At 47.8% G+C, this 144,179-nt stretch overlaps 1 protein-coding gene across 3 annotated transcripts; it reads left to right on the top strand.

Annotated features, from left to right (window-relative positions):
* The first annotated feature begins 46,629 nt into the window (after window positions 1–46,629).
* On the top strand, window positions 46,630–143,042 carry dpep2 (dipeptidase 2). Of its 3 annotated transcripts, none has more exons than XM_072518280.1 (11): window positions 46,630–46,720; window positions 49,714–49,921; window positions 50,764–50,890; window positions 59,933–60,062; window positions 60,169–60,313; window positions 82,441–82,507; window positions 102,401–102,577; window positions 104,216–104,300; window positions 111,033–111,108; window positions 111,189–111,324; window positions 139,337–143,042. In XM_072518280.1, exons 2-11 carry the CDS (start codon window positions 49,740–49,742, stop codon window positions 139,538–139,540), a joined length of 1,329 nt encoding a protein of 442 aa, XP_072374381.1. In that variant the 5' UTR covers window positions 46,630–46,720; window positions 49,714–49,739; the 3' UTR covers window positions 139,541–143,042. The 3 variants fall into 3 exon arrangements, with proteins under 3 accessions (XP_072374381.1, XP_072374382.1, XP_072374380.1); XM_072518279.1 differs by having other exon boundaries at window positions 46,677–46,779; XM_072518281.1 differs by lacking the exon at window positions 102,401–102,577 and having other exon boundaries at window positions 46,676–46,779.
* Window positions 143,043–144,179: the final 1,137 nt, after the last annotated feature.

Raw genomic sequence — 144,179 nt, 5'->3', positions numbered from 1 at the left:
CTAGCCCTACCTACCAGTTTTGTTTGAATCAGTAATACCCACATGTCTGGTGGCCATTTCATTTGTTTCGCTACCTTCTCAAATGAAATGAAAAAGGCTTCTACCTCCTTCTCGTCAAACCTTGGCAATGCTTGGAAATATTTAAATAGATTCCCACCAAGCCTTCGACAATGACGCTCTTTCTCACTATCCTTATCACTATCCACCAACTGTACGTTTCCCTTTACGTCTGCCAATTTAACTGACTGTCATGGTTCATGGCCATTTTCTGAAGTTCAAACTCTCTCTCTTTATCTTTTTCCCTGATCTGTATCTTCCTTTCTCTTTCTTTTTGTTCTGCTAGGGCTATTCTTTCTGTTTTCCTTTCTTCTCTCTCTTTTTCCTCTCTCTCTCTTTCTCTCTCACTTTCTTTTTCCTCTCTCTTTCTTTCATATTCAAGCTGCTTTAATTCTTTCTCATGTCCCGTTTGTTTAATTTGCAACTGAATTGTTGCTATTTCCAATGAGTCAAACTGTATCTCAGGCAACTTTAAATGCTCAGCCACCGCCATAATTACCTCATCTTTTCGCATTTTGTCAGTTAATGTTAACTGCAATGTTTTTGCCAAATCTAACAGTCTGCTTTTAGTCTCTGTCCGTAAGGTACTGCATGTTACCGTCTCCACCCCCAAAAACTTCAGAGCCTCTGAAAGAGCCATTGTCCACAACACACTCCACACTTAAACTAGAATACCACACCTGATAAGCAACCACAATATGTTCACCCCTCACTGTCTTTAAGTTCACTACACCAGTCCAATAGATAGACTTTTATCCCCCTCGAGCCCCCAATTTGTTATGGGCCAGGATTTAGAGAACCCCAAAGGGTATCATGGAGTTCACCTGACCCACAATTTTTAATAGATTGTGGTATGGGGAGCACACGGTCCACTCTACAGGTGTGGTAGAGCAGAAATGGAAAAGTATTTTTTAAAGCAAAGCAATGTTTATTCTATGAACTCAAGTTAATCTTTTCAAAACATACGGTGAACATCTCAGCAATCATTAATTCAAATACAACCCCCAAAGAATACAACACTAAGTAATCCTTTAACCTTTCCTTTTAACATCCATACGACTTAAAACACTTTTTACCAGAAGCACATCAGGTTAAAGTCACTCCTGTTATTAGTTTTAAATCACAGGGAACAATTTACAGTTGTTAGATTACAGAGAGAGATTCATACACCTTCTGGCTGTGACTGCAGCTATCCAGCTCTTAAAACGAAACTAAAACCCACCCGAAACATACTAGCAAACCTCCCAGCCAGGATATTGTGCCCCTCCAGTTCAGGTGTAACCTGTCCTTCTTGTACAGGCCCCATCTTCCCTGGAAGACATCCCAGTGATCCAAAAAACTGAAGTCCTCCCTCCTGCACCAGTTCTTCAGTCACGTGTCAACTGCATTATATACCTGCTGCTAGCCTCACTAGCACGTGGCACAGGGAGTAATCGTGACATTACTATCCTGCTTTTTAATCTTCTATCTAGATCCCTAAATTGCCATTCCAGGACCTCGCTACTCTTTCTACCTATGTAATTCGTCCCAATGTTGACAATGACCTCTGTCTGATTCCCCTCCCATTTTAGGATGCTTTGTCCCAGCTCAGAGACATCCAGGATCCTGGCACCAGGGAGACAAACGATCATCCTGGAGTCCTTTTCGCGGCCACAGAAGCACCTATTTGTGTCCCTGACTATTGAACTGTGAGGGAAAAAAAGAAAAACCCTTACCTTGGAAAATGTAACTCAGAATCTGGTGAGTAGGTAAGTTCCCGAGCGAGACTAGGCCTGAAATCCGCCCCGCGCTCAATTTAAACTCTTACTGGTCGCTAGGCTCCACCCTCCAGACACTGCTCCCGCGATTCCCGGCTGCTCCTGGGGTTCTTGCAAAGGTAAGTTCCCGAGCAGGACTAGGCCAGAAATCCACCCCGCGCTCAATTTAAACTCTTACCGGTCACTAGGCTCCGACTTCCAGACACTGCTCCTGCGATTTCCGGCTGCTCCTGGTGTTCCTGTAAAGGCAAGTTCCCGAGCAAGACTAGGCCCGAAATCCACCCCGTGCTCAATTAAAGCTCTTACTGGTCGCTAGGCTCCGCATCCCGCACCCTGCTCCCGTGATTCCCGGCTGCTCCTGGGGTTCCTGTAAAGGTAAGTCCCCGAGCGAGACTAGCATCTCGAGTATGCATCACGATCCATGATGACAACAGAGCAGAGGTATGCTCAAATCGTAAAAGAATGCCTGGGTTTAGTTGTAGGCTTGGAGAAATTCCACGACTACATCTATGAGCTTCCAACTTTGTCAGTTGAGACAGATCATCGTCCTTTGGATAACATCATCAAAAAAAAAAAAATCTCAACCAGATGTCTCCACGCATTCAGAGGTTGATGATGAAGTTACAACGCTATGACTTCAATCTCATCTATACGCCAGGCAAATATTTGTTCTTAGCAGATGCATTATCGGGAGCGCCGATACAAAATATTTGTGGTGTGATTACTGAGGATGTAGATCTCCACACTACTACCAATATCAGATGCGAAATTTTGTGAGATCCAAGAAGAGACTAGGAAGGACCAAACTCTTCAAGAAGTTATGAGGAACATCAACTCACACTGGCCAGAGGTCAATGTATGGAGTTCTACAATATAGGATCTGAACTCAGTATCATTAATGGGGTGGTACTTCGGTTGTCCTCAATCATACCTCAATCTCTTCACAAAGATGTACTAAAGAGGATACATGAAATGTAAACGGAGAGCTCGTGACTCTGATTACTAGCCAAGTATAAACCAGGATATTGAAAGGATCGTCAGTTGTTGTGACACATGCCAAACGCATCATTGCAAGCAAACAAGAGAACCTATGCAAATATCTGATTTACCTACAGCTCCATGGCAGAAAGTAGCTATGGATATCTTTCACCTATGAGGGAAAGATTATTTAATGATCATAGACTATTTTTAAACTATCCCGAAATGGCTCTACTGTCAAGCATAACGGCAAACAGTGTAATACTGCATACCAAGTCAATTTTTGCTGGACACGGAATTCCGCAAGTCGTCGTCAGTGACAACTGTCTTTGTTTTAACTGTAAAGAGTGGCAACACTTCTCAGTCACGTATGATTTCAATCACGTCATGTCGAGTCCATTATACCCTGAAGTCAATGGACAAGCCGAAAAAGGTGTACATATTGTTAAGCAATTGTTGAAGAAAGCAATGGGGAGCCAATCTGATCCATATCTCGCACTATTGAGTTACAGAGTATCACCATTGTCACATGGTAGATCGCCAGCAGAGTTACTCATGAATAGAAGGTTCCATACTTGGCAAAGAAGGAGGAGGATGCAGTGGTACTGCAAAAAATGCAAAACATTAAAGAGAAAGAAAAGCAGTTCTATGATAGAGTGTCCAGAGCTTTACCACCTCTGAGTAGTGATGATACTGTGAGAGTCGAAGATTCAGGCAATTGGTTGAGAAAAACCATTGTACTTGGAGAAGTAGCACCTCGTTCCTACAATGTACAGACAGAGGATGGGTTGGTTTTAAGAAATCGTCGCGCACTCTTGAAAACCGGAGAAGACTTTCACAATAACATGATGGATAATGAATCTACATCAGAACCAATGCAAGCTGCAGTGTCAGATAGTCCAGCAGTTCCTGAGCATGAGAATGTCACGGAGAACATTGAATCTACAGATTCTGAGCAGCAAGGTCAAACTTTGAGAAGACCAGAGTCAAAAGAAAACCTGATTGACACGATTTGTAGATTTGTACTATTTATACATACACTGCTTGCTGGTCTTGTATTTTTTACATACATATATGTACAGTTTTTAAAATTTTAAAAACATTCATACTCTTAGACTCATAGGCTCATGATATCACATGTAAATATACTGATGAGAATGTATTCATTTATTCTTTCAAAGGAAAGGGGATGTAGTGATAGCATGGTTGTGTTGTAATTCACCAACTGGCCACTAGGAGTTTCACTAGTAAATAAATGAATGTCAAAGAGAGAGGTTGTTTGTGTATGATTTCACTGTTTTCTCATCTGTTCTCTTGTATATATTTTACCCACAGTTAAAGTTAATAAATCATTTAAAACTTTAACTACAAGTGTTCTTGTTAAAAATAAGGCCATCTAACAAGAACAGTACAGATACTGCTATGTTTTATAGTTGGTGTATGTTATGTTGGGGCAGTCTTACTTTAAGAGGCAGGCCACATGAGCACTGGTGACATCATCAGTCAGGTGCACAGGATTTCAGTCCAGTCTTGTATTTAAGCCTGTGAGAGTGCATGGCATAAAATAATAAAAAGCCTACCTGTTGAGTTACAGCAATCCATGAGTTGTATATTCTTTGGTTCCAGCTGTGGCCTGCTACATGGCCCAGTGCAGAACAGATACACCCATCGTGCTGTTAGAAAGGGAAAATTATGGATGGACAACAAATGATAATCTCGCTAGCAAGGCTTACAATCAATGAAAGAACTAATAAAAGGTTTGTCTTTTGGCTGATACTTCTCCTGAAAGGTTAGATTCCCTTGTACTCAAAGCTTTTTCCGATATTTGTTACCATTCGCTTGATAGCAAGATGTCTGTTTATCTTTATGCACCACCTGCCTCCACACCCATGATTTGAATAGTTTGCAACGGTCTGATAACAGTTTGGAAGCAATTCCAGAACACATTGTGCAGCTCTGGTGACTCATGATTCGCACCAGGTTTCCCAAGATACATTTGCAAACCAATTGTGTGGACTAGTAATGACCAAGCTAAGAGAATTGATGTTAATATTGGACTAAATTAATCATCGTGTCCTGAGAAAAACCATAAGACCATAAGACATAGGAGCGGACGTAAGGCCATTCGGCCCATCGAGTCCACTCCACCATTCAATCATGGCTGATTTCAACTCCATTTACCCGCTCTCTCTCCATAGCCCTTAATTCCTCGAGAAATCAAGAATTTATCAACTTCTGTCTTAAAGACACTCAACGTCCCGGCCTCCACCGCCCTCTGTGGCAATGAATTCCACAGACCCACCACTCTCTGGCTGAAGAAATTTCTCCTCATCTCTGTTCTAAAGTGACACCCTTTTATTCTAAGGCTGTGCCTCCGGGTCCTAGTCTCCCCTGCTAATGGAAACAACTTCCCTACGTCCACCCTATCTAAGCCATTCATTATCTTGTAAGTTTCTATTAGATCTCCCCTCAACCTCCTAAACTCCAATGAATATAATCCCAGGATCCTCAGACGTTCATCGTATGTTAGGCCTACCATTCCTGGGATCATCCGTGTGAATCTCCGCTGGACCCGCTCCAGTGCCAGTCTGTCCTTCCTGAGGTGTGGGGCCCAAAATTGCTCACAGTATTCTAAATGGGGCCTAACTAATGCTTTATAAAGCTTCAGAAGTACATCCCTGCTTTTATATTCCAAGCCTCTTGAGATAAATGACAACATTGCATTTGCTTTCTTAATTACGGACTCAACCTGCAAGTTTACCTTTAGAGAATCCTGGACTAGGACTCCCAAGTCCCTTTGCACTTCAGCATTATGAATTTTGTCACCGTTTAGAAAATAGACCATGCCTCTATTCTTTTTTCCAAAGTGCAAGACCTCGCACTTGCCCACGTTGAATTTCATCAGCCATTTCTTGCACCACTCTCCTAAACTGTCTAAATCTTTCTGCAGCCTCCCCACCTCCTCCATAATACCTGCCCCTCCACCTATCTTTGTACCATCGGCAAACTTAGCCAGAATACCCCCAGTCCCGTCATCTAGATCGTTAATATATAAAGAGAACAGCTGTGGCCCCAACACTGAACCCTGCGGGGCACCACTCGTCACCGGTTGCCATTCCAAAAAAGAACCTTTTATCCCAACTCTCTGCCTTCTGCCTAACAGCCAATCATCAATCCATGTTAGTACCTTGCCTCGAATACCATGGGCCCTTATTTTACTCAGCAGTCTCCCGTGAGGCACCTTATCAAAGGCCTTTTGGAAGTCAAGATAGATAACATCCATTGGCTCTCCTTGGTCTAACCTATTTGTTATCTCTTCAAAGAACTCTAACAGGTTGGTCAGGCACGACCTCCCCTTACTAAATCCATGTTGACTTGTCCTAATCCGACCCTGCACTTTCAAGAATTTAGAAATCTCATCCTTAACAATGGATTCCAGAATCTTGCCAACAACCGAGGTTAGGCTAATTGGCCTATAATTTTCCATCTTTTTCCTTGTTCCCTTCTTGAACAGGGGGGTTACAACAGCGATTTTCCAATCCTCTGGGACTTTCCCTGACTCCAGTGACTTTTGAAAGATCATAACTAACGCCTCCACTATTTCTTCAGCTATCTCCTTTAGAACTCTAGGATGTAGCCCATCTGGGCCCGGAGATTTATCAATTTTTAGACCTCTTAGTTTCTCTAGCACTTTCTCCTTTGTGATGGCTACCATATTCAACTCTGCCCCCTGACTCTCCTGAATTGTTGGGATATTACTCATGTCTTCTACTGTGAAGACTGACGCAAAGTACTTATTTAGTTCCTCAGCTATTTCCTTGTCTCCCATCACTAGATTACCAGCGTCATTTTGGAGCGGCCCAATGTCTACTTTTGCCTCCCGTTTGTTTTTAATGTATTTAAATAAACTTTTACTGTCATTCCTAATGTTACTGGCTAGCCTACCTTCATAATTGATCCTCTCTTTCCTTATTTGTCTCTTTGTTATCCTCTGTTTGTTTTTGTAGCCTTCCCAATCTTCTGACTTCCCACTACGCTTTGCCACATTATAGGCTTTCTCTTTTGCTTTGATGCATTCCCTAACTTCCTTTGTCAGCCATGGCTGCCTAATCCCCCCTCTGATAACCTTTCTTTTCTTTGGGATGAACCTCTGTACTGTGTCCTCAATTACTCCCAGAAACTCCTGCCATTGCTGTTCTACTGTCTTTCCCACTAGGCTGTGCTCCCAGTCGATTTTCGTCAGTTCCTCCCTCATGCCCCTGTAGTTACCTTTATTTAACTGTAACACCTTTACATCTGATTCTTTCTTTCAAATTGGAGATTGAATTCTTCCATATAATGATCACTGCCTCCTAAGTGTTCCCTTACTTTAAGATCTTTAATCAAGTCTGGCTCATTACATAGCACTAAGTCCAGAATGGCCTGTCCCCTCGTGGGCTCCATCACAAGCTGTTCCAAAAAGCCCTCCTGTAAACATTCAATGAATTCCCTTTCCTTGGGTCCACTGGCAGCATTATTTACCCAGTCCACCTGCATATTGAAGTCCCCCATGATCACTGTGACCTTACCTTTCTGACATGCACTTTCTATTTTGTGGTGCATTTTGTGCCCCTGGTCCTGACCACTATTAGGAGGCCTGTACATAACTCCCATTATGGTTTTTTTGCCTTTGTGGTTCCTCAACTCTACCCACACAGACTCCACATCATCTGACCCTATGTCGTTTAGTGCTATTGATTTAATTTCATTCCTAATTAACAAGGCAACCCCGCCCCCTCTGCCCACCTCTCTGTCTTTTCGATAGGTTGTGAATCCCTAGATGTTTAAATGCCAGTCCTGAACCCCCTGCAACCACATATCTGTGATGCCTGCCACATCATACCTGCCAGTCACAATCTGGGCCACAAGCTCATCTACCTTGTTCCGTACACTGCGCACATTTAAATATAGCACCTTTATTTCTCTATTGACCGTCCCTTTTTGTTTTCTTAGTGTGGTGGACCTTGGTTTACTGAGCCTTTCGATACACTGTGTCATATTTTGTGGGATGGGGACTATCGTAACCTCGCCTGAGTTCTGTCTTTTCGTGCTTTTTTGTATTCCTAAGCAGCTACGCTTCCCACTGATTACTTCACCTCTTGGTTCCCTGACTTTCCCTTCCCCCCCAATCTCTAGTTTAAAGTCCTATTGACCACCCTATTTACTCTTTTCGCCAGAACACTGGTCCCAGCTCGGTTCAGGTGGAGACCATCCCAACGGTATAGGTCCCCCCTATCCCAAAACTGATGCCAGTGTCCCATGAAAAGGAACCCCTCTTTCCCACACCACTCTTTCAGCCACGTGTTAACTTCCCTTATTCTTACCTCCCTATGCCAATTTGCACGTGGCTCGGGCAGTAATCCGGAGATTATGACCCTTGAGGACCTGTTTTTAAATTTGAATCCTAGTTCTTTATAATCTCCAAACAGGTCCTCTTTTCTAGACTTGCCTTTGTTGTTGGTACCGACATGGACCACAACAACTGGATCCTCCCCCTCCCTCTCCCTCTCCAGTATCCTTTCAAGCCGGTCAGAGATGTCCCGCACCCTAGCACCGGGCAGGCAACATACCATGCGGGACTCTTTATCCTGCTCACAAAGGATACTATCTATCCCCCTGATAATAGAATCCCCTACAACTACAACTTGCCTATTTACTCCCTCCCCTTGAATGGCCTGCTGAACCATGGTGCCTTGGTCAGCTGACTTATCCTTCCTGCAGCCCTGTTCGCCATCCACACAGGGAGCAAGTGCCTCATACCTGTTGGACAGGGTCAAGGGCTGAGGCTCCTGAGTTCCTGACTGCTGGTTCCCTTTACCTGCCTGACTTGCAGTCACACCCTGCTGTCCCTGGCCACTGGCAGGATTTAAACTACTTACTCTGACAGGTGTGACTGCCTCCTGAAACACAGTGTCCAGGTAAGTCTCCCTCTCCCGAATGTGCCTCAGTGTTTGAAGCTCAGACTCCAGCTCATCAACTCTGAGCCGGAGCTCTTCGAGCAGCCAACACTTACTGCAGATGTGGTCGCTGCAGCTCGCAATGGGATCTGCCAGCTCCCACATCAAGCAGCTCAAGCACATCACCTGACCAGTCATCACTAATTAATTAATTATTTTAATTTAAGTTTACGAGTATAGCTGTGTTTTTTTAAAGTTTGGGGCAGATTTGCTATCAACCAATCAGATCACAGCTTCCCTCGGACGTCATTTTTGGAAAAAAAAAACCCCAAAAACTGGAAAACAGGAACCTACCGTGTTGAAGCCATAAATTCTTATTTTTAGTTTTAAAAAACCTACTAAGCTGCTGTCAACCAGCAAAACCAGGCGTTGGTATCAGAAAAGAACAGGCCGGAGTTTAAGGAGAAATTTGCAGTTGGAATTGGCCTTGAAGGTTCTGTAAAGTAAGATAACATGGGACCTCATGGACAGCTGATTACTTCTGTAAATAGCCTGACCTGGACGTTTGCCAACTCAAGGGTCACGATGCACATAAAACACAATTAAATTACAACCCGAACTCCACCTTTATACTGTGGTCTTTGCTTGATGGAATTTCATTGGTTGAGAAAGATTGGCAGTGTTGGAGTTTGCTTTGTCTCCTTGCTTTTGTCACGGACAGGAGTAGGGTTAAGTTAACTAGCCCATCTGTGAACAAAAAGGTTTTTTTTTATTTCCCGCTTTATAAGTGTTGGCGAACGTTCCCCAATCCTTTGGAGTATTCCAATCCTCTGAATAACTCACTCAACAACTCAGGATAAGGGGTTGGTTTATTTCACACACGCAACATGTGGGAAAGGGGTTTCACAATGTCTTCCCCTTCTTGCACACATCCAGTAAAAGGGGGGTTAAAGGAAAGGAAGAGGGTTCAGGGCAAGCTCAGAATAAAAATACAAGTTGGGGTTTTTTGTATGGCCAGAGTCTAGAATCAAAAGCCGATTGCAGTGTTCCTGCAGAGGGGAGGTTGACTGTTGCAGGGTGATCTGTCTTTCCAGAGGCAAGACTTCCCCCAGGTGAGAAGGCACACAGGATTGAATTGTGTTTGAAGGCATCGGTTCCAATGTTCCAGGAGTTCACAGTTGAGATGAGGGTCAGGCAATTGTACCTGAACAGACCTCCTTCTTTTGCTACCTGTTTGATGGTAAGATGGTCGCGAGCACAGGCTTCTGCCTGGAGTTACTATTTCCTTTGGAGATCAAACAACAACTGAAGATAACTTACATCAGCATATTAATTGAAGGAAGTTAGACAGTTCAACTCTCGTTCATGTGACAGCATGGTTTTGCGCAGTCATTTTCAAACCCAAGGTCGTAACCCACGGGTGGGCAGGAATCGGGAGGTCACGGGGCCATGCTTTGCGGTGTTCCTGATTGCTGGGCCATGCGTCGTGACGTACACGATCGGGGGATTAAAAATGCCCGCCGTGACCGGCTTTCAGAATGCCGGCCGTTCCGCGCAAGCGTGCCCCTCAGCAGTGCACAGGCCCGGAACCCAGGGGGGCAGAACCCTCCTTCTGATGTCAGCGCGCTAACCCAGGAGCAGAATTTTTTTTAAACGCTGGAGTCTTCCTGCCTGGAACGACAGCGGCAGCAAAGAGCAGGTCACACGCCCTGTACACTGATGTCATGTGTCCTGGGCGCAAGAGAGATTCCTCCATTTTGAAGCTGCTAGCAGTGCTGGTGTGGACTCCAGGGCTTCTGGTGAACAACCCATCAAGAAGAAGCTGAAAACAGGAACAAAGCAGCATAAAGATGATTATTTGAGATATGGGTTATTAATAGTGCCATTGAAAAATCAGGATTCAAAGTTCATGTGTGTTATATGCAGGGAAGCACTGTCAAATGAAAGTTTAAAACCCTCAAAACTTCAAAGACGTTTGAAGACAAAGCATGGCGAGTTCCAGGACAAACCTCTTGATATTTTTTCAACAGATGCAGTGAAATCATAAATCATCAGCTGAAGTCATTAGCAGAAATGTAACATTGAATAACGAAGCAAATGTGATCGTGAGGATCAAGAAGGCCCACCTGTCACATTAAAGGTAAGTGAAAATGGTGGGTCGCGAAGTTCGGGCAGCGTGGGGCGTGAAGGTCGGCTGGTGCTGGTCGCAAAGGTCAGCCAGCATTGGTCACGAATGTTGACTGCCGTGGGTCGGGAAGGTCAACTGGCATGGGTTCCAAAGGATGTCCGGTTGGTAAAAATGGGTCTACTGCAAAAACGTTTGAAAAAACACTGGTTTTGGGTATTCAAGGCCCCCTGCATGAAACCCGTTATGTTTGGATGCAGGTAATGGTTGGGCCATTAACACCAGCTTGTTATTTTAGGAGTCACAAATAGCTGCCTTTGTCCATAAATGGCTGCGACAGACAAACCGGACATGATTTAGCGGCCTCACCACGTCCGGTCAAGGCCATTGAATCTCGCTAGAGGCCTCTGCCAGGGTGGCACTGTCAGCGTGCCAGGCTAACAATGCTAGGGTTGGGCCCTGGGGAGCCTAACCAGGTAGGGGAGGGGGGGAAGGGGGGTTGAGGGCCTCCCCAAGGCTGGGGCATGAGGGGTGGGGCCTGAAAGGGGAAAAAGATCGGCGCAGCCTTCCAAATTAACACTCCAAGCTCGCCAGCAGGAAATCCCTCGAAGTGCAGCCTCAGCAGAGAGAAACTCCCGAGGCTAAAAATAAAAGCGAAGTGCTGTTGGATAGCGAGATATTTTTTGGGTGCAGCCACCGAGAAACACCCCACTAAACACGCCTAAAATCAGACATGCACATTTATCAGGTGAATCACGCCTACTGGGCGACATTCTCCGACCCCCCGCCGGGTTGGAGAATCGCCGGGGGCTGGCGTGAATCCCGCCCCCGCCGGTTGCCGAAGTCTCCGGCCCCGGATATTCGGCGGGCGCGAGAATCGCGCCGCGTTGGTTGGCGGGCCCCCCCGCTCGGTTCTCCGGCCCGGGTGGGCCGAAGTCCCGCTGATAAATTGCCTGTCCCGCCGGCGTAAATTAAATCACCTACCTTACCGGCGGGACAAGGCGGCGTGTGCGGGCTCCGGGGTCCTGGGGGGGGCGCGGGGTGATCTGACCCCGGGGGGTGGACATCGCGCCGTTTCCGGAGAATTTCGCCCACTATCTCTGGGGCTGGAATTCTGCCTTAGAAATTATGGATTTCTCTGGGATTCGATTGTGAGCTGTCACAGAGGGCTTTAGCACCTTACAGATGTCGAGTCCCTGATGGTTTGAAATTCCTCTGCTATGAATCAGACCTGGGGCAAAATTCTCCCGAAACAGCGCGATGTCCGCCGACTGGCGCCCAAAACGGCGCCAATCAGACGGGCATCGCGCCACCCCAAAGGTGCGGAATGCTCCGCATCTTTGGGGGCCGAGCCCCAACATTGAGGGGCTAGGCCGACACCGGAGGAATTTCCGCCCCGCCAGCTGGCGGAAACAGCCTTTGGTGCCCCGCCAGCTGGCGCGGAAATGACATCTCGGGGCGGCGCATGCGCGGGAGCGTCAGCAGCCGCTGACAGTTTCCCGCGCATGCGCAGGGGAGGGAGTCTCTTCCGCCTCCGCCATGGTGGAGACCGTGGCGGAGGCGGAAGGGAAAGAGTGCCCCCACGGTACAGGCCCACCCGCGGATCGGTGGGCCCCGATCGCGGGCCAGGCCACCGTGGGGGCACCCCCGGGTCAGATCGCCCCGCGCCCCCCCAGGACCCCGTCCACGCCGCCTTGTCCCGCCGGTAAGGTAGGTGATTTAATTTACGCCGGCGGGACAGGCAATTTATCGGCGGGACTTCGGCCCATCCGGGCCGGAGAATCGAGCGGGGGGGGGGGGGGGGGGGCCCGCCAACCGGCGCGGCGCGATTCCCGCCCCCGCCGAATCTCTGGTGCCGGAGACTTCGGCAACCGGCGGGGCGGGATTCACGCCAGCCCCCGGCGATTCTCCGACCCGGCTGGGCGTCGGAGAATGTCGCCCCAGATTTGTGTGTTCTAGTGCTGTTTTGAGCATTATATTTCTCTTGTACCATATTTCAAACATTGAGTGCTATGTAACTCGTAGTATAGTAGAAGTTGTTAAATACCATCCTTGCTATCTGAATCAACTTAAGAAAATGTAAAATCGAACTCCGTACTTTGAATGTTCTCATTATTTTTGAAATTTTCATGTTCAAACCAGAGTAAGTGGATAAAATGTCTTACCATCGATATGTCAACTGGTAAGTTTTCAACCTATGCCAGAGAATTTGCCGGAGCAAATCCAATTAGCTCCTCCTCAAGTGAACCAAGAGAGAGATCAATATCCACTTCAGTAGAAAAGACCTTCAGCATTCCTCATTTTAGAGTTCATATGCTGCTCAGAAATATTTAACAACCTTATCATGATAACTTCCAACAGCTTATTAATTATAGGAATTCGGACAGCTCAAGTCTTGTTCATGTGACAACATGGTTTTGGGTATACGAGGGCCCCTGGTTGAAATCCATTGGCCGAATTGCGCGAGAATTGCGCCACGCCTCCCTGACGCCAGCCCGCCGATTCTCTGGTGCCAATTCTCGGGCGCCCGCGGGATCGCCGCCGCGCCGGTCAGGGGCAGTTGAAAGTGGCCTCCCCGGCGATCCCCGCCGAATGCCCGTCGGGTTCAGCCGAGTCCCGCCGGCATGGGTTACATATGGTCCCACCTGGCGGGTCCTCAGAGTTCTGTCTGCGGGGGCCGTCCTGGTGGGGTGGCGGGGGGGGATCCGAGCCCAGGGGGGCCTCCACAGTGGCCTGGCCCGCGAACGGGGCCTACCGATCGGCGGGTGGGCTAGTTCCGTGGGGGGCCAATGTTCCTCCGTGCTGGGCCCCTGTAGGGCTCCGCCATATTGCCTGGGGGCCGGCACGGAGACGGGAAACCATGCGCATGAGCGGACTTTCGCCGGCCATGGCGCGCATGCGCGGACTCACGCCTGCCGTGGCATGCATGTGAGGACTCGCGCCGGCTATGGCACGCTGGCTTTCGGGCGCCAGAGCAGCGGACACCACTCCAGCGCCGTACTAGCCCCCTAGGAAGGGGTGAATACCTGCTACTTGACGCCGAAGTGGCTTGCGGCACTTTTCACGCCGGCGTCAGAACTTGGCCGCGGGATTGGAGAATCCCGGCCATTGTGTTTGGGAGCAGGTACTGGTTGGGCCATTATCATCACCTTGGAATTTTAGGAGTCACAAATAGCAGCCTTCAGTTCATACACTGAGTTGAGTTCAAATTATAGGTTAATCAGACTTCCGGTGGCAGCCATGGAGTGAGTGGTTACACATTTGATGGCTCCCGCTCAAGATGGATTTTTTGCTATTTCCCCACCCAAATGGTGTGGGATCTGAGGGCAAAAGGTATATGAGTGACCAGGGAAGGTAATACTCCTCTGGTGTGGCTGGTGTATGGCTCATCAGACAAGGAGTGCCACAGGAAAGTTTTCGTGGTGCACCACAGGTGAAGATGGTGGAGGGCAAGGGGCAGCACTGCCCGCCCGGTGATTGTTAGAGCAGCTGGTGGAGTTATTGAATAATAAATTCCAGCAACTGAAGAAAGAATCTTTGGAGGATTTGGCCAAGGTGGCGGAGCTGCTAAAGGCTGCGATCGCGCAGGTGGAGCAGAGACAGGAGGCTCAGGGCCTCACGATCCAGAAGGTCAAGGCACCAGTGGGGGAGCATGAAGATTGGCTGGCTTCGCTGGAGGCGGAGATGGGATGGTGTTAAGCAGCCAGACGAGGCTAAGAGAGAAACTGGAGGATCTGGAGAACCGCTCGAGGAGACAGAATGTGAGGATTATCGGGATGCCTGAGGGCATTGAGGGGGCGGAGGCCGCCAAGGATGTGGCGGGTATGCTGGAAAACATGAAGAGGGAGAGAGTCTTTGGCCAGCCTCTCGAGGTGGATCGGGTGCACAGGGTGCTGAGGAGGAGGCCACAGGTGGTGGAACTGCAGCGGGCTATGGTGCTGAGGCTGCATCCATTTTTAGACAAAGAAAAAATTCTGAAGTGGGCGATATGCATACAGGCATATCGATCAATAATTGTACATAGTTGTACCAATGTATATATTGTATATAACAGTGCCACTGTATATAGACAATGACCAACACATGTAGGGACAGCTATACCCTCCCACCAGCAGGTGGAACCAGACCGGACAGATGTATATATATTAGAGGACAGACGGGAGCCAGACACTTTGGTAGCAGAATGGACAAGGCAGCAGACATCAGTAGCGGAGCAACTACATCTTCGTGTTCGATGTGTGCCTTCATCATCAAGGAAGTAACAGAACACAGCAGGTGAGGCAGACCAAGAAATGCATCTGGGAAGGGAGTGAGCTGCGGATTACCCGGACCTGGGTGTGGAGCTGGCTAAGGAGAGCCGGGTACAACCAAATAAAGGTGGCCCTCTTTAAGAAGGGGATGAAGTTTGGGGTTTTGTACCCTGCCGCTTGTGGGTGATGCACCAAAAGCAGGAATTTTACTTTGACTTGCCATGGGAGGCGATGGACTTTATGAGGAAACGTGGACTGTGAGTGGTGTGAGGGCATTGAACTTTGGAGAGGAGCTTTTTGGTCGTTGTGGGGCACATGGGGTGGGCAATTTGGGGTGAATTTCGCCAGGGGAGAGATGATGGTGAGTGTGCCTTTTATTTCTCTTTGTTGGTGTTTGGGAGAATTAGTGGGGGGGGGGGGGAAGGACTGGAGGGTGAGGGTAAGTCAAAGGCCTTGGGCGGGGGCCGCCATGCTAGCTGGGCAGGTTAGTTAATGGGAGTGGAGTGGGGGGTTTCAGGGAGGAAAGCGTGGGAGGATGGGCTTGGTTTTTTGTTCAGTGGTTGGGAGGGTGTGGGGAGGTTTGCTGACATGGGCATGGTTGGTTTGGTGTCGTTGGGAATAGAGAGATGGTGGCAGACATCTGAGGGCAGACTTGGAAGGGCACATGAGGTGGGCCGGGGGCTTAATAATAATAATAATAATCTTTATTGTCACAAGTAGGCTTACATCAACACTGCAATGAAGTTACTGTGAAAAGCCAAGGCAAAGAGCAACGGGGAGAGAGGGCACGGCACCCCTGCCTCGTCCCACGATGTAGCCTGATGTACCCCAAATTCACTCGGTTTGTCCGCACACTCGCAACTGGTGCCCTATACAACAAATGGACCCATTCCACAAACCGCTGCCCGCTCCAACACCTCCAAAAAATACATCCACTCCACCAAATCAAAAGCATTCTCCACGTTCACAGCCACTACTGCCTCCACCTCCTGCCCCTCTGACGGCATCATGATTACATTGATTAGCCTCCTCACATTCACCGACAACTGCCTCCCTTTCATGAACCCTATTTGAACCATACCTATCACCCCGGCACATAGTCCTCAATTCGCATTGCCAACACGTTCGGCATTAACTTGGCCTCCATGTTCAATAATGATATTGGGCAGTACGACCCACACTGCTCCGGGTCCTTGTCCCTCTTCAAAATCGGGGAGACGGAAGCCTGCAACAATGCAGGGGGGAGTTCCCCCCGCTCTCCCTCACTTCATTATATGCTGGTCGCAGTGGCCCCACGCCATCCATCACTTTTTATAAAACTCTACCGGGAACCCGCCCGGCCCCAGGGCTTTCTCCGTTTGCATTGCCTCCATACCATCCATCACCTCCCTCAGCCAAATTGGGGACCCCAGTCCCTGAACCAGCCTCTCCTCCACTTGGGGAAACTCCAACCCATCTAGGAACTGCCGCATCCTGTCCTCCCCGAGTGGGGCTCCAACTCGTGGAGCCTCCTATAAAAGGCCTCGCACAACCCATTCACCCCTCCGGGTCCATCACCACCTTATCATCTCTAACTCTGCCGATCTCCCTCGCTGCCTCCTGTTTTCTCAGCTGATGGGCCAACATCCTACTTCACCTTTTGCCCAAACACATACAATGCCCCTCTGGCCCTCCGCACCTGTCCCACCGTCTTCCCCGTAGAAACTAACCCAAACTCTATCTGGGGCCTTTGCCTCTCCTTCAATAATCCAGCCTCTGGTGCTTCCGAGTATCTCCTGTCCACCCTCAAAGTCTTATCCACCAGCCTTGCTCTCTTCTTCCGCACCGCCTTCTCCCTATGCGCCCAAATTGATATAAATTCCCCCTGAGTGCCTCCCACAATGTGGCGGCAGGAAAGTCTCCCGTGTCGTTCAGCTCCATGTAACCCTTAATAGCAGCCCCCACCCACACGCCTCCTCATCTGCCAGCAACCCGACATCCAGTCTCCACTGCGGTCATTGGGTCTCCCTCCGAGCCACCCGCAAATCAACCCAATATGGCGTGTAATCGGAAACCACGATTGTCGAGTAGTCCAAATCAGCCACCCCCAGCAGCAACGTTTTTTTTTCCAACACAAAAAGGTCAATCTGGGAGTACCCCTGGTACACATGGGGAAGTATGAAAACTACCTCGCCCTCGTCCTCCCAACCTCCACGGGTCCAACCCCCCTCATGAACCCTCTCAGCTCCCTCACCACTGCCGACACCCTCGAAGACTTAGGACTCGACAAGTCCCATATTATGTATTGAAATTACTTCCCGTGATCAGCCAATGCGAGTCCAAGTCGAGAATCGTCCGCACTGCTCACCTCATAAAATCCATGTCATCCTGTTTCAGAGCATGGACATTTACCAGACCAATCGCCATCCCTTCCAAATTCCCACTAACCATCACATACCTCCTTCCGGATCAGCCACAGTGCTCCCTACCTTGAACACAACCTGCTTATTAACCAACACCACCACCACCCTCGTCTTCATATCCAGCCCCGAATGAAACGTCTGCCCCACCCATCCCTTTCTCAGCCTCATCTGGCCCTCCAAGTTCAGGTACGTCTTCTGCAAAAAAAGCCACGTTCGTCTTCAGACTCCTCAAGTGCGTGAACACACGCAACCGTTTAACCGGCTCATTCAACCCCTTCATGTTCAACGTGACCAGCCTGGACGGGGGGGGGGGGGGGGGGGGGGCTCTCCACCCCTTCCCCTGCCGATCAGCCATATCCCTTTTTGAGCCAGCCCTCGGCCCATGTCACGCAAGTCTCCAGGCCCCCCCTCGGATGTGCACTGCCATCGATCCCTTCCCAACTGCGCCACACCAACCACACCCATGTCAGCATCCCTCCTCCTCCCCTCCCCCCCCATCCCTTAAACAAATAACCAACCCAAGCCCCCCCCCCCTCAGTCTTCCTCCTGGCAACCCCCCACTTCACTCCCGTTAATTAGCCCGCCCAGCTAGGATGTGTTGTGTTTGGTCCCTTGTACTTTATGATTAACTCACCAAACACTTTGATCTGTCCATACCAAGATCCTTTAATTGTGTCTTGTGCGGTAAGATGACAATCTAATGCAGGGCACGTTATCATGGAGTCTTGCTATTCCTCTGGAACTTACAACTTCTGCTTACCTGTTACATTTACGTCTTATTACCCTCTATCTCATGTTCTTCTGGAGATGGCTGGATGAATCTCTCTTCATATACAGGTCCCAGGTCAAATGACCTTGGTCTTGAGACCTCATGGTGTGTCTGTACCACCACCTGCTGGTTGGAGGTCTCACACCATCCAATTCCGGTGTGGTCCTTAGGCACATCACCAGATGATGGTAGCCCCCGCCCAAGGCCTCCAACCATCCCTCCTCCCTCTAGTTCCCCTCCCCCCACCATCCCAACCATTGACCCCCAAATAGTCGCAAAAGACACACTCACCATCACTGCTCCCCCGCCAAGACCTGCCCCAAGCACTTTAAAAAGCACACAAAACTCCTCCAAAGTTCAATGTCCTCACACTCCTCCCAGCCCATTGTCCCTCATAAATTCCATCGCCTCCTTTGGCGTTTCAAAGCAGACCTCCCGTTTCTGAAAAGTCACCTACAGGCGGGCTGGGAATAATACCCCAAACTTCACGCCCTTTTCAAAGAGGGCAGCCTTAATCCGATTAAACTTGGCCCTCCTCTTAGCCAGCTCCGCACCCAAGTCCTGGTACACCCGCAGCTCATTCCCTTCCCAGGTACATTTCGTAGTCTTCCTCGCCCATCGAAGGGTCTTCTCCTTATCCAGAAAGCGATGTAATTGCACCACCATTGCCCTCGGCGGCTCGCCCGCCTGCGGCGTCCTCCTCAGTGCCCTATGTTCTCAGCCAACCTCCAGAGGCCGATCGAAGGCTCCCTCCTCCATCAACCTCTCCTTCATCCTCACCATATACACAGCAGCCTCCGCACCTTCAATGTCTTCAGGCATCCCGACAATCCTTACATTTTTCCTCCTGGAGTGATTCTCCAGATCCTCCATCTTCTCCTTCAGTCTCTTCTGACTCTTCCGCATCACTCCCACCTCCATCAACAATGAGGCCAACTGCTTCCCGTGCTCCCCTCCACCTCCTCCACATTCAAAATCGCCTGGCCTGGGACTCCAGCCTCTGCTCAATTCACTCGATCCCAGATCTCAGTGGTTCCACCACCTTGGCCAAATCATCCAGGGCCTCTTTCCTATGTTGTAAGAATTTGCTATTCAGGAACTCTACCAACCTCTCCATTGACCACTGGGCGGCCAGCACGCCGTACTTATCCTCCGCCATCTTTACTAGTGGTGCACCATGAAGACCCTCCTGCTCCTGCTGCTCCGTCTTTCTTGCACCACTCCTTGCCCGCGGATCCATCCACCAGCCGCACCAGAAGAGTATTATCTTCTCCGAGCACCCCTGTACCTTTTGCCCTCAAATACTGCGTCCCTCGGGCTAGAAAGGACCAAAAACATCCGCTTTGAGCGGGAGCCCCCAAATGTGCGACCACTCACTCCATGGCTGCCACCGGAAGTCCCCTTGTGAGAGGTCGTAAGGAGTCTACCGCCAGTGGTCGTGTACTCCTGGCAGTATCACATGACTATGGCAAGCCAGTTAGTTAGTAAAGCATTGCATTTCCAAAACCCAAACATTTTCTCCTCATTCATGCCTCCCCTGTCCACTGATAACCTTTTCCATCTCCTCTTTTTCTCTTTTCAGGCTTACAACATGTCTTCATGAAAAATGTCTGAAAGGTTTAGTGCAATGGAAGTAATGACCAAATTGTACTATCTGAGAGCTTCAGTCCCCAGGATAATGTTTATTGTTTTGCATTTGAGCTGACACTTTTGCAACAGTCTCTATTTGAATTTTACTGGCTCCACTGACAAATTTGTATAATCCAGCTGGTGGATTTTCCATCCAGAGTACTTGTAGGTACATCACATAAAAGCAATGTTGTTCCACGCGTTGTGGTAACCATTCTTCCGACTTCCTTCTTGTGGATATTCAAATTTGACAGTATTTCCTTCAAACTCAATGTCCTTCACAAGTTTAATTTCAATTGACAGCTTTTGTGGTCATGTGCATCAATGTAAATGCATGTAGGCTAGCTGGACACTAGAGGGAGCATCAGAAATATCACACACACACACACTCAACCAATAGATCAGTTAGATAGGACATGACCAATGGACATTCACGATACACACAGAGGTGACATGACCACAAGGGGGCATTACACCAACCCATATATAAAGGACACCACACACATGATCTGCCTCTTTCCAGTGGAGGCAGTCAGTGAGTAGAGACACAGGGTTGATTCAATATTACACCCACCACGTGGATTGCAGCAACTGGTTAGTCAGTCTGGGTATCTATAGTAGGATTAGCAGTAGTGTCGAACCCGAGTAATAGAAGTGTAAATAGTTTAATAAACGTGTTGAAGTTATCTCCACGTCTGAACCTTCCTTTGTCAAGTGCACCACAAGGAAGCCGCTTATGTTACACCTACAACATAACAAATCATGGTACCAGGACTGAACTGTTTCAATCCATATAGCCATACCTCAGCGTACAGTGACAACCAGCAACGATACCCAGGCAAGATGTTCGAGATCCGGGTTCCGCAGCAGCTCCAGTGCCACGGCGATCTCCGCGAAAACTGGCGGGTATTCCGGCAAATGTTTGAAATCTTCCTGGTAGCAGCTGAACTAGAAGACCTGGCCGATGCTGAAAAGACAGAGCTTCTCCTCACCATCGCCGGTGCCAGAGCAGAAGAAATCTTTTAAAAATTCAAGTTCTCCAAAGGGCAAAACAGGAGCGACTTCCAGGCAGTCCTGGACAAATTCGGCAAATACTGTGAGGAAAACACACTCCAACCAACAAGAAAAGGTAAGAGAAGCGGCAGTACTCACCACAATGCCGAGATCCCGGAGCAGAGAACAATTTTGATCGGCGGCAATCTTTCTAAAGGGACTGCACTTGCAGTTGCGCGAGAAGCGCACAGAACGGGAATGTCAGTTTGCGCATGCGCGATTGCGAAAAGGGCCCAAGTAAAGGAACCGCGATCTGCGCATGCGCAATCGCTTCCTAGGCAGTACGTCACATGCGCCATGATGTCTGAGGCCCCGGACCATGCCCATTTAAAGGGGAAACGTCCCAAATCAAAGAAAAAATATTTTAAAGCCGTAAAACAACCTTCCTTCACCTGGAATGACAGCACAATGCCTCAAATTGAATCAGGAAATGAAATTAACCTCCGAAGAACCCTGCAACAAGCAGTTACCTATGCCCAAACCGATGATTCCTACCTTGAATACTTCGAAACCGACCTTTACATTTTCACTGGACCTCGCGAGCCCAATGCCAGCTCCGACGCAAACAGTGATGATATGGTCCTAGAAGACAACGACACAGACGAACCGTTCACCTTGGGAGGCTACCCCAGTACCAAATCCGTACCGCAACTAGACGTGTTGCACATTGGCGACCCCCGTATTGAATCCAACGCAGACGCGGATTCGTTCTTTGGATTTCAGGATCTTTAGCACAGCAGATATGACATCCCAACTCGTGAGTGCAGGATGATGCTGCGGCCTGAAACCAAGAGACAGAGAGCGGTACAAGCCCACAGAGAGCGGCCTGCTGCCACACAGAGCGTGGTCCACGCACCGCTCAGGGTTCCCGACTCTACGAAAGAAGACACGCAAGACTCCACACCGCAGTCCTTGCTTGAACAAGAAGTGACTCCAGTGTCACAAGCCTTCACAGCGAGCTTGTGGACAGACTCCACAATTGCAGAAGCGCAAGACTTCAGAGCGCAGTCCTTGCATGAACAGGAAGTGACTCCAGTGTCACAAGCCTTCACAGCGAGCTTGTGGACAGACTCCACGATAGAAGAAACGCAAGACTCCAGAGCGCAGTCCTTGCACACACAAAACGTGACTCCAGTGTCACAAGCCTCCGCAGCAAGCTCGTGGACAGCCTCCACGATAGAAGCAATGCAAGACTCCGACGCGCTGTCCTTGCAGGAACAAGACCATGAGGGTCCAGCAACCTCCTCTGACCAACTAGCAGCAGACGATGCGATTCTGCCATGCTCAAGTAAACAGCAAGAAGACTATGACAGTCTACCATGCTCCAGTGCACAGCAGGACGACCATGACGGTCTATCATGCTACAGTGAAGAACAAAGGGACGACGACAGTCCAAGCCCAAATGAAGGACAACAGCAAGACAATGACAGTCCACCCACATTGTTTGCACCACCAGATGAAGACTCTGACAATTTACCCAACCCAAGTGAACAACAAGCTCTACCCACGGTATGTGAGACGAGTGACGACAGCATCCCACTTCCCATGCAAGATGTGCAAAGTGACAGACCTCAGCTAGTGTGTACAGAGGCACTCGACGATCACTGTGAGACCACTGGTGACTCCGGTGACACCATGATACTTCCACACTCATTCGCTCGAACCTCTCCACAAGTCAATGCGTTCCTGCATGTTCCGACTCCAGACGTGCAGCTCCAAGAAATTTCAGCTGACTCCAGTGAACCTGCTAAGACTCCGGACGGGGCGCATCAACAAACTAACACTGACTCAGTTAAAACAGACCAGACTCCAGATGGGAAGCAACCAAACGCCGACTCTGATTCACGTAAGCCGGACTTTACTCCAGACAGGGAATGCCGCAACCTCAGAGATGGCACGCTCAGGGTGACAGCAGATGCCACAACGACAGGAGATGGATCACTTAACAATTACACTGGATCAGTAATAACAAGCAGCGGCTACAGTCCAAGAGGAATACACCAATATTCACCACAGCTATATCCACACATTTTATTCCACACCAGCAGTGCAGCCAATGACAGCTCATGCTGGACAAACCCAGTATTCAGGCATGCAGCAGCCAGCAGTCTATGCAGCATATTCTCAAACAGGCCAGCACTACGGATTGCCCACTAATGGAATCAAGACCGAAGGAGGACTACTGCATGCGCAATCTGAACTACAGACTGGATGCCTTAGTTACAGCCCAGGATTTGCTGCACCCCAGCTTGGCCAGACGGCATATTCCTATCAGATGCAAGGTTCTAGTTTCACACCACCACCAGGTATTTATGCGAGCAGCAATTCTGTTTCCAATTCGACAAGCTTCAACGCTTCTCAGCAGGATCATCCTTCCAGCACAGCACGTGGCCAGAACCAGTATGCACAGTCTTATCCAACTTCACCATCTGGCACATCCATGACCTCGAATGATACTGTTGATGGTACCTTTTCAACGTCAACACCTTATCAGCTACAAGATGCCATCCGACAGCACCATCACAAACATCGAAAAAAGAAAGGGACTCCAAATCAGACTGCGAAGTGATTTGACCACTTCTTGGTTCCTGTGGCGCAGGGACGTTGATGGCGTTCATAACCAAGAGAGACATTTGATCATGATGATTGATGGTTTTTGGACTCACACGAATGATTTGGACTTATTGTTTAATCATTGTTCCCATGACTTGCATATACCTTAACCTATCTACCTGTTTTTTGTTTAATTTTCTTAAAGTGTACAGAAAATATGTAACATATAAAAAAGGGGAGATGTGGTGATGTGCATCAATGTAAATACATGTAGGCTAGCTAGACACTAGAGGGAGCACCAGAAACATCACACACACACACTCAACCAATAGATCAGTTAGATAGGACGTGACCAATGGACATTCACAATACACACGGAGGTGACACGACCACAGGGGGGCATTACACCAACCCATATATAAAGGACACCACACACATGATCTGCCTCTTTCCAGTGGAGACAGTCAGTGAGCAGAGACACAGGGTTGATTCAATATTACACCCACCACGTGGATTGCAGCAACTGGTTAGTCAGTCTGGGTAGCTGTAGTAGGATTAGCAGTAGTGTCGAACCCGAGTAATAGAAGTGTAAATAGTTTAATAAATGTGTTGAAGTTATCTCCACGTCTGAACCTTCCTTTGTCAAGTGCACCACAAGGAAGCCGCTTATGTTACACCTACAACATAACAAATCAGCTTTCACAAAGAATCATCCAGACTCGAAACGTTACCACCCTTCTCTCTCCACAGATGCTGTCAGACCTGCTGAGATTGTCCAGTATTTTCTGTTTTTGTTATATACCCGTGCACTTAACTCTGTCCTGCTTGTTGCATTAAGTTCTCTGTGAAAATTAGTTTTACTAGTGCCTTGATTATACAGTTTAAATCAGAAGTTAATGCTCTCCTGAGCCACACTGACTGTGTGGAGTTGAGTGTGAATGCGACTTATCCTTTACTTGACAACTGAGTAACCCAGATGGTGGATTGTTGATATAGGTGGAAATTCAACTCTCACATTTGTTTCACCTTTCCTTTGGCACAGTACCAAACAATATTGTATTCCCTTACAGTATCCAGGACTTCACCTTGCATTAAAAAAATCAACGCTTGATCAATAGACAATAGCACTTTTACTCTGAATGCTACACAAATTGTTGAAGTATTGGCCAGGTTGTCCACACATTTTCATAATGACTCACCTTTCTTTACCGTAACCAGATCTACAATTCAAAACTAGCATTCCTGTTTTGAATAACTCCACTACTGCCATGTGTGCTCCCGTGACTGTGATAAAGGACTAGGTTTCTTCCTGTTTGCAACCAGAGACTCACCCAATGAGTACACTGATTTTACTCTGTTCGACTTAGTTTATGGGCATTAAGTGCAAGGGCCTCTGAAATAAATCCCTCACTATTCTTTGAGAGCAGAAATTCCTCCTTATCTCTGCCGTAAAGCTGTGAAAAAACAGACCGACAAACATGCCAACGCTCGAACATTTCAGCCAGGAAACAATATATTAATGCTCTTACCAGCACCTGGTGAACCCTTGCAAGCCCGGTTCAGTGATCTGTACAGAGTAGCAAAAAAACTTGGGGAACTGAACTGTCCGATCGAGACCGCCGGTGAGGAAAAAGCAAAGACTGTGTCATGCCAACATAATAATGTCATGTCACAGTTGAGAAGGGGACAAGCCAGTAATGGTCAGTTCCACTGCCACCGGCCTAGAGGATGAGGGTAGTAGCAGGGACGAATTGGAGGGAGATGTGGGCGACGCCCACATTGAAGCCCCTACTACCTGGCTAACCAATACCGAAACACCAGCCAACTTAGACTCCTTGTTCTCCCACTTGGGTTCAGAACAGCGAGCAGACCTGGCGAAGCTGTTCACTGCATTTAAAGGTGTGTGCAGAGACAAGCCAGGCTTCACCACACTAGCCCTACATAGTATCCCTACAGTGTAGCTGGAGCCATTCGGCCCATTGAGTCTTCATTGACCCTTGGACCGAGTACCCTATTTTAGCCCACGCCTTCACCCTATCCCCGTAACCCGGTCTTCTAATTTCACTTTTTGAACACTAACGGGCAATTTAGCATGGCCAATTCACCTATTCTGCACATCTTTGGACTGCATGATGTGGATGTGGGAGAGGCCCCTCCGATAATGCAACATCCTTATCATCTAGGCCAAGAAATTCTGGCCTACATCCAGGAGATTAACTACATGCTGGATTGCTAACTATAGAGCCTAGCAACAGTCACTGGAGCTCCCGGATGTGCTTGTACCCAAGCCAGATGGCTCCACAAAGCACGACTATTGAAAAGTTAATGCAGTAGCCCAAGCTGACTCCTATGTGACACACCAGTTAGATTGGGTAGGTAAAGCAGCCTATATCATGAAGATAGATTTACTCAAGGGATGCTGGCAGGTTCCCTTGGCTGCCCACATGAAGGAAATCTCCTTCATAACTCCAGACAGTTTATACCAATGTTAGACTCTGATAAAACCAAATTACGACAGATGCTGGGAGCTGAAACATCCTGGCTCTCTGAAAATCATCCCACTCAAGCAAGACCCGACACCACCTTTTAGCCAATTCATTGGCCACCAACCAACCAAACAAAATAATCCCCATCAATCTCTCGGATGTCAAAATGTCTGAGTTCTGCTGTCCAAAATCTAGCACAATGTTCTCTTTTGTAACTGTTGAATTCCTCACTTCCCCTGCTCGATTTAAAGTTATATATCCATTAAGCATCCGATGAGACCATCAATTCACGCGAGACAGAGAGTTGAAGTGAACAGTGGCTTTTATCAACTAGAACAGTGCCTGCCTGCGACTGCTCTGCTAGTGAGGGCCGCCTGCAGGGCAGCTGCTCTTTATATGTCCCCTCAAGGTGGCGGAGCCAAGGGCAGAGCCCACAATAGCACCAACATGATACATTCTGTGTAATATCGTGCAATGGTCCATAGGTGGAGCCCACAAGGGCACCAACATGATGCAATCAGTGTAGTACAGTACAATGGTCCACAGGTGGAGCCCACATGGGCAACAGCATGATACAGTGTAGTACAGTGGTGAATGGTTAGTACAATGTGTTCACCACAACATCCATGGATCAAAATGATGACAGCAAAAATAAAGAAATGGGAAATAAGGGAATCAACAGGAAAGGCCCTTCCATACCTCCCTCCCTAAAGGAATCAAACATCAGTACATGGACATTTCATTATGAGGTATACAAAACATAAATCACAAACATATATCCATTCAGCCATCCCCCTTATATAAGTTCACTTTGCAGTTTCTACATTGGTAACTAATCAGCTCTTAAACACATTACAAAGTAGCCACTCGTTATGACATGCTGGGGATATGTACAATGTTAACATTGAACTGCTGTAATAACAAACTCTAACAGAATAATTTTGCATTCTAGCTTTTAAACCTTTACATAAACGCAAGCAGATTATGGTCTGTATAAACTAAACGTTGTTTATTGACATATACTTCAAAGTGCTGAAGGGATAGTAACAATGCTCCTTTTCGATGGTGGAATACTTTCTTTGACATGGGCTTTGTCTTTTTCTGAAACCCCCACTGTTTCTCTATTCCTATATTGTCGTCTTGTAGGAGCACTGCACCTATCCCCAGGTCACTGGCATCTGTGGCCATTTTAAATGATCTGGAAAGGTCCGGGGCAGCAAGCAATGGTTTGCTTATTAAGATGGCCTTTAATTTCCCAAACTCTACTTTGGCATTCTGTGGACCTCACTTGTTTCCGCAACATATCCAACATGCATTGTACTTCAGTCTCTAACTGAGCCAGACTCTATGGTTTTAATTGAGACAGCCATTGCTTTATTGATTCAGAATATGTCTACATCATGACTAGTTAACATAGTGCACCCTGGTGAGTCTCAACAAATCTGCTATATTTTTTCAGTATTTTTATTAGATCATCTCGCTGTTCTTCTGTTGATAGAACATAGAACATACAGTGCAGAAAGAGGCCATGTGACCCATCGAGTCTGCACCGACCCATTTAAACCCTCACTTCCACCCCATCCCCGTTACCCAATAACCCCTCCTATCCTTTTTTGGTCACTAAGGGCAATCTATCAAGGCCAATCCACCTAACCTGTACGTCTTTGGTCTGTGGGAGGAAACCGGAGCACCCGGAGGAAACCCACGCAGACAGGGGGAGAATGTGCAGACTCCGCATAGACAGTGACCCAAACAGGAATCGAAACCGGGACCCTGGCGCTGTGAAGCCACAGTGCTAATCACTTGTGCTACCGTGCTGCCCAAATATAGTTTTGATAGGTTTGCATCTTTGATTTTAGAACTCCCTCTAGTATCTTCAAACAGTGTCTTGTTCTCACTCTCTTCTTCAAAATCAAAGACAACTTGCTTCCCTTTGTCCAAATTGGAGAGGGCCCCCGATTGAGTTTCTTCTGCATTTCTGTTTCTTTCTGTCTCTCGTGTAATGCAGCCAGTCTTTTCTGATTGTCCAATAAATATTTATCCAAATTTTGAGGATCTTCTGCAGCCAAACTACAAGCAGTATTGTCAATACTGAGGGAAATATTTGGTTCATTTTTAATCAATAAACACTTTTCAACCCCTCCAGCTTTATATTCTCTCTTTTCCTACATATGGTTACTTTCAGTGACAAGTGAAGTTAAGAGTTCAATCTTCATAGACTTTGTCTGCTACTACCGGTCTACCGGACTTGACCCAAAGGGTGTCGCAGACCCAAGTTGGGGAGCCCGAACACCGTCACTCAGTGCCGTTCATGTCTGAGTTCTCTGAATGGGCGCTAACGCTATGGATTGGTTTTGCCCTATTCTTATTTAAGATGCCTATCTGTTGGGTTTTCTGCTGCTTTTGGGGCGCGTTGCGCTCTCGTGCATAGTGTCCTAATTGTCCACAATTGTAGCATTCCTGGGATTTGGGTTGCAGTGGGCTGTTCCTGCCCTCATTTACCCATGCGAGGTTCTGGTACGTCCTAACTGGATTCATGTCTGCCTGCTCTTCCTCTGGTTTTGCAAATGCGGTTTTGCAAATGCGGCTTTGCCTTGGACGGATTGTTCCCAAGAGCAGGACAATCTTTTCAAAACCCATTTCTCGTTGTAGGTCTCGTCTGAGGAGTCGTAATTTGCGCAAGCTCTCTGTTCTGCCTCCGTTGCATGAGAGACTAGGATTCGGGTCCATTTGGCCATATCATCCGCGGACAAATGGGCGCGGGCTAACTCTCCAAATACTGCTGTGAAATGTATCCACAAGTGTCCAGCAAACGCTGTGGGGTGCTCTGTTTTCTTTTGTCTACACTTGTCTAGGCCTTCTACGGGGTCTCCTCTGTTATAGCCAATCTCATCCAGGATCGCTGTGTGCATTTCTTGGAGTGTGCCTCCTCCTACAGTCTGTGGGTCGGGAAGGGCTGCCATGACTGAAGGGTCGAGGCTCAAAACTGTGAGCTTCACTTGCTCCTTTACGTCCAGGCCATACATGGTAGCCTGCTGTTTAACTCTAGCGAAAAACTGGTGGGGGTCTGATGTGGGAAGGAACGGTGTAATTGTTCCATACGCGTCCCGTAATTGGGTCACAGTTAATGGGGTTTTATATAAGAAATCTGCGTTTCCTTCTGCTGCGGCCCTGCGGTGTGTGGATACCGGGTTCATGGGGGTGAGTTCTGCCTGTTCAGTCGGGGGTTGGGGTGCTTTCCTTTTTTGTGGTTTTTCTTGCGTGCATGTCCCATGTATGTGTCTGTGGGCAGTTTTATTTAACTCCTGCCAATCGAGGCCGTTTTCCTGGTCTAACTGGGGTCCAAACGTACTTTGAAACCCATTCTGGACAGAAAGCAGAGATTGCAATTCTGCAATTTGCTTCCGGCACTTTGCGTGGTCTACGGAGCTCTGCCTTTGTTCCGTCGTGGAAGTGTGGAGTGTTCGTATGGCTGCTTTTAAATCATTGCACTGTTTCTGCAATTGCTCTACCTGTTGTTCGGTTTCTTGTCTTACCAAGATCACGCGTTGCGTGTCCTGGTGGGCCTTATCGTACTGGGTCTGAAAACTACTCAAATGGGCGAGACAAGACTGGTGTGCCCGCTTGGCATCATCCACCTCTCTGTCCCTCGCTGCTAACTGTTCTCATAACTCCTTATTCTCCTTCTCAAATTCGCTCACATCTCTCTCACTATTTCTGTCTCTCTCCTCAATCTCTCTACGTAGCGTCCTAACGACCTCCTCTGTGCCTCGCAATTGTGCCAAGCAGGACACGATTGCCATCGGCTTGCGAGCTTTCCCCAAGCTCTTCTTATGAATCTCTGAGAGGTTCTCCCACCAAGTATGTCCTATACTCCCGGGACCTGATTTGTCTTTGGCGTAGAATTCACTCCAAAGGCCAAAGGGGCCATCCTTTCCCTTTGAGATATTTTCTGATCTCTTCTTTCCATACGTGCCACTGTCCTACTCTACTGGTCGCTGCGACCTCAAATTCTTGGGGGTTCATAAGGCATTCCACTGCCTTCATTGCCATTTTCTCTCTATCTCTGGGTTCTCTACTGAATTTAGGACAGGGGGTGATGAAGTGGTCATGTAAACATGGGTACGGCTTACGCTATTTTCTGGCCTACAAAACTCCCAACAGTTTTACGCAACAAAATCTCTCAGGTTTACCTTATATCCCTGTTAGTACGCATGCATTAACACACTTCTGAATCTCGGAGGTTTGATCAGTATCGTTCTCACACTTGTGGTTTTTCTGTTTCCAATTGGACTTCTAATTCGAAGGTTGTGGGTTCGAGTCCCACCAGATTCACCAGTAAATGTTGCTCTCTTTGGTTGGCCCTGAATATGGCGGTCAATATGGTCGCCTTCCTTAATTCTAATTACGTTTGCTCTAGAGTCGCCCGATATCTTTCGATACTGCCACAAGGTTCAAACCGAATACTGATCAAAGACTCGATATACCAGTTAGTTAGTTCAAAGTCAATGCTTATTTATTTACACACACAGTTCAATATACTTATGCACGAAACTCTACAGACTAAACTATCACTACTGCTAAAGCCTATACTTAGCTTCGGGCGCCCACTCAGTCAGAGGAACAATGGCCGTTGTTCGGTTCTGAGGCTGCTGGGGTCGAAGTGGTGAAGGGGAACAGCTAAGGTCGTCTGTCTGGTAGCGTGCGTTGACCTTGGACTTACTTGCTTCTGGTGCAGCTGTTGGACAGGTCTCTCCTCGGTGAGAGCCAGAGCCAAGAGAATGATTCTTTCTTTGGGGCTCTGTAGAAGCCAGGTATTTCGAATACAACTAGTATAGGTAAAAGATAGCTGTTTAAGCATAAATGTTGAGCCCCAGTTTTAATACCCATTTATACAGCATAATTCACTTTTACTGAAGTCCGTTGTTCTGGCAAATGCATATTTTCAAAGACAGTGTGACATTAAAACAGCAAGATAATTTGACACTGCTTGTGCTAATTGTCAAGGACAGGGACTGAATACACAGCAACATTGTTCACAATGCAGATAACAGCTGGGTCAGAAAAGCTGATGTTGCACATTGAAGATGGACGGCTTGCCATCAAATCAAATGTGTTTGAGTCTAACCCAAACCAATTAGGATTATTTTGGGGTGTAATTAGATGACTTAAGACAGATATGAAAGTGTATAACTAAAAAGTTTCTCCCCGCCATTTTAGGTTTTATTGTCTTTGAAAGTGTGTTGTCTGTAGTGTATTGTCTTTGGGGGTGTGTTGTGCTGTATTGTCTTTCTGTTAGTTTAGTCAGTTTTTGCCTTTGATTCTAGTCTCCAGTTTTGTTTTAGTGTTTAGTTTTTAGGTAATTGTCTTTGGGGGTTCTGTCAGTCTAACAGTCTGTGTCAGTGATGTTAGTCCACTTTTGACTTTGAGTTTGAGTTTAGCTGAAGATTAGCTTTCTCTCTCTCTTCATGTTTCATTGCCAGACTTTGACCTTTTAAAAGTTACTTTCGAGCTGTCTGCCTAAGCAAAGAAAGATAATGTCTGTAATTCTCTGAAAGCTTCGAATTGTCTACGAATTGCCTTTTAAATGACTTTCAAATTGTAATCAAGCGACTACAAATAAAACAATTCTTTTTGGCACCTGAGGAGTTTATACTGCAAATTTCTGCTGAGTTCCAGTATTCGCAAAGTGCTACTGATAACCGAATAGCAGAGATGATATAAATTCCTTCAACAGTCGAATAATACAAGGAATCGAACAACTTGACATAGTCTACAAATAGTACAAATCTTACAACTTGTCGTATTGCGCCAGGACTTGATTCATCAACTAAGCTTCCCCCAAATTTGGCGTGGTTCAACAGGTTAAGATCCCTATAAATTATAGATTCCTTCATTTTGGCGTAGCCAAAAGAACAGGTTGTTCAAAGAAATTTGATAACGGGAATTTGGCAGCAATCCAACTTTTACTCCCAGTCCATTTGAGTGACAAAAAAAAAGTTTAAAGATGCGAATGGCATCATTCCAAGCTATACGCCTCTTTTTGTCTCTGTAAGAAAATTAACCTTTTCAACAAGCTTTTGTGTATAATCCAGAGGATGTCCATTTTGATAATCATTTTACCATTTATTACTAGATCATATGTTCAACTTTTATTGTATAATAATTTTACATGAAGTTATTATTAATTACCAATGTGTCAAATTTGATTAATTTATTAATTATAATAATTATTTTGAAATGCCTGTTGCAATGTTAATTCCATTTTATTGTTTAAAACTGCAATGATTCTTTGCGCTTTTACCTATCCTATCGCATTAATGATGTATTTTAATCTTTTCTGATATATCTCAATTTTTCGATTTATCAAAGGGCCGACTGTAGAAGCCAGGTATTTCGAATACAACTAGTATAGGTAAAAGATAGCTGTTTAAGCATAAATGTTGAGCCCCAGTTTTAATACCCATTTATACAGCATAATTCACTTTTACTGAAGTCCGTTGTTCTGGCAAATGCATATTTTCAAAGACAGTGTGACATTAAAACAGCAAGATAATTTGACACTGCTTGTGCTAATTGTCAAGGACAGGGACTGAATACACAGCAACATTGTTCACAATGCAGATAACAGCTGGGTCAGAAAAGCTGATGTTGCACATTGAAGATGGACGGCTTGCCATCAAATCAAATGTGTTTGAGTCTAACCCAAACCAATTAGGATTATATTGGGGTGTAATTAGATGACTTAAGACAGATATGAAAGTGTATAACTAAAAAGTTTCTCCCCGCCATTTTAGGTTTTATTGTCTTTGAAAGTGTGTTGTCTGTAGTGTATTGTCTTTGGGGGGGTGTTGTGCTGTATTGTCTTTCTGTTAGTTGAGTCAGTTTTTGCCTTTGATTCTAGTCTCCAGTTTTGTTTTAGTGTTTAGTTTTTAGGTAATTGTCTTTGGGGGTCCTGTCAGTCTAACAGTCTGTGTCAGTGATGTTAGTCCACTTTTGACTTTGAGTTTGAGTTTAGCTGAAGATTAACTTTCTCTCTCTCTTCATGTTTCATTGCCAGACTTTGACCTTTTAAAAGTTACTTTCGAGCTGTCTGCCTAAGCAAAGAAAGATAATGTCTGTAATTCTATGAAAGCTTCGAATTATCTACGAATTGCCTTTTAAATGACTTTCAAATTGTAATCAAGCGACTACAAATAAAACAATTCTTTTTGGCACCTGAGGAGTTTATACTGTAAATTTCTGCTGAGTTCCAGTATTCGCAAAGTGCTACTGATAACCGAATAGCAGATATGATATAAATTCCTTCAACTATACACAGTCGAATAATACAAGGAATCGAACAACTTGACATAGTCTACAAATAGTACAAATCTTACAACTTGTTGTATTGCACCAGGACTTGATTCATCAACTAAGCTTCCCCCAAACTTGGCGTGGTTCAACAGGTTAAGATCCCTATAAATTATAGATTCCTTCAGGCTCCTTCTTATACCCAAAGGGGCTTCGCGCTCTTTTGGGCGGGCCTTGAACTTGGCCCCAATCAATTGGGCTGTTTCTTGATCACTCCTATTGATTTCATCCAATAAAGGGGTGGGTGCCCGGATGGCTGGGCATGTCCTAGGTGGCCGTTGGCCTGCTTTGCTTCGGTCTCCTCTGGCGCCGTGGTGTCTGCCTTAGTGTCGGTTACTCAAATGTTACTCTTTTGTTCCCGGATATGGGCCATTAGTATGCTAATAGGCCGACAGTTTTGGTCTTGGCTGGGAGCTGCGGCTCCAATATACAGATAAGCTCTGAACCTGCTTGTTTTCTCAGCATTGTCCATTTTCCCTGCAATCTTTGCAAAGTGTCCATTTTGTAATCAGGACGTGGCCATCCCAGATGGCTATAAAGTTTAGTTGTGAGAGAACCCTTGGGGATGTGTGACAATAGTATGGTTGAATTCTTTATCAAGGTGGATAGTGAGTTAGTTGATTCTGAGACCAGGGACCTGAACCTCAATGAAGGTAACTATGATGTTACTATGATCAATAACTATATTGATTTCATCCAATAAAGGGGTGGGTGCCCGGAAGGCTGGGCATGTCCTAGGTGGCCGTTGGCCTGCTTTGCTTCGGTCTCCTCTGGCGCCGGGGTGTCTGCCTTAGTGTCGGTTACTCAAATGTTACTGTTTTGTTCCCGGATATGGGCCATTAGTATGCTAATAGGCCGACAGTTTTGGTCTTGGCTGGGAGCTGCGGCTCCAATATACAGATAAGCTCTGAACCTGCTTGTTTTCTCAGCATTGTCCATTTTCCCTGCAATCTTTGCAAAGTGTCCATTTTGTAATCAGGACGTGGCCATCCCAGATGGCTATAAAGTTTAGTTGTGAGAGAACCCTTGGGGATGTGTGACAATAGTATGGTTGAATTCTTTATCAAGGTGGATAGTGAGTTAGTTGATTCTGAGACCAGGGACCTGAACCTCAATGAAGATAACTATGATGTTACTATGATCAATAACTATATTGATTTCATCCAATAAAGGGGTGGGTGCCCGGATGGCTGGGCATGTCCTAGGTGGCCGTTGGCCTGCTTTGCTTCGGTCTCCTCTGGCGCCGTGGTGTCTGCCTTAGTATCGGTTACTCAAATGTTACTCTTTTGTTCCCGGATATGGGCCATTAGTATGCTAATAGGCCGACAGTTTTGGTCTTGGCTGGGAGCTGCGGCTCCAATATACAGATAAGCTCTGAACCTGCTTGTTTTCTCAGCATTGTCCATTTTCCCTGCAATCTTTGCAAAGTGTCCATTTTGTAATCAGGACGTGGCCATCCCAGATGGCTATACAGTTTAGTTGTGAGAGAACCCTTGGGGATGTGTGACAATAGTATGGTTGAATTCTTTATCAAGGTGGATAGTGAGTTAGTTGATTCTGAGACCAGGGACCTGAACCTCAATGAAGATAACTATGATGTTACTATGATCAATAACTATATTGATTTCATCCAATAAAGGGGTGGGTGCCCGGATGGCTGGGCATGTCCTAGGTGGCCGTTGGCCTGCTTTGCTTCGGTCTCCTCTGGCGCCGTGGTGTCTGCCTTAGTATCGGTTACTCAAATGTTACTCTTTTGTTCCCGGATATGGGCCATTAGTATGCTAATAGGCCGACAGTTTTGGTCTTGGCTGGGAGCTGCGGCTCCAATATACAGATAAGCTCTGAACCTGCTTGTTTTCTCAGCATTGTCCATTTTCCCTGCAATCTTTGCAAAGTGTCCATTTTGTAATCAGGACGTGGCCATCCCAGATGGCTATAAAGTTTAGTTGTGAGAGAACCCTTGGGGATGTGTGACAATAGTATGGTTGAATTCTTTATCAAGGTGGATAGTGAGTTAGTTGATTCTGAGACCAGGGACCTGAACCTCAATGAAGGTAACTATGATGTATAAGGCATGAACTGGCTCTGATGGACTGGGAAACATTACTGAAAGGAAGGACAGTGGACAGGCAATTGCAGGCATTCAAGGAATGAATGGGTGAACTACAAAAGTTGTTTATTCCTATTTGGCACAAGAGTAGAAAGGGAACTATGGTCATACTGTGGCTTATAAGGGAAATTAGAGATAGTATCAGATTCAAAGAAGAGGCATACAAATTAGCAAGAAAAAGCAATCGACCTGAGCATTGGGAACAGTTTAAATTTCAGCAAAGGCGGACCAAGGAATTGATTAAGAAGGGGAAAATTTGAAAGTAAGCTAGTGGGGAACATAAAAGCTGACTGTAAAAGTTTCTATAGGTATGTAAAATGAAAAATGATTGATAAAAAGTAATGTAGGCCCCTTACAGTCAGAAATGGGGGAATTCACAACAGGGCACAAAGGAATGGTTGAGGAACTCAATTTGTTCTTTGCTTCTGTCTTCACAAAGGAAGACATGAATAATGTACCAGAGGTTCTGAGAAACACATGTTTAGTGAGTAGCTGAAGGAAATTAGTATTAATAAAGGATTGGTTTTGGGGAAACTAATGGGACTAATGGCAGATAAATCTCCAGGGCCCGATAATCTTCCTCCCAGAATAGTTAATAAATGGCCCTAGAAATAGAGCATCCATTGGTGGTCATTTTCCAAAAATGTTTTGATCTGCAATGGTTCCTACAAATTAGAGGGTAGCTAATATAACCCCATTATTCAAAAAGGGAGGTAGAGGGAAAACAAGGAACTATATACCAGTGAGCCTAACGTCAGTGGTAGGGAAATTGCTGGGGTCCATTATCAAGGATTTCATAGCACAGCATTTGGAAAGCAGTAGTTTAATCCGACAAAGTCAGCACGGATTTATGAAAGGAAAATCATGCTTGACAAATCTGCTAGAATTCTTTAAAGATGTAACTAGTAGAGTTGACGAGGGAGAACCTTTGGACGTGATTTATTTAGACTTTCTGAAGGTTTTCAACAAAGTCAGACATGCAGATTAATATCTAAAGATAAAGTGCATGGGATTACAGGTAGTGTCTTGAGATGGATAGAAATCTGGTTAGCAGGCAGGAAGCAAAACGTTGGAATGAATGGGTCTTTTTCTAATTGGCTGACTAGTGGGGTACTGCAGGAATCTGTATTAAGACCCCAACTGTTCACATTATATATTAATGATTTAAATGAGGCAACTAAATGTATTAGCTCAAAATTTGCAGAGGATAGAAAGTTGGGTCTGAGGGTGATCTGTGGGGAGGGTGATCTGTGAGGAGGGTGCAGAGGTACTTCAGCCGAATTTGGACAGGCTGAGTGAGTCGGGCATATGCATGACAGGTGGATAAATGTGAAGTTATCTGCTTTGGTAGAAAAAACAGGAAGGCAGATTATTATTTGAATGGGTGTAAATTGAGAGATGTGGATACTCAGCGAGATCTTGGTGTCCTCGTGCATCATTCGCTGAAAGTAAGCGCGTAGGTACAGCAAGAAGTAAGGAAGGCAACTGGTATGTTGGCCTTCATAATGAGAGGATTTGAGTGTAGGAATGGAGACATTTTACTACAATTGCACAGGGCATTGGTGAGGCCACACCAGGAATACTGTGCCATTTTGGTATCCTTATCTGAGGAAGGATGTTCTTGCTATGGAGGGAGTGCAGCGAAGGTCGACCAGGCTGATTCCTGGGATGGTAGAATTGTCATATGAGGAGAAACTAAGTCAGTTAGGATTATCTTCACTGGAGTTTAGAAGTGTGAGAGGAGATTTTATGGGAACTTACAAAATTCTAACAGATTAGACAGGGTTGATTCAGAAAGAATGTTTTTGATGGTGGGGGATTCCAGAACTAGGGGTCATAGTTTGAGGATAAGGGGTAAACCTTTTAGGACTGAGTTGAGGAGAAGCGTCTTCACCCAGACAGTGGTGAATCTGTGGAATTCACTACCACAGAATAGTGGTTGAGGCCAAAATGTTGTGCAATTTCAAGAAGGAATTAGACGTAGGTCTTGAAGCTAAAGGGATCAAGGAGTGGAGGGGTGGGAGACGGGATCAGGGTGTTGACATCATAGAATTTACAGTGCAGGAGGCCATTTGGCCCATCGAGTCTGCACCGGCTCTTTGAAAGAGCACCCTACCCAAGCCCACACCTCCACCCTATCCTCATAACCCAGCAACCCCACCCAACATTAAGGGCAATTTAGCATGGCCAATCCACCTAACCTGCACATCTTTGGACTGTGGGAGGAAACCGGAGCACCCGGAGGAAACCCACGCACACACGTGGAGAACATGCAGACTCCGCACAGACAGTAACCCACGCCAGGAATTGAACCTGGGACCCTGGAGTTGTGAAGCAATTGTGCTTAATGATCAGTCAGGATCATAATGAATGGTGGAGCAGGCTCGAAGGTCAGAATGGCCTCCTCCTGCTTCTATTTTTCATGTATGTTTCTATGTATGTCATATATTTGGTCAATTTATAATGCTCAAATCCACCTATCAAAAGCATGTTGTTCAATTCTTTTGAATTCTAAAAAGGTCTGACCTGGTTTATTCCTTACATTTCTAAACTTTTGTCTGTAGGTTTCTGTTACTAGTTCATATGTACTGAATATATTTTTCCCATCTCATCATAATCTCTAGATACCTTCTCTGATAGTGATGCAAACACTTCACTGGCTCTGCCCACCAACTTTGCTTCAACCAACACTACCCACATGGGTTTTGGTCAATTCAATTGTTTCGCTACTGAGACGAAAAAGGCTTCCACATCTTTCTCACCAAATCTTGGCAATGGTGAATAGTTTTAAGCATATCCCTACTAAGCTTTTGACTAGGAAGTGCTTCTTCTTCCTCTAGACCTTCCTCATCTTCTGCCTTTAACTCCAACCTTTTAAGTTGATGTTCTCCTTGCAGTGCCAGTTTCCAAAATTGAAATACTCTCTCTTTTTCCTTACCCCTTTTTTCCTTTGCTAATCTTTCCATTTCTACCTCAAACGTCCTCCTTTCCATTTCCTTTTGGAAAAACCCTCTCTTTTTCCTTTTCTTCTGCCCCTGCCAATCTCTCCTCTTCTTTCATTTACAATTTCTACAGTTCTATTTTTTTCTGTTTATCTTTTTCCTGCATTTCTAATTGTTTCATTTGTAATTGAATTCTAGCTAATTCCAACAATTCAGGCTGTGTCTCTGGCAAATGTAACTGTTGAGCTATGGCCTGTATTATCTCTACCTTCCTTACACATTAAGATAAGGTTAACTGCAGCTTTTCCACTAAACCCAAAGATTTTGCTTTAGTCTCCCTTTGTAAACCATCCTAAGAAATCTCTTCCGCAACCAGGAAGATTTTTGCAACTGAAAGAGCCAACTCCAGTCACTCCATTAATAAACTTCAAAGCGTGAATGAATGCAATCCTTCCACACACATTCACTGTCTTTAATTTCAATAACCCCAAGCCAAACAAGGAATTATACTTAAGATCCCGGTAAAGAGACCCCAATTTTTATTACAATCCCAGACCAGACCCCAACAGTGGCTAGGATATTGGACCAAAACCTCAATTTTTTCTTTGTAAGATTGCGGAAAGAATACTTTGCTCCAGGAGTGATTTCATGAAGAAATAGAGATTTCCTATTTTCAAACAAAACTTTATTATTAATACAATAGTAAACTCTTTAACATCACACCTGAAAATAGCTTACAATTACCCCTTTAACAATACTGCTCAATACATTAAATTCAATACCCTTAATTATTATCTCTATTTGAAATTAAACAAGAAAGGAAAAATCATACAGCTCTCAGTCCATCCCAATGTCACAGATTAATATGCTTTCCAGAATAGTTTGGGCCCTGTGAGAACCTCTGCAGACTCTGAGTGGATGCCTTCTAAAAGCTATTTCAACTAGTTTGTTTCAGTGTTCTCCTCAAACAAGTTTGCTCTGCTTTAAACACTATTAACTTTTTAAGCTGTCTTACTGGGAGAAAAATACCTTACTTGTGGTCTGACGGGTTAGTCAGATCAGAACTCAACTCAAATATCTTTCTCAAAATATCTGAATATCTTACCTCCACTCATGACATAATCTTCTCAAGCTAAAAACAAATTAACTCACCAGGTTGCAAATACATTGGGCTGGATTCTCCATTTCAGGGTCTATGTCCCCAAGCCATCGTATAAACTGTGGCCTTTTACGCCAGAAGAACTGGCGTCAAAAGGCCACATATTCACAGCCCTGCAGGGGGCTAGCAGGGAGCCATTGTGAAACTCGCAGCTCCAGCTGCACATACGGCCGCCTGCACTTCTGGGTCAGAGGCCGTGCCATACTCCATGGCGGACTCAGACCGCAGAGCGGACCATGGAAATAGTGCCCCTGATCGGCCACACATCCGACCCGGACCGCCCGCTCAAAAATATCCCGATCCCGTATGAGGCCCCCCCCCCGCCCTCCGTTAGGCCCACCCCCGATCATGGCGGGCGTGAACTGAGTCCGCAGCCGCCACGCGAGTATCCCAAACAGCAGGACCAGATTAGATCCATGCTGTCAGGACTTAAGCCAGTCGGGGGCGGAGAATAGCGGTGCAGGTCTCTGGTAATGGCCGCTGGTGTACGGCACTATTAGGGGGCCGGAAAATCGAGGAACTGCCGCTGGTCCCGATTCCATGTGTGGAACTGGATTCCCCGCCCCGGTGCCGGACGCGAGTTCGGCGTCGGGGTGCGGCGAATCCAGCCCATTAACTCCACAGGGATTCCCACTCATCAAACAGCATTGCATTAGCCCAGACTGAAAACATATTACTCAGGTCAATTTCACCTCTGGCTTCTAAAAGCTTTCAGGTCTTGCAAATCAAGATTATTTTTAAAAACATGACTACTGCAGTCAAACACACTCTAACCCTAGGCTTTTAACCCTTACATTGCCAAATGTTTATAATCCAAAACATCTATGATCCTGCATTCATCACACTACCTGCCTTCCTATCATTCTCCCACTTCCCATCCTTTTCAATGTCATGGGGTGATGGAGAAAAGGTTTAAATTTATGGATCAATTCATAATCGTCAGCCGTTATTGCTGCTTGCCGAGCAGTTTTCACCTTTTGTTCTTCAACATGGGTTCTTATCACAGAATGTAGGAATTCTCAAATTCTTATAAGAAAATTACCTCTCACAGAGCCCATAAGTTGTTTCAACTCCCAATCCTCATACCCATCTATTAAAATTGTTCTGCTGAACCCTTTCAAATTCTGCATATGTCTGTCCCATTATCTCCTTAAATTCCAAACATTTCTGCCTATATGCCTCGGGAAACAATTAATATGCATCCGGAACAGCCTTTTTAACCTTGTCATAGCCTCACCCCCCCCCCCCAACCCCCGACAGGGAAGCATAAACTTCCTGTGCCCGCCCTGTCAATTAACTTTGCATGGGTAAAGCCCATTTTTCCTTTGGTCACTCCATTTGCATTGCTATTTTCTCAAATGACATAAAAAATGTTTCTACCTCCCTCCCTTCAAACTTTGGGAGGGCCTGAATAAATTTAAACTTATCCCCACTGGGTTCTGTTCTTGGGTTAAGCTCCCCTCTAGCTCCTGGCAGTCCCCTTTTAATTGATTCTGATGCCAGAATCGGGACCGTCGCCGGTTTGACGCCGGTTTGCGCACGATTCTCCGCCCCCTACAAACCGGTGTCATCGTGATGCACGCCACATGCAGTCGCAATGCCGTTGCGCCTCATCGGCCGGCCCACCCACGATGCTCCATCCCCAATGGGCCAAATTCCCAACAACGCAGTGTGCCAGCTGTGGACTGTGTCCAGTGCCACCACACTCAGCCGGGATCCGTGCCAGGGGGCGTCTGCCAGGGCTGGGGGGGTCTGATGGGGGTTGGCCGGGGATAGGCTATGGGTCACCGTCAGAGGTTTAGGTTACGCCCACGGCCAGCACCGTGTTGTATGACACGACCGGCCATTCTCCGGTCATTCTCGACGTGATCAGCGGGCATTTAATGCAGCGCCAGTGCTAGTCCCTCACCGGTACAAGAATCGGCGAGGGGTTCGCGCTGATTCGCCATGAACTTAGCCGCAGGAACGGAGGATCCAGCCCTCTATCTTTTTCTTTTTGCTGCAACTCCCATTTCTTTCTCCCTGCCTAATTTGATTAGCTTGTCAGTTTGAAGCCCTTTTAAGTAAACCAAAGACAAGTCGTCCACTTGAAGAAAAACGTTAGTAATTTCCAGAGCCATCCTGTTATATTGCTACAAACCTGCTATCTCTTTTTAATTTATACTATAACCCAACCATAGCCATCTACCATTCCAAAGATCCTACACAAGCTCCCAAATTATGTTATAACTCCCTGGGCTGGTGCACAGTCAATTCAGCCCAATTGATCTGGAGTCCAACACATTTGAAATTAATAAATATTTCTTAGAAAAACATCCAAAGTATTTGGCCCTTAGCTGCCCAATAACTACGGTCAATGTGAACACAATTAAATTTACTAATAATAACTATACTTAAATATGCAGCAAATACTACAGGTTAACTATTATCCAATTCCTAACCATCCCACTTAAATACATCCCACCCTTTATGCACACACATAAGATAGACAACACAGAGGGGAGGAGGGAGGGTAAAATAATAAGTAAAAGGGATAAAAGTCTTTGTTTCAGATGGTTATCTTATAGCATACTTTCCTTCAATTTAGGCTTTCAGTTTAAAGTTTTCACTGTAGATTCATTCAGAATCCCTTCTCAGTTCCCAAATAAAAGAGGTCAAGTCTGTGCTTTTTGGCAAAGTCCACTTGTACTTTATTTGTCAGCTGTGCCACTGGTAAACTTATTTTCAATACAAAATTTAGAAAGTTCCAACTGGCCCTGCAGCAAGCTCGTCAGATTGATTGTCTTTAGCGAATACAGTAGTTGAGTTTTCATTCAATTACAGATCGTGGTAATTCTTCAAATCATAATACATAGGATAAAATCACTAAGTAATTTCAACAAAAGAAAGATGGTGATTAGCAAAAGCAAGCAGCAAAGGAAATAGGTTTCAGAAATATAGATGGGGTGATCCCGGGATGAGTTTTTCCATCCTGGGAAGTGATTCTTAAGGAGATTATTATCTTATGGTCTAGTCTTCTTTTTCCTTCTGATTGGCTTTAACTAATTTATAATTTACTCAATTCGTCCAAAATGTCTGTCCATCAAATTAAGGGATATATGTATTTAAATATATTGGTGCAAATTTCCCATTCCATCGCTTGCCAATTTTCCAAATTATCCACACCTGCCTCTAACATTAATCAGAGAAACACAGTTTCCGTTAAGGCACTATCACCATAGACTGGCTGTTACCATAGAAACGGGACTATTCATACTGTACAACACGGGGCCTTTTAGCTAGTTGACGTCACTGACCTTGTAGCCTCAAGCAACTTGCTAGTGTGAAACCTAAGAAATTACAGAAATTAAAGTGTATGATCTGGATTAACCCTGAGTGGATTCCCAGCTATTGGTGCACTCATGTAATGCTTAATATGATGATAGTTAATTATTCTTAATGAGTTCTCATTTAACCCTTTTACCTCTATCAGCTCCCCTTACTCTCATAGTTATAGCTGACTAGAAAAGTCAATTTCTATCACCCTGGCTCTCTGAAAATTCTTCCACTCAGACAGGACCCATTCGCCGCCTGTTACCAGGCAAAATACGGCCTTTTGGCCAATTCATTGACCATCAGCCAACCAATCGAAATTATTCCCACCAATCTCTCGTGTGCTGAAAGAAAATCTGAGTTCTGTTGACCAAAAGCTAGCAGTGTCACCTTTTGTAACTTTTGAATTCCTCACTTCCCCTGCGTGACTAAAATATATATGTCCATTAAGCATCCATAGATCAAAATTATAACAGCAAAAATAAGGAAATGGGAAATATGGTATTCAACAGGAAGGGTCCTTACACTGGGTTAACAAATTTGGGGATCCTTGCCTGGGGACTAGTTATAACATGGAGCCTGGAGTGTTTTGATACTGAAAATAGCTTCGATATGTTTGATTTTTAAGTGTTATGGCTAAAGTAGATAGACACGAAGCAACATATGGGACAGAATAACAAGAAGAGCGTATGGTAACAGGATTAGGTTTTGATTATTCTAGCAAAACTGGAACAGAAATGATGGAGTGAATGGCCTCTGCTGTTGTCCTGTGTAACTCTATGACTCAAAGAATTGAAATGCTGGTTGCATGTGATTGCCATGCAGACAGTAGTTACAAGCAGGGGATTATTGACTTACAGAAAGGTTTTAGGGGTTTCAATTAATTATTTATCTATTAGTCTACTAATTTATTAGATTGAATGGAATTTTTATGTTATTCTAATTTTACTTTCATATCTGTTTAGATAAACTACAAAAAGAAATCGAGCAACATTTTGCATTGAAGGCTCTGTATTATCTTTTAAGTCATACATACCTTCAGGTAAAATTTGCAACTAAGAAAGAATTTTCATATCATCGTACAAGGAAATTAAACAGCAAACTACCCAGTCTTCAGAACAGTGACCACGACACCACACAACCCTGTCATGGCAATCTCTGCAAGACGTGCCAGATCATTGACATGGATACCACTATTACACGTGAGAACACCCACCAGGTACGCGGTACATACTTATGCGACTCGGCCAACGTTGTCTACCTCATACGCTGCAGGAAAGGATGTCCCGAAGCGTGGTACATTGGCGAGACCATGCAGACGCTGCAACAACGAATGAACGGACATCGCGCAACAATCACCAGGCAGGAATGTTCCCTTCCAGTCGGGGAACACTTCAGCAGTCAAGGGCATTCAGCCTCTGATCTCCGGGTAAGCGTTCTCCAAGGCGGCCTTCAGGACCCACGACAACGCAGAATCGCCGAGCAGAAACTTATAGCCAAGTTCCGCACACATGAGTGCGGCCTCAACCGGGACCTGGGATTCATGTCGCATTACATTCATCCCCCATCATCTGGCCTGCGAAATCCTACCAACTGTCCTGGCTTGATACAATTCACACCTCTTTAACCTGGGGTTACCCCATCTCTGGATCTGTAAAGATTTAATCACCTGCTAATGCTCGCATTCCTAGCATTGTTTGGCATCTTTGAATTTGTCTATATATGTTTCTGGAACAGACCTCTGCATTCACCTGAGGAAGGAGCAGCGCTCCGAAAGCTAGTGACATCGAAACAAACCTGTTGGACTTTAACCTGGTGTTGTAAGACTTCCTACAAGGAAATTAAAGAGTGGTAGAAAAAAATCTGGTTTGAGCCAACTTTGATTCATTCAGCATGGTTTAGCAATTCTGATCTTGTAAACCATGTACCGCTTGTCGACTTTTTCAATTGCTCCAGGACAATATTATATTTGTTTTGCTTGCTTTTTTCTGGATAAATTATACGGGTCGGGAAAGTTGTCCTCCTGGCTTACTGCGTCTTCCGATATAGAAAACATATTTCAGATTTATAGCTTTGAAAATATACATCAAACTGCTTTTGCAAGCATTTTCAGATGATAGAGCAAATGAGATAATGTTTTGGGTTGATGACCTTCAGACAGACAGATCCCCTTAAGGGGAGCATTGGGCCTGATTCTGATTGTCTCATCAAAATTGAGGATTCCGTTAAAGAATATTGAATTAGAATTTGATTGCACGACACAGGACAATATTATCAGTCACCATGGGCCAAGGATAGGTGGTAAGAACGTCCCTAATATCAAATGCTTTTCATGAGGCCCCATTTTCCTGAATTGCTGCCATTTTTCATTCAAAGTTTTCCTTTTGTGTGTGCCTGTCACACAGACTTTGGTCCTTGAATTAATTTTCTCAGCAAAAGAGAGACAATATGCAATTATTTTCCCAAAACCTGTGCAATTAGGACACAGCATTGACCAAATATTAAGGATTGCATGGAGTAAAGGAGGGAGGGGAATTTTCTCGACAAAATTAGCCTCCAGGACAGCATGGTTTTGATCTGGAACGTTGTAGCCTGTGGAGAAATGAGTAAAACCAGCATGCCGTTATTGAAAAGGTTCAAAACAAATAGGGTAGCTTATGTTAAACTGGGCTTCAAAAGACAGAGTTTCAGCCAGAGAAATGTTTTTATGGATGACCTAAGACATCATTTTTTAAAAGTTTACATTTAAAAATGTACGTCCTGACAACAGAAAACTGCTAGTTACAAGCTGCAGAGAGCGTGTCGTTGTTGGGGTGCGAGGAAAAAACACTTGCAAGGTGTGGAGAGGTGCTTTTTTTTAGTACAATCTACTTACTCTTCCACTCGTAAAAAAATGGAAGGACACACTGCTTCAAACAAGACAAAAGAAAACACTTTTCCCATTGAATGAAGCTGTCAGTGATGTTATTCAAATTGTGTATTTAGCCTGTGCAAACTAGGTCAACGCAAACAATCCTTCAAACGCAAACTGACATTGGCCCACCACCGAACAACACGCCTTTGGTTCAATTTACTGCCCCCAGTCACTCAACGCTCTCCTAACCGACACTTTACAAGGAACCTCAAAGAATCTTAGTGAGAAATGGTTGACTGCATTTCTGCATGCACGTTTCATTAATCAATCTATATCAGAAAATTACACAACAGCTCACCACGTGCTGAGGGGAAAACGGGTAGAACCAGAAAAAAAGATTATTTTGCAATAATGTAGTAATATTGTTTATATTAGTTTCATAAACAAATTGTCCAATTTTTACCTGATTATGGGATTCGTTTCAGCGCTCTCAATTCTAACTTTTCTTGAATGTCATTCACCATCCACCCACCCCTCCCGTTTCCTCTCCTGATAGTTTGAAGTTTCTAACTCTCGCAAGCACTGTTCGCTGGCAGTCTACCCAGGAGTTGCAAACATTCAGGGCCTTGAGCGAATGGTGGGGAGGGAGCATCCCAGTTAAATTTGATCCTGTGATCAGTCTGCCCCCTCACATAATGCTCCCCATCCAGCAGTTTGGATAAGGGACCCTCCCCGGGTGTGAACCCTGGATGAATGTCCCTCTCTGTCCCTACCTTGGGAGAACCTGGGGGCCAATTATCAGCAATTGAATTCGTCTTCAACAATTGGGCAAGGTTTCAGACCATGCATTTGTGTGAGAGGCACTGCTGCAATAAGTTCTGCTTCGGGGCTGGGCTAGGAGTGATGTCAGTGGAAATGTAGGCGTTTATATACCGCGGAAACCCGTCCAGCTACAGCCGCCAGGGTCAGTGCCACAGTCGCAGAGCCCGGGCAAGGTGAGAGCCAAAGTGGACAGTCCTTGGCCAGCCTGTGAGCGGCTGGAGCAGCGGGACAGGTATACAGGGGGCAGTGTGAGCGGTGCCTGGCTATCTTGCTATCAATTGCGGCGCTGTGCTTAACAATTCGCCGACTGGTTCTCTCTCAGGAACAATGACGACTTGCCAACTCTCCCGGACTGCACGGGAGCCTTTAGCAAACTGATGTTAAGAACCCGGGAGAAAACGACACTTTATTTTTAACACTCTAGAGTATTGGAAATTAAGAATATTGGAGAAGGGATGTGACTGGGGAATGCTGAAAGAAGCGGAAGGTTGTCAGATGAAATTTCCAGGAATACATCCAACCAGAGTTGGCAATCCTACAGATCAGGAGTTACCCCTGTGTACCTGTCCCGCTGCTCAGGAGTTACAATGTGTCTCACCTTCTGGGAAAATGAAACCTGGGGAACAGCCTGAACCCGGAATCTTTAACAAAGTCCAGCAGCTACATAGAGCTGAGAAGGGTTTACGAGTTGGAACTTTCCTTCTCCGCCACACGCTTGAAACCTGCTTCATTCATAGTTCGTGCCCATAAAGCAAAACCCGGCAGAAACTTTAAAAGGGTCTAAATAAGACGCGGGGCCGAGCCTGCTGCAGTGCCCAGCTCAGCTGATCCCACCCTGCCTCGGGCAGTAGCTTGTGGGCTCACAGCCCCACTCCACCCAGGGCTGTGCTGAGGCAGAGATATCCGCAGATATCTCGCAGATATCTGTGCTGAGGCAGAGATATCGGCCAGCTCAGTCAATAGTGGTGCTACCGAACCACTTCTTGATGGTGGACATTGAAGTCCCCCATCCTGAGTACATCTGTGCCTTTGCCACCCTCCGTGCTTCTTCCAAGTGGTGCTCAGCATGAAGGACTACTGATTCGTCAGCTGAAGGAGAGAGGTGCGTGGTTGTAAACAGCACGTTTCTTTGCCTACTGGGTCTGTCCTACCGATGGGACAGAACATACCCAGAGAGGGTACTGGTGGTGTCTGAGATACATGTCTATCGGGTATGATTCCGTCGAGCTGTTGCTCGTCTGATCCACAGGGTAGATCTCCCAATTTTGGCAGATACCCGCAGATGTTAGGAGGAATTTGCAGGGTTGGCAGCGCTGGGCGTGTCATTGTCATTTCTGATGTCCAAGCTGATGCCAGATGCCTCATTTAGTTTTATTTCTTTATAACCTTTCTGTAGCAGTTCCATATAACTGAGTGGCTTGCTTGGCCATTTCAGAGGAAATTTGAATCAGCCACATCGCTGTGGTTCCAGAATTGCCAGAACAGCCAAGTCCAGCTGATTTTCTGAACTAAGGGTCATCAATGAACAAGGAGAGCTTTTGTGACAACCCAATAGTTTCATGGATATCGTTACTGAGACTAGCTGGCAGAAAATGTTTTATGAGCATTGAATGCAACCTTTTTGAGTTGGGATGTTGGTATTTATCTTAAATTCTATAAGCAGCTGGTACGCTCACATCTGGAGTATGAATCCACAGTTTGGAATCCACACTTTCAGAGGGATGTACAGCTTATAGAAAAACGAAATGAAAATTGCTTATTGTCACAAGTAGGCTTCAAATGAAGTTACTGTGAAAAGCCCCTAGTCGCCACATTCCGGCACCTATTCGGGGAGGCTGGTACAGGAATTGAACCGTGCTGCTGGCCTGCCTTGGTCTGCTTTAAAAGCCAGCTCTTTAGCCCTGTGCTAAACCAGCCCCAGAGAGAGTGCAAAGACATGTTGCCAGATAAATGGAAGACATGAGGGGAATACCTTAGGAGCATTGAAGAATTCTTGGATTACAATCTTTAGAGAAGAGAAGATTGACTTTTGATTTAGTTGAAGTTTATAAGTTGATACATGGCCTACCTCTAAGCCTATAAAGTTCTTTACTCGCAATTATAGTATTTTGCATGCTCACCAGTGTAAACTACAGAAATTTGTTTCATGTCTTGAAATTCATAATATATTTTTCACATAGAATCATTGATACTTCGAATGCTGATTTTGTTGTGAATGTTGAAAATGTAGTGACTTTTTGAAGATTTGTTGGAAACAGTGTGATTTCTATGCCTGTTGTTGATGTTTTTAATACTGTGCCTATGTACTTCGCAGTGTGGGGCAATAAAGATAAATAAATAAATTTAGTTGAATTTAAAATTCTACTCTTGAGCATTCGCGTGTGTTTCTGGATTACTAGTTTAGTAATGTTACAATTATGCCATTATCCCCCAAGATGCCTCTGGAGCCTTGCCCAATATTTATCTTTCAAAGAACATAGCTAAAAATACAGATGACCTGGTCAGTTGTTGTGTCGGGTGCAGCTGTGTGTTATTCAGCTGCTGCTTTTCCTACATTGCAAGATTTTATCGGCCGCAAAGGGCTTTGGAATATAAATCCAAGTCTTTGGGCAGCATGGTGGCACAGTGGTTAGCACTGCTGCCTCACGGCGCTGAGGACCCGCGTTCGATTCCAGCCCTGGGTCACTGTCTGTAGAGTTTGCAAATTCTCCCCGTGTCTGCATGGGTCTCACCCCCAAAGCACAAAAGATGTGCAGCGTAGGTGGATTGGCCACTTAATTGGAAAAAAAATAATTGGGTACTCTAAATTTGTTAAAAATAAATAAATAAATAAATGCAAGTCTTTCTCCCTCCTCTCATTTTCTCTCTTTAAAGCGCGCTGAAATTTCATTACGATGGATTTCTGAGGTATCAGGCAGGAACACCCTGCTTGTTGTCATCTACTGTTCAGCTGGATTCTTCAGGAAAGTCCTGTGTTTGGTACCCATACACCCCCCCCCCCCCTCCTCCCTTTCCTTCCCCACCCCAAACCATCACCGCCACCACCACCAGCATGAAAGAAAGGTGAAACTGTTTCCAACACATCCAGGGTAGTATCTGTCTCAGAATGAATGAGTTGCGGCACTTGTTAAATTCTACATTCTGTTTTTTTCTCCTCTTCCAACAGCTGTCTGGGTTGTATTGTCATACAGAATGTTCTTTCTCACATCTCTACAATTCTACAATTCTGAGATATCAGCTTCATCCTACAAGATGGGTTTCTGGGCATCGCTCTGCCCAGCTGTGTTTCTACTCTTACTACTGTCCACCACACTGATGTCCGAAACAAACAACACAGTCAATCAAATAATGAAATCTGCACCATTAATTGATGGGTATGTTCACCATATTCCCCTAACCTCCTTACTTAGCAATCACTATTTGGAAGACTGTTAATTTACAGGAATGTAAGAGATTCAGAAATGGAAAAGGCAAATTGGAATCCGACAACTTAAAATGTTCAACTAATTAAAATAAGCAGTGGAAACAAGAGAAGGGAACGCAGGCTCAAACCAGTAAACCCCAGGTGGAAATAGATGCTCTTGGTGATGGAGTATATAGTGGAGTCAGAAGCACAGCTCAGCGTCAAATAGCTCATAAAGTCTGCAAGTGGTTTGGTTCAGCCAAAGAGAATGTCATACACTAGAGATGAAGCCAGTGGATAGGGAATGGAGTTCATGGGGAGAATCAAAGAAAATGGACTTGATCTTCCTAATATCCAGTTGGAGGAAATTATTTCTCATCCAAACAATGTCAGGCAAGAGTGTGTGATGAAATGGAGGAGGTGGAGTGTTGCAAGAAAGGGTGTCGAGGTGAGTGTTGTCAGAGTAAATGTGGAAACTGACATTGTGTCTCCAGATGATGTTACAATATATAGATGAGAAATAGGAGGGAAAAAAGGATAGATCCTCGGGGACAACAGAGGGAATGGTTCGGACATTGCAGGTGAGTCTCTTGCTACTACTGGAAAGTTAAGAATGAATTCGGTGAGAACGACCAGGAATGATCAACCTATGAAATACACTTCTGGGTAGAATAAGGGATAAATGGGATCAATAATGGGAGACTGATTTGGAGGGACAGTTATTCATCAAATGGTGTTAATCAGAATCAAAACAATTTAACTTTCACAGGCTGTGTTTAGAATAAGCTGATAATCATTTGTTGTTGTTCTTAGCCACAATGATTTAGCACTACAGCTGAGAAGATACTTTAACAACAACCTGACGGGCCTTGACTTGAACACCTTGAAGAAGACACATACAAATATTAACAAACTAAAAGAAGGAAATGTAGGAGCCCAGGTATGTTTTCTCAATTTTCTTTTTTTAATTCTCTTTTCTTCTCCATTCTCCCCACCTCTTTTCATCCTGGTACATCCTGTAAGGCACAAATTATTGCGAGTTTGAAGTGGCTGGTCTTTTGTAAAAACTTCTGTAGTATGTTTTTGTTAACCTACTGAATGTAATATACGTTACTCAATCCAGTTGCTGATGAAAAAGACTCAAAGTCGTCCAGTAGTAATGAAAGGTTTATTGAGTAACTAAAACAATAATTTGTGAGTTCTTTACTTTAAGATTAATACTAGTATTAAGGTTACAAGATCTAAATACAGTAGCTATGTTGGACTACACGAATCACTCTGAGCTAAATCTATGCTCCTGCTCTCGTTACAGTACAACCAAAAGAGGGTGAGGAACAGCATGAGTCTGGCTTTTATACCTGTTAGTGCTGCCTTCTAGTGATCTTCTGATTACACATTAACCCCTTATGTACATGCACATACAGAGGTCACTACAGCTGGTAGAGTACATTGAACTTCCACAATGAACAGTAATTTTATCATTAAAGATTAAAAGGTGCTTTAGTTGGATTTTGTAGATTGGGGTTAAGACTTGGTCTAATCCATCACACATCTGGCTCCTTGTGTTGGTACGTTGTAGTTTTATCTCATGCTGGGATATTTTAATTATTATTCATCCATGGAGTTATGGGTGTCACTGGCAAGTTTGCATTTATTGTCTCTACCTCATTGCCCTTGAGAAGATGATGGTGAGTTGTTTTCTACAATACAACCAAGTGACTGAGTTATCGAGGTCAGTTAAGAAATTGTAAGATTGAGGTTGCTGTGCGAGGCCCCGGTGGCGAGTGTGGCCACGAACAGGAGGAGGTCGGAATATTTCTGGCTATACTGAGGGACGAGGCAGGGGTGTCCTCTATCCCCCCTGCTCTTTGCGCTGGCGATTGAGCCCCTGGCCATGGCTTTGAGGGGGTCTAGGAACTGGAGGGGGTTGGTGCGGGGGGAGGAGGGGGGGGGGGGGGGGGGGGGGAAGAACACCGGGTATTGTTGTATGCGGACGATCTGCTATTGGTTGTGGCGGACCCGGTGGGGGGAATGCCGGAGGTGATGTGGATCCTTTGGGAATTTGGGGGTTTCTCCGGGTATAAGCTCAGCAAGGGGAAGAACGAGCTGTTTGTGGTGCCCCCGGGAGACGAGGAAAGGGGGATTGGTGAGCTTCCGCTAAAAAGGGAAGGAAGAAGTTTTAGGTACCTGGGGGTTCAGGTGGCTAGGAGCTGGGGGGCCCTGCATAAGCTCAATTTAACGAGGCTAGTGGAGCAAATGGAGGAGGAGTTCAAAAGGTGGGATATGCTGCCGCTCTCTCTGGCGGGTAGGGTGCAGTCGGTTAAAATGACGGTGCTCCCGGGGTTTTTGTTTTTGTTTCAGTGCCTCCCCATCCTGATCCCTAAGGCCTTCTTTAAATGGGTTAACAGGAGTATTATGGGGTTCGTTTGGGCGAAGAAGACCCCGAGGGTGAGAAGGGTGTTCTTGGAGCGGAGAAGGGACAGGGGGGAGTTAACTTTGTCAAACTTATGTGGGTACTATTGGGCTGCCAACGTGGCGATGATACGTAAGTGGATACTGGAGGGGGAGGGGGCGGCGTGGAAGAGGCTGGAGATGGCGTCCTGTGTGGGCACGAGCCTGGGGGCGCTGGTGACGGCACCGCTGCCACTTCCTCCGACGAGGTACACCACGAGCCCGGTGGTAGCGGCGACCCTCAAAATCTGGGGGCAATGGAGACTACACAGGGGGAGGTGGGGGCTTCGGTGTGTTCCCCGATATGGGAGAACCATCGGTTTGTCCCGGGGAAAATGGATGGGGGGTTCCTGAGTTGGCACAGGGCAGGTATTAGGAGGATGGGGGACCTGTTCATAGACGGGAAGTTTGCGAGCCTTGGGAGCTGGAGGAGGAATTCAGGCTCCCCCCTGGAAATGCTTTCAGATATATGCAGGTAAGGGCGTTCGTTAGGCGACAGGTGGTGGAGTTTCCACTGCTGCCGGCGCGCAGGGTCCAGGACAGGGTGCTTTCGGGGGGGTGGGTTGGAGAGGGTAGGATCTCGGCAACTTATCAGGTGAGGCAGGAGGAGGAGGAGGCCTCGGCGGAGGAGTTAAAAAGTAAGTGGGAGGAAGGCTGGGGAAGGAGATCGACGAGGGTATGTGGGTGGAGGTCCTGGGAAGGGTAAATTCTTCCTCCTCTTGCGCAAGGCTCAGCCTGATACAATTTAAGGTGCTGCACAGGACGCACATGACCGGGGCAAGGCTGAGCCGGTTTTTTGGGAGTGAGGACAGATCTGCGAGGTGTTCGGGGAGCCCAGCAAACCACACCCACATGTTCTGGGCATGTCCAGCGTTGGAGGAGTTCTGGAGGGGCGTAGCGAGGACGGTGTCAAGGGTAGTGAATTCCAGGGTTAGGCCTAGCTGGGGGCCTCGCAATATTTGGAGTGTCGGACGAGCCGGGAGTGCAGGAGGCGAAAGAGGCCCGTATTCTGGCCTTTGCGTCCCTGGTAGCCCGGCGAAGGATTCTGCTTCAGTGGAAGGATGCGAGGACCCCAAGCGTGGAATCCTGGATTAACGACATGGCAGGGTTTATTAAATTGGAGAAGGCGAAATTTGCCTTAAGGGGATCTGTGCAAGGGTTCTTCAGGTGATGGCAGTTCAGGCGTACCTAGACTTCCTGGCGGAGAGTTAGGAGATGGTCAGCAGCAGCAGGAACCCGGGGGAGGGGGAGTTCGTGTCTGGTAGGGGATGCACTATTGTTTACTAGTTAACGTTTATTTGTTTATTTATGAACTTTTGTTTTTGTTTTTTACTATGTGTGTAACGGGGGGTTTCTATTTTTCTGTTGTGATAATCTGTGAAAAATTTTGAATAAAAATTATTTAAAAAAAAAGAAATTGTAAGATGAGTATCTTATATTGCCAGCGTCTGAGATGCTAGTAACTGCTATATATATATTTAATTTTTCCAATTGAGGGGCAGTTTAGTGTGGCCAATCTGCCCACCGTCCACATCTTTGTGTTCTGGGGGTGAGACCCGCGCAGACAAGGGGAGAATGTGCAAACTCCACATGATCCAGGGCCAGGATCGAATCCGGGTCCTTGGCACCGTGAGGCAGCAGTGCTAACTACATAACTGCAATATTTGATAAAAGATACTGACCTGTAAACCTGGACTAGCACGGCTAATTTCACCACGCTAAAGGCAATTTTCATACCAGGTGACCAGAAATGGAAAATCTCCAAACTTTTTCTGCATGTATTCACTATATTGAAACACTAAAAATGAATACATCCCTTACTGCTTGTATCAGCCCAACTGACAAACCAGTCTAGTCAAGCATGTGACATTTTTGAATTTTAAAATATCATTTACAGGATGTGAGCATTGCTGGCTAGGCCAACATTTCTTGTATCCATTGAAGAGTAAGACGCAACTTGATTAAATCATACAAGATCCAGAGGGGTTTTGACAGTGTTGATATGGAGAGCATGTTTTCTCCATGGGAGAGTCTAGAACCTAGTGGTCACAGTTTAAAAATAAAGGGTGGCCCATTTAAAATGGAGATTCGGCAAAATTGTTTGTCTCAGAATGTTGTGAGTCTTTGGAACCCTCTTCCTGAAAAGACGGTGGAAGCAAAGTTTTGAATAGTTTTACGGCAGTGGTGGAGAGATTCTTGGTAAGCAAGGGGGTGATAGTTTATCAGGGGTAGGCGGGATGCAGATCTGAGGTTACTACCAAATGGGCCATGATCTTGTCAAATGGCAGAGCAGGCTTGAGCGGCCAAATGGCCAACTCCAGCTCCTTGCTCATATGTTTGTATATAATTAAGACCGAGAGCCGAGATTTGCAATCATGCAGTAATTGTAGTTCATTACCTGAGTTTGAAACACAGACATGAGCAATTTCTCATAAAAACTAATCACTACGAGGACCCTTAGTGCTCCTATTATTTACAAAGTGGAATGTTAACATGACTGTAATTAAATAAACATGGACTATAATTGAACACAATGTCATGTGAGAGTACCTTTAAGACATGGATGTTTAAGCAATGTACCTTTAAGAAAACAGTGATGTCAGAGAGTGGGTGGAGCTGGGCTTTAGGTCAGCCATTTTGCAGGTTTTTAGTTTCAGTTAAAAAAGTGTCTGGCTGGTTTTGCTGAGAGCAGCTAAACAGTGCCTGGCTGGTTTTGCTGAGAGCAGTTTAAAAGTAGAAAGCCAGTTTGAGACAGCAGCTTGAGAAGTACTGGTTTGGTGTGATCTGCTTGAAGGGAGAAAGCCAGGTTTGAGAAAGCAGCTTGGGTGTATCTGTATGTTTCCAGAGAGTTTGCAGGAAGAAAGCAAGGAGCTGGAGCTGAAGTCAACCAAGCATATATATCTCTGCCATTCTACAGAAAATATATATATCCTTTAACCTGCTGTGATACTGTTTAAAGGTGTTAAGTCTCTTGGAAGTTTGAAGGAACATTTTAAGGAATTATTTACTGTTGCAATATTTTCTGAGTTATCTTTGAAGTAAGGGGTGTTAAGAGATCCAATGTTTATTTAAGATGTTAAGTTGAGTTCATGGAATAAACAGTGTTGTGTGTTTAAAAACCCACGTGTCTATAATTGTAATCCCACACCTAGGGAAAAAGCCGTGTGCTAGGAAAAGCAACAAATCCATGAAAGGGAGAGGTTGGTTGAACTCCATGATACATTTGGGGGTTCTGAAAACACTTCGCCCATAACAACAATAATCCCTTTAAATGTTTGCTGAATTATACAATTGCAGACCAAATATACTCCCTTACACTGTGTAAAATTATTTTAATTAGGACCTTTAAAGCAGAAAGCAAAAGAAGATCTCTTCAGTCTAGCCTGGATTCAAACTGTAATCTCAGAAGTAAAAGGGCAGCATAAAAATGACTATCATCCTTGTACCCCTAAATTCAAGTTCCCAAATTAATACATTTTATTCTGCCATCAACTCAAATCACAGTGTCTAATGCAACCTGTTTGAATGTTAATATCTTTTGAGATGCCAGAAATTAAAAATAATAAAGAACATTTTACATTCTCAAATCAATTATATAAAAAGTGCCTTATTGTGAAATGATTCTCAGTAAATGCACTATTGGGGTAATCAGGTTATTCATGTAACATAAGTTCGATTTAAAAAAATAAATATGGCCCGGATCCTGCGAGCTTCCGCAACAATCGCCGGATTGCCACTGTGATCAAACATTCCCCGACACTGCTGCACACCTCTGGAGTTTTCCGAGCCCAGCTTCCATAGAAATGTCAAACAGGGAACTCCGTCAGAGTGGAGCAGAGTCAGGGAAAGACGGATACACTCCCTTTTTACTGCACTAGCCGCCATATGGTAAGTTAAAAAGTTCAGTGTGAATGTTAGTGGATAGATGAGTGAATGGGTGAGTGGATGAATGGGTAGGTGGGTGAGTTAGGTCAGTGGGTAGGGGGTAGGTGGTTGGTCAGTGTGGTGGTGAGTTGGGACAGTGGATAGAGGGTAGGTGGGTAAGTGGACAGAGGGTCAATGGATAAATGGATAGAGGGTAGGTGGGTAAGTGGAGAGAGGGTAGGTGGATAAATGGATAGAGGGCAGGTGGGTAAGTGGAGAGAGAGTAGGTGGGTAACTGGATAGAGGATAGGTGGATAAACGGATAGAGGGTAGGTGGGTAAATGGAGAGAGGGTAGGTGGGTAAGTGGAGAGAGGGTAGATGGGTAAATGGATAGAGGGTAGGTGGGTAAGTGGCTAGACGGTAGGCGGGTAAGTGAGTAGAGGTTAGGGGGTAAGTGGGTAGGGGGTAGGTGAGTTGGGGTAGGTGAGTAAGTGGGTAGAGGATAAGTGGATTGGTGGGTAAGTGGGCAGAAGTTAGGTGGGTAAGTGGGTATGGGGTAGATAGGTAAGTGGGTAGAGGGTAGGTGGGTAGAGGTTACCTGGCTCAGTGGATAGAGGGTAAGTGGCTAAGTGGGTAGGTGGGTAAGTGGGTAGAGGGTAGGTGGGCGAGTGGGTATAGATAGGTGTGTCAGTGCATAGGAGGAAGGTGGGTAAGTGCATAGGGGGTAGGTGGGTAAGTTGGTAGGGGTAAGTGGGTATTGGGTAGGTGGGTAGGTAGGTAAGTGTGTAAAGGCGTAGGTGGGTAAGGGTAAGTGGGTAAGTAGGTAGAGGGTAGGTAGGTATAATTAACCATTCGGCTAATTACAAAAATTTCAATTTGAAATGCTAATTCGAAAGTTAAAAGTGGGGATTTCAAGAACCAATTTTGCTAATTAGTCAGGAAAGATAGAGAGCGGGAGCGAGAGAGACTAAGAGGTGCTGAGTGCTCCCTGGCCCAAGATTTTAGGGAAATCACTATCAATGAGGTAATCGGAGGTTGATTTACACTTCTACCTGGATTGATCACCCAACTGACATTGTAAAAGCCTGTCAGGTATTTGATATGTATACCTTTCACATTCTAAAAATAAACTTATTTTAACATTCATTATCTGTTCTGCTTTTGCCTTAATTTGTTAAAATTTTGTCAGAACCAAAATGTATTTTTCAGTTATAGAGGAGAAAGTCAGATAAGATAACATCTTTTGTAAAGCAAAAGGTGCAGAGGATACCGGAAGTCTGCAGAAGGATTTGGATAGGTTAGGTGAATGGGCTAGGTTCTGGCAGATGGAATTCAATGTTGCCAAGTGTGAGGCTATCCATTTTGGGAGGAATAACAGCAGAATGGATTATTATTTAAACGGTAAGATGTTAAAACATGCTGCTGTGCAGAGGGACCTGGGTGTGCTGGTGCACGAGTCGCAAAAAGTTGGTGTGCAGGTGCAACAGGTGATTAAAAAGGCTAATCGAGTTTTGTCTTTCATTGCTAGAGGGATGGAGTTCAAGACTAGGGAGGTTATGCTGCAATTGTATAAGGTGTTGGTGAGGCCACATCTGGAGTATTGTGTTCAGTTTTGGTCTCCTTACCTGAGAAAGGACATATTGGCACTGGAGGGAGTGCAGAGGAGATTCACTAGGTTGATCCCAGAGTTGAGGGGATTAGATTATGACGAGAGGGTGAGTAGACTGGGACTGTACTCATTGGAGTTTAGAAGGATGCGGGGGGGGGATCTTATTGAAACATATAAAATTATGAAGGGAATAGATAGGATAGATGCGGGCAGGTTGTTTCCACTGTTGTTGGAGATGGTCATTCCCTGGCACTTGTGTCACGTAAATGCTACGTTTCAGCCTGGATATTGTCCAAATCTTGTTGCATTCAGACATGGACTACTTCTGTGTCTGAGGAGTTGCAAATGGTGCTAAATATTGTGCAATCATCAGCAAACATCCCCACTTCTGAGCTTATGATGGAAAGAAGGTCACTGTTGACGCAACTGAAGATGATTAGTCTTTGAACATTACCCTGAGGAACTACTGCAGTGATGTCCTGAGATTGAGATCATCAACCACCAACACCACAACCATCTTCCTGTTTTAGGTTGGCTCCAATCAGCAGAGTTTCCCCTTGATTCTCATTGATTCCAGTATTGCTGGGGTTCCTTGATGCCACACTAAGTGCCATATCTTTCCATTAGCCTTGCCCTTGTCACATCCTGCCTCCAGAAGCTCACATTCCTCCAGATTTGGAGTGGATCTGTCAGTCCGTGTTGACTTCCTACTCACCGACCACACTGCCCCAGTATTCCCTTTCCTCCGTGAGGTCCTTCCAAGAAGCCCGTGACTCAGTATCAGAAGGCATTCTCAGGAATGATGTTTTTCATGCTCGAGCATTGTTGATAGCACAATTGCTTCACAGCTCCAGGATCCCAGGTTTGATTCCGGCATTGGGTCACTGTCTGTGCGGAGTCTGCACATCCTCCCCGTGTGTGCGTGGGTTTCCTCCGGGTGCTCCGGTTTCCTCCCACAGTCCAAAGATGTGCAGGTTAGGTGGATTGGCCATGCTAAAATTGCCCTTAGTGTCCAAAATTGCCCTTAAGTGTTGGGTGGGGTTACTGGGTTATGGGGATAGGGTGGAGGTGTGAACCTTGGGTAGGGTGCTCTTTCCAAGAGCCGGTGCAGACTCGATGGGCCGAATGGCCTCCTTCTGCACTGTAAATTCTATGATAAATTCTATGACAGTCCCGTCCTTCCCCCCCCCCCCCCCCCCATCACCGCTCTGGCACCCCCCCTCCAAGCTGAGTCATCCCCCAATCTCCCTCACAGTCCATCCCCATCGACTTGGCTCCCAGTACGCTGTTGTTTTCCCCCCACTGCTCCCCCATCTCAGGTTAGGATTAGTCTTCCACCCCGGTACCCTGGAGTTAACACCTGAGTACCTTTCCAGAGTTACCCGTGTCTCTTTCCAGTTACCCTGGTTGCCCTTGTCTCAATGGCTGCTTTACCCCGAGTCAGAGCATGTACCCCCAAGCCAAAGGATGCTCACCCCCGAGTTAGTCCTGGTACCCCCAACTCAGAGTCAGTGCCCCTGAATCAACCCCCTTAATACAGAGTTGCTCCACGAACTCTGCACTCACCTCGGAGTTCTCCTTGGGGGTGTGATCGGCAAGTACATGCATTTTGAAGCCAGTTGTGATTCTTGCTGTTCTGACATCAAGCCACGGTAGATGAATATATTGACGGGAGGGGGGTATGATTCCAGCGTATGGACCCGATAGTGAGATGCAAATGTATTATAATAATGCTCCCAATGTTGAATGGTGGGAAACATGGCCCACCACTGACAGGGGGAGGGGCAATCATGACAAGTTTTCACACCGGCATAAAATGTAACCGGCCTTCTTGCGGTATTTTCCGCTCCCCTAACCATTCCCACCTGACGTTAATGGGAGCGGAAAATCCCAGCCAATGGCTTTGGTCTTCCAATATTCAACTATTTGTTCAGAGTGCCTGCTCTACACATAAATCACTTGAGGATATTGTTCCTCCTTATCTTTCACTGAGGCTTATTATTTTTAATCGTCAAATGCATGCAATAAATACAACCGGATTTTATTGTTCATTACAGTTGTGGTCTGCATATGTACTGTGCTCATCCCAATACAAAGATGCTGTTCGCTTGACCATGGAACAAATAGATGTCATCAAACGCATGTGCAGGAAGTATGAAGAATTTAACTTGGTTACAACTTCAGAAGGTACTAGTTGTGAATGTCTCAATAAAGCTTATCTGGAAATTGAACATTTCTGAATTTATTCATCCGATAAAAAATATTAATTTCAATTTGTTGATTTTAAATCTAGGCATTAGAAATACTACTGACAAAATAGCTTGTTTAATCACTATTGAGGGAGGACAGTCAATTGACAGCAGTTTGGCAGCCTTGAGGATGTTTTATGATCTTGGAGTACGCTCTATGTCTTTGACTCACACCTGCCATACACCATGGTAATAAACTTTGTTTAATATCTTTTGTGTTGAGAAAGAGGGATGATTCTTTTGTGCTCAAAATTGTGAATATCATTGGTACAATTCGGAGATTTTCCAATCTTGGGACCCATTGTCAACATTGAGCACTCCCTAGTTATATGTGATGAATGACAGATTCAGAGTTATGCTCCTTCAACACATATAACAACATATGTTAACTTCAAACTCACAAAGTCAACCAGACCATGGGGTTTACCGACCACCCTCCCGTCTGTTTTTCGGTGGTGGAGGCAGCCCGCCGGCGGGATCTACTGACTCCGCCGTTGTCAACGGGGTCCCTGGCAACAGCATCCCTCATCACTGGGAAACCCGTCCGCCGGTGTGAACAGCTGGTAAATCCCACCCATTGATTAATTTCCTCTATTCTTCCTCCCTGACCAATACCAGTGGAAAACCTCTCCGACAGATTTTATTACTGGCAATGCACATAATGATATGAAGGCTGCAGGAGACCTGGGTCGGAATTCTCCGGCTTTTGTGATTCACGTTTCCCACCGGCAGCGCATCCCCACCCAGCGGGTTTCTCGGCGGCATGGGGTGGCTTCAATAGGAAATCCCCCTTGACAAGTGCCGGGTAGATATTCAGTTGTGTATATATGTTTCTGTTATACTTTCCATTTTAAACACTCAGTGACAGAATGCGAGTAAAAACTGACCGACTGAGAACAGGATTCTAGATTTCTTTGATGGGAGATGTGCCTATAATTTTTTAAAAATTAAACCCTATGATGGAAATATTGGTCAATAGCTTGTTTATTTCTGTGAAGGAAATTCAAAAAAGTAATTTATGAAGCAATTATTCTCCAAATAAATTCCATTCAGTCCGACCAGAGCAACACCAGTCACCCATATTTCGTAAAGAGATGAAAATGGTTCCCGGCAGCAGTTCTAGATCCACTGATAGTGGCGGGTCAAGATGGGGCACAGTGGTATTATAACTGGACTAGTAATCCAGTAGACCTAGGGTAATGCCCTTGGGTCTCGGGTTCGAATCCCACCACAGCAGATGGCAAAATTTGAATTCAATTAAAAAATGTGTAGAATTTAAGTCTAATGATGACCAAAAAACCATGGTCAAATGTCGTTAAAACCCATCCGGTTCACTTGTCCCTTAAGAAAGGAAATTGGCTAACCTTACCTTGGTCTGGCCTACATGTGACTCCAAATCCACAGCAGTGGTGGACTCTTAACATGCCCTCTGAAATGGTCTAGCAAACCACTCAGTTCAAAGGCAATTAGGGATGGCCAATAAATGCTGGCCCAGCCAGCGACACCCACATCTCCTGAACAATTTTTTTTTTAATTCAGAGACAGGTTTAGCAGCAGCACTTCATGCACAACCAGGATGAAAAACCTGTGACATCTGATGAGGTGTTATGCATTTCAAGCGTAGTGTCTAAAACTGCAACAAATCGGCAGCCATGCCAATTTAAAATCATTTACAGGATGTGGGTGTCGCTGGTTCCGCCAGCATTTTATTGCCCATCCCTAGTTGATACTATTTCCTTTTTTGATTAATAATGACATTTTGGTAGGAATAACAGCAAAAGAGATTATTATTTAAATGATAAAATATTAAAACATGCTGCTGTGCAGAGAACCTGGGTGTGCTAGTGCATGAGTCGCAAAAAGTTGGTTTACAGGTGCAACAGGTGATTAAGAAGGCAAATGGAATGTTGTCCTTCATTGCAAGAGGGATGGAGTTTAAGACTAGGGAGGTTATGCTGCAATTGTATAAGGTGTTAGTGAGGCCACACCTGGAGTATTGTGATCAGTTTTGGTCTCCTTACTTGAGGAAGGACGTACTGGCACTGGAGGGTGTGCAGAGGAGATTCACTAGGTTAATCCCAGAGCTGAAGGGGTTGGATTACGAGGAGAGGTTGAGTAGACTGGGACTGTACTCGTTGGAATTTAGAAGGATGAGGGGAGATATTATAGAAACATATAAAATTATGAAGGGAATAGATAGGATAGATGCGGGCAGGTTGTTTCCACTGGCGGGTGAAAGCAGAACTAGGGGGCATAGACTCAAAATAAGTGTAAGTAGATTTAGGACTGAGTTTAGGAGGAACTTCTTCACCCAAAGGGTTGTGAATCTATGGAATTCCTTGCCCAGTGAAGCAGTAGAGGCTCCTTCATTAAATGTTTTTAAGATAAAGATAGTTTTTTGAAGAATAAAGGGATTAAGGGTTATGGTGTTCGGGCCGGAAAGTGGAACTGAGTCCAAGTGGAGCTGAGTCCACAATAGATCAGCCATGATCTCATTGAATGGTGGAGCAGGCTCGAGGGGCCAGATGGCCTACTCCTGCTCCTAGTTCTTATGTTCTGCTGTTGGAAACATTGCTGATTTAGTGAAGGACATAAAGAGCTCAGATGACGATCACCTGCATAATAGTGATTGACCAAAATAATGACCTAAATTCTGTAAAGTTGCTCCATGTTTGTTCCAGGTGCAGGACAACTGCGCAGTTTCTTCCATCTTATTAATTCCTATTTTATGAGACTTAAAAATAATCATATCAATATTATCCGCATATTCCCTTCCTGCAGTCCCTTCCCCACACACCAAATTATTGCCTTCACATATTGCTCATTGGGTTACCATAGGTTACGTTTATAGGATATATTTAATATATCCTATATATTAATATTACATCTCATGTACAGCAACAAAACAGGTCTTTCAGCCCAATAGGTTTATGAAAATAGTGTTCCAGATGACATGTCAGTCTTCCAATCCCGCTGGAACGTGTTGCTATTTTCAAGGTGAGGGTAGTGGGTGGATTATAATAATAATCTTTATTAGTGTCACAAGTAGGCTTACATTAACACTGCAATGAAGTTACTGTAAAAATCCCATAGTCACCACACTACGGTGCCTGTTCGGGTCCACTGAGGGAGAATTCAGAATGACCAATTCACTTAACAAGCACGTCTTTCGGGACTTGTGGGAGGAAACCAGAGGAAACCTACACAGACAAGGAGAGAACATGCAGACTCCGCACAGACAGTGACCCAAGCCAGGAATTGAACTCGGGTCCCTGCCACTGTGAAGCAACAGTGCGAACCACTGTGCTACCGTGCTGCCGCTATACCCACTCACCTCTGCTTCAGTTGTTGATGATTGGCAGTGGAATGTTGACCAGAACATCCTATTGTCTGATGGTATGAGGGAAACCTATTGCGTTGTCTGTAAAAGGGTGTATCCACCTCCGTTCTCAAATTTTACAACAGAATTATACTGAGAAAAATAAATTAAAAAATTAGAGGTGTAAATTCAGAAAAGAAAAATATCCTGAAATATAAAATTAAGGAAATCACAGCTGCCAAATCATGCGTTTGTGTAACAACTTTCAAACATAGAAAATATTAATTTTATTTCTCATCTGAAAAATATTTGTTTGAATTCTGGTCCAGTAGTGGAACGGGTATGTTCGTCGAAAACTTAAAATCAGTAATTATTTTAAATTTAGAATTTTTTTTTTTTTTTTTTTAAATTGTATTATTGATGGTTCAAGCATTCATAGCGTTATTGATCTGTGAATACTTGAAAAAAAACGAGGGTGCAATTAAAGAGGGAGTGGATCACTTCGGCAGAGATATATTTACAGTTCATTGGCACCGAAGGGTACCAGATGACGGAATATTTACTCCATCGTGGTTTGTCAAGACAAAGTTCAAGAAAATTAATCTGCAAATCTTGCATCTAGTCATATAGTCCTCAGGAGGTTATTGAATGGATTGCCAAGCTAAACATCCTGTTATAAGATTCCCCTTCAGGTCATCTGAAAATCGCAATAGTACGGCTTGTTTGGGGTAAAATGCAAATTAAACACATCTAACAAGCGGAAGCACCAAATCCAAACCAAAAGTCCAAACTGACTAAAGGCAATGCATAGCAAACATGTTCAGTGGTTTTGTGGATGTGATAAAATTGGTCAATGACACTGTGGTGATTATTTTTATGTCTGGACTTCTAATAAGTGTTTGGTCTGGAAAATTCACAGTTTCAATGCAATGAGCCCTGAACCTCCAATTTAAATTGAATCTATAAGCACGGAAATAACATTGATGCTGGATCCTACACTTCTACATCCCAAAGCTTTCCGTTGAAAGGACTTTGTAGAGACAGAGCTCAAAAAGAACAAACTCGCAAATACAGCCCTATTCACGCCCTCAAGAACCCCCCCAAATGCATCACAGCCAATTAATTACACTTGTTCTGTAGTTCTATTCTGGTGTATTATTCTGGTGAAACCTGGCTGTAATAGACTTCTGTTTCAAAATAATGGGTGTGATTTAGCGGCCTCGCTGCGCCCTATTTGGGGCCGGGATGAGGCCGCTGAATCCTGCGAGATTTGCGATGCTCGAAACGCTTCACGAGATTTAATAAAACTCGCTAGGTGTCACAATCTGGATCACGCCCTCACTGGGCGTGATCCAATTCAGCATATTTAAATGAATCATTAGGCTCATTTAAATATACGTTTGTGGAATTCTCCTGACGCCCGGGTACTATTGGCCACACCTGGGAGACCTCGCCAGGGCACCATTTAGTGTTGGTTTCCACAACTGTGGACCAATCGTAATGGCACCCTGCATTAGAGACTCCCGGGTGTTCAGGGATCGAGCAGGCTGGCACTCTGGCACTTCCTCTGGCACCCAGACATCTGGGCACTTACAGGCTGGCAAGGGCACTGTTAGGGTACCAGGCTGGTGATGCTAGGGTGCCAGAGGAAGTGGCACTGCCCGGTATTGAGCCCAGGTGGAGGGGGTTGAGGGGGTGTTCGTGGGGCCTCCCCAAGTTTGGGGTGGTCGGGTTGCCAAAAAGGGGGAGGGTGTTGAAACAGGGGGAAAAGATCAGAGCAGCCAGACAAAATGGCACCCCGATCTGCGAGGAGCATTTCCTGTTGGGCTTGCCAACAGGAAATGACTCAAGTGCGGCCTTGGCAGAGAGAAACTTCCGAGGCCCAATAAAATGGCAACGTGTTATTGAATAGCGGGTTGATTCTCAGTGGCTGCAATGCCCAAAACCGGACATAGATATTTTTTCATTGAATCGAGCCCAATATTTGTATTGTTGGGTGTCTACATTCTCATAAATGCTTTAAAAAATATATATTCTGCTGAAACAGAGGGTCTATGTTCTGACTTACAGTTGTGTGGTAAGTAACAGGCTAGATGTTTTGGTTACTTTGCGTTGTTTTAATGTTGGTCATACATAAAGATCAATGTTTTATCTCAGCAAGTTATTTAATCAGTTATGGGGCCAGCGTAGCTAAGTGAAATGGCATTGAAAATTCTGCACTTTGAAATCATGAATTACACAAAAGGATATTGGATTCTCCGGTCGCCGACACCGAAATCGCGTTCGGCGATTGGCCGGAGAATCCCCGTTGCGCCGAAATCGGGGGCGGAGCCGCTTTTGCGATGCACTGCCCCTCGAAAACGGTGTACTCAAAGAGTACGGCACACGGCGTCAGGACGGCCTCAGGACATCACCTGATGCCCTCCCCGTGCTCAGCCCATGATGGGCCGAGTTCCCGATGGCTTGGAACACTTATCCTTTTTTTCTCGTGAACCCAGCGTGGCAGCACTGAGTCCAGCGCCGCCACAGTCGGGGGGGGGGGGTGGAGCTGTTCCACGGGCAGGGGGGGATTTGGCAGGGGCTGGGGGGGGGGACTAGTGGGGGTGGTCCAGGGGTGGCGAGCGGGGTTACTGGGGGACAGTATGTGGCAGGTTGGGTCCGCGTGCGGCCGACGCCATGTTGCATGGCGCAGCCACTGCAGACCGCCGCCATGCACTTGCGCGGCCACAGACCCGGCAATTCTCCGTCCGTATCTGCAGGTAGAGCCGGGGGCTTTATGCTGCGTGGCTGCTAGCCCCCCTCCCACCACCACCGGACGGTGGAGCGGTCTTTTGCACCGTTTTTTCTGGCGTAAAATGCCACTGTTCCCATGCCAACGTCAGCACTTAGTCATCAAATCAGAGAATCCAGCCCATGTTACTTTCCAGAATAATACAAGAACCTCGCCATCTCCCTGCTGGAGTAATTTACCCAGTCCCACTCCCCGATACAAAACATTGGGTTGCATTACATGAAATCTGTGGTTTGTGGTGTGTGTTTTTCGACTCCAGCTGATCATTACACACCAAATAAGAAAAATCAATGGATAGAAAACATGCAGTGAATGATCACTGAGAGTGCAGATTAGCAGCCTGTATCCCTTTCACTAATGTTAGGATTGATTAGCAGTCATTAGTTTGAAAATAAAGGAAATGATGGAACAAAGAAGTCACATCGTTGAATAAATAGATAGACATATTGGATCAAAGAATTATGATGAAGGAAAATGTAAGGAATTGCAAAAAAATGTCAGTTAAATGCATGCAGTCAACAAAAACAAGAAACAAAGGGTGTGGTATAACCAAAATGTTTCTCAGTGTGGTAGCAGGTGGGAACTGCTGTCGGCTTCCAACGCTTTGCCCACCGAGGCCGTCACCGCTATCGAACGTAAATTGGTCCACTTAACGAGGCCCCATGGGATTCACGCCGCAGATCATGCTTTGCCGGCAGATTCGCCCGGGATCACGCTGGCCAGCCCCCTGCTAACAAGTGACAGCAGCACTTAAACTGCTGCCCCACAGCCACCCTACTCCACTCATAACCATGGCACCAAGGAGACCAGCACCCTGATTTGGAGAAGGCGATCGGGGCAGACTGCTGGACCTGGTGGATGTCCCAGGGATGTCCTGTCCCCCCGAGGGTCCAGGAGGGTCAGCTTCCAGACAGCCACCGCCTGCTGATAGGAAGTGGCAGCGGCTGTCAGCTCGGAGTGAGTGTGACCAGGAAAACCGGCATCCAATGCTGCAGGAAGGTCAATGACCTTCAGCGGGCCTCTCGGGTGAGTTTGCAAAGGGCACCCATCCCCCCCTCCCCACCCACCTGCATACCCTTGCCCCATTCCCCCCCCCCCTCGACATATCACCCATCTCCGCAAGCTCTGCAGGGCACCACTCGAGCGGTCGAGGCATCGAAACCGCATTTCATGGGGTCCGATGTACCGCTCGATGGCAGCCGGATGGCCGCATAGGTCTCATTATATTGGGTCTCCGCAGCGGTCTCTGGCCTCCATACGGTCGTCATTAGCCAGGTCCTCAGCGGGTAAGCTTTTTCCCCCAAGAGCCAACTGGTCATCCTGGGATGGTCGCACACGAGCTGGATGTTCAGGGAGTGGAACCTCATCCTGTTGAGGTAGGGCACTCCCCGAGGGCCTGGTGAGCGCAATGCGAAATGCATGCCACCTATTACCCCCTGGGCCTGGGGCATCCCGGCGATGATGGAGAACTCTGCTGCCCAGGCATCTTGTTGGGCTTGGTCCAGGTTGAAGTTCTCTGCCCGGGCAAACAGGGTATCCGTGACTTCACGGATACACCTGTGGGCTGCAGCTTGTGAGATGCCGCACAAGTCCCCATTCGAGCCCTGGAATGAACCCGAAACATACAGGTTCATAGCTGTGGTGACCTTGGTGTCCTCCTCCACATGGTGTCAAGTCCGCGAATACATGGCACAGGTGCTGCACTGTGTACTTGTTGAGGCGGAGCCTCCTGCATCACACACTGTTCGTCACCTGTTCGAAAGACCAGCGACGTCTGTACACTTTGGGCCGTCATCGGCTTCCCTCTCTGGTCCCTCCCAGGCCTGTTGGGCGGGACCCTGCACATGGGCCACCGCCTCAGCCAAGGCAGCTGCCACCCTCTCCACCGGTGTCTGGCCGTCTGGCCTGCCATTAGCACCACAAGGGCAAGTTCGGCGGGGTCCAAGATATCATCCATCCCATGTAATATCTGTAAGGAATTGGGAGAGGGTGAGGGACTCACAACCAGCTGTGACTCCCACCTCGGGACCCTCCAGTTCCCCATGGCTTTCCCCCCCACTTTGGCACGCCCAGCCCTCCGCACCCCCAGCTGCAGCAGGGTCCGCTGCTCACCAGATCCCAGCCCTTGTACCCCAGACACCCGCACGTAATATTAGCTGGACAGGGCGCTGGTCCCCTCTCCTGTGCACACACTCACCCTCTGGGCATGTACTGTCCCCGGTGCTGGGGCCCAGACGCTGGGAGGTCAGATGCTGCCCGCTGTGTCCATGGTGTAGCCTCCCACAGCGTTCAAGCACATCGTCCAGGCTTCACAGTCTCTTTGGGGTGCTAGGCAATAACCCTCACATGGCACGTCTACCCACGCGAGTCCACTTGGGAGGTAAGTGCTCACTTAACTATGATTGCCAATTCCAATTGGCAATAATCTCCAGCTACGTGGCCAGTGTCCTCCGCAGTCAGTGGAGGTTATGGGTAGTTGGTGGGGCAGACGGGCAGGGGCTGGGGTTTCTCCCAGAATGGGAGCACACGGTCCAGGGGTCAGCATGGTCGATCCGCAGGGGCATCAATCCCCCCCCCCCCCCCCGATGGCGGTCCACTCCAACTGAGGCTCAGCCCCCTGGGAGCTCCCCACGCCTACCGAGCACTGGGACAGCAGTACCAGTGTCCCCGGGCTCTGTGCCTGTGAACAAAGATGGCTGCTCACCTCCTTGTATCCCTGCAGCAACCCTTCTGCCATCTTCCTGTTTATGAAGAGGAGTACTAACCGGCACCCGCGTGACGACTGGGCTGGGGAGGCGGCCCATGTAGTGAATGTATCGATAATGACCAGAACATATTTGAAACCATGTCTGCAGGGGGGTGGGAGGGAGGGAACCAATGTAATCGATTTGAAGATTTGTCCAGGGGCCCTCTACAGGTCGGGTGTGTCTTGATTGTCCCTTCTTTGCATAACGATCGGGATTGTTTTGCGCACAAATGAGGCAATTCTCTACATAATGTGTGACATCGCTTTTCAATTCAGGCCACCAAGACAGAGGTTTTAAATGGGCAATGGTAGTGTCTATTCCCTGATGTCCGTGTCCGTCATGGAACTGGTATATTAACTGGTTTCTGTCCTGGGTGGGGACCACATAAATTCCGTCCTTTAAAACTATGCTGTCCTGTATAGTGAGTGTGTCCTTCCATTTGTCATAAGGGGCTGGGTAGGTTCCATTTAAAACCTGTTTAAGGGACTCGCCTGCCTTCTGTGCTTGGGCTAAATCCTCAATATTGGTTTGGGATACCTGGAGTGTATGCATCTGCTCGCCTTCGGGTGGTTGCCAGAAGTGACCATTGTGGGCTCCAGCTTTAGCTAAGGCGCCTTGAGATTACCGGGTGGGGAGGTGCGGTGGTGACTTTTTACTTTAATGAGGCCATATGTGCAGCCGGCAGCGTGTTTAAGGATGTGTTTCAGTACAGGGGCGGACACAAAACCACGAGCTTCCCAAAGAGGGGGGAATTCTGTCAAACTGTTGCAAACATACAGGCTGTCTGAGTGTATGTCCGCAGGCATTGGGAATAGTCCAGGTGGTCAATTACATAGGCTATGGCTGCGAGCTCTGCTGCTTGGGCTCCTCATGCTTGAGCCATCCACATAGATTTTAAATGTGTCCCCTGAGGTTTGGGAACCGTTTATCGCGACCTGCGTGTGCCTGTAGTGACTTGGGAATAAAGGGTCCTGTGTGGTGTTTGGCTGTAATGATCTGGCATTCATGTGGGGTCCCTGCATATTGCAAATTGTCCGCTAAAAATGTGTGGGTCTTGGTGCGTTTCACGGAGATGTCCCTTCCTTGTAATAATAGTGTCCAGCGAGCTGCTCTTACCTGGCTGACTGAACCGTCCTTTAATCTGCCGTCTAACAAAAGCTGAGTGGGGATGTGCTCGGTGAGAATAGTGACTGGGTTGAGGCCTGTAATATATGTGAAATACTGAACTGCCCAAAAGACTGCAGGCAGGTGTCGTTCACAGGTGGAAAATCCCTGTTCTACGGGGTCTAAAACTCTGGAAGCATAGGCAACTGGTCCTAATCGGTCATGTCGTTCCTGTAGGAGTACTGCTGACAGTTTGGTCGGTGGTTGCTACTTCTATGGCATATGGCAAGTCAGGGTCGGGAACTTGTAAAGCAGGGGCTGTTCCAAAAGAGCGCTTTAAATCATCGATGGCGTCTGTGTGCGGTGGGAGCCAATTCCAGGGGGTGTTCTTTTTCAAGAGCTCGGAGAGTGGGGCGGCTTTGGTGGCAAACCCATTTATGTGGTTCCAACAGTAACCTACTAAACCTAGGAATGGACGGAGTGCGGTTACATTACGGGGCAGGGGCAATTTAACAATAGAGTCTATTCATTTCTGTTCAATCTCTCTGTTGCTGTGGGTGATAATTGTCCCTAAATAGAGTGGTTTCTCCCTCAGTATTTGAGCCTTTTTGGGTTTACTTTACATCCGATGGACTGGAGCAGGGCTAGCAATTCGGCTAACAGAGCCACGTGCCGCTTCCTTGGTGTCAGTTTGCAGGAGCAGGTCGTCTACATATTGAACTCGGCATTCGGGGCGGGAGAATTTAGAGACCAGCAGCTAGCTATCTGTGGAAAATGGAGGGGGAGTTATGGAATCCTTGAGGGAGACACGTCCATGTGTACTGCTGACCTTGAAACATGAACGCAAATTTATATTGGCAAGCTCGGTCTAGAGGAATGGACCAGAAACCATTGCTAATGTCCAGCACGGTGAAATATCTCGCTTGCACTCCCTGTTTAAGCATGGTCGCGGGACCCGTGGCAACGGTGGGGCTGTTAACGGGGTAACTTTATTTTATTCACGGTAGTCAATCGTGAGTCGTCATGAGCCGTCTGGTTTCTTTTCTGGCCAAATTGGGGCATTATTAGTGGAAGATATGGGTCGAATTACTCCTTGTTTCATTAGGCTGCTGATGACCTTTGAAATCTCGCTCTCAGCCTACTGGGGAAAACCGTATTGCCTCTGGGGTTTGGGATCGGGACCTGAAATCATAACTGTGCCTGTAATCTGCCCACAGCCATGCTTGTGCTGTGCGAAAGCATCTCTGTGTTTGGTTAGCACCTCACTAATGGTCACGTCAGTGCTAATTGCTAAGGGATTAAACCAATAGTCCCCTATTGAGCAGATCCTGTGTGCATAATCTCCTACTGAGAGCGTTGCGGGGGCCATTGTTGTCTTAGACATCTGCCATACACATCTATTTACGGGGTCAAAGTAAAGGCTATTGGAGTTCATGAAATCCATACCAAGAATGTGTTCTGTGGTTGGGGGTACCTCGACTAAAACAACAGGATGCTTAGTGGCTCTGGTTCCAAGATGGACAGGTAGTCCTGCATGTGCCCAGTGAATCTCACTTAGTGTGATGGTGCCTGTAATTGACCAGGTGGTTTCTAGGAACAGGGTTGAGGAATTTAGCGTGGTCTGGGAGCCTCCTGTGTCCCAGAAAAAATAGACGGAATATCCCCAGGCTTTGCCTGTGACTACTGGCCTTCCGACATTATCCCAGCGCGTGTCACAGACCCAAGTTGGAGATTCCGGACACCGTCAATCAAGGGAGTTGTATGCAAGGTTATCTGAGCGGGCGTTTATGGTATGCATGGGGTGCGAGTTGCCTTCGAGCTGGCTTGGCTGGCGATCATGATCTGGCCTATTGTTTCTGGGCGGGGGGGTTGGGTTGTTCCTGTGGTCTCTGGTATCGACGATTGGGTGGGGGGTTTTGTCTGCAATCGCAGGCGAAGTGTTCCGTTTGTCCACAAGTATAACATGATCCTTGTGGCTCGTGGGGTGAACCTTGTGCTCTGGGATACTGTTCTCTGGGGTACTGTTCCTCTCTCCTGCCTTCATTTATCCATACGGGTTCATAACCAGGTCTGCCTGGGTGCATAGTGCTTTCTAATCCATTCTGATCTATCTGGTCCTGTAGTGACTGTTCCCATGCCCTAGGGAGATGCCTGAATACCCATGCCTCATTATGTGAATGATCTGCCGGGTCATAGTTTGCACAAGCCTTTTTACCTGCTTCTGTTGCATGTGAAACTAGGGTTCGGGACCATTTAGTGGTTTCTTCATCATTTAGGTTAGCGCGGTTTAATTCGCCAAAAAACGCTTTGAAATGGATCCAGAGGCGACCGGCAAAGGGCGCCGGGTGCTCTGCTTTCTTTTGCCTACATTTGTTTCGACCTTCTACTGGGTCCCCTTTATTATACCCGATAGCAGCTCATATAGAGTCCTTCATTTCATCTAGGGTTCCCCCTCCTGCATTTTGGGGTTCAGGTAACGCTGATCTTACTGACTGGCTAAGGCTCATTACTATTAATTTCACTTCCTCCCTCTCATCTAAACCATACATAACCTTTTGTTGGCGCACCTCCTCAAAGAAGCTATGCGAGTCTGATGTTATCTTATTGCAGGCGTCCCTTAACTGGGTTATCGTGAGCGGGGTGGTGTAGGTGATAGGTGGACCTGTATGATTCCTTATCCTTCTTTCTGTAATGACCGGATTTATGGGTGCCGGGGCAGTTTCACTACATGTGGGGGTTGGTGCTATCTGTTCAGCCGGGGCTGCTGCTGCTTTTCTCTTTGGTATGGGTGGCGGTTGCTTTTGACCTTCAGTTCTATCTACATGTATGTGCCCGCTTTCTTTTACCTCTGCCCAATCGGCCGTCTCGTCCTCCTCTTTCCCTGCTGTTGAGTAGGTACACATAAATCCATTCTGAACCGAAAGTAATGATTGGAGTCTGTTTATCTCTCGCTGGCACTTGGTGTGATCAGCGGTACTTTGCTTTTGCTCCTTAGTGGCCTGGTGGAGCGCTCTTAAAGCTGCCTGTAAACCGGCACATTTGTTTGTTAATTGAGTGACCTTTTGTTCAGTCTCCTCTCTTACCAAGACCGCACGTTGTGTGTCTTGATAGGCCTTGTCATACTGGGTGAAAGCTCCTAAGGTGTACTACACAGGACTGGTGGGCGTGTTTAACATCGGCGATTTCCCTTTCCTTAACGGCTAACATCTCCCGGAGTTCCTCATTGTTTCTCCTATTTTCTTCCTCCTGCTCTCTTAACTGACCACGGAGTGTCTCTATAACCTCCTCGGTGCCTCGCAACTGTGCCAAGCAGCACACTATTGCCATTGGCATTCTTCTTATATATCTCACAAAGATTCTCCCACCAAGTCTGTCCTATCTTTCCTGGACCTGTCTCAGTGTTTGACCAGAAATTCAACCAAAGGGGCCTTCCTCAACACATCCTCCCATACGGGGCACTGCTCTGACTTATCGACTACTGTAACCTCGGGTTGCGGATTCATCATCTTTTCTACTAATTGCACTGCCATCTCTTCTCTACTTTTAATTTGGAACAGGGGGAATAAGGAGTTGATCGAACAATGGGTACGGCTTACGGTTATATTCCGGTTCACAATCCCTCTAGATTTGCATGCAACTCTGACGAGTTTACCTTACCCTTCCCTGTTAGTTACACATGTCGTTAGTGGACCCTTCCGAAATTCGGTTATATGTCGACACAAAACTTACGCTTGTAGTTTCTGTTTCCTTTTTCCAATTTAATTCAAAGTTGTGGGATCTCTCGGAGTAACAAAGTTACTTCTAATCGAGTCCCACCAGAGTCGCCAATAAATGTTGCTATCTTTATGATCAGACCACAAGCTGCGAGTATGTTTCTTGTATTGACTAAATGACCACACAACCAATATGTTAGTTCAAAAGACAGTTTATTATTAAACACAAGACTGATTTCTATGTGCAATGATACACGCAGCTACGTATTAAACTACACCTATCAACTAAGATGACCTTTACATAACTTCTGGATGACCGGCTCTGTGCGGGTAGATAAGGCCTTTATCTGAGTCCCCAATTGTGTCGGCTGGAAATCGTCAGGTTCGTTTCGGCTACGGCTCGTCTCTCTCTCAGGTAGCGATCGCGGGTCTTGAACTTGGCTGGTCGTTATGCTGCGATTGGTGTGGGCACAGGCCGATCCCAAAAGAGACCGATCCCTAGTGCGCAGGGCTTCTTCTCCTTCTCTTTCGCGCTATTTTGGGCGGGGTTAACTCAGGGTCCAATGGATCGATAGAGTCTCAATCACTCTGAGAGTAGGAGTGCGGGAATGGAGAAAGATCTCCGGATGGAAAACCCAAAAGGACTGAGTCGGTCAGATGTCCAACTGAAATTAAAATACTAGTCTGATTTATTCAACAGAATATTAAATAAAAGTTGCAGGTGACTACCGACAACAGATTTTAGCGTTTCTCTTTGAATAATTGAGAACAAAATGCTTCTTACTGTAACCTAGACTGAAAGCATAACTCGTGACTAATATGCAAAGGTTAACTGCCATACGAACCACTTTATTGTGTTCTGTCAATATTCTGACCTGTGTCTGTCTATAATGGTTTCAGAATGACTGCTGAATGGGACTAAATCAGCTTCAGATGTAACAACACCCTGCAAAGGTCTGGCAGAATTTACTTTACTCAAACTAACTAAAGCTCCCTTTCAAATATATGCACCACAAGATACATGTACCTAATTATGTGGCTTTGCCTACTTATTTTTTTGTTTTTGTTTAGATATTTTTATTCTCCTTTTTCACATTTTCTCCCAAATTTGCACCCACCAATAATCAATAATCAGTAACGAATATAATGTCAATCCCCATGTCAATAACAATGATCCCATCCTCCCACCAAACCCCAAACATTAGCCTGCATGTTAACATAGTGACAAAAATGAATCAGGAATCACCCATAGTCACCATGAACACACACAGTCTCCCTCCCCCAACCCCCCCCCCCCCCCCAACTAATGTTCGATGTTATCCAGTTCTTGAACGTGCACAATGAATAATGCCCAGGAATTGTAGAACCCCTCCATCTTTCCCCTCAGTTCAAACTTAACCTTGTCAAGAGTCAAGAATTCCAACAGGTCCCCCCACCACGCCAGGGCACAGGGTGGGGAGGTTGCTCTCCATCCCATCAGGATCCAACTTTGGGCGAACAACGAGCGAAGGCTACAACATCTGCCTCCGCATCCATTTCCAACACTGGCTGGTCCGACACCCCGAATATGGCCTCCCGAGGGCCTAGGTCCAGTTTCACGTGCACCACTTTAGAGATTACCCTAAACACGTCCTTCCAGTAATCCTCCAGCATCGTACAGGACCAAAACATATGAATGTGATTTGCGGGGCCCTCCCCGCAACATTCATACACATCTTCTACCCTTCAAAGAATCGGCTCATCCTCGCCCTCGTGAGGTGTGCTCTGTGTACCACCTTCAGCTGTATCAGCCACAACCTCGCGCACGAGGTGTTCGCTCTCCGGAGCACCTCACACCAGAACCCCTCCTCGATACCCTCTCCCAGCTCTTCCTCCCACTTTGCTTTGATCCCTTCCAGTGGTGCCTTCTCCTCTTCCAAAATAGCTCCGTAAACTGCCAACACTACCCCCTTCTCCAGTCCCCCTGCCGTCAGCACCTCCTCCAGCAATGTGGAGGCCGGCTCCACTGGGAAACTCTGTATCTCCTTTCTGGCAAAATCCCGAACCTGCATGCATCTAAACATTTTCCCCTGCTCCAGCCCATACTTCACTTCCAGCTCCTTCAATCCTGCAAACCGACCCCTAAGAAACAAATCTTTTAGTGTCTTAATCCCCTTCTCCTCCCATTTCCGAAAATTTCCATCCCACTTCCCTGGCTCAAATCTGTGGTTCCCCCGAGTCGGCATTTCCCTTGACCCTGCCCCCAACCCGAAGTGCTGGCGAAACCGCCTCCAAATTCTCAATGAAGCTATTATTACCGGACTCCCTGAGTATTTCCCCGGAGCCATCGGGAGCAGCGCTGTTGCGCACGCTTTGCCCACTTATTTGTGGAGAAAATTAATCTGTCCCACCTCAATGCTGTGAGAATAATCCAACTTACGTCTATCAGTGACCACACCTTGAAAACAACGGTGTGGACAAGCAGGCAGAGTTCCAGTTTCATATCTCCACTTATGGTTCCATTTCTATGGTGCCTTTCATGCACAGATGTGTTCCAAGCTGCTTCACAGGATCACACGGCCATGCCAAGCCAGAGAAAATACTAGGAGGAATTACCAAAATGTCGGTCGGGGTGAGGGTTTTTGAGAAGGATCTTAAAGGTGGGTTTGAAGAGTGGGGTTTGGGGTGGGGGGCATAATTCCGGAAATGGGCAGCACAGTGGCAGAGTGGTTAGCATTTCCGGACTCGGGTGACTGTGTGGAGTTTGCACTTTCACCCTGTGGTAGTATGCATTAGGGGTCATGTGGGACTGTGAAGCTGTGATGTCATTGGCTGACAGATCCCGGGTCCTGGTTGGCCGTTGACCTCTAGCTCCGCCCTGAAGGCGGAGTATAAGAACCAGGAGTTCTCCCCCGCAGGCCAGTCTGTTACTGAACTGCGGGGAACAAGTCACGCTTAATAAAGCCTCATCGACTTCATCTCTATTCGTCTCTGGTGAGTCTTTGTGCGCTACAATTTATTAAGCGTGCTTAAAGGACTATGAACCTCAGGATCATCCCGGAATGCCTGAAGATCAGCCCCAACGCAGTGAACTCAGCAGCAGTTTTCAAACATTGGCAGACTTGTTTCGAGGCCTACCTCAGAACGGCCCCCGGCCGGGTCACAGAAGACCAGAAACTACAGGTCCTGCACTCGAGGGTAAGCCCGGAAATTTTCCCTCTCATCGAAGACGCAGAGGATTTCCAGACGGCGTTCGCAGCACTAAAGAGCATCTATATTCGCCCAGTGAACCAGATCTACGCACGCTACCAGCTCGCAATGAGACGGCAAAGTCCCAGAGAATCGCTGGACGAATTCTACGCCGCGCTGCTAATTTTGGGACGGGGCTGCAGCTGCCCGCCGGTAAACGTGATTGAACACATGGACATGTTGATGCGCGATGCTTTTGTCGCAGGTATGAACTCTCCCCAAATCCGCCAAAGACTTTTGGAAAAAGAGTCGCTGGGACTCTCAGAGGCACGGGCCCTTGCAGCCTCCTTGGATGTAGTCGCGCGAAACGCCCGCGCGTATGGCCCCGACCGCGCGGCAAACCCTTGGGCTCCGTGGACACCCGTCGCGACAAACCCCCCTTCCCACCCCACAGGCTTGCGCGGTTCAGACTCCAAGTCGTCCCGGGGGGGCCCGCTGCTATTTCTGCGGCCAGGCGAAACACCCCCGGCAGCGCTGCCCGGCCCGCGCAGCGATTTGCAAAAGCTGCGGGAAAAAGGGCCATTTCGCGGCTGTGTGCCGGTCCCGGGAGGTCGCCGCTGTCCCAGGAGAAGAAGCAGTCCTGCGCTTTTCTAACGCTCCCCAACCCCCCCAGTGCCCTATGTACGACCCGCAAGCGCAGCAATTTTGGGTCCCGGCCACCGCTGTCCCCGGAGAACAAGGAGTCCTGCGCGTTTCAAACGCTCCCCAACCCCCCCCCCCCAGCGCCCCATGTGCGACCTGCAGGCGCCGCCATTTTGGGTCCCGGCCACCACGAGGGGAGGAGGGGCGCCGCCATCTTGGGACCCCCCCAGCCCTGTGCGACGCATGGGGGCAGCCATTTTGTCCACCCCCGCTGCCATCTTGTGACCCCCCAGCCATGTGCGATGCATGGGGGCGGCCATTTTGTTCACCCCCGCCGCCATCTTGGACGGCAACATCGGACCCCAGTGTCGACGGCTCCACGGGGTTCGAGGAAGACGCTCAAGCACTACGATCACGTCTGACGCTGGACCAAGCACGGCCCCGGACGCTCCAGACGACGACAACAACGGTGCTGATAAACGGCCACGAGACACCATGCCTGCTCGACTCCGGGAGCACAGAAAGCTTCATCCACCCCGACACGGTAAGACGCTGTTTTTTGACCATCCGTCCCAGTGCGCAAAAGATTTCCCCAGCTGCAGGATCCCACTCCGTACAGATTAAAGGCTTCTGTATAGTAACCCTAACGGTGCAAGGGAGGGAGTTTAAAAACTACAGGCTCTACGTCCTTCCCCAACTCTGCGCGCCCACATTACTGGGATTAGACTTCCAGTGCAATCTGCAGAGCCTAACCTTCCAATTCGGCGGCCCAATACCCCCACTCACTATCTGCGGCCTCGCAACCCTCAAGGTTGAGCCCCCATCCTTGTTTGCAAACCTCACCCCGGATTGCAAACCCGTCGCCACTAGGAGCAGACGGTACAGCGCCCAGGACCGGACATTCATTCGGTCCGAAGTCCAGCGGCTACTGAAGGAAGGCATAATCCAGGCCAGCAATAGTCCCTGGAGAGCACAGGTGGTAGTAGTAAAGACAGGGGAGAAGCAAAGGATGGTCATAAACTATAGCCAGACCATCAACAGGTACACACAACTAGATGCGTACCCTCTCCCCCGCATATCCGACATGGTCAATCGGATTGCCCAATATAAGGTCTTCTCCACCGTGGACCTCAAGTCCGCCTACCATCAGCTCCCCATCCGCCCAAGTGACCGCAAGTACACAGCCTTCGAGGCAGACGGGCGATTATACCACTTCCTAAGGGTCCCATTTGGCGTCACAAACGGGGTCTCGGTCTTCCAACGAGAGATGAACCGAATGGTTGATCAACACGGGTTGCAGGCCACGTTCCCGTATCTCGACAACGTAACCATCTGTGGCCACGATCAGCAGGACCACGACGCCAACCTCCAAAAATTCCTCCAGACCGCTAAAGCCTTGAACCTCACATACAACGAGGACAAGTGCGTTTTCAGCACAAACCGGCTAGCCATCTTGGGATATGTAGTGCGCAATGGGATAATAGGCCCCGACCCCGAACGCATGCGCCCCCTCATGGAATTTCCCCTCCCGCACTGCTCAAAAGCCCTAAAACGCTGCCTGGGTTTTTTTTCATATTACGCCCAGTGGGTCCCCCAGTACGCAGACAAGGCCCGCCCCCTAATACAGACCACGACTTTCCCTCTGTCGACAGAGGCTTGCCAGGCCTTCAGCCGCATCAAAGCGGATATCGCAAAGGCCACGATGCGCGCCATCGACGAGTCCCTCCCCTTCCAGGTCGAGAGCGACGCCTCCGATGTAGCTCTAGCGGCCATCCTTAACCAAGCGGGCAGACCCTTGGCCTTTTTCTCCCGAACCCTCCACGCTTCAGAAATCCGCCACTCCTCAGTGGAAAAGGAAGCCCAAGCCATAGTGGAAGCTGTGCAACATTGGAGGCATTACCTGGCCGGCAGGAGATTCACTCTCCTCACGGACAATCGGTCGGTAGCCTTCATGTTCGATAATGCACAGCGGGGCAAAATTAAAAACGACAAGATCTTAAGGTGGAGGATCGAGCTCTCCACCTTCAACTATGAGATCCTGTACCATCCCGGAAAGCTGAACGAGCCATCCGATGCCCTATCCCGCGGCACATGTGCCAACGCACAAATTAACCGCCTCCAAACCCTCCACGAGGACCTCTGCCACCCGGGGGTCACTCGGTTCTACCACTTTATAAAGTCCCGCAACCTCCCCTACTCTGTGGAGGAGGTCCGTACAGTCACAAGGAACTGCCACATCTGCGCAGAGTGCAAACCGCACTTTTTCAGGCTGGATGGTGCGCACCTGATCAAGGCTTCCCGTCCCTTTGAACGCCTTAGTCTGGATTTCAAAGGGCCCCTCCCCTCCACCGACCGCAACACATACTTTCTGAATGTGGTGGACGAGTACTCCCATTTCCCCTTCGCCATCCCCTGCCCTGACATGACAGCGGCCACAGTCATTAAAGCCCTTAACACCATATTCACACTCTTTGGTTGCCCCGCATACGTCCACAGCGACAGGGGGTCCTCCTTCATGAGTGACGAGCTGCGCCAGTTCCTGCTCAACAACGGTATAGCCTCGAGCAGGACGACCAGCTACAACCCCCGGGGAACGGGCAAGTAGAGAGGGAGAACGGCACGGTCTGGAAGACCGTCCTACTGGCCCTACGGTCCAGAGACCTCCCAGTTTCACGGTGGCAGGAGGTCCTCCCAGACGCTCTCCACTCCATCCGGTCGCTACTGTGTACTAGCACTAACCAAACGCCTCATGAGCGCCTCCTTGTCTTCCCCAGGAAGTCCTCCTCTGGAACGTCACTGCCGACCTGGCTGGCGGCCCCAGGACCCATCTTGCTCCGAAAACATGTGCGGGCGCACAAGTCGGACCCGTTGGTCGAGAGGGTTCACCTCCTCCACGCGAACCCACAGTACGCTTACGTGGAGTACCCCGACGGCCGACAGGACACCGTCTCCCTGCGAGATCTGGCGCCCGCCGGCACCACGCACACCCCCCCGACACCAATCACCCCCTCCCTGCCACCGGCGCACCCCGCCACCGCCCCCTTCCCGGGAGGATCGGTCCTCCTCCCAGCTCCGACCAGAAGTGAAGCTGAGGCAGAAACCGTAAGGCTCCCGGAGACGACAACACGGGAACAAGCACCACCACCGGGGCCGAGGCGATCGACAAGAATGACCAGACCGCCCGACCGACTCGTGGCACGGATGTAACACTACAATGTTATGGATTTTAACGAGAACTTTTTTTCTTTTCCCCCTTACGACCACTGTAAATAGTGCAAAACAAAAAAAAAACCCTGTACATACTGTGATGACATGCAAAAGTTTTCCTCCCAGGACCAGCCTTGTAAACCCTTACCACCATGCGAAGCACCACCCCGCCGGGTTCATTTTTAACAGGGGGTGAATGTGGTAGTATGCATTAGGGGTCATGTGGGACTGTGAAGCCGTGATGTCATTGGCTGACAGATCCCGGGTCCTGGTTGGCTGTTGACCTCTAGCTCCGCCCTGAAGGCGGAGTATAAGAACCAGGAGTTCTCCCCCGCAGGCCAGTCTGTTACTGAACTGCGGGGAACAAGTCACGCTTAATAAAGCCTCATCGACTTCATCTCTATTCGTCTCTCGTGAGTCTTTGTGCGCTACACACCCCATGTCTGTGTGGGTTTCCTAAGGGTACGCCGGTTTCCTCCCACAATCCAAAGATGTGCAGGTTAGGTGGATTGGCCTTGCTAAATTGCCCCTCAGTGCCCAAAAGGTGGGGTTACGGGGATGGGGTGGAGGCGTGGGCTAAAGTAGAGTGCTCTGTCCAGGGGCCGGTGCAGACTCGATGGGCACAATGGCCTCCTTCTGCACGTTAGTGATTCTATTCTATGATTTTATGATGCTATGATTCTATGAACATGGGATCTTGATGATTGAGAGCATAACTGGTACATGGTGGAAAGATGGCGGACAGAGGCAGAGGAATGTGCCAGGGAGATGCAACACTGAAGATGGGATAGAATGAGGCTGTTTAGGAATTACACACAAGGATAAGATCAGTTTTACATGGAGTCTATGCGGATACCTGAGAACAATAGGAATGGTGAATGGACTATGAACATGTATGTCATCTTATCTTTGACATTAGAAGGTAATTTCCCTATATTTGGAGTGAGTAATAAAAATCTTTTCCTTAGGGATGTCTTAATTATAACACTGTACTTACATACAAACGTGTGAATTAGGAGCAGTAGGAGGCCATTTGGCCCCTCGAGCCTGCTCCACCATTTGATAAGATCATGGCTGATTAGATTGTGGCCTCAACTCCCCTTTCCTGTCTACTTCCTATACCCTTTGATCAGCTTGCCAACCAAAAACATATTCAATGACCATGCCTCCACTGCGTTTTGGGGAAGAGAATTACAGTGAAACGTGAAAAGAGATAAAGTAATGTACCACGGATTTCCTTTTTACCACACAGTGTACCTAATCCACTAAACCACCATGGGTGCTAACCTGAATCAAAAGGGAACGACTCTCTGTGTAATCCTTTTCTGGTGGCTCTTAATCCGTTGCTTCTGCCTGTATGGGCACTGCATGGTGTTAAACAGATTACTGTTACAAAGGGTGCATGTGTAAAGTTCCGTCAACATGTTGATAATCTTGTAGATTTGGACCCACAGATTACTGTTACAAAGGGTGCATGTGTAAAGTTCCGTCAACATGTTGATAATCTTGTAGATTTGGACCCACAGATTACTGTTACAAAGGGTGAATGTGTAAAGTTCCGTCAACATGTTGATAATCTTGTAGATTTGAACCCTGGTTAAAATGGTTGGTGTTTACTTTTTCAGGGCAAGAAGCACAGAGGAGCATTCTGACATTGTGCCTCCCAAATCCAGCTTGACTGATTTTGGTCAGGTAAGATCTGTGTTTGAAATGAATCTTTAGGTTTTGCCCTCCTTGGGCTGTGATGCTGCTGCAATTATGACTTCCAACATTGATTAGCCTGTGCAAATCCTCCTGAAAAACGGCCGGGTCCACAAATCGGACATTTCTTTTAAGGGGATCATGCCAGACGTTTGGAGGTCTTGTGGCGCAGTGGGCAGCGTCTCTGCCTCTGAACCAGAAGTTCCGGGTTCGAGTCCCATCCCAGGACGTGATGGCCAGGGAAGGTGCATTCATAACGCAGCCAAACAGGCTGAGTGTCAACCTGCAAATCCTTCCAACATGCCAACGGCTGGTAAGAGTGAGAGATACTCCTGGTCAGCCATGCTTGATGAGGAGTGGCACCTCTCAAGCTATAAACCTATAAGCTGGCAACCTGTTCCAGGTCAAACTAGTTATGGAAACAGATGAAAGTTTGCCTTCTGCACTACTAGGTTGCACCACATTCATCTGAGGAAGGAGCAGCGCTCCGAAAGCTAGTGACATCGAAACAAACCTGTTGGACTTTAACCTGGTGTTGTAAAACCTCTTACTGTGCTCACCCCAGTCCAACGCCGGCATCTCCACATCATCACCACGAGGTGTGGGAAAGCAATCAAACAAAGCACGCAATTTATATGAGTGAAAAACCTTACTGGGTTGGATTTTGCAGCCTACTTTGCCACATGTAGATTCTGGCAGCGGAGGGTGGCCTGCCTGCCGTTGGCCAGTGGCGAAAGCTTCTGGTGCCGCCAATTTCTATGGGTCTTGAGTGCCCTACACCCTACACTGCCAGGGAACGTGACATGGGGGGTGGGGTCACCATCGGCGGGATCAGAAGAACCCATCGGCCGAAAGGGCTGGAATATTTAGACCTCTCTTATTCACGGATTTGCTGCATCAGAAAAGTAGTGTCCCGAGAAGTTACTCATCTCGTGCGGCTGATGTTTTAAGTGGCTTTGTGACCCTTGACCACCCCCCCCCCCCCACCCGACTCAGGTCTGAAAGGTTTGGGGAGTTGCTGCATTGCTTTGCGCGCCTGTCACTTCCTGTGATCTGAGTGGGTTGAAGATGTGGCAGAGACGATTGAGCTCATCCGCGAAGAACATAAAACCTTTGCAGATTCCAGTAAGGTAGAATATTTAGCTTGTACTTGTAACCAGAACCTATGCCTATTCTTACTACAGTGCAGAGCTTTGAGGCCATTAAGGCCCCTCAATTAGAAGCCCACAGGCATAAATTCAACCATTGCATTTGATTCCCAAAAGCCTGTATTTTCTATGGACACTGGTTGCCTTCTTGCAGGTGGCCCCAAGTTAATGTAAAGAAAGTTATTGAAGCGTACTTTACAATCTTGTGTAAAGAAACCCAAATAGTTTTCAGTTACAATTGTTTTCAACATCATTTCATTTTGATTGATCTTTTCTCATTTTAATCAGGGCGCACTGGTGTAGGGAAGTGGGGGAGGCAAGAATGAGTTATTAAATTCGATATATATGAAGTGAATAAACATCAGCAGAGACACGGTCATTACCCCAAAGTGCTTTCAAAGCAATCATATAATTTGGTTTTCATGTGTGACTTATTGGCTGAATTCGGGGGTTCCAATTTTTGGAGAAACCAGCACGGAGTTGATCTCAAATTTGCTGCTTTGGAGACCCTCTGGCCGGGATTCTCCCCCAACCGGCGCCAAAGAGTGGCGTGAACCACTCTGGCGTGGCCACCCAGAAGGTGCGGAATCCTCCGCACTTCCGGGGTCTAGGCCGGCGCTGGAGTGGTTGGCGCCGAAGGGCCTCCGCTGGCCGGTGTGAGTTGCCGCATGCGCAGGAGCACCAGCGTGTTCTGGCGCATGCGCAGAACCGCTGGTGTGATTCCTGCGCATGCGCAGGGAGTTTCATCTCTGCGCCGGCCATGGCGGAGCTTTACAGAGGCCGGCGCAGAGGGAAAGAGTGCCCCCACGGCACAGACCCGCCCGCAGATCGTTGGGCCCCGATCGCGGGACAGACCAAGGTGGGGGACCCCCCCCCGGGGTCGGATCCCCCTGCACTCCCCCGAGGACTTCGCAGGCCGCCCTTAGAGCCAGGTCCCGCCGGTATGGACCTTGTCCATTTCACGCCGGCGGGACCGGCCGAAAACGGGTGGCTGCTCGGCCCATTGGGGCCTGGAGAATCGCCGGGAGGGGCCACTGCCAATGGCCCCCGACCGGCGCGGCGCGATCCCCGCCCCCGGCAAAAAACCGGCGCTCGAGAATTTGGCAGGGGGCGGCGGGACAGGATTCACGCCGCCCCCCGGCGATTCTCCGACCCGGCTGGGGGTCGGAGAATCCCGCCCTCTACCTGGACAATCATTTTTATTTGTGCCACCATATTTCTTGCAATGTACATCAGCAGTAGGGAAAGTTCACCGGGAGGATACAACATGAATCTGAAGTACTGATGCAGAACTGCCGTCCCCATTTCCGACAGATCCCACTTTTGCCATCAGGGAGAAAGTGTGGAGCCTGAATCATACAGGGGGGAAACTTGAACTCAACAGGACCATTTAAAATTAGTTGTGACTTCAACAGACTCCATTTTCACTGTTTTATGGGCCTTATCCCACAGTGTGACAGTCACAAATTTATGAAGGAGGCAGGGACATTTGTGAAGGGCGGATAAGGTCTGTTTTAGGGTCATGGTCTGAAGTAATTTAAATCTCCAGCCTTTTAAAAATGAAAAAGAAAACAGTCTGCAGTTGTCTGTTAGACTAAAACACAGACAGTTACTGAAGTACATTGATTGACAAGCCATCTGGTGTAGCTTACAAAAAACCCATTAACCATCTATTCCTGCAGTTTCAATGGACACCATTGTTGATATTTCCTAAGGGCTGTTCACAGAATCATAAACGCTTAACTTCCTGGCTCCCTGGCATCGGATTTTCAGGGGATACCCCCAAAATGCACTGGGAATCCCTCCCAGGTAGTTTACCTGGCAATGGGCCAGAAGTGTTACCTTCCCAGGAAAATTGCACTGGGAACCATCCAACAAAGCAATGTAAATCACTAAATTCAGTTGGTTCTGCCAGTCTTACATACATAGACACTCTGAGAGAGTGAGAAGAAATAAAAGCACTCCTAACTTTAGCGGAACTATTTTAAAGACCGACACCAAGCCCCGCACAGGACAGCCTCCACACCCCCAAACCCCTCAGGGAAAACCCAACATCATTTCCCAGCTAAGCCCACCCAACCCCCCACACCCACAGGATTCCCAACCTCCCATCTCAAACTGACTTCTCTACGCGACCAAACCCGATCCGACCTCCCCCCCGCAAGCCGAAGACACCCAGCCCCCTAGACCCGATCCACCAGATATGTTTGACACCACCCCCGATGTTCGAACCCCCGCTCCCCCCACGCCATGTCCAAATCCCCACCCTCAGACATCCCATTCATTTACCTTGGGCACTTACTGTCTCCCTGGCCTGCTATTTTCAATGGTACCTTTAAAGTCACCTGCTTTATGGCAGCTAGTGCCGTAAAAAAAGGGGACATCCTTCTATACTCTGCTTCTTTTACACTTCTTGTGGAGCCAGGAATGCGCTGCACTGCCAGAATCTCACCCAGCCTGAGTCAGGAAGGTCGGGTGAAACAGGCACTTAGTAATTTACTAGAATCACAGAACGTTTGCAGTTATTTTGGCCCATTGTATCTGCACTGGCTCTCACTGAATGAGCAATTTATCCAGTGCCATTCCCCGCTTTCTTCCCATCACCCTCCACATTCTTCCTTTTAAGGTAATTATCTTTTGAATATTTTGATTAAATCTGCCTCCACCACACTCCCAGGCACTGCATTCCAGATCTTAACCACAGTGAAAAAGCTCAATCTCCTCTCGCTTTTGCTTCCTTTGCCAATTACTGTAAATCTGTGCCCTTTCATTCTCAACCCTTGATTGGGAATAGTGCCTACCTACCTACTCTATTCAGACTCCTCAATATTTTGAATACCTCTAGGGGTGGGATTCTCCAATAATGGGGCTATGCATCCACTCCAGCGTCAAAACGCGGGCGTTTCACGCTGGACTTTCCTGAAGAAAGTCCTGGCTGTCTCTGAGGCCCCCCCACACCCCGCCGGTGAAGGATCCCCCCCCCGCGCCCCCCCCCCCCCCCCCCCCCCCCCCACCAGGGCGGCTGCAGGCTGAGTCTGCAGCCGCCGCCGACCGTTCCCGCCAGACAATACGTGGTTAGAACCACGCTGTCGGGAACCCGGTCACTTTTCTTCGGTGAATTGCGGGGTGGGGAGGGGGGGGGGCCTCTATCAATGGTCCCCTACCCGCGCCGCATAGACCGCGCGCAATTCGAAGCGATTCTCCGGTGACCGGAGAATCGCGGGAGGGGCGTTGCGCCAGATTTTGGCGTCAACGCCCATTCTCCTCCCCCGCGCCGATTGTGATTTTGGCGCAGAGACTCGGAGGATCCCCTATTGCATTTCGTTCTCGAAGGAAAACAATCCTAATTTCTCCAATCAAACTTTATAACTGAAGTTCCTCATCACTGAAAACATTCGTTTGATTCTTTACTGCACTCTCTCCAATGCCTCCACACCATTCCTAAAGTACGGTTCCCAGAACTGGACGCAATATGCCAGCTGAGGCCAAATCAGGATTTTACATAAGTTCAACATAACGTCCTTGCTCTTGTACTCCATGCCGCTATTAAGAAAGCCTCGGATACCATATGCTTAATTAACTGTTCTCTCAACCTGTCCAGCCACCTTCGATGATTAGTGCACATTTAACACATTTACACATAGGTCTCTGCTTTTTAAAATTCATTTCTGGATTGTGGGCATTGCTGGCTAGCCATCATTTATTGCCCATCTCTAGTTGCCCATGAGAAGGTGGTGGTGGGTTGTGTTCTTGAACCGCTACCATCCCTGTGGTGTAGGGTCACCAACAGTGTTCAGGAGAGTGTTCCAAGATTTTGACGAACGACACTGAAGGAACGGTGATATATTTCCAAGTCAGGATGGTGAGTGGCTTGGAGGGGAACCTCCAGGTGGTGGTGTTCCCATCTATCAAATTCTAGATGGTAGTTGGACATGGGTTTGGATGGTGTTATCCAAGAAGCCTTGGTGAGTTTCTGCAGTGCATCTTGTGGGTTTCTCCCATCTGAATCAATTCTCTGATTTGTAATCCACTGCCTAGCTAGCTAAGGTGGAGTGGTGTGGTCACAATGGTTAGCACTGCTACCTCACAGGGCCAGGGACCTGGGTTCGATTCTTGCCTTGGATGACAGTCTGTATGGAGTTTGCACATTCTCTCCATGTCTGTGTGGGTTTCCTCCAGGCGCTCCGGTTTCCTCGCACAGTACAAGGATGTGCAGGTTAGGTGGATTGACCATGATTGATGCGTGGGGTTACAGGGATAGAGGGGAGTAGTGGACCTTGGTAGAGAGCTCATTCGGAGGGTCGGTGCAGACTCGATGGCTTCCTTCTGCAGTGTAGGGATTTTGTGTAGGGATTCTATGGAGAGTTCAATCCCTCCCTAACAGCAATGGCTAAACCCGCCTGCGAAGATATTGGTCTCAGCTATTTCTTAATACCACATGGAATTAATCAAGTTGATTGAATACTGGCATTTGTGATGCTGGGTACTTCAACAAGAGGCTAAGGTGGATCATCCACTCTGCACTTCTGACTGAAGGTGGCTGCAAATGCTTCAGCCTTGTTTTTCATTTGTAAAACTCTCGCAAAATCGACTTTGACGGACTGGACACTGTGTCTAGATGGCTGAAAAGCATTTCCCTCAACAAGTCCTCTTTTCTCAACCGTAAAATGGCCAACCTTACAGGGGAGGATGAAGGAAACACTTCAAAGACATTCTGAAGCTCTCCTTGAAGTGTGAGAGTATTGATATTAATGACAGGCAGGAGCTTGCTACCAAATCGCGGCAACTTGTCCGTCAAGATGCATCGCGCCTTGAGTCACAATGTCATAATAATGGGACAAAACAGTGGCAGAGAAGGAAAGAAAAGAAAGAGAATCCTGCACTCTAGATCCCACTACCTCATAAGGTGTTTATGCCCCATGCGCCAAAAGATCTGAGGGTCAAAAATTAACCTGTTCAGTCACATGAAGACCCATGGCAGAAACCTTCAAGCCTGAGTAGGTGTCTTCCTCGAATTGGGGGTTTGCTGGTGACGACAGTGACATGATGGGCTCTGCCATCATTAAGGAATCGGGATGTTTGTGAAGCTTCCTCCTCTGATTACCTTTTTAATGGTCTGCCACCATTCACGACTGGTTATTCAGAACCCTGCTTATGTCACCGTATCGTCTCAACTATTCAAATGATTCAGGCGCCTACATCCCCGTGACATTATCACAAATAATGGACTTGATGTAATGTGAATGCTTAGCATTTTTCTCGGAAATTCTTCTCCATTATTCTAGCTGTTCAATTGACATTTGCTCTGAAATGTCACTGCCCCTATTAAAATATAGAGAGAGGACTTTCAGAGAAATACGAACACCATTATTTCACAGCCTGGTAATGGTACTAACTAGTATGCCTCAGACAGAGATAATAAGCACGTTTCCTCCTATTCATTAGGCTCACCATTAGTCAAGAAGTGCCAGACTGTCTCACTTGGAAAAATAAATGTTTTTCTTACAGACACTCTGAAATTTATCCTGAAATATCCTGCTAGCCCCCTTCAGGTAGAAGAATTTCCAGAGAAATCATCACATCTTGCAGAACTGGTTTAAACCCCATTTAACTGGGCTACCAGATACAGCCCCGCCGGAGGAGAGTGAATTTATTTATTTGTGCAATGACTTTTTAAAGGAACGGCACGTTCAAGAAAAGTGCTTGGTGAAATAAACTTGAATTGGGAAGGAGGAGGAGGAGACCCAGATGTAATTTTTGTCAAGGTGATGCCACCCCTTGACGGAATGATATGAATTAGTGACATTTAACCAATTGTCCATCAGGGAATCAGCAGAGATGGCAAATTGGTAGAAGGTGCCAAGGAAGTGAAGGAACGAGACAGGGTAAACACCAGGATTAGTGTTGTGTGCTGGGACTTGCTGCTTCTGTGATCTTCAATAAGTTATTGAAAGTTTTTAAGGGGCGGAATTTTCCAATTTCCTTTGTACCCAAAGTGTCTGCTTGGGCAGAAAAAGCAGAGTGCAGCCCACTGGCTGCGCTGCCGGCTTTTCCCGCCATACCTTCTGACACGTTGGGGGGGGGGGGGCGAAATAAGGTGAAGGTGACTGAGGGAGTATAAGGGTTCATTTTTATCTAAAGTCTATTCTTTCTTTTATTTAGTTAATTAACTTAAAAGTTGCTGTTTGATTTAGAAGAACGTGAATTTTCAGTCAGCTTTAAACAAAGGTTCTACTTGTAGGTACTTGCAGCTGGAGCTTGTTAATTGGATTAGGCCAGTTTTCAGAGGCTAGATTCACAGTATAAAAGTGATCCACCTACAGTGCAGACTTTATTTGCACTGAGTGCTGAATTTGGTGCATTTGAGTGCTAAGTGAGAGTTCGGTGACTGAGGGAGGTAGGTGAGGAGGGAGTAAGGTGCTCCTTTCATTTCATTTCCTACATTTCCTCAAAGAACGAGAAGGGAGCCAGGAGTTTACAGAGAGTGCAGCTGACTGGGAGCAGAGTCGGAGGGCGGAGGTCCAGTTGGTCCACAGGGCAGCTATATTCTGTAAGGTAAGAGGGGATGGAGGCTAGGCCAGTTGCATGCTCCTCCTGTAGGATGTGGGTGGTGAGGCATACCACCGGTGTCCCCGCTGACTATACCTGCGGGAAGTGCACTCCAGCTCCTCAGAGACCGTCTTAGGGAACTGGAGCTGGAGCTGGATGAACTTCGGATCATCCGGGAGGCAGAGGAGGTTATAGAGAAGAGTTACAGAGAGGTAACCACACCCAAGGTACAGGACAAGAGTAGCTGAGTTACAGTCAGGGGAAAGAAAACAAACAGGCAGACAGTGCAGGGATCCCTTGTGGCCGTTCCCCTTCAAAACAAGTATACCGTTTTGAATGCTGTTGGGGGGGGGGATGACCTACCGGGGGAAGGCCCTAGTAGCCAGGTCTCTGGCACTGAGTCTGGCTCTGGGGCTTAGAAGGGAAGGGGGGAGAATAGAAAAGCAATAGTAATAGGAGATTCAATGGTTAGGGGAATAGATAGGAGATTCTGTGGTCGCGAGCGAGACTCCCGGAAGGTATGTTGCCTCCCGGGTGCCAGGGCCAAGGATGTCTCGGATGGGTTGAAGTGTGTATACCTCAATGCAAGAAGCGTCAGGAATAAGGTAGGTGAACTTAAGGCATGGATCAATACTTGGGACTACGACGTGGTGGCCATCACGGAAACATGGATAGAAGAGGGGCAGAAATGGTTGTTGGAGGTCCCTGGTTATAGATGTTTCAATAAGATTAGGGAGGGTGGTAAAGGAGGTAGGGGGATGGCATTGTTAATTAGAGATAGTATAACAGCTGCAGAAAGGCAGTTCGCGGAGTATCTGCCTACTGAGGTAGTATGGGTTGAAGTCAGAAATAGGAAAGGAGCAGTCACCTTGTTGGGAGTTTTCTATAGGCCCCCCCAATAGTAGCAGAGATGTGGAGGAACAGATTGGGAAACAGATTTTGGAAAGGTGCAGAAGTCACAGGTTGTACTCATGGGTGACTTCAGCTACCCAAACATTGAGTGGAAACTCTTTAGATCAAATAGTTTGGATGGGGTGGTGTTTGTGCAGTGTGTCCAGGAAGCTCTTCTAACACAGTATGTAGGAGGGGAGGCCATATTGGATTTGGTACTTGGTAATGAACCAGGGCAAATGATAGATTTGTTAGTGGGGGAGCATTTTGGAGATAGTGACCACAATTCTGTGACTTTCACTTTAGTAATGGAGAGGGATAGGTGCGTGCAACAGGGCAAGGTTTACAATTGGGGGAAGGGTAAATACGATGTTGTCAGACAAGAATTGAAGTGCATAAGTTGGGAACATAGGCTGTCAGGGAAGGACACAAGTGAAATGTGGAACTTGTTCAAGGAACAGGTACTACGTGTCCTTGATATGTATGTCCCTGTCAAGCAGGGAAGAGATGGCCGAGTGAGGGAACCATGGTTGACAAGAGGTTGATTGTCTTGTTAAGAGGAAGAAGGAGACTTGTGTAAGGCTGTGGAAACAAGGTTCAGACAGGGCGCTGGAGGGATACAAGATAGCCAGGAGGGAACTGAAGAAAGGGATTAGGAGAGCTAAGAGAGGGCATGAACAATCTTTGGCGGGTAGGATCAAGGAAAACCCCAAGGCCTTTTACACATATGTGAGAAATATAAGAATGACTAGAGCGAGGGTAGGTCCGATCAAGGACAGTAGCGGGAGGTTGTGTATTGAGTCTGAAGAGATAGGAGAGGTCTTGAACGAGTACTTTTCTTCAGTATTTACAAATGCGAGGGGCCATATTGTTGGAGAGGACAGTGTGAAACAGACTGGTAAGCTCGAGGAAATACTTTTAGAAAGGAAGATGTGTTGGGCATTTTGAAAAACTTGAGGATAGACAAGTCCCCCGGGCCTGATGGGATATATCCAAGGATTCTATGGGAAGCAAGAGATGAAATTGCAGAGCCGTTGGCAAAGATCTTTTCGTCCTCACTGTCAACAGGGGTGGTACCAGGGGATTGGAGAGTGGCGAATGTTGTGCCCCTGTTCAAAAAAGGGAATAGGATAACCCTGGGAATTACAGGCCAGTTAGTCTTACTTCGGTGGTAGGCAAAGTAATGGAAAGGGTACTGAGGGATAGGATTTCTGAGCATCTGGAAAGACACTGCTTGATTAGGGATAGTCAGCACGGATTTGTGAGGGGTAGGTCTTGCCTTACAAGTCTTATTGAATTCTTTGAGGAGGTGACCAAGCATGTGGATGAAGGTAAAGCAGTGGATGTAGTGTGCATGGATTTTAGTAAGGCATTTGATAAGGTTCCCCATGGTAGGCTTATGCAGAAAGTAAGGAGGCATGGGATAGTGGGAAATTTGGCCAGTTGGATAACAAACTGGCTAACCGATAGAAGTTAGAGAGTGGTGGTGGATGGCAAATATTCAGCCTGGATCCCAGTTACCAATGGCGTACCGCAGGGATCAGTTCTGGGTCCTCTGCTGTTTGTGATTTTCATTAATGACTTGGATGAGGGGTTGAAGGGTGGGTCAGTAAATTTGCAGACGATACGAAGATTGGTGGAGTTGTGGATAATGAGGAGGGCTGTTGTTGGTTGCAAAGAGACATAGACAGGATGCAGAGCTGGGCTGAGACGTGGCAGATGGAGTTTAACCCTGAAAAATGTGAGCTTGTCCATTTTGGAAGGACAAATATGAATGCGGAATACAGGGTTAACGGTAGGGTTCTTGGCAATGTGAAGGAGCAGAGAGATCTTGGGGTCTCTGTTCATACATCTTTGAAAGTTGCCACTCAAGTGGATAGAGCTGTGAAGAAGGCCTATGGTGTGCTAGCGTTCATTAACAGAGGGATTGAATTTAAGAGCCGTGAGGTGATGATGCAGCTGTACAAAACCTTGGTAAGGCCACATTTGGAGTACTGTGTACAGTTCTGGTCACCTCATTTTAGGAAGGATGTGGAAGTTTTGGAAAAGGTGCAAAGGAGATTTACCAGGATGTTGCCTGGAATGGAGAGTAGGTCTTACGAGGAAAGGTTGAGGGTGCTAGGCCTTTTCTCATTGGAATGGAGAAGGATGAGGGGCGACGTGATATAGGTTTATAAGATGATCAGGGGAATAGATAGAGTAGACAGTCAGAGACTTTTTCCCCGGGTGGAACAAACCATTACAAGGGGACATAAATTTAAGGTGAATGGTAGAAGATTTGGGGGGATGTCAGAGGTAGGTTCTTTACCCAGAGAGTAGTGAGGGCATGGAATGCACTGCCTGTGGGAGTAGTTGAGTCGGAAACATTAGGGACCTCCAAGCAGCTATTGGATAGGTACATGGATTTACAGTAGAATGATATAGTGTAGATTAATTTGTTCTTAAGGGCAGCACGGTAGCAGTGTGGATAGCACAATTGCTTCACAGCTCCAGGGTCCCAGGTTCGATTCCGGCTTGGGTCACTGTCTGTGCGGAGTCTGCACGTTCTCCCCGTGTGTGCGTGGGTTTCCTCCCAATTCTCCGGTTTCCTCCCACAATCCAAAGATGTGCAGGTTAGGTGGATTGGCCATGATAAATTGCCCTTAGTGTCCAAAATTGCCGTTAGTGTTGGGTGGGTTTACTGGGTTATGGGGATAGGGTGGAGGTGTTGACCTTGGGTAGGGTGCTCTTTCCAAGAGCCGGTGCAGACTCGATGGGCCGAATGGCCTCCTTCTGCACTGTAAATTCTATGATAATCTATGATTAATCTAGGACAAAGGTTCGGCACAACATCGTGGGCCGAAGGGCCTGTTCTGTGCTGTATTTTTCTATGTTCTATGTTCATGGCCCCGTCGGCTGATTCTCGCTTCCTTACTGGCGAGCTCAAACTTTGTAAGTGTCATTTTCAGTACACACTTTAGGGCAAAGAAGAACCAGATGTGTTTTCAGTCGCACTTATCTCAAGCTCAAAGCGATGAAACAGGGAAATTGAGTGGCAGTATCAATATTAATCAAGTAAACAAATTCAGTCTTTGTAATTGATACTTATTAAAATACATAAAATTCCTGATGTGCAAACACTTGAATGCAACATAAAGGTTTTAATACTTTCCCCATCTAAACACCCATGCTGAATATTAGTGCAGCTCTTTGACATATTTGTGAAAACAGCCAAGAGGAGTCCTCTCAGATCATTTTTTTGAGGGTACACCCTGTCCCAGGCCAATTGTCCCCTTTTATCTTATACTTGATGTGGTTGGGAGGTTAGATGAACTCTGTTAAGCCTTTGCAAAACAAGCTGAGGAACTGCATGACAGTGATGACTGATGTACTGCCGAGATGGGGAAATGTCTAGTTTCCTCCCAGTTCATATCAGGAATTTACTCATGTGGAGAATGTCACATTTTGGATTCCAAAGCTAGACATTTTCCAGGATTCATTATCATCAGATAGTCTAAAGGTGGGCCTCATTAGCTCGACAACCTGGAGTGCATAGCTAACTAAAGGAAAGTGATTAAATGTAATAGTTCTGGCCAGGTGAACAACAGCTTGGACATACTACTGCACTTTCTTTGAAGGCTACAGTGAAAGTCTGTGCAGTTAGCCTGTGGTTTGTCAGTTGAGAAATACCCTGTGGGATTTTAAATCCTTTGTCCACTCACTCTAGTCTTGCAAAATCAAAATCATAAATCTAAATTTATGCAAAATTCATTATTGCAAAAGGCACAAAGCCATGTCTCACCGATTGGCAGGGCTGCGTACTGGTGCTCCCGACAGCTAACTCCCGATCCCGGGTGAGCCATGACTTCTTTCCTGCTTGTTATTTGCAACCCTGACCCTAATCCGCTTTCTTGGCCCAGAATCTGTGTTTATTTCATAAGTTTGTCTTTGTTGGGAGCTCTCGGAGTCACAAAGTCGTGGGTTCACATCCCACTCCAGGTTTTGAGCACAAGAATCTAGACTGACACCCCAGGGCATTGCTGAGGGGGGGTGCTGCACTGTTGCAGGTGCCACCTCTTGGGTGTGTTGTCTTCCCTCTCGAGTAAGCATAAAGGGTCCTATGGCACTATTTTGATGAGCAGTGCAGTTATTCCCAGTGTCCTGGCAAATATTTATCCCTCAATCCTGTTGTGGGAGCTTGCTGTGTGTGAATTGGCAAATGTTCTACATTATAACAGTGATTACACTTCAAAAGAACAGTGAGTGTGAAGCGCTTTGGGATGCCCTGAGGTCATAAATTGCGCTACATAAATGTAAGCCTTTTTCGGACAAGCATCTGTGCTATTTGCAGTGTGACGGGTGTCAGTTCCAAAGGTGGAAACTCCTTGTAGAGCTTTACTGTAGCAGAGGGGGGCAGCTCTATTAAACAAGGAGGGTGGAAGTGTGGAAGGGGAGAGTGGAATGGGGAGTTGTGAGAGGAAAGGAGGGATAGGAAGAGGAAATGAAATGATGAATGGAGGAAGGAAAGAAGTGTGGGAAAATGGAAGGAAAATTTAAAAAAACAAAGTTTGCTGCCTTTGTAATTTTATTATAATCATAAACTGTAAGATGAAAAAAAATGATCTCAGCTCTAATTTACTCAGCCCTCACAACTCTATCCCTCGCATGGAACCTTGCAACCCTAGACCGCATCTGAAATAAAGCCAGGAGATCAGATAAGGTCCATTTCTTAAATTTGTCGCGGACGTGTTATGAACTGGTATGGGGGAAGGGGAGGTGACAGCAGCTTAATAACAGCCTGCTTATATTTGTCTCGAAAGAAAGCACTCAGCATCAACTGAATGCGTCATGGCAGCAAAAGGTGCAAAACTGTGGCGTATAGTGACTGCTGCCCCACAAGTGATGTGGGTAAGTGCTAATGGTGCTGTTAATGGGATATAGAACATAGAACATAGAATGATACAGCGCAGTACAGGCCCTTCGGCCCACGATGTTGCACCGAAACAAAAGCCATATGGACTGTCATGTTTGTTTAAATTACCCTGACCCTGTGTTATAACCTATCTGCTTACCATTGGCTGGGGACTAATGACAATCCCACAATCCTGTGGGAGTATGAGCTTCCCCAATGAGGGGGGGGGTGGAGAAACCATTAGTAAACTCCAAGTATAAATAAAGCTGGCCAGTTTGGAACCAGCAGGAAGGAGTGTGCAGCAAGGGAAGTTACTGCTGCTGTTATATATATATATATTATATATATATATATATATATAATCTGTTATTGTAAATAAATGTTATTACTTTGTATCCTTAAAACTCGTGCTGGATTCTTCGTGGCCCTCACAAAACTGGCGACGATGGTTAAAGTGAATAGCTGTCTACACTGCTGAAGCCACCTCCCTGGATTTTTGTTTGATACAGGTTGGAAGTTGTTTTCTATTATGCCATGCCTCTGTACGGACGTTTGGATGTTTTTGATGCTGCGCTGGGAAGCTGGAACCAGTACGCACAACGGATGCGTTACTATTTGTGGGCAAACAATATCACCGAAAACGAGCGCCAGGTGGTCATATTGCTCACCGCCTGCGGGCCGCATACGTTTGGGGTGATTAGGAGCCTTACGTACCCAGCTGCACCGGACACCAAAACGTTTGATGAACTTGTGAATATAGTGGGGCAACATTTTAACCCAACCCCGTCCACGATAGTCCAGCGTTACCGGTTTAATACCGCTGAGAGGACCCCTGGAGAATCCCTTGCCGATTTTCTATCCAGGCTACGCAGGATTGCGGAATACTGTGACTATTGTGAGACCTTGTCAGAAATGTTACGCGACCGTTTGGTTTGCGGTATTAACAATGCGGCCACCCAGAGAAAGTTGTTAGCTGAGCCAACATTGACTTTTCAACAGGCCATTCAAATAGTATTGTCCCGAGAGAGCGCAGAACGAGGAGTGCAGGAGCTACAGGGAATGGAAGTCCTGCGGTACCTTGGGCGAGGCGACGTCTTGACCGACGCCAGTGGCCGTCGGACATTCCTCCCCGAAGGGAGCCTTCTCCAGAACCAATGGATGAGGAACCATGTCCGTGTCAGACTTGTAGGCGCCGCCCCGTCGCGGACGCCGGTCCTGGGGGCGCCGGAGGTGCCGTCGTTCCGACCGAAACTGGGACCAGCCCAGGGGCCGTACCTTCCATGTGGATGAACCTGCGGCAACTACTCCTGAGGACGTGGAGATGGAGGACGACTGCCTGCAGCTGCATTGTGTGGTAGCTCCCCGTGTGGCCCCCATTAAGGTGACAGTACGGGTCAATGGTCACCCGCTTGAGATGGAGTTGGACACTGGCGCAGCGGTCTCCGTGATCGCCCAGAGGACATTCGACCGCATCAAGCAGGGTATACAGACCCTTACATTAACCGACTCACAGGCCAGGTTGGCCACCTACACGGGGGAACCACTGGACATTGCAGGAACTACAATGACCCCTGTTGTTTATGGACACCAGGAGGGGCGTTTCCCACTTATCGTGGTGCGCAGCCATGGGCCCAACCTGTTGGGTCAGGACTGGTTGCGCCATTTGCGGTTGCAATGGCAGCACATCCCCCAAACAGTTTTTGAAGGGTTGACTGAGGTGCTAGGACGATACCCTGATGTATTCCTGCCTGGTTTGGGGAAAATAATAGGGGCCGTAGCCCGTATCCAAGTCGAACCAGGAGCCATGCCGCGCTATTTCCGGGCGTGCCCGGTGCCTTACGCCTTGCTCGAGAAGGTAGAAGGGGAGCTCACTCATTTGGAGAGTTTGGGTATTATCAGGCCCGTCCATTTTGCTGACTGGGCAGCACCAATTGTACCTGTAATGAAGCCAGATGCCACAGTTCGCTTGTGTGGCGACTATAAACTTACAGTGAATACGGCTTCCCGACTCGACCGATATCCAATGCCTCGCATAGAGGATCTCTACGCGAAGCTTGCAGGCGGACTCTCCTTCACAAAATTAGATATGAGTCACGCCTACCTACAGTTGCAGCTGGAGCTTGCCTCCCGACCATATGTAACGATTAATACACACCGGGGCCTGTATGAATATACACGGTTGCCCTTTGGAGTATCCTCTGCCTGTGCTATTTTTCAATGTGTTATGGAGGGCATTTTGAGAGGTTTACCACGTGTTGCTGTCTACTTAGATGACGTTTTGATTACAGGGACGTCGGAGCAGGAACATTTGGAAAATCTGGAGGCTGTCCTTAGATGCTTTTCGGAGGCTGGAGTCCGTTTACGTCGCACAAAGTGCGTATTTCAGGCAAAGGAAGTAGTCTACCTAGGTTATCGGGTGGATCGCAAAGGTTTGCATCCCGTCGCAGAGAAGGTGCGTGCGATTCAGCAGGCCCCCGCCCCGACTGACACTTCGCATCTTCGTTCTTTTCTCGGTCTCGTAAACTATTATGGGAAGTTCCTCCCCAATCTGGCAACTACGCTGGCCCCGTTGCACCTTCTGCTAATGAAAAATCACACCTGGGTTTGGGGTCAGCCGCAAGAAACCGCTTTCCGGCAGGTAAAGCAACAATTGTCGTTGTCTGGGTTACTAACCCACTATGATCCTGGAAAGTCTTTGCTCATCACATGTGATGCATCCCCGTATGGTATTGGGGCCGTCCTGTCCCACAAGGTGGAGAACGGGGCCGAGCGACCGAAACCTTTCGCCTCCCGCACATTGACTGCAGCGGAGAAAAAGTACGCGCAGATCGAGAAGGAGTGCCTGGCAGTGGTTTTTGCGGTGAAACACTTCCACTAGTACGTGTACGGCCGCCATTTCGCTATCGTGACTGATCATAAGCCTCTGCTGGGACTTTTCAGAGAGGATAAGCCAATACCGCCCATTGCTTCCGCACGGATCCAGCGCTGGGCTTTGTTGCTTGCTGCATACGAGTATTCTCTGGAGCACAAACCAGGAACGCAGATAGCAAATGCCGACGCACTGAGCCAATTGCCTTTATCGACCGGCCCCATGTCGACCCCCACGACCGGTGAGGTGGTTGCAACCCTAAATTTTATGGACACCTTGCCTGTCACGGCATCACAGATCTGTGAGTAGACCCAGACGGAGCCAGTCCTGTCAAAGGTTCAGCATATAGTCCTGTATGGTGGGCAGCACAGACAGCTCCCAGGCGAGTTGCGGGCATTTTCCTCCAAGCTGTCAGAATTCAGCATGGAAGACGGCATCCTCTTGTGGGGGACGCGTGTGATTGTCCCGGAAAAAGGCCAGGAGCTGATACTAAGAGACTTGCACAATGGGCATCCAGGTGTGACCAAAATGAAAATGTTGGCCCGGAGTTATGTCTGGTGGCCAGGCCTCGACACCGACATTGAGAAGGTGGCCCAAAACTGCTCCATTTGCCAGGAGCATCAGAAGCTTCCGCCGGCCGTGCCCCTACATCACTGGGAATGGCCAGGGCAGCCTTGGGCGCGCTTGCATGCGGATTTCGCCGGCCCTTTTCAAGGATCCATGTTCCTTCTATTAATCGACGCCCAGTCTAAATGGCTAGAGGTGCATAAGATGCAGGGGACAACGTCCTGCGCAACAATTGAAAAGATGCGTTTGTCCTTTAGTACGCATGGCCTCCCCGAGGTGCTGGTCACGGATAACGGCACTCCATTCACGAGTGAGGAGTTTGCGAGGTTCATGAAGATGAACGACATACGCCATATCCGCACTGCCCCTTACCACCCGGCTTCAAATGGGTTGGCAGAGCGCGCAGTGCAGACATTCAAAAGAGGCCTAAAGAAGCAGTCTTCCGGATCAATGGACACGAGACTGGCTCGCTTTTTGTTTACGTATAGGACCACCCCCCATGCGGTGACTGGGGTAGCTCCCGCAGAACTCCTAATGGGCCGGAGACTTCGCACCCGCCTTAGTATGGTTTTCCCGGACATTGGCACGAAAGTACGCCGCACACAAGAATGGCAGGGACAGGGATTTTCTCGGCATCGGCCGATTCGGCAGTTTGCGCCCGGTGACCCAGTGTTCGTTCGGAATTTTGCTGGTGGTGCCCAGTGGGTTCCTGGCATAATCTTTCGCCAAACAGGTCCTATATCTTACCAGGTGCAAGCCCAGGGTTGTCTCCAGCACAAACATGTAGACCACGTTCGGTCCAGAAGACTATCCCCTCCAAAGATTCCCCGCCCCCGGAGCTCATTTCTACAGCCGCAGAGACCAGAGACAAGGGAAGGTAGTCCTCACAATCTTCCACTGGTGCCTCACTCAAAGCCCGTGCAGGTCGTTACAGAACTGAATGGAGAGAGAGAGACGCTGACATGACGGAGGCAGCAGACTCTGACTCCGAGATGGAGACACAGGAAGCATCAGAGGGGGAATCCTCGGGTCCACGGGCCGTGGATGTACAACCATTACGCCGTTCATCACGGAAGAGCCGGTCTCCGTCTCGTTACAAGCCGCCTGATCCAGCGCCGCGTGCAAATGGTGTCCGGCCTGCGGCAAAACGAGTCCGACGCCCTCCTTCGCCAGGGTCTTCGGTGGATTCCTTGGACTTTGGGGGGGAGGGATGTTATAACCTGCCTGCTTACCATTGGCTGGGGACTAATGACAATCCCACAATCCTGTGGGAGTATGAGCTTCCCCAATGAGGGGGGGGGGGGGGTGGAGAAACCATTAGTAAACTCCAAGTATAAATAAAGCTGGCCAGTTTGGAACCAGCAGGAAGGAGTGTGCAGCAAGGGAAGTTGCTGCTGCTGTTATATATATATATATATATATATATCTGTTATTGTAAATAAATGTTATTACTTTGTATCCTTAAAACTCGTGCTGGATTCTTCGTGGCCCTCACAAAACCCTGGTGGCAGGGGTTCAGGAAATATGGCATGAAAGTTTGGATTTACTGAAATCTGTCATCATTGTTACACAGGGGGGAGAAAAACTCTCCTAGATGTATTACATTTATTTACAAAAACGAGGAACTGGGTGGCACGATGCATTCGGGGAGAAAGGACTTGCAAATATAACAGCATTCACATCTCCCAGACCTTCCTGAAGTGTAGTCACTGTTGCAATGAAGGAAACACAGTGGAAAATCTGTGCCGAGCAAACTCTCACAAACAACATAACAAGTGAACATGGCCAGTTGATCAGTTATTTAGTTATTGGCTGAGGGAAAAATATTGGCCAGGACACCAGGAAAAGCAAGGATAATGATAATTTATTTGTGTCACAAGTAAGCTTGCATTAACACTGCAATGAAGTTACTGTGAAAATCCTCTAGTCACCACACTCCGGCACCTGTTCGGGTACACTTGAGGGAGAATTCAGAATGTCCAATTCACCTAACAAGCACGTCTTTCAATTCACCAGGAGGTTGCCTGGGATAAAATGTTTCTGCTATGAGGAGAGACTGGATAGGCTGGGTTTGTTTTCCCTGGAGCACAGGAGGCTGAGGGCAGATCTGATAGAGGTATACAAAGTTATGAGATACATAGATAGGGTAGACCGTGAGAAACTTTTCCCCATGGCAGAGGTGTCCAAGACCAGAGGACATAGGTTTAAGGTGAGGAGTAAGTGGTTAGAATTTCTTCAGAGTTTCTCTCGCTTTGCTGCCAGAACTTTGGCACAAGTGCAGCCAAACCTCTGATGGCACTTCTAAACACGGGATATTATGACAACTCGCATGTAATGGGCTAGCTACTAGAACCAAGCCATTTATTCTTCTGATTTTATGAAAGGTGGCATGCTAGCATTGGGTGGCAGATGATTAAGAGTCAATATAGGCTCTTCTTGAAAATCGTGCCACTGAATCTTTTACACCCAGCTGATAGGATTAGACACTTGCACCTCAAAGAGGTTCAGAGCCAGCCCAGGCACAGGCTATGTTTGGTGACTGTAAAATTTCTATATGAAATGAGTTTGGGTCATCTAGTCCAGTTCCTACTGGGAAAGAGCCTATCACACTAATTGGTAACTTTGTTCAGATAGGCGTAAAGATCATTGATGGGACAGCTATAAAACTGTCACATTGGAACAGTACAAAGTGGTCACTTGAGTTGGGGCAGAGTTGTATGCTCATCTGGCTGGGGTATATCTGGCCGGGAGCGCTTGATGCCGGAACTGGAAAGTGTTTCATTCTCGATCGCACTTGCTGCCTTGTTGAACAATGAGAGAAAAAGTTAAAAGGCTAAAATGTTGAAAGCAATGCATTTAAAAAAAATCTAATTTCAGTTGTGCACTTTAATTGTAACATTAGTTTTACATGTGAACTTTCAATAAAAGGTACAGCACTAAACTTTGTCACTGCAATGTTAAATTGTTAGGAGGTTGTGTGGGAGATGAACCGACTGGGAATGATAGTAGATCTTTCGCACACTGCCAGTGACACAGCTAAAGCTGTCCTTCAAATCTCCAAGGCACCGGTTATATTCAGCCATTCCTCTGCTTTTGCCATCTGCAAGCATCGCCGGAATGTTCCAGATAATCTTCTTAAGATGATTGTAAGCAATTTAAACTCAACTCTTGTCTGTGCTTCCATTGAGTTATTGTTGATAGAACACATTAAATGATAAATTACTGATCTATATCATAGCCTTCCAGGAGCAGTGATGCACAGTTACACAGCAGAAGCTACCATTGCATGGCATCAGCAGGGATTAGAGTAAAGGATTATGTAACACGGAGGGTGGGAATTGCCTAACCATATTGAAATACAGAGTCAAGGGTCAATTGAGCTTGTTAACCAGCCAATTGATCCTCATAATATGCTGGCCTTACCACAACACGGTGGGCGTGGACAGTGGGCTGGGAATGGGCCGGCCATTTTGTAAAAGGTTTTTAAGAGGGTGGGTGGGAAGGAAGGGGGATCACTATCTTTGGGCATTGCCTTTTGTGCATTGGTAGGGGGCAGACTCCCTAAGATAGAACCCCATTCCCCTCTCTAAAGCACGTCATGCCCACGTCCTCCCCAACACTACCCAGCCATACCCCTGATTTAACTTGCTGTAGGATCCATTGCACCTTCTCCTTGGGCCTGCTTGCAGTCCTGGCAACACCCTCTACTACGATCCTGGTGCTGCCTGCATGAGTGACTGACCGGCAGCTCCCAAAAGTGGGACGTCCTCCATCAGTGAAAGATAGAGATCCCACTGGCAACAGGCAACGTAGCCTGCATGCAGTGCTTTATAGCTGTGGAATAGGCTAGAGTGGAGCAAGTCGGTGAGCTATTCAATCCCATCCCCCCCCCCCCCCCCCCCCCACCCCCCTCATAATATGCAGCCCACAGAATCAAAGCAGCTCAGAAGATAGATATTCTGCCTATTGAGTCCATTCCAGCTCTCTGTAGAGCAACCTGGTCAATCCCAATTCTCCTATTCCCGTAGCCCCGAAAGATTGATTTGCTCAAATGCCTGTCTAATTTTCTTTTGAAATCATTCATCGTCTCTGCTCCCATCAATCACACAGGTTCCAAGTCACTTTCGCTCAACATATAAAAAGCTTCTTCCCCACATCTCTCCTTATCTCTTGCCCAAAACCTTAAATCTGTGCCTACGCATCATTCTGCCATCAGACAATGGGTTACAGCTTTTCTTTGAATAACGTTATGTAAACCTGTCGGCAGATCTTCCCTAATCTCCTAAGGGAACAGCCTCAGCTTCTCCAACCTAATCCTGTAGTTAAAATCCTTTATCCCTGGAACCACCCTGATAAATCTCCTCTGCATATTCTGAAGGACCCTCACATCCCCCACAAAACACAGTCAGGTTTCAGTAACATAGTGCCCAATGTGCTATGCCACAGAGGGGAAGAATATGCTTTTGCGCTGACCACTTCCCTACACAGTGAGTTCCTGAGCCCAGCTGTGTTATCAGAAGGAAAATGTCAGATGGAAGTCAATATATCCTTTAAAATGAGCGAAGAAACGCCCAAGGAATTATACATGGCTGCCCTTATACCACTTTTAATGCCATGTTAAAGTATTGGCAGAAGCCTGGAACTGGGTTATCTGTGCCATCTCTGAGCTGGAGACTGTGTAGGAAGATCTGAAGATTAGTTAGAAAATAACTAAAAGTAAGGATGAAATAAGAAATGAAGTGTTCAGATCAGCTATGATTTTCTATTCCACGTTTATTTTTCAGAAAAAGAAAAAGGGCCTTGTGATGGTAAATTTCTACTGTGGTTTTGTGGCCTGTCAGAAAGTTTGCAATATTTCTAATGTTGCAGGTAACTAATTTAAACTGTTGTGCTGGGATAAAGAAATCGTGCTATGTTGATCTACCTCTCTGCTCTTTTAAAAGAGATAAAATCTTTAATGTTCTAATAATTTCAATAAACTTAAAAATTGTGCCTTTTGATGAAATAATCCTATTTTGCGCTTGTTCACAAAATGTTTCAGGGTGGAAGTACTCATAAAATGTTAAGGGGATGTGAAGAAAAGCCATCTTTAAAATCAAATCAGGCCACATCCTTTAAAGAGCAGAACAGAGCCCCTATCATTTACGTATTGCTAAGTTATATGTTTTTTATAAAGTGAATATGAATATATGTTCCTGATCAGATAGAGAATCGTGTTTGAGAATGTGGTAATACCAGGTATTGCAGTACCTGAGAGGTGGATGCCCATTGGCCAGACCTAGGAGTCTACCATTGGCCAACGTACGTAGCTCCGCCCTGAGAGGCGGGGTATAAGAACCAATGCCATCCCAGCAGCCCTCACTTTCTGTATCGGAGCTGCTGGGTACAGATCTAGTTGATTAAAGCCGATTAGTATGACTCTCCTTGTCTCAAGAGTAATTGATTGTGCATCAATTTAATCAGCTAGAACTTCTGAAGGGATGGACCTCTGCATCAAGCCGGAGTGCCTTCAGCTCAGTCCCCACGCAGACAACTCCGCTGGTATTTTTAAGCACTGGCTGGCGTGTTTTGAGAGCTTCATCGACACAGCCGCCGACACCCCCATGGAAAGGCAGAAGATGCACCTTCTACGCTCCCTGCAATCTACCCTCTGATCGAGGAGGCGGAGAATTATGCTATCACGCTGCTAGAAGGACATTACATCCGTCCCCTGAACCAGGTCTACGCCCGTCACCTGTTGGCAACTAGAAGGCAGAGCCCTGACGAAACACTGGAGGACTTCTATCGGGCACTACTAGTGCTGGGCCGGAACTGCGGCTGCCCGGCAGTCACAGGGAATGAGCACACGGAACTTTTAATTCAGGACGCTTTCGTGGCAGGTATGTCTTCGCCCGACATCCGCAGAAGGCTCCTTGAAATGGACACACTGGGCCTCACTGAGGTACGGGCCCTGGCAGGGTCCATGGACGTTGCGTACAAGAACGCACTGGCTTTTGCTCCCGGGCGCACGGCACCCCTCTGGGCTGCGTGGCACCCCGTCGCGGCAGCCCCCCCAGACTTTCCCGCTAACCCCGCAGGCCTGCGCCGCTAGACGGCCCGTTTTCACCTCCGGCCAACGCTGCTTCTTCTGTGACCAGGCGAATCATCCGCGCGCGCTGCCCGGCCCGCACCGTCACCTGCAAAGGGTGCGGCAAGAAAGGCCACTATGTCGCGGTCTGCCAGGTCCCCGCCGTGGCAGCGGTCACCAGCGACTATCACCAGCCTTTGTTCCAGGTCCCGGCCGTCCAAGGCCCACCGCCACCCTCCTACTCACAGGCAACGTGCGACCCACGGGCGTGGCCATTTTGCCCCCCCCGGCCACCACGCTGGGTGGCTGGGCGCCGCCATTTTGTCCCTCGCCGATGCCGTCTTCTGTATCCCCGGACTCCATGTGCGACCTGTGGCTGACGCCATCTTGGATGGGGCCTCAAGCCCCCAGCGCTGCCGACTCCATGCTGCCTGACCGGAACTCCCCCTTGCTACAGCTGGCCTCCGTTACCCTGAACCAGCCTCAAGCCCCCAGCACTGCCGACTCCACGCTGCCTGACCGGAACTCCCCCTTGCTACAGCTGGCCTCCGTTACCCTGAACCAGCCTCAAGCCCCCAGCACCGCCGACTCCACGCTGCCTGACCAGACCTTCCCCTTGCTGCAGCTGGCCTCCGTGACCCTGGACCAGAGTCGGCCCCGGACGCTAGCGAAAGCCACCACAACGATCACAATCAACGGCCACGTGACGTCGTGCCTGATCGACTCCGGGAGCACGGAAAGCTTCGTCCACCCCGACACGGTAAGGCGCTGTTCCCTTGTCACCCATCCCATAAACCAACGGATCTCCCTGGCCTCCGGGTCACATGCAGTGGAGATAAAGGGGTTCTGCCTAGCGAACCTCACTGTCCAAGGCAGGGAATTCCGCAATTTCCGCCTGTACGTTCTGCCGCACCTCTGCGCAGCCACCCTCCTTGGGCTGGATTTCCAGTGCCACCTGAAAAGCCTAACTTTTAAATTTGGCGGCCCTATTCCCCCCCTTACTGTCTGCGGCCTCGCGATCCTTAAGGTCGAACCGCCTTCCCTGTTTGCGAACTTCACCCCGGATTGCAAACCCGTCGCCACCAGGAGCAGACGGTACAGTGCCCAAAACCGGACCTTCATCAGGTCCGAGGTCCAAAGGCTGCTGAAGGAAGGGGTCATCGAAGCAAGCAACAGCCCCTGGAGGGCTCAAGTAGTGGTGGTAAAGACCGGGGAGAAACATAGGATGGTCATTGACTATAGCCAGACCATCAACCGGTTTACGCAGCTGGACGCGTACCCTCTCCCCCGTATAGCCGACCTGGTAAACAGGATTGCGCAATACAAGGTCTTCTCCACAGTGGATCTCAAGTCTGCCTACCACCAGCTGCCCCTCTGTCTTGGGGACCGCCAGTACACTGCCTTCGAAGCAGATGGGCGGCTCTATCACTTTTTAAGGGTTCCCTTCGGTGTCACGAACGGGGTCTCGGTCTTTCGGCGTGAGATGGACCGAATGGTTGACCGGTATGGTTTACGCGCAACGTTCCCGTATCTTGATAACGTCACCATCTGCGGCCATGACCAGCAGGACCACGACACCAACCTCCGAAAATTTCTCCAGACCGCGCACCTCCTTAATTTGATCTACAATAAGGAGAAATGCGTGTTTAGCACCGACCGTCTAGCCATCCGAGGCTACGACGTGCGAAATGGAGTCATAGGCCCCGATCCTGAACGCATGCGCCCCCTCATGGAGTTCCCCCTCCCTCATTGCCCCAAGGCCCTAAAGCGCTGCCTCGGCTTCTTTAGCTATTATGCACAATGGGTCCCTAATTACGCAGACAAGGCTCGACCCCTGATCCAGTCCGCAACCTTCCCCCTGTCGACGGAGGCCCGCCAGGCCTTCTGCCGCATCAAAGCGGACATCGCAAGAGCCACGATGCGCGCCATCGACGAGTCCCTCCCTTTCCAGGTCGAGAGCGATGCGTCCGTCGTAGCTCTGGCGGCCACCCTCAACCAAGCGGGCAGGCCTGTGGCTTTCTTCTCCCGTACTCTCCATGCTTCCGAAATTCGCCACTCCTCGGTCGAAAAGGAGGCCCAGGCCATAGTAGAAGCTGTGCGACACTGGAGGCATTACCTGGCCGGCAGGAGATTCACTCTCCTCACGGACCAACGGTTGGTGGCGTTCATGTTCGACAATGCACAGCGGGGCAAGATTAAGAACGACAAGATCTTGCGGTGGAGGATAGAACTCTCCATCAATTACGAGATCTTGTACTGTCCGGGGAAGCTAAATGAGCCTCCTGATGCCCTGTCCCGCGGCACTTGTGCCACAGCACAAGTGGACCGCCTCCGATCCCTCCACGAGGACCTCTGCCACACGGGGGTCACTCGTTTCTTTCACTTCGTTAAGACCCGCAACCTGCCTTACTCCATCGAGGAGGTCAGGACAGTCACCAGGGACTGCCAAATCTGCGCGGAGTGCAAACCGCACTTCTACCGGCCAGAGAGGGGGCACCTGATAAAGGCTTCCCGTCCCTTTGAACGCCTCAGCATGGATTTCAAAGGTCCCCTCCCCTCCACCGACCGCAACACGTACTTCCTTAACGTGATTGACGAATACTCCCGGTTCCCATTCGCCATCCCCTGCCCGGACATGACCACGACCACCGTCATCAAGGCCCTCCAGGGTATCTTTACACTGTTCGGTTTCCCCGCGTACATACACAGTGATAGGGGGTCCTCCTTCATGAGCGACGAACTGCGTCAATTCCTGCTCAGCAAAGGCATCGCCTCCAGCAGGACGACCAGTTACAACCCCTGGGGGAACGGTCAGGTAGAGAGGGAGAACGGAACGGTCTGGAAGACCGTCCTACTGGCCCTTCGGTCCATGAATCTCCCAGCCTCCCGCTGGCAAGAAGTCCTCCCAGTGGCCCTTCACTCCATCCGGTCGCTGCTCTGTACTACCACAAACGAGACACCTCACGAACGTCTCCTTGTCTTCCACAGGAAGTCCTCCTCCGGGACCTCGCTCCCAACCTGGCTAGCGACACCCGGACCAGTCCTGATGCGGAAACATGTGAGGGCGCACAAGTCGGTCCCGTTGGTTGAGAGGGTCCACCTGCTGCATGCCAACCCCCAGTACGCCTACGTAGCGTTCCCTGATGCCCGCCAAGACACGGTCTCCCTTCGTTACCTGGCGCCCGCCAGAGCCCCACGCGCAACCGCACCATTGCCCCCACCCTCCCCGCAGCACCTGACTGGAGGGTCAGTACGGCCGCCACCCCTACTCAGCGCCGAACAGGCACTGACGCCCCCTACAGGCGCTCCTCCCCCCTGCCCACTTTTCGCCCCAACAGCGCCGCCTAGGGGTGACAAAGCTGCCAGGGAGGAAGACACCACATTCCCGTTCCCGGAGCCACAACCGCCGGGGCCTACACCAGGATCACCGCCGAAGCCCAGACGCTCCAGAAGGATGACCAGGCCACCCGATCGTCTGATTGCTGCACCATAAAACAATAAAAACTTTCTCTGTTACCCTCGACATCATGGTACCTGCAATACCTGGTCCTACCATGCAAAAGACGACAGTAACACTGCCCATCACCCCGCTGGGTTCTTTTTTTAACAGGGGGTGAATGTGGTAAGACCAGGTATTGCAGTACCTGAGAGGTGGATGCCCATTGGCCAACGTACGTAGCTCCGCCCTGAGAGGCGGGGTATATGAACCCATGCCGTGCCAGCAGCCCTCACTTTCTGTATTGGAGCTGCTGGGTACAGTTCTAGCTGATTAAAGCCGATTAGTATGACTCTCCTTGTCTCACGAGTAATTGATTGTGCATCAGAGAGATTCGCACAAAATGAATAGCTCAGGAATATGTAAATCAGCTCAGATTAGATAGAAACATTGGGAGGATATTTCTCATTTCTAGGCAGAGTGGCACAGTAGGTGGACAAAACAGCTTGGAAGTTGCTGGCCCCAAGGGCAGCTTCCCCCACTGTAGTGTTAGGGACATATAAAAACTAAAGGGTAGGTACCATGGCGCCATGCTGGTGGGGCAAGCACAGCAACATAGGGCTGGATTCTCCGTAGCCCCGTGCCGAAATCGGGGCCGGTGCGGGAAGGAGAATCCACTTTCCCACCGTATCGGGCCCGGCATTGGTTCAGCGATTCTCCGGGCCCCGAAAATCGACGTGACCGTGGAGTACGCCGTGCCGCCGGGCGGCCATTGCCAGATGCCCGCCCAGCAATCCTCCGCTCCCGACCGGCCGAGTTCCCGATGACGTGGAACTAACCACCTATTGCCAGTCGGGATGCATAGCGTGGCGGCTGCAGACTCAGTCTGCGGTCACCGTGGTCGGGGGCAGGTAAATAGGAGACCGGGGGGGGGGGGGTGGGGGCCTTGTAAGCGGCCGGCGATTAACTGTGCGGGGGTCGAGGCTTGGGCGTCCGGCCGATCGGAGGGTCTCTTTTTCGGTGTGGCTCCGCGGTCCAAGTCCGCCATGGCACGGTGCAGCCTCTGGAGGACTCCAGAACCTGAAGTGCGGGGGCCCGTATCCACGGCACTAACTGCGAGGTTCACTCCGGGTCCCTGCTAGCCCCCTGCAGGGCATCGAATTCATTCAACTTTTTTGGAAGGAATTTCTGGAGTAAAACCCCACGGTTTTCCGCCGGCGTGAGGACATAGTCTCAGTTTGGGAGAATCCAGCCCATAGTTCTTAAAAGATTGGGGTTACCCTTAAAAAAAATAAAATAGACCTCGTTCCACCCACCCACCCCGCACAGAACACAGCCAGTGCGTGGAGGGTGTGCCTGGATAGTGCCAGGGTACTGCCCGGGCATGATCCTCTCCACTCTGGGGACCTGCACGTGCGTTCTGCTCACCTGGTGCACGTTGTGGGGGACCTATTGTGATTCGTGTCGGTGTGAATGAATCAACAATTTAACAGTCAGTGTGGGGGCGGGGGGTGGGGTCTGCTCCCGAAACCCATCTGAAAACAGGAGCAGAAAATCCCCCCCCCACCGCCCCATAGAAAGATTTAGGAAACAGAAGGTGGGCCATTTGGTCCATTATGTGTGTGGCAGCCATAAAAGAGCTAACCAATCTAAACCCAGCTTCCAAAGAAACATAGATGTGCCTGAGGCGCGAGGCCTCTGCAGATCAAATGCTGTGAAAGATAAATGATGGGCCTTAATGAATTACTGGGACCACCTCTGCCCTGATGCATTGCTGGAATAAGTGAAGAGCAGAGCTTTAAGCAGCAACTGGCATTTGCCGAGCTTCCGTCCTTACAGAGCTGTAAATACACTGGGACTTTCTCACAAGGTCAGCCGCAAATCAGCTTAAATCGACAGACAAGCAAAATAAAAATCTGAACTTCATGTACTCCACAATGGACATAAAGCAGCATGTATTTTGTTTTAAAAAATTTAATTGCTATTGATTTCTTTGCAAGAACAACTTGAATTTTGAACCTCACTGAGGAAAAAAAATAGGATAATGTTGAAGCTTCCTGTTCAGAGTCGGTGTTACAAATTGTGCCTGCTGTTACAGATCATTTCGACTACATCAAGAAGATTGCTGGTTATAAGTCGGTTGGAATCGGTGGAGATTATGATGGGGCCGTTTGGTTTGTATGCTGTGTTATTCCAAATGTTATTTCTTTTGATATGCTGTCTAATATTTCCTGACATTTGTGGTGGGTTGCAGGTTCCCCCAGGGTCTAGAAGATGTGTCAAAATATCCTGCACTAATTAAGGAATTGCTGAGGCGCAAATGGACAGCCGGTGAATTAAAAGCCGTACTGCGAGATAACTTTCTCCGGGTTTTCGGCAAAGTTGAAGAGGTAAGAAAGCCAAATATGAGTGGGTGGTGGGGTGCGTGTTACCTTACTGCCGCTGGTGTTTGTGTTAACTAAATAATGTGTGGTCCGAGTTCCTCTGGAGAAAGTATTGGGAGTAAACCTCAACAATGAAATCATTCCTTCCAATTAATTCCTTCCCCACCCACGCCCGTCCTGCCACCCACTGGGACTGGACCTCAGCCATGTTAGGGAATGAAATAAGCCATTTTCCTCCAAGTGCTCAGCGCAAGGTGGTATTTCCAGCGGCTTAGTGCCAGCCTGTTGTCAGGCAGTGAGAAATTAACAAGCACTTGCTTGTGAAAGAAAATAACTAAGATAATGGGATAGTAATACAACGGGGGCAATTTTCCCATCGCCTTGCACCCGGTGCCAATCCCGTTGGGTTGGGAGCGTCATGGGAGAGGTCCAAACTTTGCTTCACGCCAGGCGCAAAACCATGCATGAGTCACCCCACCCGTGGTGCCCGGCGTGGGCTGGGCATGATCCAGGTAATGATATTTCAGTGATCATAACCAGTGGACTGGTCAGTATTTAAAAACTCTGCGACCAGCCTGAACGAGTACGCCACTACAGTAACTGACTTCATTAGTAAGTGTTTAGAAAACTGTGTTTCCCAACCAGAAACCCTGGATGAACAGGGATATTCACTGCTTGCTGAAGTCTAGGTCTGAGGCGTTCAAGTCAGGCGACCCTGATCTCTACAAGAAAGCCAGATATGATCTAAAGAAATCCATCAAAAGATGCCAAAAGACAGTACCGGACCAAGCTCGAGTCCCCGGCTAGCCACACAGATCCCTGCCATCTATGGCAAGGTCTGCAAGACATAATGGGCTACAAGATGAAAGCATGTAAAATCGTTGGCTCCAACGCACCCCTCCCTGATGAACTCAACGCATTCTATGCCCGCTTTGAGCAAGAGGTCAGCGAGAGCGAGCCCTTCATTCCAGAAGCCTCAGATGAACTTGTACCTGAGATCACCACTGCAGACGTCAGAGCAACCTTCTCGAAGGTCAACCGACGGAAAGCCACTGGCCCGGATGGCATACCCGGACGAGCACTCAGGTCTTGCGCGGATCAGCTGGCGGGGGTATTCGTAGACATCTTCAACCTCTCTTTACAACAATCTGAGGTCCCTATTTGCTTCAAGAAGACAACCATCATCCCTGTACCAAAAAAAAGTCAAGCAGCGTGCCTTAATGACTCGTCCAGTGGCTCTGACATCCATCATTATGAAGTGCTTCGAAAGGTTAGTCATGGCACAAATCAACTCCAGCCTCCCGGATTGACTTGATCCACTACAGTTCGCCGAATGCTGCAACAGGTCCACAGCAGATGCCATCTCCATGGCCCTGCACTCTACCCTGGAACATCTAGATAACAAAGACACCTATGTCAGACTCCTATTAATCGACTACAGCTCAGCCTTCAACACCATCATTCCTACAAAACTCATCTCCAAACTCTGTGGCCTCGGCTCCTCCTTTTGCGACTGGATCCTGAACTTTCTAACCCACAGGCCACAATCAGTAAAGATAGACAACAACACCTCCTCCACGATCATCCTCAACACCGGTACCCCACAAGGCTGTGTCCTCAGCCCCCTACTATACTCCTTATACACCTATGACTGTGTGGCCAAATTCCCCTCCAACTCGATTTTCCAATTTGCTGATGACACCACCGTAGTGGGTCGGATTTCAAAAAATGACGAGACAGAGTACAGGAATGAGATAGAGAATCTGGTGAACTGGTGCGACGACAATAATCTCTCCCTCAATGTCAACAAAACGAAGGAGATTGTCATCAACTTCAGGAAGCGTAGTGGAGAACATGCCCCTGTCTACATCAATGGGAACGAAGTAGAAAGGGTCGAGGGCTCCAAGCTTTTAGGTGTCCAGATCACCAACAGCCTGTCCTGGTCCCCCCATGCCGACACTATAGTTAAGAAAGCCCACCAACTCTACTTTCTCAGAAGACTAAGGAAATTTGGCATGTCAGCTACGACCCTCACCAACTTTTACAGATGCACCATAGAAAGCATTCTTTCTGGTTGTATCACAGCTTGGTATGGAGCCTGCTCTGCCCAAGACCGCAGGAAACTACAAAAGGTTGTGAATGTAGCCCAGTCCATCATGCAAACCAGCCACCCGTCCATTGACTCGATCTATAATTCCCGCTGCCTCAGAAAGGCAGCCAGCATAATTAAGGACCCCACGCACCCCGGACATACTCTCTTCCACCTTCTTCCATCAGGAAAAAGATACCAAAGTTTGAAGTCACGTACCAACCGACTCAAGAACAGCTTCTTCACTACTGCCATCAGACTTTTGAATGGACCTACCTCATATTAACTTGATCTTTTCTCTACACCTTGTTATAACTGTAACATTATATTCTGCAGTCTCTCCTTCCTATGTACGTTATGCATTGTTTGCAGAGCATGCAAGAAACAATACTTTTAGCTGTATACCAATACATGTAACAATAATAAATCAAATCAAATCAAATCCATTATGCTCATCTGAATATGCGTGGCAGGGCTGAGGCCCCATTCTCCCGGCTCTCGGGAGTCACTGGCCACAAGGCCACACCCGGGAACTGATTAGTAATGATCTCCGCAAGCAGAGCCAGACGTGATGGTCACTCTGAGCGTCTCGAAGGTGCTTGGAGCCACCGCGTGACGGAGACAGGGCAGGACAATACCTGCCGCTCCCCCTGGCGCCTGGCTAAATGGCAGTGCTAACGTGACACTGGCAGTGCCAGCCTGACACTGCCAGGGTGTTAGGAGCACTGCCAGGATGCCATGTTGGGAATGCAAGGGTGTTAGGGGCACTGCCCAGGTGACAGGCTGGCAGTGCCAAAGGTCAGGGCCTGAGGGGAGGCCATGACCATGAAAGGGGGGTTGAAGGGGGATTATGAATGGTGGTCAGGGTGAAAGGGGGCTATGATGGGGCATCATGAGAGTTTAGGGAGGTGAAAAGGGGGGTACTGAAAGGGGAGGGCCCTAAAGGTGGAGAGACCCTCAGCGACCCCATGGTGGGGGAGACGGTGCAGGGGTGATGCCCATGTCTGCAGAGGGTCGCACTATCCATGGTAGGGGCCCCCAAGCTCGCCTGGAGTTTGGCGCACCCTTCCAAAATGAGACCCCGATCTCTGAGGAGGCAGTCTCGCCGGTGAGTTCAGCTCCCACTGCAGAAAATTTTCAAAGTGTGGACTTGACCAGGGAGAAACCCCCGAAGCCCCCCCAAAAATGACCATGGGCGGGAATTACTGACCACTCTGCCACATGTTTTTCGGTCTACAGTCCCAGTGTATACCCTAAAGGATTTCCCATTGACTGCACCCTTTGTCACCGGGAAACCTGTCCGCCGACGTGGGACCAGAATTTCCCACCAGCGTGGAAGGCCGGTAAATTCCGCCCCAAGTGTCGGTGAATCTAGGTCTGGATCTCACCCAAAATGCCGGCGGCAAACACCCTGCTAAACTCACCCAGAATGAAGTTCAGTCATTTTTAGGGTGACTCGCCCAACATCACTTGTAATTCACACAGGAAGTATAATTTTGATTTTGCTCTCATCTTTCTAGATATCTATCAATCTGGAAACACCAACTGCATTTGTCAATAAAACTAAGTCGAAATTCACGTTTAATTATTTATGAGCAAGAATTTGGGGGAGGGTCTGACGTAGAAAGTTATCCACAAGCATAATTTTAACATGAAAGTCTGATTCAACCCAAAACTTTCTGGTTGGAATTCTGCTGTGGTCGGGATTTCCTTTTCCCACTGACAGCACACCCCGGCCCGTGTGTTTCCCACTGGCGTGGGATGGTTACAATGGGGAATTTCATTGACAATCAGTGGGAGGATAGAATCGTACTGCCAGCGAATGGGACGCCACTGAGAAATGCACGGCTGGGGACTGGGGAATCCAGCCCTCTAATTGAAATGAAATGAAAATCGCTTATTGTCATAAGTAGGCTTCAAATGAAGTTACTGTTGGGCACGTTTCTCGGCAGTAAAGACATGTATTCATTGGTACATGGCTGTTTCTTTTGGCCTCGGCGAGGAACACCTCAGCGAGGCCGCACTTTAGCTGAGCTTGCCAGTGCAGGAAGACTGCTCGCAGATTGGGGTGCATTTTTAAAGGTAGCCCCGATCTTTGGACCCTTCTCAGTGACCCCACCAAAACCTCCCCTGGGTGGCAGTACCAAGGTGCCAGCAGGAGTGCCTGGGTGCTACCCTTCCCAATGCCTGACCACCCAGGGTTCTCCAATGGCCTGGGAGACCTCCGCCACCCCCCCCCCCCCGCCCCCCAAGTGCTGTTACATCTGGTCCATGTTTGTGTGGACCAGTACTAAATGGCGCCCTGGCAAGGTTTGCTAGGGGCAGCTGGTGAATCCCGGGGTTCTAATGGCTCATTTAAATATGTATTTCTGAATCTCTTCCAGCGAGAGCGAAATCCAGATCGCGACGTAATCTCGCGAGACTTTTCAGCCTCGTGAATCTCGCGAGGGACCCACGCGAGATTCAACGGACTCATCCTGACACCAAGTTGGGTGTAGTGAGGCCGCTTAATCACACCCGATAGGTCAACATTTCCCTGCAAACATGGGCGTCATTCTCCGACCCCCCGCCGGGTCGGAGAATGGCCGTTGGCCGCCGTGAATCTCCGGTACCGGAGATTGGGCGGGGGCGGGAATCGGGCCACGCCGGTTGGCGGGACCCCCCCCCCGCTGGATTCTCCGGCCCGGATGGGCCGAAGTCCCGCCCAGAAAATGCCTGTCCCGCCGGCGTAAATCAAAGCTGGTATTTACCGGCGGGACCAGGCGGCGTGGGCGGGCTCCGGGGTCCTGGGGGGGGTGCGGGGCGATCTGACCCTGGGGGGTGCCCCACGGTGGCCTGGCCCGCGATCGGGGCCCACCGATCCGTGGGCGGGCCTGTGCCGTGGGGGCACTCTTTCCCTTCCACCTCCGCCACGGCCTCCACCATGGCGGAGGCGGAAGAGACTCTCCCCACTGCGCATGCGTGGGAAACTGACAGCGGCCGCTGATGCTCCCGCGCATGCGCCGGTAAACTGACAGCGGCCGCTGACGCTCCCGCGCATGCGCCGCATTTCCGCGCCAGCTGGCGGGGCAACAAACGCCATTTCCGCCAGCTGGCGGGGCGGAAATCCCTCCGGCGTCGGCCTAGCCCCTCAATGTTGGGGCTAGGCCGCCAAAGATGCGGAGCATTCCGCACCTTTGGGCCGGCGCGATGCCCGTCTGATTGGCGCCATCTTTGGCGCCAGTCGGCGGTCATCGCGACGTTGGGGAAGAATTTCGCCCCATATGTCCATCTTAGAATTATCTTAGTTCTTGCTTCATTGGAAGAAGGGTGAATAGCATGAGATGGACTATTTTAGATTTCTAAATTAAATGGCTGTAGCCCTAACTGGAATTATTTTATGCTCAGTAAGAATGAGTGAAATGGCCGCTTTGCAATTGGCCATCCTTTTCTCTCCCCTCATACTCACTTCTTTGTTGCTATTGGGAGAATAACATTTTTAAAAATGAAGAGAAATAATTAATTTCTAAGTGATAATGAGGGTTTCATTTTCAATAAAATTAAGGAACCCCCCCCCCACCACCACCACCACTTCCTTTGATTCAGGGCCATGTTCATTATAAATTCCAAAGTACTGGAGCAAAGCACCAAAAAAAGTCAAAAATAAAACTTTTTCTGGGTAAAATGGGAAATAATCCCAGATATTTCCTCTCGGAAAATGAATACGCTGTCTTCAACACCTGACGATTTGGGGTTTTTGTTTGTTATAATATGAGTGAACGAATGCTACCGAAATTTACACAGTAGAAAAAGGTCATGCGGTCCAATTGGTCTACTTTGCACGTGGGTTTCTTTGCACTCTTTATTTCACCCTATCAGCATAATGTTTGGTTGCTCCTTCTCTCATGTTTGCATTCAGCTTCCTCTTAAACATGTCTGTGCTATTCAGCATAACTGCGCCTTATGGTGATGAGTTCCACATTCCAACCACCCTCTGGGTCAAGAGGTTCTCCTGAACCCTCTATTTGATTAATTGGCTGGGTACTTACATTTCCATTACATAGAATTTACAGTGCAGAAGGAGGCCATTCGGCCCATCGAGTCTGCACCGGCTCTTGGAAAGAGCACCCCACCCAATGTCAACACCTCCACCATATCCCCATAACCCAGTAACCCCACCCAACACCAAGGACAATTTTGGACACTAAGGGCAATTTATCATGGCCAATCCACCTAACCTGCACATCTTTGGACTGTGGGAGGAAACCGGAGCACCCGGAGGAAACCCACGCACACACGGGGAGGATGTACAGACTCCGCACAGACAGTGACCCAAGCCGGAATCGAACCTGGGACCCTGGAGCTGTGAAGCAATTGCGCTATCCACAATGCTACCGTGCTGCCCCTAAAATGTCTGCTGAACCTACATGTCTGCTTCCCACGTCATTTTCCAAATACTGTACTATAGCAGACTTACATTCAGTGTCATTTCTGAGTACTTAGCTTTTTGGACACTGTTAATGACTTTTCGCTCATTTTCTATGCCGGATTGGATGCTGAAAGAATCCTTTGTGATCAGGTTTAGTATTTTGACAGTTCTCCCTCCTTTCCTACGATGTTAATGACTGTTATGGTAAGAAACCTTTGGCCAATTGACAGGTTCTATAAACCTTGATAGAAATCTGCATTTGGAATCTGTCTGAACCAGTTAAAAAGTGATTCTCCTGATACCATTCAAGGTTTTATTCCTAGCAGGTCACATTGACCAGCCAGCATAGCTGACAGTGATTATTACTTAACATACATACAACGATTAATCAGGAAGATGAAGCAATGGTAATTTTCCATTACAGCCAGAGACAAGAATTCAAGACTGCACAGTGGTTAGCACTGCTGTCATTTGTTGCCCATCGCTAATTGCCCTTGGGAAGGTGGTAATGAGCTGCCTTAATATGATCAGCTCCATTTCTTTTTTTAAAAATATATTTATTAAAGTTTTTTAACACAATTTTTCTCCCTTACAAACAATAACCCCCCCCCCCCCCCACCCCTCGTAACAAAACAAAAACGAGAAATCGCGCAGAGCAAGATATATACATGGCAAAATTATATATTTACACAGCTTTGTACACTGGCCCTCACCCGTACGTGCCAGTTTCCCCAACCCTTCATGTTATCTCTTGCTCATCCACCCTCCCAGGCAGTCCCCCCCCCCCCCCCCGCCCTCCCAGGACGTCCCCTCCACCCCAAGGTTGCTGCTGCTGCTGACCGACCTTCCTCTAACGCTCCGCGAGATAGTCTAGGAACGGTTGCCACCGCCTGTAGAACCCCTGTGCAGACCCTCTCAAGGCGAACTTAATCCTCTCCAACTTTATGAACCCAGCCATATCATTTCTCCAGGCTGGGGGACTTCGCCTCCTTCCACATTAGCAAGATCCTTCGCCGGGCTACTAGGGACGCAAAGGCCAGAATGCCGGCCTCTTCCACCTCCTGCACTCCCAGTTCGTCCACTACTCCAAATATTGCTAGCCCCCAGCTTGGCTTGACCCGGACTTTCACCACCTGAGATATTGCTCCCGCCACTCCTCTCCAGAACCCCTCCAGTGCCGGGCATGACCAAAACATATGGACATGGTTCGCCGGGCTCCCTGAGCACCTTCCACATCTGTCCTCTACCCCAAAGAACCTACTCAACCTCGCCCCCATCAAGTGCGCTCTGTGGACCACCTTAAATTGTATCAGGCTGAGCCTGGCACACGAGGAGGAGGTATTAACCCTACCTAGGGCATCAGCCCACAGACCTTCCTCGATCTCCTCCCCCAGCTCCTCCTCCCATTTACCCTTCAACTCTTCTACCAGCGTTTCCCCCTCTTCTTTCAACTCCTGGTGTATTTCCGACACCTTGCCCTCCCCGACCCACACACCCGTGATCACCCTATCTTGAACTTCTTATGCCGGGAGCAACGGGAATTCCCTCACCTGTCGCCTCACAAAAGCCCTCACCTGCATATATCTAAAGGCATTTCCCGGGGGTAACTCGAACTTCTCCTCCAGTGCCCCTAGGCTCGCAAACGGCCCGTCGATGAACAGGTCCCCCATTCTTCCAATCACCACCCGATTCCAGCTCTGGAACCCCCCGTCCATCTTTCCCGGGACAAACCGGTGGTTACCCCTGATCAGAGACCACACCGATGCTCCCATTGCACCCCGGTGCCGTCTCCACTGGCCCCAGATCCTTAGCGTTGCCGCCACCACCGGGCTCGTGGTATATTTTGTCGGCGAGAGCGGCAGCGGTGCCGTCACCAACGCCCCCAGGCTCGTTCCTTCACAGGACGCCAGCTCCATCCTCTTCCATGCCGCCCCCTTTCCCTCCATAACCCACTTGCGGATCATCGCCACATTTGCTGCCCAGTAGTAGCTCCCCAGGTTTGGCAGCGCCAACCCTCCTCGGTCCCTACTGCGTTCCAGGAACCCTCTCCTTACTCTCGGGGTCTTATTCGCCCACACAAACCCCATAATACTCCTGCCTACTCTCTTAAAAAAGGCCTTAGTGATCACGATGGGAAGGCACTGAAACACAAACAGAAACCTCGGAAGGACCACCATTTTGACCGACTGCACTCTACCCGCCAGCGAGAGCGGTAACATGTCCCATCTTTTGAAATCCTCCTCCATTTGCTCCACCAACCTCGTCAGATTCAGTTTATGTAGGGTCCCCCAATTCCTGGCTATCTGTATCCCCAGATACCAAAAGCTCCCCTCCGCCCTCCTCAGCGGTAGGTCCCCTATCCCTCTTTCTTGGTCCCCCGCCTGTAATACAAAGAGCTCACTCTTCCCTACATTGAGCTTATAGCCCGAAAACTCCCCACGCTCCCTTAGAGTCTGCATGACCTCCACCATTCCCTCCATTGGATCCGCCACGTACAGCAACAGGTCATCCACATATAGCGACACTCTCGGACCACCCCCCTCCATTTATTAGACTCCCTCAATGACATGGCCAATGGTTCGATCGCCAATGCGAACAACAGGGGGGACAGGGGACACCCCTGCCTCGTCCCTCAGTACAGTCAAAAGTACTCCGACCTCCGCCGGTTCATCACTACTCTCGCCATCGGGGCTCTGTAAAGGAGCTTAACCCAATTGATAAACCCTACCCCGAACCCAGACCTACGCAGCACCTCCCAGAGGTACTCCCACTCTACTCGGTCAAAGGCCTTCTCCGCGTCCATAGCTGCCACTATCTCCGCCTCTCCCTCCTCCGATGGCATCATTATCACGTTTAAGAGCCGCCGCACATTGGTGTTTAGTTGCCTGCCCTTTACAAATCCCGTCTGGTCCTCGTGGATTACCCCCGGGACACAGTCCTCGATCCTCGTGGCCAGCACTTTGCATCCACATTGAGGAGCGAGATCGGCCTGTACGATTCACATTGCAGTGGTTCCTTGTCCCGCTTTAGGATCAAAGAAATTGTCGCTTCCGACATTGTTGGGGGCAGGGTCCCCTCCTCTCTTGCCTCATTAAAGGTCCTCACCAGTAGCGGGGCCAACAGGTCTGCGTACTTCCTGTAGAACTCCACTGGGAATCCGTCCGGTCCCGGGGCCTTCCCCGCCTGCATGCTCCCCAAACCCTTGCTCAGCTCCTCCAACCCAATTGGTGCCCCCAAACCAGCCACCTTTTGCTCCTACACCCTCGGGAATCTCAGCTGATGTAGGAATCGTCTCATCCCCTCTTCCCCCGCTGGGGGCTGGGATCTGTACAGCTCTTCGTAAAAGGCCTTGAATACCTCGTTTATTTTCATCGCACTACGAACCGTGGCTCCCCCTCCATCTTTGACTCCACCTATCAGCTCCATTTCTTAAAGGTACATTGCTTAAACATCCATTTCTTAAAGGTACTCACATGACACCTCCCCCCCCATAAAAAAAAACACCATCAACTTCAAGATGGTTTCATTTTTCACCTTTGCACCATCAATTAAGAAAGTAATAACACTTTACTGGTTCAAAAAAACAACACACGCAAACAGGTATAATAATTTAGTCCATTTTTTTTTTGTTCGTTCTTCTTCCTCCAACCGAAATCCTTCTCGATTTGAACAAGAAAGTCTCTGCACGATCCATCCATTCCTCTATGCCTCGGCATTTCTCTTTAAAGTTACATACTTCAGTTCAATCTGATCACAGCGTCCCTTGCAATTCTCCAATACATGCACATTGGTTATCACAACTTTCAGGCAGTCAAATACCTGTTGAAAGTCCGCTGTCCATTGAAATTTTCGACGTTTCTTAAGAAAGTCCATCAGTGGAGCAATCATGCTACAAAACACTTGCACAAATGTTCGATCAAATCCACTCATGCCAAGAAATCGCATTATTCCCCGTTGTGTCGAGGGTATCGGAAACTCCCCAATAATTTTCATTTTCACATCCCATGGAACCAATTGACCCTGTCCGATGATATGGCCAAGGAAAGTGACTTGGCCTTTTCCAAATTCACTTTTGACTAGGTTTATCACCAAACCCACCTCCTGAAGTCGATCGAATAACTCCATAAGATGTTTTAAATGTTCTTTCCATGTCTGGCTGAAAACTACCAGATCGTCGAAATATACTGCACAATTGGGTAATCCTGAAATGACTGTATTAGTTAACCGTTGAAATGTGGCTGGTGCATTTTTCATGCCAAATGGCATAACTTTGAATTGGTATATACCATCTGGAGTCACAAAAGCTGAAATCTCCTTCGCCCGTTCGGATAAAGGTACATGCCAGTAACCTTTAAGTAAATCCAATTTGGAAATAAAAGCTGATTGTCCCACTTTCTCAATGCAATCCTCCAAACGTGGGATAGGATAAGAGTCCGTTCTTGTAACTGCATTAACCTTTCCTCCTTTTGCACTGTAAATTCTATGATGATAATTACATTGGAAGAAGTTCAGAGAAAGTTCACTTGATGGATTCCTGGGATGAGGGGATTTGTTACGAGGAAAGGGTAGACAGGTTGAGCCTGTATCCATTGAAGTTTAGAAGAGTGAGAGGTGATCTTATTGAAACATATAAGATCCTGAAGGGATTTGATAAAATGGATGCCAAAAAAGCTGTTTGGCCTAGTAGGAGGAATCAGAACGAGGGTGCACAGTTTAAAAATACGGAGGGCTGGATTCTCCGATTTTGAGGCTATGTCCCCCACGCCGGTGTGGGAATGGTGGCATTTTATGACAGCAAAAATAGTGTAAAACAGCCACTCCGTTTGGTCGGGGGCTAGCATGCCGGCAGCGTAGAGCACCCGGCTCTTGTTGCCAATATGGCTGCAGAATTGGTGGGTCCCTGGCCATGAATGCGCACTGCGGCGGCCCGCAGCGGCCATGCCGTGCTACATTGCGCCGGCCGCTCGCGGACCCAGCCCGCGAAACCATCCCTCCCCTTTGGCCGGCTAGCGCACCCCGGACCACCCCCCTCCCAGTGCCCCCTGCCTGCGAATCGGCCCTCCTCCGATTGGCGGCGCTGGATGAGACCACATGCGACCGACGCCGTCGGGAACATGGCCGGTTGGGGGCGGAGCATCGGGGGGCGGGCCTCAGGCAATGTCCTGAGGCAGTCGATACGTCGTGTGGCATACTTTCCGAGTATGCTGCTTTGGAGGGGGCGGAGCATTGTGAAAGCGGCGCCACCCCCGATTTAGTTGGCAACTGTGATTCTGGCTGATCGCCGAACGCGATTTCGGCGACCAGAGAATCCAGCCCGAGTCTTCCATTTAAGATAGAGAGGAGGATAATTTGTTTTCTCAGACGGTCATAACTCTGTGGAACTCTCTTCCCCAGAAAGTGATAAAGGTAGGGTCATTAAATATTTTTTAAGGCGGAGTTAGATAGATTCCTGATAATAGTGTTGAGGCCACGATCTTATTGAATGGTGGAGCAGGCTTGAGGGACTGAATGGCCGACTCCTGCTGCTAATTCATATGTTCGTATGAGTCTAGGTATGCCCAATGCTGTTCTCAGTGTAACACTCAGTGGAATTGTGGATGTAAGATACAACAGTAGACTTTGGCACTGTTGAGTTACAGAGGGAAAAGTTAGTCAGGGCTCCTGCTCTTGATCATTATCCAGCAATTCTGAATGGCAAGGTCATATATGCGGCTATCATGTGAGGGCAAGGTTAGTTCAGATTGGTGTTACCATAGCTGAACACATGATGAACACACCGTCAAGATTGACACATGAAGAATAGGCGCTCGAGTGACTTATTTAGGTCTCTAAATAAATTCCTAGCAAGAAGTCAATATTTTCTGTGGCGATGTAGTGGGGTGGGGTAGGGGATAGAGAAAACTGGTAAGATCTCTCCCACTAGTATACTGGTTATGAAACAGAGCACATAAATTGAATGCTGTAAAAGCTGTCACTTTTAATGACTGTGTTGAATGTATTATGCCAATAATCCACCATTGTATTTGTATCTGTGCTGTTGCCCTTGTATCTGTATCTGTGCTATGCTGTTGCCCTTGTGGGCTCCTCCTATGGGCCATTGTATGGCATTATCCATAGGGGAACATGTTGGGGCCTGTATGGGCTCCTCCCCTTGAAGGGAGGTATAAAGAGCAGTCGACCTGTAGGCGGTTCTCAGTATTGGATCAGTCGCAGGCAGGCACTGTTCTAAGTTGATTAAAGCCACGGTTTACTTCTACTCTTGTCTCGAGTGAATTGATGGTCGCATCAATCACAAATACACATTCCCATCATTTCAAATTGCAGCAGTCCTGTAAACAAGTTTCGAGTGTCATATGTGTGCTATAGCTCTCCTCATTCACTTTCCCAAAGAACAATCTTCTGCCTGTCTCTGCTGCCTGACTGGGAGAGTTCACCAGCCAATGTTACAGTCAGGAAATGTTCTCCCCAATGACATTTTAAATGTGCTCTGTTCAAAATTGGAATCCAGAGCCCAGTTGAAGGGTAAGTGGATTGAACATTACTGTGAAACCAGTGGCTCGTTTCCTCATGGGGTGCTGACTGGTAACCGATAACTAATAACTTACTGTACATTTGATGAGGGGAGGGAAAACTCAGAGCATCAGGCCTAAAGCCTGACTCTCAGTCCACCTTGCATGGATAATACCAAAATGTATTTGTGGGTTTAAACCAAGTGGCCCAGATTAGAAATAAAGATAAAATGGCTGGCAGCAAACGGTATCCCTCTGAACTGACTCTGGCATCAGGGGAAGGACCATTGAAATAGAAATATCCAGCAAATAGTATTGGAGAAACTTTTAAAAAACAACAGCGATAACAGCGAGATGATTACTAATAAATCCAATAGGAAAATTAGGAGAAATTCTTAACTCGGGGTTGGGTTAGGATGTGAAATGAAGTATCACAGAAAGGGGCTGAGGCAAATGGTTTAACGCTTTCAAACAGATACTGGAGAAGTACATGAAGGAAAAAGAAACAGAAAGATATGATGAAAGCATCAGATGGGGTAGATGGAGCTGGAAGGAAACTTATGCGGAGTATAAATATCAGCGCAGACTAGTTCGACCAATGGCCTGTTTCCAGGGTGTATGCTCTATGTAATTCAATCTGAGTAATTGCTGTTCAAAATGCTTACCACTAAGATTCTTAAGACTAAGACAGAATACTAACATGATGCAGATTAGTATTTAGTGCAATACTGAAGGGACATTGTAGTGTCAGAGCCTTTCCGATGAAATGTTAAACCAAGGCCAGCTTATGTCTGGCTTAATAACTTGATAGACCGAGGCCCAGATTTTCACCACAACAGAGAAAATGGCGGAACTGCCTGAAGTCCCGCCCCCAAAATTGCACTTCCTATTTTTGCGGGGACGGGAATGTTTCACTTGTTGGCCATTGTTGCCTCCACTCTCGGCAGATTTTGGTAGCCTAGGAATGTGGACCCTGATGCAAGATCAATGACCACTAAAGCGAGGTTGTAGTCCAACTGAAGGCTTTAATAAGCTAGATGTTTCCCCCAGCAGCTCGGTACAGAATGAAGGCTGCTGGGGCGGCACGGGTTCTTATACCCCGCCTAGCAGGGTGGAGCTATTATACATTCTAACCAATAGAAAGCATACAGTTGCCACCAATGGTGATTTAGCTTATCAGGTACCGTAATACCTATAATAGCACATTCACCCCCTGTTAAAAAAAGAATCCAGCAGGGGTGGTGGCCTAAAACTACAAAACATGGTAACGTGGTATGATTAGTAATGGAGGTACTGTAATACCTCCGTACAGTGTTTAGTAACTATTTACAATTCTGATAGCTATGTACATTTGATGGTTTATATTTACAGTTTACAATTAAAATGAAGCAATCAGTCGATCGGGGGCCCTGGTCGTCCTCTGTGATCGTCGGAGCTTCGGTGGTGACTCCGGTGGAGGCTCGGGCGTCTGTGGCTCCGGGAGCGTGGCTTCGATCTCCATGGCAGCTTCGGCACCCCTAGACGCTGCTGGTGGGGAAAACGATTGACCTGGGAAGGAAGCGCCTGTGGGGGATGGCGGTAGGTGGGGGGGGGCCTAGACGGGGCCGGCGGAAGGACCGATCCTCCTGTAAGGTGCTGCGGTGGAGGGGAGGGTGGGACTGGTGGCTGGGATGTGCGTGGGGTTCCGGCGGGCGGCAGGTCCCGTAGGGAGACCGTATCTTGTTGGCCGTCGGGGTACGCCACGTAGGCGTACTGGGGGTTAGCATGGAGCAGATGGACCCTCTCGACCAATGGGTCCGACTTGTGCTCCCACACGTGTTTTCAGAGCAGGATGGGTCCGGGTGTTGCTAGCCAGGTCGGGAGCGAGGTTCCAGAGGAGGACTTCCTAGGGAAGACAAGGAGGTTCGTGAGGTGTCTGATTGGTGGTCGTACAGAGCTGTGACAGGATGGAGTGGAGGGCATCCAGGTGGACTTCTTGCCAGCGGGAGACTAGGAGGTTCCTGGACCGTAGGGCCAATAGGACGGTCTTCCAGACCGTTCCATTCTCCCTCTCTACCTGCCCGTTTCCCCGGGGGTTGTAACTGGTCATCCTGCTCGAGGCGATGCCCTTGCTGAGCAGGAATTGACGCAGTTCGTCGCTCATAAAGGATGACCCCCTATCACTGTGTATGTAAGAGGGAAACCCGAACAGTGCAAAGATGCTATGGAGGGCCTTGATGACGGTGGTTACGGTCATGTCGGGGCAGGCGATGGCGAATGGGAACCGGGAGTACTCGTCAATCACGTTCAGGAAGTACGTGTTGCGGTCGGTGGAGGGGAGGGGGACTTTGAAGTCCATGAGGCGTTCAAAGGGACCGGAAGCCTTTATCAGATGCGCTTTCTCTGGTCGGTAGAAGTGCGGTTTGCACTCCGCACAGCTTTGGCAGTTCCTGGTGGCTGTCCTGACCTCCTCGATGGAGTAGGGCAGGTTGCGGGTCTTGACAAAATGGAAAAAGCGAGTGACCCCCGGGGTGGCAGAGGTCCTCATGGAGGACTCGGAGGCGGTCCACTTGTGCGGTGGCACATGTGCCGTGGGACAGGGCGTCAGGAGGCTCGTTTAGGTGTGCATTATCAAACATGAAAGCAACCGACCGTTGGTCCGTGAGGAGAGTGAATCTCCTGCCGGCCAGGTAATGCCTCCAATGTTGCACAGCTTCTACTATGGCCTGGGCCTCCTTTTTGACTGAGGAGTGGCGGATTTCGGAAGCATGGAGGGTACGAGAGAAGAAGGCCACGGGTCTGCCCGGTTGGTTGAGGGTGGCCACCAGAGCTACGTCGGACGCATCGCTCTCGACCTGGAAGGGGAGGGACTCGTCGATGGCATGCATCGTGGCCTTTGCAATGTCTGCTTTGATGCGGCTGAAGGCTTGGCGGGCCTCTATCGACAGGGGAAAAGCTGTGGATTGGATCAGGGGACGGGCCTTGTCCGCGTAGTTGGGGACCCACTGGGCGTAGTAGCTAAAAAACCCAAGGCAACGTTTCAGGGCCCTGGTGCAGTGAGGGAGGGGGAACTCCATAAGGGGGCGCATGCGTTCAGGGTCGGGGCCTATAACTCCATTTCGCACTATGTAGCCAAGGATGGCTAGGCGGTCGGTGCTAAACACGCATTTATCCTTGTTGTATGTAAGGTTAAGGATTTTAGCGGTTTGGAGAAATTTTCGGAGGTTGGTGTCGTGGTCCTGCTGGTCATGGCCGCAGATGGTGACATTATCGAGATACGGGAATGTTGCCCGTAAACCGTACCGGTCAACCATTCGGTCCATCTCGCGATGGAAGACCAAGACCCCGTTCGTGACACTGAAGGGAACCCTTAAGAACTGATAGAGACGCCCATCTGCCTCGAAGGCAATGTATTTGCGGTCACTAGTACGGATGGGGAGCTGGTGGTAGGCGGACTTGAGATCCACCGTGGAGAAGACCTTATAATGCGCGATCGTGTTTACCAGGTCGGATATGCGGGTGAGTGGGTACACGTCCAGCTGTGTAAACCGGTTGATGGTCTGACTGTAGTCGATGACCATTCTATGTTTCACCCCGGTCTTTACCACCACTACTTGAGCTCTCCAGGGGCTGTTACTGGCTGCAATGACCCCTTCCCTCAGTAGCCTTTGGACCTCTGACCTAATAAAGATCCGGTCCTGGGCACTGCAACGTCTGCTCCTGGTGGCGACGGGTTTGCAATCCGGGGTGAGGTTCGCAAACAGGGAAGGCGGGTCGACCTTAAGGGTCACGAGGCCGCAGACAGTAAGGGGGGGTATAGGGCCGCCAAATTTGAAGGTCAGACTTTGAAGGTTACACTGGAAGTTTAAACCCAGGAGTGTAGCCGCGCAGAGGTGGGGAAGGACGTAGAGACGGACATTTTTGAACTCCCTTCCTTGGACTGTGACGTTTGCTACACAAAACCCCTTTATCTCCACTGAGTGTGAACCGGAGGCCAGGGAGATTTTTTGATTAATGGGGTGGATGAGGAGAGAACAGCGCCTTACCGTGTCATGGCTGGGGGTGCACAAAATGGCGGCGCCCATCCCTCCAACGTGGCGTCCGCGGAACAAGATGGCGGCACCCGGGGTCCGCACGTGGCCCTGGAATATGAAGATGGCGGCAACCGCTGGCTGCACGGGGCCCGTGGAGAAGTTTGTGGTTGCGGTCCGCATTCGCTGTCGGAGACCGCGGCAACAGCACGGGCCTGGCATACCCCCACGAAATGGCCCTTTTTGCCGCATCCCTTGCAGGTGGATGCGCGGGCCAGGCAGCGCTGGCGGGGGTGCTTGGCCTGCCCGCAGAAGTAGCAGCGGGGCCCCTTGGGGTTGCCAGGCCGCCTTGCAGCGCAGGCCTGTGGGGGAATGGGGGAAGTCTCCGGGTCGGCCGCGGAGGGGTTCCAGGCTGCCCAGGGGGCTGCCGCGCGGTCGGGAACGTAGGCGTGGGCGTTCCTGGAGGCCAGGAACTTGCAAGGGCCCGTGCCTCCCTGAGACCCAGGGTGTCCTTTTCTAACAGACGCTGGCGGATTTGTGAAGATAGCATACCTGCCACGAAATGTCCCGGACTAAGAGTTCCGTGTGTTCGCTCGCCGAAACTTGCGGGCAGCTGCAGCTTCTTCCCAACACCAGGAGTACACGGTAGAATTCCTCCAGCGATTCCCCAGGGGTGTGTCGCCTTGTTGCAAGCAGGTGCCGGGCGTAGACCTGGTTTACCGGGCGAATATAGTGTCCTTTTAGCAGCTCTATTGCTGCATCGAAGTCTTCCGCTTCCTAGATGAGGGTGTAAATCTCCGGGCTCACCCTTGAGTGCAGGACGTGCAGTTTCTGCTCTCCCGTGGGTGCGTTTCGGCCGTCCCGAGATACCCTTTAAAGCACGCCAGCCAGTGCTTAAAGATTGCCGCTGAGTTCACCGCGTGGGGGCTAAGTTGCAGACACTCTGGCTTGATTCGGAGTTCCATCCTTTCTTCTTAAAAAACTAGCTTATTAAATTGATGCACGATCAATGACCACTGAACTGAAGGCTTTAATAAGATTGATGTTTCCCCCAGCAGCTCAGGTACAGAATGAAGGCTGGTGGAGCGGCAGGGGTTCTTATACCCCACCTAGCAGGGCGGAGCTATCATACATTCTAACCAATAGAAAGCATACAGTTTCCACCAATGGTGCTTTAGCCTATCAGGTACCGTAATACCTATAATACCACAGACCCCAAAATGTGCAAAGTAAACCTGGTAAGAGCAGGCCTGAACTTGACCTATTTCTTGAACACAGATGGTATACCATCACTAAGAGTACCATTGAGCAGGCAATTGACATTTTAAAGATATGCTTCAATTGCTTTATCACTTTGCAATACACCCCAGACAAGGATATCAAAAGTGGTCATGGTGTGCTGCCTGCTGCACAACATTGCGCAGCAGACATTTACCAATGATAGCGATAACTTCATGGACAGTGCTCCAACCTTGGAAGAGGAGAAAGATGAGGAGGATTATTCGGAAGATTCCGAAATGGATGAAGATGAGAAGGTTGCCAAAGGCAGAGCGGCTGGAAGACATGAGCATGTAGCCAGCCAGGGCTGACTCTCTGCAGGAGGGAATAATCGCCAAACAAGTCCGAGTCCTAAATAGATTCTCCTGAGGTCCCCCGATATCACTGCCACCAGCTAGTCCCTGGTGGCATATTCCAGCTAAAGAATCTTGCACATTGACTCCAGTTACTCAAGGGACTGCCCATCCTCCACAGGAGAGACAATAAACATCACTGAGTTGGACTCAGTCATATTCACATGGTTGAAACCATCACCATAATAACCGTGGGCACCATCATAGTGCAGGTAAATATGGTAATACGTCATTCACAACCTGGTCCCCCTACATGAATGCCAATGACTGAAAATATAGGGCCCATGCTGCCAAATTGTCCATATGCAAAGCAGGGTCACAATGCTGACATTGACACAATGTCAGACTTCAAACGCTATACATGCTGATCAGATTGTATGTTGTAGCATAGATACAGATAAGGCATCTGATGCATGAGGAGCCGATAACCGTGCAGCAACAGCTCTTTGAAAGAACTAGCATACCATCTATTCTGGCCAATGTTTAGTTTTTTGACGGGGGAGCCACATACATCATTCCTGGCTTCCATATATTTCTGCTGACTGCATAAGGCACATCCTATGAGACGTGGTATGCAAATTCAGCCAAAATAGTGGGCACAGCAGACGGCCAACATTATCTGCATGATACATGGCCTCTCAGGCTGTGATGCCTACACCTCTCGGCTAGTGTGCAACACTGCAGAGCAGATGAATGCTGACATGCATGCTTGAGATACATGTCCTGGAGACAGAAAGTGGGATAAGAGGTAGGGTCCTAATTAATAGGATGTGACTAGTGGTGTCTTGCAAGGGCCTGAACTATTGTATTTATTAAAGATTTAGATAATGGAATGGAATGCCACATATTTCAATTTGTCAATGGCACAAAGATAGGCAACATCACTCACAATGCAGATAGAATCATCAAACTACAGAAATATTGATGGAGTGGATGGGCAAAACTGCAGCAACTTGATTTCAGTGGACCTACTTTGGAACTAAAAAGGATAGAACAGGGTACTTTCTGAATTGTGAAAAAACAGAAAAGGGACTTGGAGGTCCAGCAACATAGATCATTAAAATGTCACAACGAGTTACAGAAAATGATCAAAAGGCTAATGGAATGCTAGCCTTTATAGCTAGAATGCAAGGGGACAAGAAGCCTTATTTCAGCAATGCAAGGCCCTGGTTAACACACTTTGAATGTCATGAGAAATTCTGGGAAGGATATACTGGCCTTGGAGGGAGTTCAGCGTAGCTTTACCAAACAATGCCTGGTAAACGGTCCCGCCGGCGTAAATTACACCAGGTCCTTACCGACGGGACCTGGCTCGGCGGGCGGCCTGCGGAGTCCTCGGGGGGGCGGCGTGGGGGGATCTGGCCCCAGGGGGTGCCCCCACGGTGGCCTGGCTCGCGATCGGGGCCCACCGACCCGCGGGCGGGCCCGTGTCATGGGGTCACTTATTCCCTCCACGCCGGCCGGTGTAACGGTCCACCATGGCCGTCGCGGCGAAGAACCCACCCTGCGCATGTGCTGGGTGGCGCTCCCTTGCATGCGCCAACTCGCGCCAGCCGCAAAGCCCTTCGACGCCGGTTGGCATGGCGCCAACCCCGCCGGCGCCGGCCTAGCCCCTGAAGGTGCGAAGGATTCCGCAACCTCCGGGCGGCCCGACGCCGGAGTGGTTCACGCCACTCCTCAGCGCCGGTAAGGTCCGCCCCGCCGGGTAGGGGAGAATCCCGCCCCTGGTCTCCAAACATTAAACTAAGAGGAGAGATTATGAGGGCTTTATTATATTCCTTGGGATTTAGAAGGATAAGAGGTGATTAGATTGAAGTTTTCAAGGTATTAAGGGGAGACCAATAGTTTCTCTCCAGCTACCTGATTTCTGATGATTGGGGAGCCTAGGACTAAGGGGCATAGAGTCAGACCTTTCAGGAGTGAGATTAGGAAAATCTTCTACATAGAAATGGTGGCATGAAGTTCGGGTCCCCTTCTGCAAACATCAATTGATGCTAGATCAAATGGATTGATTTTTTTTAACTAAAGGTAGGGCAAAGGAAGTTTGGTTGTTGTTCAGCCATGATCCCATGGACAGGCTGCAGGGGCTAAATGCTCCACTTTTGTTCCTATTTTCCTATATGTTCAAATGAAAAAGTGGGTCATTTGACTGGTTTCATGTAGATGCTACTCTGTGAGCTTTCCGCATGGTAACTTCGGCGTGTCTATATTCTAGCAAATTAACATGGTTTATCAACAAGCAGTGGCTAATTGAGCTAAAGTATGAGAGATAATTTAATTCACGTTGTTAGCTCTTAAATGAAAATCCCCACTTCAGCATGGCCCATACATTTCAGATCGTTTTTTGCCTGAGGTCAACACCTGACCCATGCCCAAGTCTGAGAGTGGCCTGGGTGACTCTTCTGTCCGTCCCTTTGTCTGCTGGTGTCAACCACTCCAAGGATGGCGTGGCTGGCATCAGAAGCTCACTTGACAGAAACTAGTTTGGTGAACCCATATTCCAGCAGTACCATAACACTAACTTGCCAGGATTTGTTCAACAATGTGATCCAATTCTTGGGGATTTAAGTCCTGTGTTAACCAACTAATTGTTCACAGGGTGTTTTCAGAACTGATGCAGCATTAGTATTTGTCATGCAAATAGTTAACAAAAATGAAGCCATACAGGGAAGGGTGGACTGAACAATTGAACCAACAATTCTCTATTACTACCAGCAGCAGTAAACCACTTAAAAATTATTTTTAAAACTGCCAATTATTTTTAGAATTATTATCTAAGTAGTTTGTCTTTAGTTCCAACATATTAATATAATTATAATCTATTAACATATTGTTTTGCTAAGTAATGGCCAAGATATTTTTGAGGTCAAAATGTTAAGGGAAAGCACGTTAGGAAGTGTTGTTATGAACCAGTGGGTGTTAGGTACTAGTTAACATTTCCTGCAGTTGGAGAGCTAACATACACTTCCTCTCATCAGTATTGTCTAGAAATATACTGTTGCAGCACACTGTTTTTGTTCCATTTTACATTAAACATAAATGAGCATCTGGAAGCTTTGCTGCTGACTGCTCTACCCTCAACTCCTGATACTTTTAATCAAGTGTTAGTATATATTGGGGCCACTAAACCTTTCAACCTAAAGACCCGTGCAATTAAGCGTACGGCTGCTGAGGAATGTCACTACCCATTATGTAGAATCATATAGAATGTACAGTGCAGAAACAGTCCACTTAGCTGGCAAAACTGCGACCAGTGTCAATGCTCCATGTAAGCCCTCCCCCACCCTATACCTATCGGCATAAACTTTTATTATCCCAGCTCATGAATTTATCTAACTTCCTTATAAACACTTTGGTGCTATTCACCTATTATCACATATTCATCTGCTCCCCAGCATTTAGTTTTCTTGTGTCTTCAGATTGAGGCTTTTTTTTCGGAATTGCAACCACGTTGTGTTCTCTGTGACAGTCAGGAAAATAGTGATGTTGTGAACATCTTATTTACATGTAGGCTGGAATTTTCCCTTCCCGCCTTAGCTTCCCAGGTGGGAGCGGGAACCGGAGCGTTTCCTTCGAAGAGCAAAATGGGTTGTTACGAGAAACCATGTGCCTCCTTTTTAAAAATTAATTTACGGGATGTAGGCGTCTCTGGTTACGCCAGCATCTATTGCCCATCCCTAGTTGCCCTTCAGAAGGTGGTGGTGAGCTGCCTTCTTGAACCGCTGCAATCCCTGAGGTGTAGGTACACCCATCATGCTGTTAGGGAGGGAGTTCCAGGATTTTGACCCAGCTACAGCGAAGGAACAACAATATATTTCCAAATCAGGGTGGTGAGTGCCTTGGAGGGGAACCTCCAGGTGGTGGTGTTCCCAGGTATCTGCTGCTCTTGTCCTTCTAGATGGTAGCGGTTGTGGGTTTGGAAGGTGCTTCCTAAGGAACCTTGGCGAGTTCCTGCAATGTATCTTGTAGATAGTGCACATGGCTGCCTCATTATTTATATATGTGCACAATAGTGACGCATCTCATGGGGGGAGGACAGGACGTTGCACGCCTTATGGTGCCATATTTAAAAGGTACCTGGACAACTGATGAATCAGTGCAACAGGACTTCAGGGTACTGAGAAGGTAGCGGACCCACGGTTCAGCGATGCCTCTTTGGAGACTCTCCTCCAGGCCATGAAGATCATGAGGGATGTCCTCGTTCCCAAGAATGAGAGCAGGAGGCCCACCCGACTCACCACACTGACCTGGAAGGAGGTTGCCAGGGTGTGAGTGCTAGAGGAGTGCAGAGGAGGACATCCCTGCAGTGCGGGACATGGATGAATGATTTAATCCACACCACCAGGCTATGCGAACCTTCTAATTTCTAAACTCACCATTCTTCTGCATCTGTAGTGGGATGTGGACATCAATGGCAAGGCCAGCATCTGTGCTGCCATCGCTAAAAGCCCTTAAAAAGGTGCAGGTTGCTGCCTCAATGTCCCACTGTAGCCCATGTGGTCTGCTGGTTGGCAGGCAACTTCGAGTTGCTGACCCAGCCATACTGAAGGCATTGCGGTGGGTCGAGCAGGAAGGTGCTGCTGGAGCAGAGGGCAGCTTATAGATGCTGCTGTTCCTATGCTTCAGTTGTCCTTGTCCCTTTAGCTGCTGGAGCTCACGGGTCTGGATGCGGTTGCCACAGAAGCCGGGGGGCCAGCAGTAATCCATCTTACACACAGCTGCCACTCTCATTGGTGGTGGAGGGACTGAATCTTGACGGTGCTGGAAGGGTTGTCAGTCAAGTGAGCTGCTTTGTCCTGGATGGTGTTCAACTTCCTGATTGCTTTTGGAGCTACATTTATCCAGAAAAATGACAGTATTCCCTCAAACTCCTCATTTGTGCCTTGTACATGGTGGACAGGATTTGGGGCATCAAGAGATCACTTATTACCATAGAATTAGTAGCATGCAACTTTCTCCTGCACCAGATCACAATTCATCTAGCTATCTGTAGAGTTGTCTCAGTGTTCACCTGCACCTTCTACCAGCCCAGCGACACACACCCCAGTGGATGTCATATCTAGGTTAGGCTTGGGTTCACACTCCGGTGGTCACCTCACAGACATGTGTCTACAGCAGGCAGAGAGAACCGAGGTTTCTGGAACTCGGAGAAAAGTCAGAGTCAGATGATGAACCTCTGGAAGCAGCCATGGAACAGATGCTGAACTATCAAAGAAACACAGGGGAACATCAGGGCGAGGTGTCGGTGATCCTCAACCGAGTGGCAGGAGTGGAGGATTGGGTCTGCATGCTCTATGATGCCATGAACCCAGCATGTGAGTGCATGGAGGTTTCCATGGGGAGGATACCAATCGCCATGGAAACCCTGGTCCAGCAGAATGCAGAGTTTCTTCTGGATGTGCACTTTGGCCTGTACGCCATCACTCCAGTCATGGGCAAGCTTGTGCAGGAGATGAGATGGGACCAATCACCACGACCTCCCTCCAGGTGCCCTTTCTACCGAGGAGTCAAGGAGTGGACCTCACTCACCCAAGGGGGGAGAAGCATCAGGCTGACATCCCTGCAGCTTCCACCAAAGACATTCAAAGGGTTTCCATGAAATCTGAATCCGGCCTGCCTGTGATCTCATCAGCTCCAGCCTCTGCGAGTGTTGAGGGTACACCTGGCCCACTGCAGGACAGCCAAAGAAGGCTGGGGTCCTTCAGGTTTTGGGTCTCCAGGGGACCTCCACCAAAGTCAGCGCAGGCTAGAGTGTATAGTAGTCAGCAGGCTGCCTCGAACTCTGCTGAGGGAAGCACCTTGACATAATAGTGGAGTAAGAAAAGCTGAGAAGTATTAAGTTAGCACTGGTGGCCAATTCGTGTATTAGTTTTAGCACCTTTATATATGTAAGAATAATGTCACTTCATGGAGGTCTTCTTTGCTGCTGGTGTTATCGGCAGTCCATACTCCCTTGCTCTTCCCCCCTTCACCCTTTCCAAGGGGACCTACGCGTGGACTAGACAGTGATTTGTGGTTTGTGATACAGAACAAGGCCAGCAGCATGGGTTCCATTCCGTACCAGCTGAGAATTCTGAATTCTGCCTCTGTGTACCCGAACAGGCATCGGAATGTGGCGACTAGGTGCTTTTCACAGTAACTTCATTGCAGTGTTAATGTAAGCCTACTTGTGACGATAAAAGATTATTATTACGTTGGATCTTTGTCACCCTGAATGATACCTGCACATGGAGGCATCGTTCTTTGCCAAAGCTCATGTGAGCCATGTGTGCAAAGTCTCGCACTCAAACTAGTCCCCTTCCCTTCACTGCCCTCTGGACACCACAGCGAGACCTTTGCCTTGTCAGGACAGATCATCAGGGTTTCCTTCAGTTGTCCAGTTGAGCCGACCTTCAGCTCTGTCCACCCAATGACCCTCTCACCTAGAAGTTTTTCAATTGGATATTTAGGGCATTGACGTTTTGAAATGCCTGTGCCTCAGGGTGGAGAGTGTCCAACACCTTTTACCTAGCTCTAGTTACCCACCCCCTACGTTCCATCACCATCGACCCAATGATGCCCTCATCCTCCCATCAGTTATCCTTGAACTCCCTCATCACCCTAGACCCAGTAGTCATGCTCTCCCTCCCCTCTGAGCTCACACCTGTCACAATATCCAAGCCCACCCCGATCCTGTCCGTTCCTCAGATCCAATTCATATGTGACAATTCTTATCCCCATGGACGGCCCCCCTGATAACTGCTGTGTGAATTGCTAGGCCATTTCAGAGGAAGGAGGGGTGGAATTGTTCAGAGTTAGTGCTCGGGTCACACCCGGACCCTCACCCTCTCACATCTCACTGTGGCCTTCTACCACCGGTAACCTCTGTTTAATAATAATAATCTTTATTGTCACAAGTAGGCTTACATTAACACTGCAATGAAGTTACTGTGAAAAGCCTCTCGTCACCACATTCCAGCACCTGTTCGGGTACACAGAGAGAAAATTCAGAATTCCCAGCCGGTACGGGAATTGAACCAGCGCTGCTGTCCTTGTTCTGCATCACAAACCAACTGGCTAGCCCACTGAGCTAAACCAGCCCTTGGGTTTGCCCCCAAGGTTCCAACATTGACAGCACTAACTCTGAACAATTCCACCCCTCCTTCCTCTGAAATGGCCTAGCAATTCACACAGCAATAAATGCAGACCCAGTCAACGATGCCACATCCCATGAATTAATTTTTAAAAAGCTGGGATAAGGGTGCATTTTTGGGGACAAGTAGACAAGGGTTTTACTCAGCATCAATGTCAAAAGGATAACTCATCTGATGAAAGGTCACAGTCCTGAAATGGTAATTGTTTTTCTCTCCACAGATTGTGCCTGACTATATTTATTTTACCGTAAATACTTGTGTAAAGGTAGCGTTTTTTAAAACCAAATTTTTAGGCCATGCTAAATTGCCCCCTAGTAGACAAAAGATGTGTTGGTTATGTGGATTGGCCATGATCAATGTGCAGGGTTACTGGGATAGTCCAGGTCCCAGGTAGAGTGCTCTTTCGGAATGTCGATGCAGATTTGATGGGCTGAATGGCCCTCTTCTGCATTTTAGGGATTCTATGGATCCTAAGGACTTGTTGAGAGTGAAATCCAATGGTTGACCAAGGTTTGTTAGATCATCAGGAATCATTGCAATATCAGTGTTTTGGGACCTAAATTCAGAGACAACATCATCGTTAATGTGTGATGGGGACATGTCCCAATGAGAGGACTTTTTTCTTTACTTAATCCTGGTAACATTGGTGTTGCACTTTGCTGGTGTCTCACTTCTGAATGGATTTATAACTGCAGTATTAACAAACATACAAAATAGGAACAGAAGTAGACGATTTGGCCCCTCGAGTCTGCTCCGCCATTCAATAAGATCATGGCTGACCTGATGAGTTTCAAGTTCTACATTTCCATCTACCTCTTGATAACCTTTGATTCCCTTGCCAAACAAGAATCCATCTGCCTCTGCCTTAAAAATATCCAGTGACCCTACTTCCACCGCCTTCCGAGGCATAGAGTTCCAAAGCCGCATAGCCCTTTGAGAGAAAAACATTCTCCTCATCTGTCTTATCAGGGCGACCACTAATTTTAAAACAGTGCCCCTCACAGGAGGAAACATCCTTCCCACCGCCACTTGGTCAAGACCATTCTTATACTTCAATCAATTCACCCCTCACTCTTCTAAACTCCAATGGAAACAAGACCAGTCTGTCCAACCTTTCCTCTGAAGACAACCTGCTCATTCCAGCTAACAATCTAGTAAACCTCATTTGAACCGTCTCTCACATATTTACATATTTTCTTAAATAAGGAAACAAAAACTGCACACAACATTAGAGATGTGGCCTCACCAATGCTCCTGTATAACTGAAGCATAACATCCTTACTTTTAAGTTCAATTCCTCTCGGAATCTCATAGAATCCCTACACTGCAAGGGGAGGCCATTTGGCCCATTGAGTCTGCACTGTACCTCCAAAAGAGCACCCTAGATAGGCCCATGATCCCACCCTATCCTCATAACCCCAGCTAACCTTTTGGACTCGAAGGGGCAATTTAGCATGGCCAATCCACCTAACCTCCACATCTATGGGCTGTGGAGGAAACCGGAGCACCCGGAGGAAACCCACGCAGACACAGGGAGAACATGCAAAATCCACACAGCCAGTCACCCAAGGCTGGAATTGAACCCGGGTCCCTGGTGTGTGAGGCAGCAGTGCTAACCATTGTGCCACTGTATCATAATAAAGGGCAGCATTCCATTAGCCTTCTTGAGTACCTGGATACTGACTCATGCACGAGAACACCTAGATCCCTCTGCACCTCTGAATTCTATCGTAGTTCTCCATTTAAGGAACACTGCTGAAGTGAACAACTTCACATTTCCCCACATTATACTCCATCTGTCAGATTTTTGCCCGTTCACAACCTATCTACGTCCATCTGCAAACTCCACATCTCACATAGCATTATAAGACATGTTATGTAGCCTCGTACCAGAGGATATTGTGCTTCAAGTGTAGGTAATCTAATTGTATTGATTGTACGACTATAACATCAGCAAATTATAATTACCAGTAGTAACTTTTTTTTGTGCGAATTTGGTGTAGCATTATATACCAAAAAAAGAAAAAACACATTGTTCTACTATCTCTCAAAAACTAGGGTCAACTTATACACAAGATAAATGAAAAATAAAAGACTTTTTTGACCAAAATGTCAGAAGCTGATTTTTGCACAAGATCGACAATTAGTCAGGTTTAAATGGCCTTTCAGATTTCCAGCATCTGTGGTATTTTGCTTCAGAAACTTTATGTTGCTAACTAAATTATTTATTTTTAACAGGTAAAAGCAAAACTGAAGAATGTTGCAGCCAGTGAAAAGGAGATTCCCTTAAACGAAATTACTAACAAGTCCTGTCGCTTGAGTCTCAGGGATGTATTTCCAACTGCCAATTCGGGTCACTCACTATGGAAAACAGTGCCCCCTGCATTTACCATTGTATGTACAGTTAATACCTACATCGTTTCTCTCATTTTAACTGGATAGAGAATCTGGCCGAAAGTTGTTCAGCTGTAAAGCCATCTCCAAACAGTTATGCGGCTGGAACAATAGACATGTAAGAATCTTGTGTGCCAGAAAGGTTGATGGACGTAAATTAACTCCCAGCCCAATTATAAAACGATGACATTGGACTTATCTATGATTTCCAGAAAGGAATGTGAAGTTAGAAAAACCGGGCACATCGGTTTCTGAGAAAGAAAAATTAGCTTCTTTATTCATTGCGTTACAGACCAAACCGGATATTCTTAGAAGTATCCTAATAAATAGAAGTAGTGTTCAAGTTACTGCACCGGTCACAGAGGAGTCAATATTAGAAGTAAAATCCCTTGAAAAGAGCTATAAGGTTTATGCTTTTCTTCAGTTCTCTACCTTGTTTTCCACTTTAGACCTTTAAGGTATTCCTTATCTTTAATCAACATTTGGTCATTTATCTAATCTCTCCATATATGGTTTGGTTGCATATTTTGCTTCATAATATGTCTTTGAAGTGCCTTGGGATATTTTATTACTTTAAAGATGCTTTATAAGTTGTCGTTGATACGAATAATGTGGTATTGTCATGAGCTGCTTGCTTGTGTTTTTGTAGAATTCATCTGCTTGTCATTTTTTTATTAGTGCAGTATTGCAGGAAACATTCAAAGCTTTTAACAATCACATCTATTTTGCCCATTGAACCAACACACTAGTTCTTATTTAGGAATAAAAAAAACTCCCTTTTCCCTGTGTTTTTTTGTATCCCTGCTCCATGCACCCAAATCAAGGAGGAACGCAGGTTGATGATCAGGTTTAAGCTCTCTGACAAGGGTGCTCAGAGAGATATGGGTCTTTGATTTTTCCTTTCTGTGAGGTAATATCTAATCCATTCAGCACAATCTCATGGCTTCAAAAGGGAACTCACTACAAGCAAGAGGGAATAAGAGAGTCATACATGAACTTGTACCCTGCCACTGGGCAATACCACATTTCATCAATATCATACCGCTTAAACTGCAACTTCATGAAAGAAGGGGAATGAAATGCACTCTGTTGTAATATTGTCCACTAGCTGAACAACAATCATCAGCCTGAATTCTTTCATGGGGCTTTAAGGAGCAGATGCTCTTCACAGTTTTAGTGTCCGGTTCGCTAACCAGTCTAATGGTCCACTGGAGAGCCAGTGTAAAATCCAGATGTCACCATCAAACTTGAGTTGGGTCTAGATGTTATCATGTGCTGAGGGGCTGGTTTAGCATAGGGCTAAATCGCTGGCTTTGAAAGCAGACCAACGCAGGTCAGCAGCACGGTTCAATTCCCGTACCAGCCTCGGGAACAGGTGCCGGAATGTGGTAACTAGGGGCTTTTCATTTGAAGCCTACTTGTGACAATAAGCGATTTTCATTTCATTTCACTTCCATGGTTTGGTCAGGGTTACCGTAGTCGCAGTCAGGTGGGGATTTGAGGTGCCATTTGTACATCAGGTGGCTATGTTGGCTATGTCCAGTCAATATTCTATTGCGGGTTGTCCACATGTTCCGGGGGAGATTGAAGCCTGGTTATTGAGGTGTTTGATCAGAGATAATGGCCCAAAACTTTCTGGCCTCTCCTGCTGGTGGATTGTCTGGTCAGTGGATGTTTGAATGACTTGTCACATGTGCCACGGTGGAATCCGCTATGGTGGGGCCAGGAAATTCCAGCCAATGGATGGGATATTCAGCAACCCACACCCTTCCACGGCTTGTTTTGCGGCAGCAATTGTGGCCCACCATTGGCCAACGGCGAGATCTGGTCCCGCTACAGTCAAATGGGTTTCCTGTTCATTGTACCAGTGATAGGGTTCATCATCAGCAGGACCAGAAGATCCTGCCAGCGAGAAAGGCTGGAGGATTCTGGCCCATGTGTTTATTTGGGAGTTTGTGTATTTTCTGCCGAAGCTTTCCTCCGGTTTCATCAGTGCTATGGAGCTGGAATTCAAGTCCGTGGGTGGAAGTTTCACAGAGTAGTGTGATGAGTTGGGGAGTCTTGAAGGTCTCTGTGGATGGGGAGGTCCAAGTTGTTGCTGTTATGAGTTATTTTTCTGCATGATGCTGCGTCCTGTCGAATAGAGGGAGGGCGATATATGAGAGGAGTGAGAACCACTGAACTGGAGTTGATCTCAGAGTTTATCCTCATTATTGAGTGATGTGTGTCAATGAGTTTGTGCACCCATTTGAGGTCCATACTGGCGTACAGCACTCAGCTGTAGAGAAGACCAGAGCTATGGCAGAAGCACGAAAGACAGTGATCTTTTCACCCAGCTTGTGCCAGCAAGCTTGTAGATTATGTTATTGAGCATTTCTGAAGTGCTTACCCTGTCTCATAGGTAGACCTTCATCCTTCTGTTGCTCAGCGATGTCCACAGCAGGTTTGGTACTTGGGAGCAGCAGGGTCTGTTTGAGAATCAGTCCACATTTCCATACAGGCTGAGGAAAGATCTACGAAAGCGACTCCAGTCTTGAGCTTGCGATGAAAACCAGCCTCAATGTTTGTGGTAATAGCAAGGACTTGTTCACAGCAAGTGTACTGGGGCCTAAAACCAGCCTGCTCTAGGGAGAGGGATGAGTTTGTAATAGGGCTAATTCTTAAAAGAATGAGCCACTCCAGGAATTTATATGATGTACAGAGTAGAGAAATGGGCCTGTAGCTCCCAGCACTATCAGTGAGAATATCGTTTTCTAAGATTAAGAATTAATAATCCATGACACATCTGTGTCAACTGTGGCTCAGATGGTAGCACTCTCCTTCCTCTGATTCAGAGGGCTCCAGGTTCAGCACCCACTCTCACTCGAGCACAAAACTCTAAAATGATCCTCCGGTTCGGTATGGAGGGAGTGCAGCACTGCTGGAGGTGTCACCTTTCAGCTGAAGTCTGGCCCTCTCAGGTGGATAGAAGAAATTCCCAGGACACTATTTCGAAGAAGAGCAGTGGAGTTATTCCCGGTGTCCTGGCCAATATTGACCTCTCAAACATCACCACAAAACAGATTTTCTGGTCGTTATCACTTTGCTGTTTGAGGAAGTGTGTTGTGTTCAAATTGACTGCATGTTTCTTATATTACAACAGTGACTGCACTTCAAAAGTACTTCCGAGGCTGCAAAATGCCTTAGGATGTCCTGAGGTCATGAAAGGTGCAATATAAATGCGAATCTTTCTTATACTGCAGACTTGGCCAATGTTAGCCTGCATAAAGACATTGTTCAGCCCACTCCCAACACTGGCGCATTCCTTAAATACTGCCATCATTTGCAGGGACATGTTGTAGCATCCATAAATTGCAAAGTGCTACAAGATAATTTTGTTTGTGAACATGTAGAGTACACCCAAGATAAATTATATCCATTGTTGTGCAAAAAAAAAAGAACATTTCACAGTATATTGTTGTATTATATTTAGATGAATATGTTGTTATCATATATGGTTGCTTTAGCTATGTTTTTTATGCTAAACAATAAAGTCTATTTCAACAGTCAACATATGAACAGAAACAACAATCATATGCACAATGCTGGATATAGATGATGACAGGCCAAACACTTCTTTTTAAAGTATTAAATTGCGCACCAGAAATAGCACAGGATCACTTATCTCTCTGGGAAAAACAGCTCTCTAAATGACCACAAAGTAAAAATGGTGTCTTTTCTGTGTAAATAAGTGCAACAAGGACCATATTTAAGATCCAACAAGTGTCTCGAGAGTGCTGAAACCTGCCAATTTGAACAAGCCTTGGTCCCTTTTACATTCATTAATGAGAGGCATACATCAGTTTTAGGACTCATCTGAGAAATTAGCCTGTCCTGCGCAGAGAAAGCATCATGCTTGTTCCGCTCAGGCTTTCTAGATGTGAAAGTGGCCTAACCATGCAGCAAACCCAACTAAATAGATAAATGTTATGATCAAGTGAGGAGAGGCAGAATGGCTCCCCTCTTTGCCCACTCCTCGTTGGACCACAAGAGGTTTCGTTTAAAGGACTTGTTTGCCCATTTGCTAAGAGTTTAACCATTTAAGTGCTGTGACTGACAAAGACACACACAGACAGGTCTCCTTGAGGTCTTTGAAAACAGGATAGTATTTACTGAACTTAATCCAGTCTAAGTAAAGTAATAACACTTTTATACTCACATAGGCACCCAGTTTCACACACATACTAATATTTACAAAATGGGAGGATATTTTAAAATTCATACAGATATCATAGGTTGTTGACTTGGATGGATTCAGCCTGGACTCAGGGGTTCCTCGGGATTCAGCATTGAGGCAGTTTAAAGATGTTAATGGCATATTCATCTTTTCTTCCTGAAACTGCAACTACAGGGTTTTTTTTTTAAATTATCTGCCTCCAGTGTATAGATAGTCAACAGCAGACAGTTTGCAAAATGGCCGAAGAGTGAGTGCCCACTCAGAAATCTGCTACTCTGTTTGTTTTCAGACTAGCTTCTTGCTCTCTGGTTCTTGAAGTAATAAGATTTGTTATCTGCAGTCACTTTTGCTCAGGAGACAACATTATCAATACTTCTATTGTCCCCACCAATGTTTCAAAGTTAGAAGCCAATGCTACATACAATGCATGTTGTCTGTTCACACCTGCTAGTAATAAACTGGTTTCTCTGC

The sequence above is a fragment of the Scyliorhinus torazame genome, chromosome 10, assembly GCF_047496885.1.
Source record: "Scyliorhinus torazame isolate Kashiwa2021f chromosome 10, sScyTor2.1, whole genome shotgun sequence".
Taxonomy (NCBI): Eukaryota; Metazoa; Chordata; class Chondrichthyes; order Carcharhiniformes; family Scyliorhinidae; genus Scyliorhinus; species Scyliorhinus torazame.
This window is presented reverse-complemented; position numbering and strand designations above follow the sequence as displayed.

Coding starts and splice junctions, on each gene's coding strand:
- dpep2 (XM_072518280.1), top strand. CDS start 49,740: ATGTTCTTTCTCACATCTCTACAATTCTACAATTCTGAGATATCAGCT. Junction 49,922..50,763: donor TCTGCACCATTAATTGATGG/GTATGTTCACCA, acceptor TGTTGTTCTTAG/CCACAATGATTTAGCACTAC. Junction 60,063..60,168: donor CTTGGTTACAACTTCAGAAG/GTACTAGTTGTG, acceptor TTTTAAATCTAG/GCATTAGAAATACTACTGAC.